Source organism: Oryctolagus cuniculus, chromosome 2, assembly GCF_051225735.1.
Source record: "Oryctolagus cuniculus isolate XC-2025 breed Fujian yellow rabbit chromosome 2, ASM5122573v1, whole genome shotgun sequence".
In the NCBI taxonomy this organism is placed as follows: Eukaryota; Metazoa; Chordata; class Mammalia; order Lagomorpha; family Leporidae; genus Oryctolagus; species Oryctolagus cuniculus.
Window position 1 is genome coordinate 108,741,850 of NC_142868.1, and position 136,362 is coordinate 108,878,211.

A 136,362-nucleotide genomic window follows, 5' to 3' on the forward strand; every position below is an offset into this window, starting at 1 on the left:
GGTTGAAATGGCTCGATTTAGCTATTTTGGTGTGTATGCTGCAGGGTGGGTACAGGCCGACAATCTTTATGCAGCAGTATCAATGACATAGCTTGAGCTTCCCTATATCACAGGGAAAACACTGGCAGAGAGGAAAAATAATCCACTTAGTTGGAAATAATTCATCCTCATTTCCAGGCCAAACCCTACAATTGAATTCAGCCTCTGAAATTTGGGCAAATTGCATGATTTCGTTTCCACTCTGACCTTTGGAATCTGGCTGATTATGGCTGGGCCTGCTAACACAGCCAGGCAGTCCTTATAGTAACCTACGAGAAACCAGCCAATGCAGCCAGGGGTGACCAGCTACTAATCAGCCAGGAGCTGGTTAATCTTCACTGCTTAGGAGTCCCTAGAATTGTTAACTGCCTGCATCTGCATCAGGTGGGTGAGGAGTCTTGTCCTTTGTCCTGTCCCAAGGGGCCAGGAAGGACAGTCTATGGTGAGAAGGGTCATTGCACAACTTAAGAGAAGATTCAGTGACTTGCAAGTGGACCCAGAGGCTGTGGCCTCCGGATCAGGCTCCGGGCAGAGGGAGTGCTACTCCTTGCCTGTTCCAGCTGGACTCAGTGACTAGAAGTGGGCCCTGTAAATCTGGGTGGCTTCAGTGCACACCCCCATCACTGGAGAGCCTCCCTGTGGGCTAGAAACACAAGATTGCCAAAGGAGGCAGAGCCCTGTCTGTGGTCGCGGGGTTTATGGCAAGGACATTTTGCAGGGTAACTGTGTGTTAAGGATACACTTTGGCTATCTCCCCTGGCAGGGTCAGCTGGAGGGAGAGCTAATCACTCAGTAAACAGAGAAGAGAGATGCTTATACTTAATAAGCCATTGCAAATGGAAAAAGCAAGCTCCTATCTAACGTGATTCTCTCTAGCAACAAATGGCTTGCATCCAAGCACTCCAAAGCCCTTGCAGAATACTGAGAGGGCCTCGGGGTCCCAGCGCCCCCAGAAGCTTCTCTTTCCAGTGAAAGTCGCTCAGACAAGGGAAGAGGAAATGACTGTGTGTGCGCGTGAGTATGCCTCGGTCACGATTTTTCCTTTTGTCTTAAGTTACGAGCTCTGGGCGTGTGACACATCCTTCTCTCTGGGGAGCAGATGAAGTAGTGAAGGGGGAGGGGCACAGGAACACCCAGAGCTGAGGTGCTGGGAGCTGCCCGCACAACTCCTGCCCAAAGCCTCCATGCCCCCTGGACTCCAGAAAGCAAAAACACCCCAGAGCTTTCATGGTTCAGCAGGTGGCGATGCTGGGCTGGCGGCAGGAGGAGGTGGAGGTGCTTGCCAAGGCTTGCTGCTCTGGTTTCTCTCATCTCTGTCCTGTGCCAACTGTCCTGTCAGATGAAAGCAAGAGTGTGCTTCCATGGGCCAAGTCACAGCTCAGGCTGGGAGCCTCGGCCGTGACCTGTCACCACGACCACTTCCATTATTTCCATTTCTTATTTGGTGTCCACTCCCGATCCCTTCACTGAAGATGTGGGGGAATAAAAACACTAGCGTGTCCCTTTGGGCTGTGAGAAGATATGGCTAATATAAAAAAAGGGAAAATAAAGGGATAAAAGAGCACTTTGCGGATACACTACATGTAAATACGAAATAAGGCTGCCACGAGACGATGGCCATCTCCGGAGGAGGGAGATGGATGCTTAGCACCTGAGGCAGCTCCCAAGCCAGGGCATAGCAAGTGCCGGATGCAGCCTTCCCATGTACAGGGTTGCTATTTCTCGGCCCTTTTCTAGGAAAAAAAAAAGACTTCAAAGATTTCCACCGGTCACCCTCATGGCCAGTGTCTTTCAATTTCAATTTGAATACATCAAAGAATCCAGGAAGAAGATAAGTCACATTTTTTTTCTCTCTCTCTTCCTTGCTTAGGAGAGGATGGATTTCTGGGCTCCTCCTAGAAACAAAGAAAGGACTAGGACTCACTAATAATACAGCCCTTCAACGACCCAGCTCTGGATTAGACTGAGGGGTGAAACAGGATCACCGAACAGTGGTAGTTTTGTGTGTCCCTGCACCTTCGTCATCGCTCCTCTTCCTATTTCTAGAGCTAGATTCCCAAGTTAAAGATCAGAGATGGGAAATAATTACCCAGAGGTTTCCACTCGGTTGAAACCTGTGGCTAATTTGCCTTAATAGTATTATTTCATTATGTTTGTATATAGGCACTTTTAAAAAAAAAAGCTTTCAAACCACTTTACATCAATTAGAAGGGCTATTATTGAAAGAAAAACAACAGCAAATAACAAGTGGTGGTGAGGATGTGGAGAAATCGAAGCCCCTGTGCATTTCTGCTGGGAGCGTAAAACAGTGCAGCTTCTGTGGAACACAGTATGAGGGATCTCAAAAAAATATTGAAAAGTAAAAATACCATAGGATCCAGCAATGCCACTTCTGGGCGGATACCTACAAAACTGAAAGCAAGAGCTGGAAGAGGTATCTGTCCTATCATATGCAGGACAGCATTCATCAAAATAGTGAGGGTACAGAATTAAACCACCAGCACTCGGGATGCCTGCATCCCATGCTGGATTCAAGTCCCGGCTGCTCTGTGTCTATCCAGCTTCCAGCTAACGCACCCTGGGAGGCACTGGTTGATGGCCCAGTGACTGGACTCCTCCCACCTACATGGAAGATGCAGATGTAGTTCTGGATTCCCGGGCTTCAGCCTGGCCTTGCCCTTTCCATTGTGAGCATCTGGGGAGTGAACCATCGGATGGGAGACCTCTCCTCCACATACCCACCATTATGTCACCCTGCCTTTCAAAGTAGATGAAAATAAAACAAATATTTAAAAAAAATCACAGCAGCAAAAAGGTGAAAGCAGCCCAAGTGTGCGTCAAGGGATGAATGGATAAACAAAACATACATATATTGTATATGTATACATATATTGTATATATATATATGTATACATATATTGTATATATATATGTATACATATATTGTATATATGTATTGTATACATATATTGTATATATATATATGTATACATATATTGGAACATTATTCAGCCTCGAAAGGAGAGGGATTCTGACATATGCTATTACATAGATTCAATCTTGAAGGCTCTGCCAGGTACAATAAGCCAGGTACAAAGGGATGATTGTGGTTCAATTCCACTCATTACGAGGAACCAAGGTAGACAAATTCTCAGAGCCAGGAAGTACAATGGTGGTTGCCAAGGGCTAGGCAGGGAGGGAAACAGAAACTATTATTTAAGGATACAGAGTTTCAGATTTGCCAGATAAGAAAGTTCTAGAGATGGATGCTGCTGACGTTTACACGGCAATAGGAACGTACTCATGCCACTTAATGTACATTCAAACATGGTAAAACTGATAAATGTTACCTGTATTTAACCACAGCAAAAAATGTTTGTGCATCTGACATCCTGTCCACCGCTCCTGACATCCACGATGGAGGAGAGAGGAGAGGCAGGTATTGAAGCAGCGGAATGCCTGCTCTGGGCTAGGGCGGTCTGCGGCTGTCCCTGGAATCCAGACCCCAGCCCAGCCACTTTTCCAGTGGCATCCAAGTGGCCATTCTCTGCCTGTGACACTTGGCTTAGAGGTTGGGACTGAGGTCCCCACATCATAAACCCCAGGACAGACTGCTGCAGTGGGGTCTGAGGTTTGGGCAGTTTGGATCCAACTGGCACCTCTCCCCACCTCTTCTGGTGTCATGGGCTGGGGAGGCACATGGCCACGTCTGCTACCTTCCCACACTCCACAGAGGTCCCCTGACCTGGTAGGCACACAACAGTCCCTGCTTGGACCTCCCCTGACCACTGGCCCTCACAATCCCCTTGAATGCCCAGGAAAGGGAGGCCTCGGTCTTCTCCAGCCCCAGCCCACTGCCTTGCCTCTGTCTTGTGCCCAGCCTCTTTTTCCTCTCCAGGTCCCTCCCGACCTCCACCGCAGCTCCTCCCTCCCGGCAGACTGGGGGTTGCAGCTCTCCTGAGACCACCGCAGACTCCCTCACTTGCGCTCGAGCCCCGGGAAGGCGGCCTTGGGGGGCCCCGGGGTCCCTTTGGTGGTGGCGATGGGGGCAGGGGGTGTCAAGGTCAAGGAGTGCGCAGAGAGTGGGGCAGCGGGACCCAGCACGCTCAGCCTAGGAGCCTCCTCGGTCCTAACCTCCACCCAGCGTCAACTTTGGGCTGCTCCCGTTAGGTGGCGCTCAAGACTTTCCAACCACTTGTGAAAGTGCTCCCGGCCCGGAACAAAAAGAAGTGTGTGTGGGTGTGGGGGGGTGAGTGCGAGTGGGTGTGAATGCGAGTGTGCGCGCCCGCCCGTCCGCACACAGGGGCGGGCGTCGCCTGGCACCACGCGTGGCCCCGTCACGGGGTCAGCCGGGTCCCGGGCCGGGGCGCACTCCTGGGAGGGCTTCTGCGTGGCCGGACGAGAACTTTCGCTCCTTTGGCACTTCTGCGGGCGCGCTCCTGGAGAGGTGCCAGGCGGCCCTGGGGAGCCGGGACTGACTGCACTTTGACGGGGTGAGGGGGTAGGGGACTAGGTGCGCGGGAGGAAAGGCATCCTGGGCACACTTAGTGGAGAACCGGGGCGCAGACACGAGTCTGGATAAACGCGCGCACTGCCCGCCCCAGCTGTCAACAGCTCCGTGCTCTTTTTTTATAAGAGAACAGGGCAGGTGCAGGTTTGGTTTCTGCTATTTTAACAGCAGAGGTTCCAAAAGCTGACGGCGCGCGTGTGTTTCCAACAACACGGAACAAACTCTCTTGCCCCCAGTGGCCGTGGAGCCTGGGTGAATCCAAACCGACTCCCCTTAAACAACAACAAACTCTTGGGGATCCTAGGGAGTTGGATGCGACCACTTTTTTTTTTTTTTTTTTAATAACCTTTTAACGAGTGGCCAGAGAGCGAGCTTTCTCTGGCCAACAAGTACACCTCTTCTCCCACACCCTCCGAGGAAAGTGATCCGTCCCCCAGTCCTCTCCTTAAGGCTAGGCTGAGAGCGCCCTGAACCGAAGCTCTGAGTCTCTCCAACTTTTGCATCAAGCAGCAGCGGAGCCCTGCCTTTGTGTCTCCCCTTGGCTGTGAACTTTCCCGCGCGGTTGGTTCTCCTTTAAGAAAGTAACGATGTCTATGAATATTTAATGTGGAGAGCTCCGGCTGCCCGGGCGGAGGGGAGCCCAGGGGCCCGGGTCCCCCGCGAGCACTGCGGCCCGAGCGCATGGCCAGCGCGTCCACACCCTCCAGGCCTCGGCTGGAACCCGGGTATGGGGCGGGAGGAAAGAACTGGCAGAAAGGGGGCTGGGGACCTGGCGCCGGGTGCCGGCTGAACTCGCGGCCAGAGGCTGGAGTGCTCGCCCCCGCGGCCCTTCCCCCACACCCGGTTTTCTGCAAGAAGTGGGCTCCCGAGCTCAGAGCCCTTAAGTGTGCTACGCTCTGATCTCTGATGGTGTTGATAAAATGTGGTGTCAGATGTTGCCCCGTATGAGGCCGGTTTCCTGTCTGTGCGTGCCAGTGGAAGGACCGCGCCGGGTGAGTCCAGTGCGCGGGGAAGCGGGCTGGGGGGAAGCCAGGGGCGGAGAGGGCGCGGGGAGCCCAGGGCGCCCTGGCCGAGGAAGCGGGAGCCCGGGGGAGGCTGAGTTGTCCGCGCAAAGAGGGGTCGAGGGGAGCGGGGGTGGCGGGCGGTGAGGGAAGAGAGATCACGCAAGCTCCAGAACCCAGCTGGTCCGCGCTCCCCTCTTGAAATAGCTGGCCGACCTCGCCGCCTCCCTCTGCGAGGACCCGGGGGACTTTTCGCTCCGCTGCCCCTCTTCGTGCGAAGGAGTGAAGTGAGCTTGCTGCTGATCGGTCACGAGCCGCAGCCATGAGGTTGTCGGTGCCTTCGCCCCGAGTTCCGTCGCGGCCTTCCCTGGGAACAGGCGGCCATGTGTCCTCCGTTTTAATATATGTGTATTTTCTCCTAGGTACTTTATGCTCCCATCTGGAGAAATTAAAACCCAGAGCTGTAATGTTTATTCTTAGATAGTTTACAAAAATCGGGGGAGGGATGTGTCAGACACATGTCTACAAACAGAAGGAAAGTTCTTTGCCTTGAAAAAGTTGCCAGCAAATGTCTGACTTCCCTGCCCCACCCCCCACTCTCCCACACTCCCATGCTAGTCTAAGACCAGTCCTCCAAGGTGACACTAAATCGGTCAGGAAGAAAGCGCCTATCTGAGCAAGCAATTGAATGCTGACTCTATTAATGACTTTAGTACTAGTGATCAAAGTTGAAGACTCCAAACCTGATTGAGGTAACCAGGCTGTTTTAAAATCACCAAAAAAGAGCTCACCAGTAGGCATCCATGGTCAAGGTGGACTTGATTCCTTTCAGTAAAGTTTATGGCTGTTTCTGGTAAATAATGGGGTCTTCCTTTCTGGCCCTGTTGAGTCATGCGGAATATAACTAACTGGTGGTGGTGGTTGCAACATACTTGGTTTGGATGCAGAGTTGGGGTGGCGTGGGATCTATTCTCTTTCCAGTCACTCTGATAATGCTGAAAACCCCAGAAGGCTTTAGGGACCTAGTGTTTGAAATCTTCAGGGGGTGGTAGTAGCTATCCAGGTAGCTGGGAGGTTGAGGAAGTGAAGGGTGGTGAACCCAGACAACACAGGAAGAATCATGAATGTTCTTGAAAATGTCCTTTTCACTCCTGAGTTTTGAGATGGCTTTGGCATGTCCTAAGCTGAGCGTTTGAAAAAGAAAAGGTTACTTGGAACAGTCTTGGTTTAAGGGCTTTTGTATGGCTGTATTTATTTATTACGGGATGATTCTCTCTTCCTCTTCCTCTTCCTCCTCCTCGCTTCTGACTACCTTCTCTTAGCCCAAATGAGAGTCCAGGCTCAGTTCTGGGATGGGAGGAGGGGGCTCGGAGGGAGGAAGCCTGTAGCTGTTGGAGTCCACAGAGAGAAAAGAGAGGAGCTAGCGGGGGCTTTGCAGCCAGCAGGAAGCAAGCTGGTTCAGAACCTGGGCACTTGCAGGTGCCAGCAGTTTATCTCCATGGAGGTCACCTCTGATCACTGTCTCATAGTTCAGCCTTTTCGGGACACTGGCAGTGCTTGGGGTAATAAACTTCAAGTCCATCTTGTTGGGGGGCATCTGCCCAGCCTGAGCTCCTGAGTGGAAGGCCACAGCAACAGCTCAACGTCTGCTTATATTGTATTGGCCAGGCTGGTATGGAAATGCCCAGACCGCCTGGCAGAAGCCTGAGCTGCCTGCATCAGGCGCACTCCTCTGCTCAGCGGCGTCAAAGTTCTGATAGTTTTGGAGCGCTGGGTGGCCTCTCCTCCTGAGGAGCAGCACGCGTGAGCCTCCTCCCCATTTCTGTTTTGTCAGAGTTAATTGCCCTGCAGTGGGGCCTCTCACACCTCAGGCAAGCTAAGAGATACAGGCACAGAAAGGTGGAATCCTGCACGATGGCAAAGGATGATTATAGACCCCTGAAAGGTCCCTAAACCTCAGCTGAACGAAATGGGCCTGGGGTATTCTCCATTCTGGGGCTCCCTAGGGGACAAGCTGGTTTTTGTTGTTGTTGTTGTTGTTGGGTTTTTTTTTTTTTTTTTTGGTTGGTTGGTTGGTTGGTTTTGGCTCAGCCCAGGCTATTGACAACTTACATAGGACCCTGAGCTCTGAACGCAAAGCTACTTCAGCATCTGTAAGTGATCCCAAAGGCAGATCTTAGCAGAAGAAGAGCTTCATAGGTCAACAGCAAATTCCCCTTTCTCCCTAAGCATCCACAGGCATCCTGGGAGAAAATCCCCTGCTGATCTTGAGACCTCCAGGAAAAAGCAAGCAAGAGGCTGGGCTGAGGCTTCTGGTGACTACCAGCAAGGACTTCCAGCAAGGACAACTCCAGTGCAGGCCTGGGAATGGGGAGTAGGCAGGGCTTGGGAAGAGGGTGAAGAAGATCATTTGTTTCCCTCCTGTGGGTCTGACAAGCCTGAGACAACAAATACCTGGCGAGGAAGGAAAGGGATGGAAGGTGGAGTTGGCCCTAGGCTCACTGGCCCTGTGGTCCTGTCTGGCTATCCTGCTGGGAGACCAGAGCTTTCCCAGATGGCCCGAGGAAGCTTCACAAGCCAGCTTGGGGGGCTGAATACCAGAGGCTATATGCTCTCTGCCACCTGCCACTCCGCTCTTTCCCTAACAGCAAGCCCACATCACTCGGGTCCAGGGGGACTTGCTTTCTCAGGACACCTGCTGGGAGAATCTGGGGAGAGCTGGAGGCAAGTTTCCTCAATTTCCAGCCTGTTGGAAAATTAGCATCAAGAGGAGAGCAAATGAGAGGAGTCTTCAAAATGTTCACAGAAATTGGGTAATAGGGGAAAACTATGCATGGGTTTCAAAAATTCTTGCACTAGAAAAACTTACTTTTTGATACCATCTTTCCATGAAAATTTTTAAGTCCCCTCATGGTCTTTGGTCCAGATAAGGCCTCCGGGGTGGCAGGAATCCAGCATTTGCTACAGCACTCTTTCTGCCACCCCTCTCCCCCCACCCCCAGCCCTGTGGTCCCCTTGACCCCTACATATGGTTCAAAAAAATCAAGTAAGCTGAAAGGAGGGGGCACCTCTGTCCTCAGGACCCAGCCCAAGTAAATACAAATGAAATTTACTTCTTAGAAAAAAATTTCACAGCTTTAAACTTTCCCTAGTCAGAATCCTTCTAATTTCATCACTGTCGCTTGTCAGCGACCACAACCCAACCCACCTCTTTCCCCTTCTTTGTGGCTTAAGGTTGCATTTTAGGAGGATTTCTATAATGCTGTTCATGTCAGCAAGTCTCCCAGTCCCCACCCTCACCCAGCTCCTTGTAAGGAATTGCAGTTGGAAATCTCTCTCCTCCCTCCCTTTTAAAAATCTTCTGCTATTCTTCCTGACTGGAAGAGTTGACAAGACATACACACATTAAGTTGCATAAAATACAGTGGACTGATCAGCCAAAATGCATCTCATTTGCACTTGTATGTAGCCAGGGCTAGGGACTTGTGTAGTGACACAAGTGCCTCCTGAGCTCTTGGCCAAGCCAGACTGACTGACGGGCTGGAATTTCTGAGCGGTCCCTTGGGCAGCTGTGGCCATTTGTGAGGTCCTAGCCCCAGCCCAGCCTAGCCAAGGCTAAGCCGGCATGGGAGAAGACGGGGAGGGGACTGGGAGTCTGGCCCCAGGACTTGAACCAGCAAGGGCAGACCCTGGTTCATCTTGGCTCAGGGGGCCTGGGAGGCTGGGAGGCTGGGTGGGGGTGGGGGTCCAAAGCTGAGGTCAGAGGTCCTCAGCCATCCCACTAAGTTTCTCTTGAGTTGAACTTAAAGGAACAGAACAACGGGAAGTACACCAGGTTTACTCTTCTCCCAAAGTTATGTCCTCACCTCCCACTTTGTTCATCGACTTGTGCTCCACGGGTTCCTGCACCTGCTCCTAACCCTGGTCTCTGAGCTGCTCACTTCCCACCTGTTCTGCACGGAACCCACTCCAGGGTGCCTGAGTTCCTGGAGTAATGCCTCTCTCCCAGGCCGGAGGGGCACGAGGGAGTTTCACCCCAGTCTTCAGAACCCGGTGGGGTTGTTGGGGAGGGGCTGCAGTTACGGGGGGCCTGAAGGTCCCGCCCCCGCCCCCCCCAATCACGCTCGGGCATTGATTTCAGTCTCCTTGTGCCAGGGCCTTGCAGGAGCAGGGTAGGCGCCAGAGCCGAGTGGCGGTGGCGGGGTGATGGCGTTTGCAGGGCGAAAGGAACTGGGATCCTGGGGGAAACCTCAGCAGGGGCTGAGTGCGCGGGCTTTGCGGTTGAGAAAGGTCCAGCCAGGCTCTCGGCGCGCCCAGCAGCGCGTGGGGGGCGTCCTGTCCACAGTGGCCTGCTTCCTTTCCCTGTCAAGGCTGGGGTGACTCAGAGCCCCTGCCGGGAGCACGAGTCTCCAGCGCTTCAGGGCCTGCGTCTCTCGGCCAGACTGTAGCCCGTGACCTTCCCAGGGCCAACCAAGGGCGAGGCGTGTTGCCCAACAAGGCCTCCGCTCCATGGGCCGCGGGGGAAATCGCCAGGCACGAGCCCTGTGGGCCGGGGCGCAGCCACCCACGCATGACCGAGGAGGCCTTCGGGGAGCAGAAACCGGAGCTGAGAGGCTGCGGAGCCAGCCCCGCACCACTGACAGCCGGGGCACGTCTGCGGAGCCCGGGGGAACCATCCACGCAGGAGCCCTACGTCCTGGGAGCTGGGGACACGCCTGCAAGGTGTGTGATGCTTTCTAGTCCCTTGGTCCTAGGTTTGCTCGGAGCCTTTGTTGCAGCTTTGTGCGCGCCCTCCACAGCTCACCACCCGGCCCCCTCCCTTCCCGGCCCCTTGCCCCCCCTGAGGAGAGGGCCAGGCGCTGGGGACCGGCCTGCGACCCAGCGCCCTGTTCCAGATCCTGTCCCGCACAATGCTTGTCCCTCGGTTCCCATCTTGCCTGCGTGCCTGGGACAGATAATCAACGGTTTACGCAGCCCAAGCGGTCCGGGGCGAGCATCCCTGGAAGAATGCGGTTTCTAAATGTGACCTCGGGCTTCCGCAGCGGCACAATCTCGCTGCCGAATGAGCAGCTCTCCCCGCACGGCAGGCAGGCAGGCGCGGTGCACGCGGGAGGAGATAACCTGCCACCCCCACCAGGATTTGAGGAGTCTCCTAGACAGAACTGGTTGAGGATGACAGAGCTCTGAAAATAACCTGGGTCCTTTCTATTCCAGAGGGCAACCAGGTGCCAGTGTTGGCGAGCAGAATCGCCCCCCACTCGGGCCCTCCTCCTGGGCCAGGCTCCAGCTTCGGGCAGGATCCCTGCGGGATGCTCTGGCACACGCAAGGTGGAAATGTGTCTGTTCACTTGTACACACGCTCACACGTGCCCTGGCAGAGAGGGCTGTACCTGCCTCCCTTCCAGGCCTATCTGCCTGCAGTCCTTTGGAGTGGACCAAGTCTTTGTGCCTCCCCCTGCAAAGCGTCCTGTGTGTTACCTAACGCCCTCACACAGGGGGCCCTGGAGCTACAGTTTTTGCCCCAAATCAGCCAGCACGGGGTCATCCAATGGGGGTGTAAGGGTGATGCCAATGTTAGTGACAGCTTCATCCCCTGGGGGCTTTTATTCCTCCCCTTGAAGCCCCATTTCTAGGCTCTGGAACAAAGGGGAGAGGAACCCGATCTCTCTTTCGGTCTCCCTTTCTCCTCACTTCCACACCCTCACCTGCAAGCCCCTCTCTTTGATAAACAGAGGAAAGCCTCAGGGATCAGGTACAAATGTAAATATTGCTTACCTGGGCAGGCCCCTCCTCTTTAAAAAGCAGATGGTCCCTTTCAGGTGCAGGCTGCCCAAAGCCTCTCTCAGAAGGCATGGGATGCAAGCCTACTCTCTCAAAGTCCTTCTCTTGTTAAGAACATTCGGGACAACTAGTAAATAGTTCTTGGAAGAGTTGAAGACCTTTCTCTCAGGGCTGCAACCCTTTTAAAGCCCTGCTGAGTGTACAAAGTAGGATCAGTAAGTTTGCTTGCAGAGTTGTGAAATTTGAGAGAGCTGTCTTCCAAAAAAGGTTTAGTAGCAATAGTTGATCGATAGAGTTTGTTTCATTCATGCCTTCTCTGCTATTGAATCCTAAGGATTCTTAAGACCAAGTTACGAGGAGGAAGACATTTGTTTTCATTTTGTTAGTTTCTGGGCGATACTATACTTTCTGATTAGACCAATTTATGTTTCTGAACTCTGCAGGAGAGTCCTCAGCCTTGGAAATGTAAATGAAAACCAGACTCCTCCTCTCTGAGACCTTCAGGGGGACAGAATGAACAAACCTGCCTGGCGTCCACTCACACCCGAAGCTGCCCCGTCTGAACTTGGGTGGAGGGAAGCTGGTGGATTTTAACACCATTTCTTTCCACCGTGGCACCAGAAGAGCTCCTTGCATTGAATAGCTCTTCTATTTCAGTGTGCAGTGTTGCAGCCGACTGAATGGGCTTGCCTTCTGCCGAGGCAGTCTTGGAAGACGGAAGTCATCTGTGATTTCCCAGGAAGCTCTTCACCAGACCACCTCCTGTCCTTTTCTTTTTAATTATTTAAAAATAAAAGTATGTTTGCTTCCCTCTTGAGTGTCCGGTCCGTTATTTTGTAGCTACCACCGTGGCAGAAGTGATGATTCTTTTGTAGTTCTGCCTGCTCCCTGGAACTTAAAAAGCCCAAGACATAGCTCAGGTGTGTTCTGTGCTTTGAGATGTTTGCTCACTGCGTCGCACCTGATTCTTGCTTCCTCTGGACGCTTTTCTCTCAAAACAGTTCCCCACTGTCGACTTACACGGGGAAGGGAGTTCACATGGAGAAAACTCCCTGAGCTAAAAAAAAAAACCCAGGCTGTGGTTGGTTCTCCAGGTGAGGGATTTTATCAGGGCTATTTTGGTGACTAAGAAGTCATTACCTTGAACCCTTGCCTACGGATCACTTCTCTCAGGAGGGAAGCAGGCAGCAGGCACCTTTCTACAGATATTTCTAAGACCATGGCAACTGAGTATATCTTAAGGGTACGATTTTTAGTATATTGCCAGTCAGCTCAATTTACTCAAATTTTAGTTTTGTTCACATGCACGTGCACACACACAACACACACACACACACACCAGCCAGGATTATATTACCCTCAAACTTCCATTGGGCAACTTCGGTGACAGCTACCAATACACGTCTTTTCTGAAGGAAAAAAATAAAACAAAATAGGGAAGCAAACGCTCTCCATATATCTTAAAAGGTTATTTTATACAGTGTAATGTCCCCATAGACCAGAATTGGCAGGAGACTTCTGTTCCTTTTTCAAAGAACAGGTAAACGAACCACTCTCTTGCTCTCCCAAATCACAGCTATTTTTAAAAGCTGAAATTTCTGTCTCCAACAGGAGGAGGAGGAACGAATTCCATTAATGAATTACATACATGGAATGTGGCTTGTCTAGGGCAATTGTATTTGTAAATAAATGGCTTCCTGCTTATTATGTATGTTTTCCTGAAGGGAAAGAAAAAAAAAAAAAACCAGACCCCCCCCCCCCCAGCAGGTCGTTTCACAGCAAGTAGCTCAACTTGGGTTCCAATTCCACTACTTTTTCATATTCACTAGAAAGAAATCCATCAGGTTCAAGTGAGTCAGTTGTGGGGGTCCCTATCCTGAGGTTCCTATGATTAGGAACGTGACACCTCCGAGGTGCTCAGAGTATGACCCAAGTGCAGTGCAAGGGGGCCTGGCTCTTTGGCAATGCTGCCGGGATAAATCACGGCAGGGTAGGGGGAGCTCACTTTGGCTCTGGGATTTTGCTAAAGTTGATCACCACCTCCTTTTGCAGCTTAGAAATGCAGCCGGCTAGGGAGGCTCCCGGGCGAGTGGAGTGGGCACAGACCTGCGGCTGGGCATCCCTGCCGGGCTCTCGCCTCCCGCGTCCTCACGCACCAGTCTCAGTATCACCCAGCAGTCTTGGGGCCCCGCAGTCCCCTGGGAAGGAAGGGGCGCAGGCGGGGGAGGGGGACCAGGACGGGCCCAGGCCCAGGCGGCCTGGAGATGCTCGAGTTTCCAACACGCGGGAAGCCCAAGAACTCCACCGCCCAGCGCGGGTGCGCAGGGCCCGGCGTCCCGAAACTCCACAAAGCCGCCGGCCGCCTCCCGCCCTGCCCCCGCTCCCCAGTCCCAGTCGCCCGGACCTCGCTGTACTCTCAGACAATACGACTGCCTGCGCACCAGGCCATTGTGCCTTGGCCCCTGGTGCCCCCACGTTCGCTCTGTAGCGAAAGGCGGCAGATGGGAAGCTTTCCGGCAGCCAGCGCAGCCGCGCTCCACACGCGGCAGCAGGCGTCCTTGGGGAAGCCATGCGCGCAGGGTGCCTGCCCCGCAGGTGGGTCCCAGGCTCCCGGGTCGCCACAGGCAGTGAAGACCCGGCGGGTCACGGAGCCAGGGCCCGTCTTCACTCTGTCCCCAACCCCAGGGCCCCCGGGGCGGCAAGGAAGTGCGTTTCAGGGAGCAGGATCATCTAGGCCCTGACCCTCACCTCCCGCACAGGAGAGGCTGGGCGCCGGAATGGAAAATCCGCAGGCGTGTGGAGCAGCCAAGCCATGTCTACCTTGCTTCCCACGTGCAGGCCAAAAAGTTGTCGCCAGAACTTCTGGAACCCGAGCTGCCTCCAGCCTTTGAAAGAGACTTTCACAAGTTTCTCTCTCTCTCTCTCTCTCTCTCTCTCTCTCTCTCTCTCTCTTTCTCTCTCTCTCCCTCTCTCTCTCTCTCTCGCCATCCGGGTGTGTCGGTCACTCTGCTAACTGCTCTCTGGTCTCTCGGGCCCACAGGGCCCGAGGATTTTGCAGAATAATAATAATCAGGGTAGAAATGATGAGGCTGGCGAAGAAAGATGCGGAGACGGAGAGGGAGAACAGAGACGCTAATGAAATGGGGATTTTTCAACCTGTGTCTCACTCAGTTTTCGGCTGACAATTATCAGTAACCCCAACAGACGACTCCATTAAAAAAAAAAAAAAAGAATTTACGACTGCTCTCGAAGGCCGTTATTTTTTTCACATCGCTTTTAGGAAGATAGATGAACAAAACATCGCGTTTCAAGCCATTTTGATCTGTAATTAAGTGGCAGGATCGGTTTGTATTCTTTTTTTTTTTTTTTTTTTTTACAGAAGTCGCAGTGATCCAAAGTCGGATTGCTGTGTCAGAGTGGCATTTTTATTAATGAGAATACAAAAAGCTTGCATATTCTTAGCCCTGCTTGAATTTAGTTGCTAAGCAACCGGTGTATGGTAATTCATCCGCGAAATTTAAATCTTTGAGAAAGGATCGTGCGTTTTGCTGAATGGTCGCCACGAGGAAAACAACTTGTGGGACCCGCAGCAGCTGCCACCGGGCCGCCGGGCCGCCGGGCCGCACGGGGACCCGGCCGCCCCGCCGCGACCGCCCCAGCCCGCTCTCGCGCGCCGCCCTGCAGCCCCCGCCCCCGCCCTCGCCGCCCCCAGCCCCGGGGATCGGCGGGCTGCGGAGGCCCGGCTGCCCTGGGCCCCTACCCGCCCCAGCTCTCCGAGCTCGGGGTTTCACCGCAGGCAGGCCCTGCACCTGACCCAGTCTCCCTCCCCCGGCGCGCGCGCGCGCGCACACACACACACACACACACACACACGGGCGCGCGTCGGGCCGCCGCGACAAAGCCTGCTGCCCCCCTCCCAGACCCCTCTGAGGTCACTTCCAGAGCCGGCTCTTCCTCGAGCAAGGCCGCACTCATCAAGGACGCAGCCCACAGCCCGCCAGAAGGCCAGGCGGCCGCCGCTGGCCGGCAGTGACATCATAGGTTCCTGCTCGCCAAGCTCGCGCCCACATTTTAGGATACAGGAACAAACACGGATGTGAAATCAAGAATGAAAGAGAGTAATCTAATTAATAGGCCATGAGCCAGGCTAACAAAATCAAAGAATCTGATTACACAAGTATTCCTCTCGCTATCTCCGCTGCCCCTACCCCCAGCTCGTCCAGCCCTCGCACTGCTTCCTTTGCTAGTCTGAAAAGTTCAGGGGGCGAACGCAGAACCCCCTGATTGCCTTACCGAAATCAAGATCAAGCCTGGCTCCCGCAGCCAGGAGGTCATGTGGGTGACCTTGAGGCCCTCAGACCCACACCCTGAAGAAGCGCGATGTCCCCGCGATGTGCAGGAGAGCACCCCACCCCCAAGACACACACACACACACACACACACACACACACACACACACCGAGGCAGCACACCACCACCACCACCAACACCTGCGCTGGCAACTCATGCTCTCTGTAGCTGGACCAGGACACAGGGGTTTTCTCCTTCATAGCCATTTTCAGAGGTTCTACCTTAAAAAAAATCTAATACAGCTCTTTTTCTGCATCACCTTGCTTCTGGGTCACTGACAACCTCAGACTCCCAACTCCCTTCATGCTGCCTGCCCCAGCACAGAGATCTGAACACAGGCAGGTGTAAAGGTTTATCCCTGAAACAGCATCGGTTCTAACCGGTACAGCAAGCCACATGCATTCCACGAAAGAAGAGAATTCTTTCATTTCTATCTTTCAGCCTTAAAAAAAAAATAACAACCAACCAGGTCCACCTCCTAAATAATTAATTCCAAGTCTGCATCCAGTGCCAATACTTGTTGCATCCATTTTAGAGTTGATTAATTACCCTGGAACTCGGGCAAACTCAACTCCATGTGGAGAGAATGTTTCTTCCTTCAATTTAGTTCTGAGAGCTACAAGTTATTGATGGATCTTACTCTATTTACATACAAATTGGTGCAAATATGCTCATCTCTTAAAATGCATTTTGTATAAATATATAAAAGTGTCATTTTGGATGTAGCTTGAAGAGGTTGATCATTTATTACAAAAATAAACGAATAAATACAACAATATATTGTTGCTTCCAACAGGATAAATACTTTACAAATATATAATTTAAAAAACAAATTTAATTGTTAAAATTATTTAAAATATTACACTTATCGATAAAACTATCAATAGTATATACTGTTCTCCGAATGCTGAAAACCATTCATACAAAACAAATTATGAGCATGATAATGAACAAACACTGGAAGCTACAGGCAAGCAGAAGGGCTCTCTAAGATCAATAATGAACAGTTCAGTTTTGGAACAAAGAAGTAGTCCTTGGCTAAGTGCTTAAAAAGGAAAAAAGCAAAGTAAAGACAGCAAAGTGACTATTTTAAATACACCTTGGATGGTTTATCACACAGACTGCCAGGGGATGATGGCTGGGGTGAATGAGGTGGCAGGGGCTAGGACTACTGACCAAGAGCCACAGAACTCTGTAAAGTATAAATGGGCCTCGCCTGGAATTAGTCAGGCTGATGGAACAGAACTTTGTCACTTTCCTTTGGGCTGGAAGGGGAGGAGGGCATTGAAACGGAGGAAACAAATGGGTACTTTACGAAGCACAAGACACTTGTGCTGCAAAGGAACACAATGACCAAATTCATTAAAAAGATCTGGTGATATATAACAATATTTTCATTATTTACATGTGTAACAATATAAGCCTTGGCACAAAACCTCTCAGTTAAATCTGTCCTCATTTGTTTTTCGACCATGAATTTCACTTCATAAATACATTCAAAGAGTTGAATTTCAAAAATGGAGAGCAAGCTTTAACTCACTTTAGAAAATACAAAATAATAAAGCAAAATGGGCTTGCTTTCCCAATTTCTCCTGTTAAAGTCACTCTATTACCTCCAAATCAGGGCAAAGGTTTTTTAACAGAAAAGTGTGAAATCTACTGTTAGTTCTTTCGTTGTCAGCTACATCAAGCAAGAAGATACCTTCCAAAAATCTTACAGATCAATTCACTGTATAATCAAAAACCACCATGCTTGTAGGAAAAAACAGGATTCCATCTCATGTGCCAACAGTAGCTACCAGACAGAAACCACCTGCCTACCCCTCAGCTTTCCAATGCGGCTTTCTTCACTTGCCCCTGTAGATGCTCAGAAAAAAACAAAAACAAAACAAAAACCCCAGAACCCCAAACCAATGAACTTCGCTCCCACCCCACTGCAGGTTGAAAATCTGCTGTGCAGAGCCATTACAATAGCAAGAAAACACAGAAATAAGAAGACAGAGAAAAGTAAATTGTGGTTTCTGGTCTTCATTTTTTCCTTCTCTCTGTTTAATAAATATGGCCTTTTTCAGATTTCACAAATCAAAATGATTGTGATTTTTAGTACGATCTGGTGTTTAAAATAATGCAACTCAGTACATGGCCATCTGGCTGGGCTTGATTTATGAAAGTGACACAGGGCCTGTCTGGGAGAAATAACTGTTCCTGGTTGCTCTCACAGTTTTCCGGGGTTTTTAACCCCTGCCTCATTATCACAGTGGGGAGAGAGCGAAGTAGGCAAAAAGTGAGTGACAAATCAGTGAGACTGGGGACAAGTCTAGGAAATCTACAAAACCATCGTTTCATCACCCCTACACAGTTCCTTTTTCAACAGTACTCTACGTAGGGACTCAACCAAGCAGAGAGCCCTTTGCGCCTGGAGGACTGAACCTGAGCCATCATACTTTCGTTTTCCCACATTGTAAATACTGATGGATGTGACCGCTCTGCAAGATCTACCTACAAGTGACCTAATGAGCTAACACCGCCCCCACCCGCACCCCCAGCACCAGTAAGGAAGACAGCATCAGACTAGGGAAAGACCAAAACACAGCCACGGAAAGCCTCCAGCCACCAGAGTCAGGATTTTAGAACTATATGCTTCCATTATGGAAAGGAAAAAAAAAAAAACAACAGAAAGCATAATAATTTAAATGTAATGACATATAGTTATTCATGGGAAGCGATTGATATCAAAATATTTTATAGGCTGCTAAGCTATTCTTCGCAAACAGAAAAGAGACACTGGAAATTGTTGGGGGTGGGGAAGAGAGGAAGATGAGAGGTTGAACTTGAGGGGAGGGCTGTAGTAACCATGAATAACCAGTTGGCACATTTTCACTGGGAGTGTAGTTTCATCTTCTGATAAGGAACACAGGTATCTCCAACAAAAGGAGTGGCATTTAGGCAAAGTCTCACCTAAAAACACCAGAGACACCCACTAACATGAAGGGAGAGAAAAAGGTGCAGGCCCATGGGTTAAGGAGTGCCGACTCTGTGAGAATACTAGCTGTTAAGCAACGCCTGTCCTTTACACTACATGTCCAAAGCTACCGTACGGAGAAGGCTCTAATTCCTCAACGCTAGCAACTTAAGGATTTGCATTAGTAAAAAAATATTTTCTAAAGAACTCTTTTCTCCCCACACAGTTTTTATGCATCAGACACAGACTATTTCATTCTAACAAATTTATTTTCTCGATCAGCTCTTACGGAATCACTACTCAAATTAAATTACAATCAAATGATCACATCAAAAGATACCCTTATTACCTAACAACTGTCCATATTTTCATTTCATTTTGATTTGTGCTCGTCTGAAAAAAACACGTAATACAAGATCTGGGGAAAAATAAATTACCGTTTTGCAGCAGTTCATAAGTATTCTGAATAAAATATTAAAAGAAGTCATTTAATGAAAATATAAAGCAAATATTTTTAGATCAACAACGGATCTAACGATTCTCTATTGCCGTCTTTTGAAAAGTCTGTTTATTAAAACCTACCAAAAACACTGCTTGGAAAGGGCAGCATTATATAATAACATCCGCAGCACCCATTCGATCAGAGTTGGCAACGGATTGAAGGGAGAAGTCCAGAGACGCGCAGCGGCCGGTGCTGTCTTTCTAAAAATCCCTTTATCTGAGTCAGTCCACAAATAAAAAATAAAAAAATGTTAATAAAAAAAATATTAGCGGTGGGATCTCCAAGGCATCGTCCACCCCGAGTGGCAGCCGTCAGGGCTGGAGCTGGCGGCTGGGCCTCGCACCCGATGCGCCCGCCTGCGCGCGCGGCCCTTGGCGGGGCCGCTCGCCGCTCCCGGGCAGACGTCCCCCTCTCCCTGGCCCGTCCTCTGCTGGTTCCCGATGCTTTGATTTCCAAGGTTACTTTGCAGACACTTTGCTTCTGGCTTTGCTCTTCAGCCTGTTAATTTCAGACGCTGTGAATACTTTCTCTCTCTCTTCCGCCCCCCCTCCCAAGAGACTGTTTTTTCCCCCTCTTTTTCCCATTTCAAAGTTGATTTGTTTGTTCCCAAATGACTTGAACATGGCCAAGAAAAACAGGGTTCTGGAGCACCTGGTGTCCCCTGATGCGAGCCGGTGGGTGCCTCTGCTTGCTCCCGGGAAAGTTAGTCTCCGAGTGTCTCCGGAGCTGCAGCTGTTTTGGAGTGAGCAAGTGGAAGCAAGGGGAACTCTTTTCTTCTCTTTTCTCTCTTTCTTTCTTTTTGTAAGGAGACGAGGGCGAGGCAGGTGCTGTCTCCTGCAGCCTGCCGCGGAGGGCACCCAGCGAGGGCGCGGCCTCGCGTGCACTTTTGGTGCGCAGAGCATCGTCACCCTTCTTGGAAAACAAAACCCAAACACCGCCACAGTGGAAGCGGGTTCTTACGGCCGCCCACTTCTTGCTCTTCCGGTTTTGTGATATACGCATATAAAACAGTCAGAGTATGTATCACGCTTTTCCAAAACAGTCTTTTTGGTCCCTCTTTCCTTGGACTTGAAAGAGACCCCGTCTCCTTGGTCCGTTTCTCCCTCGTTTTTCTTTTTTCTTTTTCCTCCAAGGGCGGGCATGCCTGTCTTTGGGCGCAGGGGAGGGCGGCGGCGGGGCCCCGGGCTCCGACCGGTGCGGCCCGGGTGCGGGGTTGGCGCGGCGGCGGCGGCTGCGGCGGCGGCGGCGGAGCTGGAGGCGGCGGCTGCGGAGGCGGCGGCGGCGGCGGCGGCGGCCCTGTGCGCGCGGCGCCCCGCGCCCTCACTGCACGCTCGTCTGCAGCCCGTGGTGCGGTGGCGGCGTGTCGGCGCTCACGGTGCCCACCTGCGAGTACACATCGTCGGGCGGCTGCTGCGGGATCCCGGGCGGCGTCATGCGCTTCTCCTTCTGGCGCCGGTTGCAGAACCAGACCCGCACCACCTCCTTCTCCAGCTGCAGGCTGTCGGCCAGGTTGGTGATCTCCTGCGCCGAGGGCTTGGGGCACTTGAGGAAGTGGCTCTCGAGCGCGCCCTTGACGCTCACCTCGATGGAGGTCCGCTTCTTGCGCTTGCGGCCCTGCGCCGCGATCTTGTCGATGCTGGTGGGGCTGCCCGTGCTGGAATCCGCCTCCTCCAGCCACTTGTTCAGCAGCGGCTTGAGCTTGCACATGTTCTTGAAACTCAGCTGCAGGGCCTCGAAGCGGCAGATGGTGGTCTGCGAGAACACGTTGCCGTACAGAGTGCCCAGCGCCAGCCCCACGTCGGCCTGCGTGAAGCCCAGCTTGATGCGCCGCTGCTTGAACTGCTTGGCGAACTGCTCCAGGTCGTCCGACGTCGGCGTGTCCTCGTCCGAGTGCGGGTCGTGGCTGTTGAGTCCCGGGCCCGCGCCCGCGCCGCCGCCGCCGCCGCCGCCGTGGTGCGGCGGTCCCTGCGCGTGGTGCGGGTGCGGCGGGTGCGGGTGCGCGTGGTGGTGGTGGTGGTGGTGGTGCTCGGCCAGCTCGGGCGTGTCCCCGCGCACCAGCCCCGGGTGCACCAGGCTCTGGGCGCCGCCGCCCGCGCCGCCGCCGCCGCCGCCGGGCCCCGGGGGCGCGCTCAGCATGCCGTTCACGGTGAAGCCCCCGGGCTGGGAGTACAGCAGGCTCTGCGGCGGCGGCGGCTGCTGGCCTCCGGCCATGGACGGGAGGTGCGCGGCAGCGGCGGCGGCGGCGGCAGCGGCGGCGGCGGCGGCGGCGGCCCCCCAGCCCCCCGGGTGGCCCTGGTGCGGCGGCGGCGGCGGCGGCCCGAGGTGAGGCGGCCCCCGGTGGTGCAGCGCGGTGCCCGCGTGCAGGTCGTCGCGCCCGGCGCCTCCCTTCACGTCGGGGCCCTGCGGTGGCGGCGGCGGCGGCGGCGGCTGCGGCGGCTGCTGGGGGCTGCCGGCCATGCCCACGGCGCTGCCCGACCACGGCGAGCTCGCTTCCACGGCGGCGGCGGCGGCGGCAGCGGCGGCGGCGGCGGCGTGGGGCAGGGCCGTGACCCACTGGTGCGCGTGGCTCAGCATATGGCCGCCGTTGCTGGCGGCCATGGCCCCCTGCATGAAGTCGCTCTGGACCATCTTGACGGAGGACGGGTCCCCCCGGTAGGCGCCCGAGGTCACGGCGGCGCTCCCGGGCTGCATGCCGCCGCCGCCGCCCCCTGCACTGCCGCCGCCACCGCCGCCGCCGCCGCCACCGCCGCCGCCACCGCCGGCCCCCGCCGCGTCCGAGTGCACAATGGAGCCGGCCGCCAGCAGGCTGTTCCCCGGCAGGTAGGGGTTAGAAGCCGCCGTGGCCATGCCGCTCCGCTCCCGCCACCCCACCGCCGCCACCACCGCCGCCGCCGCAGCAGCAGCAGCCGCGGCCGCCGCCGCCGCCGCCGCCGCGCCCCCCCGCCTCTCGCCTCCTCCGCCCCCTCCTCCTTCTCCCCCGCCCCCGCCCGGGGCCCCAGCCGGCCCCGCCGCCTTCGCCGCCGCCGCCGCCTCCTCCGCCTCCGCCGCCGCCGCCGCCGCCTTCGCCGCCGCCGCCTCCGCCCCCGCCGCCGCCGCCGCCGCGGCCCCCGGCTGCAGCTGCAAGGCCGCTCGGCAGGGCGCGGGGGTCGCCGGCCGGCCTTGGTCAGCAGCAGCAGCAGCAGCAGCAGCAGGAGCAGCGCTCTGGGGAGGGGGGCTCGCTTCTCCGGGCGCGCTCCGTGGCCACCCCCTTCAGGGGGGGTCGTGGCCGCCCCCCGGCCCCGGCGCGCTCGGCTCGTTCCAGCGGGGCAATCCGGGCGGGGGCGGGAACCTGCACTTGGGGCTCTCTCCCGGGGGCGCGCGCCGGCTCCCGCTCCTCCTGCCCTCGGCCGGGCTGCGGGCTCAGTCCACCTGCCAAGCGCAGGTTTCGTCGGAGACAACAAAGGAAGCCGCCGTGCCTTTCTTCCCCGGCCGACTCGCGGGGGTGGCCGGCCGCCGGCCCGGCCCTGCCCTGGTGCGCGCTCCTCTCGCCTCCTTAGGGACGCATCTCACTCGCAAAACTTTTTCCGTCCCCTGAAGGCGTGGTGGCGGTGGCGGTGTCGGCTGCGCGCGGGGGCCGAGAGGGGAGGCTGGCTCCTCTCTCCCGCTCTGCTCCTGCCGCCGTCTCAACTTTGGTTCTGTCCTAGGAAAACTTCTTGGCGGTGGCGCATTTCTCTGAAGTTGTTACTGCCGGAGCTCTCCGAAACAAGAGTCTCTTGTCATCCTCCTCGCAACAGTCACAGTCTGATGCGACATCTTTCCTTTTGGGCAGAAATTAGGAGACAGATAGAACAAGGAGAAAATCGAACAGGAAGAAAAAGGATGTCGAATCGCTCTGTTACCTTGTTGCTGGCGGTTGGGGCTGGTGTTTTATTTTTTTCCCAGCAGTTGTCTGGAGAGTGCATTGGTGGAGGTGTGTGTGTGCATAGGGGGGCTCCTGGGTACACAACCGACTCCGGTGGGCACGCTGCGCGGCTCGCGGGCGCTGGCCGTGCCCGAGCCCAGTTGCAGCGGGAGCTCGCTGTGCGCCCTAGCTCGCGCTCGCTCTCTCCCTCGCTCACTTTCCCTCTCTCTCCCTCCCTCTCTCTCTCGCGCGCCCGCTCTCGCTCCGATCTGACAGTTCGCTCTCTGTCCCTCCCTCTCAGAGCGGGGACTGTCGAATGTTTACCCTCCGCCGCGAGCGCGCACCCACCACCACACTTTCCCAAATACAAGGAAGTCGAACGCCAGGGACCCCGCGGATTGGCTACCCGCTGCGTGACTGGCAGCCCCGGAATGACTGGCTCAGGACGCGCGGCCCCCCTTCCGGCCGTTCCGATTGGTTGCTTTTTAATTTAGGCAGAGCGTCGTGGAGGCTGGAAATCTGTCGTCCCCCTCCAGCCTCCCTCCCCCGCGCCACTGTCCCCTCCCCGCCCCTCCCCCTCCGCCCCCTCCGCCACATCTTAACTCTTCGTGTCCAGCGCAGACGTCCGTGCTCCCTCGGCGGCTCCGGGCGTTCGCACTGGGTCTGGGTGTGTGTGTTGGGGGGCGGGGGGAGAGGAGAGATGAAGGAGGGGAAAAAAAAAAAAACCATGAAACACAGCAAAGCCGCCCACCCCGCCCGGTGCTGCGCCCCTAGCCGGGGATGTGCAAAGCGCGCGGCGCGGATGCACCATTCAAGCTAATACCTATAGACAGCCGTGTCCCCATTGGTCTCAAAGTTTCCTCTTCCCTTCACCAGCCGCTCCCCCATCTCCGTCTCGACGCGGGTGGGGCGAGGGTGGGGGAGGCCTCGCGTCGCCCAGAGCCCGGGTCGTGGCCACGCTCCTCGGAAATCCGCCACCGCAACTTCCCGCAGCCGCTGCGCGCCGGAGGCGGCCCCCTTTGTTTAAGTTCTCCGGGGAAACCTGCAGCCCGGGGCCGCCGCGCAGACCCGCGCGTGCGAGACGGACCGCTCGCCGCCACCGCCTCCGCCCGCTGCCCGGCCATGGCCCTCGCGGCGCGGCGCGCCCGCCCGCCCTCCTCTGGGATCCGAGCGAGTGGCGTGCGTGCCCTTGTGAGTTTGGAGGGTGCGGGTCGGCGGAGCCGTGCGATGCGTTTGCAAAGCAATCAGTCCGGTCTTCCCCCATAGGTTCATCGTAAGTGGACGCGACCCCAGCGGCTTTAGGGATTCCCGTGGCAGGCGGCGGGAGAGCCCGGGGTGGGCCCGCCGCGCCCCGCGCCGCTCCACGGCTCGCTCCGCGCGCGCCTGTGTGCGTGTGTGCGTGCGTGATTTCTGCGCGATTGTCACTAGCGGTGGAGCTTTGCTCGCTGGCTATTCTTAGGCATGGTGGCACTGCTTTTTTTTTTTTTTTTCCTCCCTCTTTTTCTTTCTTTCTTTTCTGTCTTAGATGGGTTTGCGTGGTGGATGAGGCTGGCGGCCACAAATGCTTCCTCAGCCCAGCCCGGCTGAAAGAGTTAACGCGGACGGGCGGGGGAGCGCGCCGGGGAGGCGGGAGGCGCGGGGGTGGGGGTTGGAGGGGGACCGGCCGAGCGGAAACGCTGCACGCACGCAGGAACCTCAGCGAACCAAGGAAAAAGAGAAAGTGGCAACGAAAACAAGGGCAAATTGAGCCCTCCTCGGGGATTTCCAGTGAACTAACCCCGTTCGGACATTCAATAAATACATGGTTCCTAATGAGTGTGCGTGTGCGTGCTCCCCGCACCCCCAGCCGCGGGAACGCCCGCCGCCCCTAGGCTGCCCTGGCGGCGCGCGGACCGTGCAGAGCCCCAGCGCCGGCCCAGGACGCGCCTCGGCCGCGCTGGGGAATGGGCCTGCTCTGCTCGCCCGGGGCTGAATTCCTTGGCCAAGCTCAGTTAGGCGCACTCCGTTAGAGCCGGAGCCGCGGCCACGCAGCCTTCTCGTGATGTCCGGATTAGCAGTACAGGCGTAGAATTGATGTAGGACCTCGTCCAGCTCCTGCTCGGCGGGTGGCGGATACCCTCCTAGGACAGACACCCTCCTAGGTAGGTTGTAGCCAACGCCGACATTGTCAAGGTACAGCTCCGAAAGGCTGCGGGTACCAAACCCCCCAACAGAACGGATTTTCCCCTCCGCGTCCCCCCGCAAAGGTTCCTTCTCATATTTACGTGTGCGTGTGTGCATATAGGGAAGATGAAACACAGATTTCATTGAATAAATCTGAGCTCTCCAGGTGCAGGCGCTTGACTAGTCGGTGCCAGCGCCCCGTGTTTGCCTTTCCTGCCGATTTTGCTTGGATCCGGCTCAAAAAACCGAGAGAGTCTCGTGGTTTTGTTTACACTGAATGGGAAAGGATAGGAACAGAGCCACGGGGCCGCCTTTCATTAATATACAGTGAGGATTTTGTCTAAATTACCGCTATGAATTTCACAGTGCACGCTTTCAAAAGCAGTCTCAGGTGGCCTGGTGAAACCTGAGAACGCCTTTGCTACCAGATCCACTTTCTTCCTTTCTTTGCAAGGAGGGGAGCGTGCGCTGGGGTGGGAAGCCCCCCAAAACGCCGTGCTCCTCCGGAGCAGAACTGCGCTTCTGTTCCGAGGTCGAGCCCCTTCTTCCTCCCTCCCCTCTCCCCCCCACCCCGCACTTAGTTCTGGAACCGCTCCCCAGCCTCCCCCCACCCCAACCCTGCTTCCCGCCCCACCCCATCCGCCCCCTCCCTTTGCCGAGTGTGATTGTTTTGTCTGGAGAAGAAAAAAAAATCCAAAGTATATAACAAGGGGAGAACAGTTAGTGCTGATTTTCATTTGCATACATTTTCATATATTTTGGTGAAAATAATAGACTAGTGGAGAGCCGGGCTTGGAGGAGTCAGTGTGAAGGGAAGGCTAAGGATGCGTGGTTCTGAAGAGTTGAGAATACGTCTTTCCCTCGGCTCCCCTCCCCCAGTCACTTTATTTAAAAAAAAAAAAAAAAACCTTCTTTTATTTTAAAATCTAACACTGGAAGTTTGCTCGGTAAGTGCTTTTCATTTTCTATCCCGGCTTTGCCTTTCTCTGCCTCCACTCCTTTGCAGTTTATATTTATTTGTGTTGGTGCAGGTTGGGGAGCTTCTGCTCAGTACTTAGGACAAGAGAAGGCTTAGGGAGCAACTGCTTGAAGGAAGGGAGGGAAGGTGTTTGGGGGGGTGAGTAAAAAAGCCAACCCTGCTGAAATATTACATAAAAAGATGGACCCGGTCCAAGCTCCACAGAGCAAGGCACTTCTACTTTTGGGGGAGGGGAGGAGGGGGGTGGAAGAGTGCTATTAATTTTGATTGTTGATCGTGAGAAAAAAAAAAAAAAGCCCTGCAAAGAAGTGATTACTAAGCACACAGTATATAAATATTTCTTGGTCTTGTATTTTTTTTTCCCCTAGCAAGTCAGGACTAGGGAGAAGAGCACCCTCCTCCTCTAGACAGTGGTGATGTGGGGGAACTGTGTTTTGCCCACCGGTGCCGGGGTGGGTGGGGGGGACTCGTGCTGGGAGCAGGAGGGACTGAGTGATGGGGGGGCTTGGCCAGGGAGGGGAGAGAGCTGGGGAAGGAGGAAGCCAGGGAGCGAGGGAGAAGCAGGAAGTCGGTGCACCCCTAGTTAATGCTGCGTCTGGGGAGCAGGCGGTAGTGAAAACCCACCTGAAAGAGGGTGATCAATCAAAACTAACCAGGACATCCCACACTTGACTCCCACTGGAGGCCGGCACTGGAGCGGGCAGAACTGGATTTTACTTTGTTTTCCCTTTCTGACAGCCTGACTTGCCTCTTCCTTGTGCCTGTGCCTGGCTTTTGTGCAAATGCAGGGTGTAGTGACTGGCCGAGGTGCAGTTAATGAGATAAATATGGCTGGAGGAAATCGCTAGGCCAAGTCTGGGCCCGGGTGAGCGGCTTACCTTAGTGCAATAGGCCGGAGAGGACTTTGAATGGTTCTTGGTTTTGTTCTCTTAAAGGAAGCCGCATATGGGGTGAGGGGGGTGGGGGTGGGGAGGAGGGTCCAATGGCTGGAATTTCATTACGCTTTGGTAAGGCGTCACACCTTGCAATTTGGAATCGGTCATTTATTTGGAAACAGTGGATGCCAAATCAATGAAATGGTTTGTAAGGAGGCAGGAAGGGGTTTCAGCTGGGGAAGGGGGTTAGCATCGCCGGTTTTCCACTCCTTGTTTATCGGCTTGGCAGCCTCGCTTTTGAGTGGGGTTAACTCTGTGTGCGCCATTGGACCAGATGCCATATAGAGCTGCTCCCTGAAGATCATTTGTTTCCTTGATGGGGAACATTTCTGAGCAGAGCATATTGGTTGCCATAGAGAAAGAAATAAAAGGAAGAACACTAGTCACATTAAGCTATATGTTTGTGCACTGGGCGTTACATAAAAGGACCTGGCTTCAGCCAAAGAGAAGAAGCCAAACTAGAGACTCCTAGTGCCACTAAAACTAGCTTTATTTTGTTTTGGATTTTTTTTTTACAGTTGAAACGTATAAGCTAATTTTATTGGTTGTTGTTAATTTTATATGACACGGTTTACTGAACAAAATAAACTTTGCTCCGGAGTAGCACTGTGGATTTGTCAGCAGGGGGCGCACTGACTCGTCGTAGCTGGTCCTGAGCGAAATGTAGCTGCAAATCTGCTCTCCCAAACTTGCCAAAGGAAAAAAACACCCCTACCTTTCTGTGCTTGGTCACAATGAGGAGCGAATTCATTGAGTAACACCGCGTTTTAAAATAGGACAATGACCTCCCCACCCCCACCGCCCGTGTCTGTGAAATGGTCCAGAAAGAAGTACAGTTGAACGGTTGCTCCATTTCTTTCAGTAAAGTGTGTAGATGGCTGGAAAGCAGAAATGGGCTGAGAAAGCAAGAACACTGTTGTTTAAAAAATTATTATTAAGAGTGTGTACAGGCTCCTTAAAAGCTACCTTTTAGGTTGTTTTTTTTTTCTTTTTGGAAATGGTCAAGAAAACAAAACGTGGTTTAAGATTAAATAACGAACCTTCATCAACCTGACCCATACTTTGACTTCTGAGTAATATTCAAAAGTCCGAAAGATTTAGTGAAAGCACCCAGGGTCTCTTTTACTCCGTTTGATATTTAGTATCTACTTTCATTCTTGGCAGCTGCTCCAGGTTGAGGAAGATTTTTGTATTTCTCTGTGAAAGGCTCCATGGGGAAAAGAAAATAGAAAATAGCCAAAGGTTAGAGGTAACTGGGCTTGAAACTTTTTAGTACAAGATTACTTAGCCCAGTTGATGAGAAAGTTTCAATAGAGCACAATGTCAGCCCAAAGGCTTTTAGATCCTGCCAGCCAAGACTGAACTTTATTGGGGTAAAGGCTGAAAAAAGATATGGGAGAAAACTTCCTAAAATAGTGAAGGGCAAATTCTGAGTGGTTCTGAGGAATTAGTTTGTCTCCAGCCGTTTTCCCAAGGAGATTCAGAGCGCATGACTCTGAAAGGGAAGCCACTAGTGACTTATAGCAAGAAGCAGCTTCCACGGTTCAGCGGCTGAACGCACCTGTATCTGTGTCCCAGCGCCCTTTGGGAAGGGGGCACGTTCCTCTGCCAGGGGCCTCAGCCACCTTATCCTCTCTAATTCAGCTCCACGACTACCGGGTTCCAGGCGTGACAAGTTTTTCTTTGAAACTAACTTTAGGGCATCATGGTTTGAATTGGACTGGTATTGAATCTGGGCTGGTGGAAAGATTATGGGAATAACATAAGCAAAGGAGACACACTCAAACACGTTTTAATTCGCCCTTGAGCTCTCACAGTGAGAGTAAGGAAATGTACTGTCAGGTTTGCGCTAATAAAACAAAGTGGAGAATTGAGAAAACTGTCATTTGAACCCAAACTTGCTTTTCTTCAGCTCACTGGACATTTCAGACAAAAGACTTCTTAGGGGAGAGCCACAGGCACCGGGTGAGTGTCTTAAAGCTCTAGGCTACTCTCCATGCCCAGGGCTGCTAGTGCATTTGAGAATTCATAAAGGGAAAGGAAAACTTTCCTATTCTGCCAGACATTTTGCAAAAATCCTGGAGAAGCAATCATTATATATATTCACAGCACATTTTTTTGTGTTGATTTTCATGAGATCTGATTGTTACTGTCTAGGTTCCTGTTTGTTTTCTTTGTTCTTTTTTGCAAATATACTTTAAAAAACAGAAAGAAAAGAAATGGTTGCCCCTTGTGATTTCTATAGTGTTAGGTCCCTTAAAGTAAAGAAACAGAAAATAAGAATTCTGAGTAAAGCAACAAGTTAATGTGAGATAAACGAATGTATTATAGAGATGGCTTTGGCATTCTGTAATGATTTGGGGTGGAAACGATCAAGCCGGGTATGAATTAAGATCCAAAGTGCTGGGCAAAGTTACAGACTTTTAATTGTTGGGGATGGCGAAATTGCTTGTGCCAAATGAAAGAATGAAGAACATTACCTGGGTCAAATGTACAAAACACACCGTGGATATTTACTCATTTGCAGAATGGGAAGGTGTTCTGATACCACGGCAGTTTGCAAGCACACTGGCCATTAGCATTTACAAATTAAAATGTTAAGCATACTTCCCAAACCACATTGCATGTTACATGCAAAGGGAAGGGCTCTTCAGCCCTTGCTTCTGGGTGCAAAAGACTGTTTTCCTGGCAGTGGGTGAGTAGTTTCTTAGTCTTCCTAAGTTTTTTTTTTTTTTCTTTTTGAGGCATATCCATGGTTTCATCTCCCACTTCTTTTTATCACTTTGATAACTGATTTCTCTGATCTTTAGGCAAGGGGCAAGCACTCAGTTTTTTTTTTTTTTTTAAGGTGCATTTGAAGGACTAATTATAAATGCAAAGAAACTATGATTTCTCAACCTAAAGTAAGGAGCTTTGTTTCTGAGACGTATAGGGCAGCTTTAAACTACAGGACATTTCAGATTCTGGAAAATAAATCCAGAAGGCACAGTAAGTTAGTAATTGAGTGTATGCTTTTAAAACGACCCCATTTCCAACAGTTTGCTCACTCTAGCTGCATCTGTGCAACTGATAAGCCTGGTAATGAAAGCTCCCAATCGCCAGGGAAGCAGGAGCTGACATACTGTCCTGGACTATTCTCGCATGCCCCCCTTACCACCTTCTGCCCCTATCCCCCCACTGTAATGGCCTTCATGAAATTTAAATTCCATAGAACTAGGTAACCCAGCTAATTGACCAAAATGATGGTGTTGATGATGATTAACCAAAAATGTGGGTATATCCTACCTAGAAAATAATCCCCAAGGTCAGGTCTCTCTCTCTCTCTCTCTCTCTCTCTCTCTCTCTGTGTGTGTGTGTGTGTGTGTAAAACAAAACCCAGAAATACTAACTCAGCCTTAGCAGAGGGGTGATTGGGATTTTCGAGCCTGTGGTGGTCTTAAGAGGATGGAGCTGCTCTCTCTTTGGGGGACACTCCCTATACCAAACATTTGAGGTACATTTTACAGCATTTACTTTCTGGATCTGAACCCGGTAATCTGGATGTGCATAAAAGAGTCACTATGGCATTCTGGAAAACAACTCCTATACCTTGGCACCTCTGGGTTTTTTTGTTTGTTTAATTATTACATTTTTTGACATTTGAACTTATCTATTGTCTGAGGAGCTGGGTGCAGACTGTAGCACATCAGGCTGAAGGTTGCTCTTTTCGGCACTTCTCCCCAGCAGTGCATCTGCAGTGTCTCCTCTCCCTCGAATGAGCTGTTTGCTACACCATTGTTCCATTCCTTCCCCCCGGGGGCCCTCGCCCACCCTGATGCCCACCCTCTGGGGTATTTTCAAGAAAGGATGGCTATTGTTGTCCTGTTAAAATACAGTACCAAGTGCATTCATTGACACACAGTACTTCAGATGTTCCAGGGCTTGCCGCAATATAATTTCAGCACTCCAGTCTGGCGGTAGATGGAAGTGACCTTGGTAGCTGCAGCTTCGTGCATCCTGGGCTTATTAGTCCCGGGTTAAAAGTTACGTGTCCCATACTGTGTTGCATGCCTTCTCTTCTCTCCACATTTTCTGTAGGGAGCCTGGGTACCTCCTGTAAAGCCCAAATGGGAGGATTCCTGGCTAACAGTGGCACTTGATAGATGTCAAATGTTCATTTAGTATTAAACCGGACTGCAAAATGCCTCCCGAAGTCAAGGCATATATTTTCCAAATGGGGTGGGCTGTATTCCCTCTAATTCACAAGATGAAAACAAGGAAAAGCTCATTTGAAAAAAACACAATTAAAGTACCCTAAATCTGAAACTACGACAACTTTATTGGAGGGATTTGTCTAGCGATTCTTTCTCAGGAGTAGAAAGTAAGATTACAACTTTCCCCAGAAAGGTTGTGTGTGTGGGGGTGGGGTGGGGGGGCTTCAGCGCTCCAGGTCCCCCCAGTCCACAGCGTCAGGGTGACTCCATCACACTGGTGACTTGCGGGCTTCTCAGGAATCAACCACGACTTGTGGGGGTCCCTGGGCCAAACTCTTTTCCCTGCGACGGACCGCATCCTAAAGCAGTTTATTTAGGGCACGGTTTGCATAATAAAAATCTGAAGGATCCCGGCACTCCCCCTCTCTCCCCAGCACTGCCCAGCAGTCTTGCTGGCTGTTATTTGAACATCCAGAGAGGCCTTCAGAAGTTGAATTAGCATTGCTTTTCTATGGAAAAAGGGAGAGAGGTAAAAAAGGGCAAAATGAGAAGGGGTGAGGGAAAAGGAGTGAGGTGGAGAAAAAAAAAAAAAGCAGGGAGCTATGGAGGAGACTGAGGACGAGAGCGAGAGCGAGATGGGGATGCGGGAAAGGATGAACGCTGAGTCACCCCCTCCCAGGTCACTGAGTACACAGGCGCGAGACGCCTTGGCCCTGGACGGCCCGGGTGCAAATCGCACCCCGTCTCCTGGGCCTGCTTCCCGTGGGGCCGCAGGAGCGCACGCAGGCTTGGAGCGCGGCGCTGCCAGCCCGCCTTTGTCACCGGCTCGGTGCGCTGCCGCGGGCTCCCGCGGCGGGCTTTGTTCCAGCGGAGCAGGGCAGGACCCCTCGTCCCGCGGCGTCCCCGCCCTCCCCGAGCTGGAGACGGTGGGGGTGGGGACTGCGCGACAGGCGCGGGGACCGAAGAAGCCTTGGCGGGTGCTTCTGAGCCTGGGATTTCGTTCCTTCGCTCCTTTTCGTAATTGAGCTGTTCTCCTTTCGGGGAGGGGGCCGGGGCTGCGCGGGTGGAGGGAGAGGTGGAAGGGGGCGCCCGCTCTCAGCCCACAGCGAGGGCGCGGCGCAGCTCTTGGAGGGGGGGTGGCCCGCATCCGCACATTTTGTTTTGTATGCATGTAGGCTTGCGGGGATGGAGGGACGGAGGGATAAACACATAGCAGGTCCGGCTGGGGAAAACCGGCGGACTGGGGTCCCCTGGTCCAGGCTTCCGGCTGGGTGCCTCTCAGGTCGGGGGCTGGTTAACCCCTAAGATCGCTCTCCGAAGCGCTTCGGGGCCGCGGGTGGGCGCTGTGGACGCATTCCTGGGTCTGGGGGCTGCCCACGGGCAGCGCGCAGGTTCCCGCCGCGGAGGCCTGTGGCGGGGACAAAGAGGCAGACACCTGGAGCAAGCAGAGAGCAGCCGCTCGATGCCCCCCACGCACCCACGCGCGCCCCCCGCCCCCGGCCGGGGCTCCTCCCTGTGGACCCCGCGGCTCCGCGTCTGCGAAGTTGGCCCTGCGCAGCGCCCGCTCCCTGCTCTCGCTACCGCATCTAGCTGGCGGCGGGAGAACGCGTCACCCTGTCCCCAACCACCCCGCAAAGGTGTGGGCAGATTGTAAGAGTTGCTGCTCTGTTATTGTTTGTCAAACAGGCCCCTTCTCTTGGGAGCGGGTCGCGGGGCATGTGGCGGATCCCGGGCCAGGATTACATTAATCAAAGCATTATTTCCCCAGAGAAGCTCAGCACAAATGAGAGTAAATCCTAATAAAATTGGATCGCAGAGAAACGGAACGCTTTAAGTCATCGGTGCTGCCTGATAAAAATCTCACATTTACAACATGTGGGTCTTTAAAGAAAAAAAAAAGGAAGAAAGAAAGAAACAAGGATTCCGTGCATCTCCGGCCTCGCGGGTCCGGGGGAGCAGCCACGACCCGCGGGCTCACTTGGCCCAGCCACTGCAGGGTCCGGAGCTTCACAAAGGACGGTCTCCGTAGAAGGAGTCTGCAGACCCCCTGGGCCCCGCGAGGTTGCGAGCTCTGCTTCTCTGGGACCGTGCCCCGACTGTCCCCTTGGAGCGAAGCTACAGGATGGGCAACTCACTGAGCTGGAAGCCGAGGGGTGCGGGTGAGGGACCGGGGAGCCCGGGTCGCTCCTGTAGGATCCCCGGGTCCCGCAGCCCACGTCCACGGGGCCGTTTTGCTTAGGCGGCCTCGGGTCCGTGGCCCTCTCGGCTGGCGAAGGGGGTGTGCGTTTAGGGTGACTGCTGCGTAAAGCCCAGGGCGCGTCTGGCCGGCGAGACTTCTCGTACTTTCTGGCCAGCCCAGCCAGGAAGCAGTGGCTCGCCCTCGATCCGCCTGCGTCCCCCAAGTGGTAGGAAACTTTCCGACGACGCCTAGCGCTGCTCTGCGAGGAGAGACAAGAACAGCTCCCCCTCCCAGCCCCGTGGGAATGACTGAGCCACGCAAAGCCGCCCAGCCAAGAGGCAAAGCCCCCACCCTGCCACCGCGAGGCCTCCGCCAGCCGCGGGGAACGGACCGTGACGCCACGCAGGCCCTTTCCAGTGACACGTGTGACAACGCCGTCCCGGTCCTACTACGGGTGAGCTCCGGCCCCAGGGCTGCGCCCGACCCCCCTGAGAGGCGCGGAGGGAACCGGCTACCGTCTGGGTTCTCAGTCCAGCCCCTCCTCCCGCCCAGAGGCGGGCAGTGGGGGGCCCTGCGGGGCGCCCTCTGCAGGCGCGCGCCGGGAGAGCCCGTGCTGGTGCTCCGGCCCCGTGGTGGGGTCCCCGCACGGCCCACATCCAAGCTCCTCCGGCACACACACGCACGGGCGCCCCGCAGCATCCGCGGCGGCTCCGGAGCTCCGTTCCCTTTCCAAGCATGAGCCCCTGGCGGCGGCGCAGTGGCAGGGCGGGAAGGGGAGAGGTAGTAGGGCCCTCGAGGGGGGCGCGGAGACTGTTGGGGGGCAGCCGGCGTCACCCCCGTTACCCATGCCCCGCCCGTCCTTTCTCCTGTCCGCGCCGGGAAGCCTCCGGGCCACGCGCCCCCCACCCGTTTCGCGCGCTCCGGAGCCCTAATGGGCGCACTGTGTGCTTTGGCAGGGGCTGCGCCAGGCGCCGGGCGGGCCCGAGCCGCCTCACCTTCGGCGAGCGCGCCTCAAAGGGCCGTGTTTCCCCTTGGGTCTGGCGAGAAGAGCGTCTGAGAGCAAGAGCAGCGTGCGTGTGCTAGGGCGTGTGCGCGTGTGAGTGCGGTGCGCGCGCAGGGCAGGGCAGAAGGCATTCCAGGAGGTTCTGGTGCAAACGTATCTTTTTCAGCCTGGAGATCGAAATCTGCAGCTCAAGAGCTTATTAGTCCCCCCCCCCCCCACACCTCCACTCCCGGATCTCTCCCCTTGAGTCTCCCTCTTTCGCTGGTCTGCCCGGCAGGTTCCCAAAGAGATCCCCCTTGCGGTCCGGGAATATTCATGGCCACCCTGCCCCACGTGAGCCAGGGGCAGGCTGAGGAGGGCAGCGTGGGTTGGGAAATGCTACCGCGAGCGCTTCCACCAGGCACTGCGCTCTGTAGCCTGGATTGCATGCGCCAGCAAGCCACGGGCTGGGGACTTGCGTGTCCCTTTTCTGTCTTGGCCTTACAAATTGCTATATGGACTGTTTTTCTCCTCGGAGGAATAGGGAAGCAGTAGGAACCAATTGCTGACCACTTTGTGGATGTCTTAGGTGGACAGTTGTGGTCCTGTGGTGCGCCGGTCCGATTTCCTGGTGCTTTTCCAGGGATGGGAAGTTGGGATGAGGCACAGCAAAGTCACTTCTACCTTTTCAGTTTTGAATAATGAACTCCCCTTCTCCCCTCTCTGTGAGTTCCATGGTCCCACAGAGAACAGGGACTTCGCTTATCTCTGCACAAGCAAAGCAAGATTAGCAGAGGAAAACTTGGGCCGAATTAAATTCCTCCTTAAAACATTAACCAGAAACTCCCTCTCTGTGCAAACTTAGTTCTCAAGGGGGAAGCAGGAAGAGATGTCCAAGTTGAGTCTGAACATTTCTCTCCTTCCCTGAAGCTCTGGTTGCCAAAGTGTGTATTTTTGATAACCTGAGGATTCAGAGCGTTTTGAAAAACACCCTTTCTGTGTGTTTTATTATTATTTTTGTTGTTGCTCTCTTTCTGGCTTTACATATTTGCATCTGAGGGTTTGCAATAATTTGGCAGCTTCTTTAGAATGCTTTTTTTTTTTGCGTCTTGGATTTATTAATATTAGATGGTTTTACTGTTAACCTTAATTTTTAATAAGACCTCCTGGCCCAGAGAAAGGTTGGGAGTGACATTTGCGCACACTCAGTGGTTGCCTCCAGAGGCCCTCACCAGCCAGTATCTTGATGCAATTTCAACTCCTCCTTTGCAGATGATGATTTATAGACAGCTACATTTTAACAAAGGATGTTAATGGTAAAATGTGAGTGTTTCAATGGATGAGCTTTTATTTTTAGAATCAAAGTTTAGCTTCTCTTTGAATTATTTATCAAGCTGTTTGCCCATAGGACTTCCTAAGAGAGGGGAAGGTGAAGGGGAGGGTATCACTTTTATTTATTTAAAGCATATGTTAACATAAAATTTAAAAAACTCGCCTTGTGGAAAGCAGCAAGGAGCTGCGTCTGGGATCCTGAGCAACAGAAAGCAGAGCACAACCTAATTACCTTCCTCGCAAACGTTACTCAGCGCACAGTTAACTAAAATATTGTATGGCAGTGCCTACAAGCTCCTCCCCCTGAAGTATAGTACAGTTTGGTAATATACTACACATATTTATACACGATGTAAATATACATATGCACAAGGGTAGATGTTTATGTACAGAACATAACAAAATATATACATACCCCAACTGAAGACATTTGCGTGTAACATGCCCATGTGTAATATACTGAACTTCTACCATTAACAATACATTCTATAGCAGATAGTCTGCAAATAAGAGGAAGCAAGTAAATCTTACTCATGTTGAGAATTTTTTTTCCAAATTCCTTTTGAAAACGGAATTGTTCTAACTTAGAGAACACCACAGAAATCAGTAAATACTAGACTCGTAGTATTATTTTAAGCACACCTTATTGGAAAGTACTACGAACTTAAATAATTTGTTGTACCTAAAATAAAAACTGTGGCATACTTTAAACTGCACATTTAAAGCATAAAAACTCTACGAAAGTCGGGTACCTATTTTTTGTCTTTCTTTCACACACTACATACTATAATAAGGGAATGAAAATTAAATTCTGGGTGCACTGGAAAAGAGTAGTAGTTTCATTTTCCATTCTACTGTAAAGAAAAATATTTTTAAGTAGTTAAATTTATAGGTCTCTATCTGCATTAGAACAGTTACAGTAGTCTAGTGATAATTTGAAATGTAAAAGCAAATTATAAGTGTATACGTATACTTGAAATGATTTAAATAATATGGGATGACATTCAATTAAGTGATATTTTGAATCTTTGGATTTTCAAATTTTTTTTTTTTTGGTTAAAATCAGCATTGCAGTTAAAATGAATACATTGGCATTCATTGGCTAGAGTCCAAATACTCATTTGTGCTGGGCAAATGTAAAGAAATGTTTTACCTGGATTTTATCCTTTAAAAGCTGGTTGTCCTAGTTGATAAACGAATTAAAATGATAAACTTTTTAAGTTTTTTTTTTGAAAACTATGATAAAAGGTGCTTTCTGATGTATTGAGAGTTATTTTTACTGATATTATAAAATATCTTGTTTGCTTTTCTATGTTAATATAAATGTATATTTCTTTCCTGAGAAATGTGTGTCTATGGTGACATTTATCCTCACATGTAAATTTATTGTTATTTATTTCCAGAAGAGTATTTGAAAGACTGATAACTCATTGGTGGTATCTAAATATTAGTGAAAGGTTTGTGAAAATAAAAATTCATTTTTGAGCTCAAATACTTTTTGAGGTTTGCTTCTTAATCTCTTAAGTAGTTTGAAGTTAAAATGATGAAAGGGATTTTTTTTAAAGGCTGCTAATAGGAAAGTGGTAAAAACATGTTTCTGTAGTTGGGGTTTAAGATCAACTTGCAAGAATAAGTTAGTCTTTTATTTTAGAAAGTTTTTTTTTTTAACTCTGAGGCTATATTGTGATATGAAGAGACATATAGGCTGTATAATGAGTTAAAATGTACAATATGCACTCAAAAATGTGATTGAAGAGTCACTCAGTACAAAATTGTAAAATAATATTTTCTGCCGATTTAATTAATGAAGTAGATAAAAGGACTATTTTAGTAGGCTCAAATTACACGTGCAGAAAGATTTTGTAAGAATGCATCCTTCGGCATTCTGTGGCCTAAAAGCAGACAGAACTATAACATAGCAAATAAAGCTCCCCAGAATGTAGGCATCCAAGATTCAATTTCATTAAAAATTTGGCAGTTAAAGAAAAGAAGGAAAAATGCTTATTAAATCAGGGCAGCTATAAAATGTTGACAGATCTCAAGTTTCATATCCAACTAGGCTCTTCGAAAACTGCTGGGATGCTGGTCAAGTACTAGTTATTCTGTCAAACCGTTTTTCATAGTGAATCATCTTTCAGTACCCTCAAAGTTAAACTCCAACTTCCTAGACTAATCATTTTCTCTCCTCCTCCCCTCCCCCCCACCTTCTCCCCCGCCCGCCCCTCTCCCTTTTTCTTGCTTTCTTTGCTCCCCAGCCTGCATCTGTAAGAAGGTTGGTGAGCCTGTTTATAGTGATCAGAGAGAGGCATTCAAGGAGGATGTGCGGTCTTGTGGCTCAGTGGTTAGACACTATCGGTGGTGCACATGGAGTATGCTTGGGAAATACCTGTGCTGCCTCAAAACATCTTTCTTTCCCCCACACGACTACCAGCATCTTTTAAAGCGAGAGTAAGGCAATGTCTACCAAAGGCAAAGTAAACGGGAGCTTTGAACTATTTATTTGGATAATTCAGGCCTTGCAGCCCTCCCTTCCAGTGCCTGAGAAAAAATAACGGCGACATTTGGATAATCTAGATAACCTGTGATTGTCCAGTTTGTATGAAATGGGCTAATTCTGCAAGATAGTGCTTGATTCCTTATTCTCGCAGTGTAAGAGAGCTGGATACCAGCATCTGAATGGAATTCCAGTTGGGGTCATTGTAGGGGTGAAGACATTTACTCCAGATTTAAAAATTAGGGGAGTTGAGGGGCCTGATTTGCCAGGTTTTGCTAAGTACAGTGATTGAAGTTATTAGATAATTGTTCACCTTCCTACTCTGCCCCAGGAGAGGAGACACATGCACATATTATAAAATACTTTAAAATTAATGTTAAATAGTCCAACTGGGATCAGTAAAGTTATTTACATTTAACAATGGATTGAAATGTTAGCATTCTACGTTGAGTGAATTACGATCTTGTCTCCTATGCGTGCTCTGTCTTGGACACGTTTGCTGTACCAATCATCAAGGGTGTTTTCGGGAGGACAATTTTCTCAGCGTAATTTGGTGGATTGAAAGGTGCTGTCCCTTCACTTTCTGTGGGGTTGAGAGAATGAGAGAAGACAAGGTTAAGTGTTGCAGGTGGCAATTAGGCCACAGACTGTTTTAAAGTTGTCTCTGGGAGCGTAGGATAAAATTGAACATGATTCGCGTTTACTTTAAAGACCATTTGTAAACATTAATTACAGGCACTTTTTAAAAAGATAGTGAGTTGCAAATAAATATTCTTTTCAAAAGAGCATACGGGTTTTCTAAGAGGGCACCTCAAAAACTCTGTGGAGAAATGCAGTGAAAAGAATCAAAGTTTATTTTGGTAAATATTTTCGAAATCTATATATAGTCTTTTCATGATACACATTTTTTATGAACTTTCTGAAGTCTCCTTGTATTAATAAACTTTGCTGTCTTTCTCAAAAATATCTATAAAATTTTGTCACTTTGTTTTGCATCCATCCAGTTAAATAAGCGCAAGAATCATTCTAACACATAAAGCATACATCTCCAAGAATAAATGAAAGTGTATGCTGGTGAAAAGAAAATATTGCTGACTCACTTTTGCTGTAATTTCAGGAGAGAGTGGCTAAGTGAAAATTATGGGCTAGTAATGTTTTCTACTTATTTATAAAGTCATTTTGTTATACTAACAGAAGCTGTGTTTCTCGACTGAACTTAGAAAAAGTGTGATAATCTTTTGAAAAGTATAATGATTCCAGTTTCTAGATGCATTCATAGCTTTCATGTTTGCTCATACAGGAATTAAACACAAAGATATTACTGAGTGCATGAATAAAGGATTTTAACGGTTGGCCGTTTAGACCCAGGATTGTATTTCCGATGGTTACAACCACTGGTCATCTTTTGCTATTTGGTCTTTCACTGAAGCTTCAGAAGCTTATACCTTATGAGATTGTTGCAGAATCACCGTTTCTCACTCTAGGCCCTTTTCAATAAAAGGATAGCATCTAAGGAAGTTTTACAGCCAAACAAAAATAGCAGACTTGTTGTCAGGAATTTCTCTTGGCATAGGTTATTTATGAGATTTTCTAAAAATTAATTCCTAGAGGGATATTTGTTTTGTTTCTTTTCTCAGTTTAGAGGTAGAGCCCACTTCCCCACGGCCGTGGATCTCAGTCAAGGCCGTGGTGAGGTAGCCATGTAATTTCTTTATCTTTCACCTGCAAATTACACACATTATTTTGCAGCTCCAAATAAGCATTCCCAATGAGTCGCATTCAGTAAATGTCTTTCACAGCATTAGTACAGAACTGAGGTACAAAAGAATATTAATCTAATACATTCCAAAATTCAAATACTTGTGATTAATAAGCATTATTATCTATAAATAAGGCCCTAATGATACTTTGGCAGTGTTGTAAACACAAGAATCAGAGGCAATTATTGTCATTATTGTTCGGCGAGCACTTCCCGTGAATACCAAATGGGTACTGCTGTCCAGCTACTTGGCAAGTAAGGTTCCTATAAAGAAACAGATGTTGGCCAATCAGGGCTGGCTGCTATTAACTGCCCTTAACTCAGGACTCAGAGTCCAGAAAGGGAGAAAGGAAAATGCAGCAGCAGCAGCACCACCACCAACAAGAACACACCAAGACGTCAAAAGCGGTTGTGATGCAATTTTTTGAAATGCTCTTTAAGAGAAGCACAAAAGGCCTCTCCAACATGATGCTGTCTTCGATGCATTCCGAGCCACCGCTTCCGCCAGAAATTAAGGCCTCGTGTGTGATGAGGCCTGGGGGATGAGGTGCCCTTCAAGTGGACACAGGGGATGAGAAGGAGGCTAACAATGGGAAAACCCCTTCCAACAGCATTGGCCTTCCGAGGTTTCCAGTTTCTTTCCCACCCACACCCCTGTGCCACAGGGCCAGCTGGGCCTCAGGGTCAGCCAGCTCCTACTGAGTGTGTGTGCCAGGAAGGGCCGTGGCAGTACACGTTCTAGAAAGTTCCTCTCTCTCACAGAACAGCACAGGCCCTAGGCCACACACCTGCAGTGCACTCTGGGTCTTAGAAGTCAGAGGGCAGAACCTTCTGGGCCAACAAGCTGAGTTCCCCGCTGCAGTTCAGTGGCATTTGGAGAGGAAAAACAATTGTATACATTTTTCTAAGGGCGCCCTTCATGAAGAACTGAATCTAGATTTGTTTGTCCAGTTTTAGATTTCCTGTGCCAACCTTTATACTTTAAAGATGTTACATATTGAAGGGGCTGAAAAAGCACTGAGTGTCTTTTCCTAGGCTCTGAAGAAACTTTGAGAAGACCAGGGCTGGGGTGTTCGGGGTAGAAGGAAGGTGATATTTTGAAGAGGCAAACTCTGTGCCACCCGTGGTTGTTGTGTGTTGGTGACAGCATAGCCATGTTCTTCATGGAGAATTGTTTCCTGCGACAACACACACCTCTGCACCATCACTTTACAGTTTGGTGGGATTTCCCCTTTGTGCCCCCTAGGGAACTCAGAGTGATTCCATTGTCCTGGTAATAATTGGGAAAGAGGAGGGCTGGGAGTGTCACCTGGGAGATATCCCTGCAGCCCCTTCTAGAAACATTCCTGCTGGCCTTGGCTGCCCCGAGAGCAAGGTGGCCGCGCTGAAGGATGCAGGTGGCTGGCCGGGAAAGCTGCTATGACAGAGGCAGTCGGGTGGCAGCTGGGCCCTGGGCACTCTGCTCAGTGGGATGGAGGGAGACGTGTGCACCAGGATTCAGCAGCATGTGCACCATCGCTGGGGATGTGGACATGAGAAATAGGGGGCTCTTCCCAGCACATTTCTTATTCCAAACATAATGACTCAAAGGAGAAGTTCCTTAACAATAACGACGATGGCAATAATAATGATACTGCAGTTTTACTCAGGACTTACTGTGTACCAGCTGTTGAAACATATATATGTATTATCTTCTTTGAGAATCTAACCACCATCTAAGGTGAAGTTTGTGTCTAGGTTTCACAGATAAGCCTGCCCAGGTATGCAGATGGACTCTTAACCTGTCAGGTGTCACCTGTTGCAATGGTGGCACTAGGTTCTGGACTTGGGTCTTGTCAGTTCAAGACAGTGTGCTTTTTTGTTTAAATGAAAGGATTTTTTTTAAAGATTTATTCTTGAAAGTCACAGTTACACACAGAGATGGAGAGGCAGAGAGAGAGAGAGAGAGAGAGAGGTATTCCATCCACTGGTTTACTCTCCAGATGGCCACAATGTCCAGAGCTGCACTGTCTCCTACATGGGTGCAGGGGCCCAAGGACTTGGACCATTTTCCACTTCTTTCCCAGGCCATAGCAGAGAGCTGGATGGGAAGAGGAGCAGCCAGGTCTTGAACTGGCACCCATATGGGATGCCGACACTGCAGGCAGCAGCTTTACCTGCTGTGTCACAGTGCCGGCCCCAAAAGGATTGATTTTTAAAAGCAGAATGACAGAAGGAGAGACAGAGAGAAACCTAATTTTTAAAAAGATTTCATTTATTTATTTAGAAAGAGTTAGAGAGAGAGAAGGAGAGGCAGAAAGAGAGAGAGAGAGAGAGAGAGGGAGGTCTTCCATTGGCTGGTTCACTCCCCAACTGGCCACAATGGCCGGAGCTGTGTTGATCCAAAGCCAGGAGCCAGGAGCCAGGAGCCTCTTCCAGGTCTCCCACATGGATGCAGGGGCCCAAGGACTTGGGCTGTCTTCTACTGCTTTCCCAGGCCATAGCAGAAAGCTGGATCAGAAGTGGAGCAGCCAGGACTCGAACCAGCGCCCACATAGGATGCTGGCACTGCAGGTGGTGGCTTTACCCGCTACGCCACAGCGCCGGCCCGGAGAAAATGATCTTTCATTCACTGGTTCACTCCCCATAACTGCAACAGCAATATCTGGGCCAGGCTGAAGCCAGGACCCAGGAACTCCTTTTAGGTCTTCCACATGGGTGGCAGGGGCCCAAGTACTTGGGCTATTCTCTGCTACTTTCTCAGGCACATTAACAGGGAGCTGAATCAGAAGCAGAACAGCCAGGATTCCAGCTGTCAGTCAGGTGTCGCAAGCTGTGGCTTGACCCACCCTGCCAGGATGCCAAATCCAACAATGTGCATTTGACAGTAGTGCTTTACTGCTTTTTCAAATCTGTGGGGATCTTTCTACTCTTTTTATTATTAAGATGTAGTTATTTATTTGAAAGGAAGAGTTATGGAGAGAGAGTAGGAAACAGAGATATCTTTCATCTGCTGGCTCACACCCCAAATGGCCAAAACAACTGGGGCTGGGCTGATCTGAAGCCAGGAGCCAGGAGCTTTTTTTGGGTCTCTCATGTGAGTGCAGGGGCCCAAGAACTGGGGCCATCTTCTACTGCCTTCCTAGGCACATTAGCAGGGGGCTGGATTGGAAGTGGAGCAGCCGGAACTCCACCTGGTGCCCATATGGGATGCTGGTATTGCAGGTGTGGCTGTTTACCCCACTGTGCCGTAGTGCCAGCCCCTTTTATAGTTTTTATTTTTATTTATTTGTTTGTTTATTAATTATTTAGTTTCTACCCTTCTTGGAGTTCCCCAGGTCTGGCCACATCTTTGCTAGCTTGTCCAATAGTCCTGTGACATTTGGTGCATACACCCTTATTCACCAACTCCCACCCCCCATCCCACATTAAAATAAAGCTACTATAGGCTTTGTAAGACACACTGTAACTACATCCTTTGCAATGTATCCCAGACTCTCATGATCATGAGAAAAGAATAAGGCTCACCATATTAACCCAAAAATAATTGTTACAATTTTTGATGCTCCATTTATATCGAAACATTGTAGGTTATTCTAAGGGTCTCAAAAAGTGTTTATGTGTGTTTCTAAACTCTCTTGCATAGAGGAACATGCCTGATTCTTTATACGTGCGCACCCTGGGAAGAAAATAGCCTGTTGACTGGAAGCAACGTCCCTACCCCTGACGTTGCCCCTGTTTCAAGGCTGTAAGGGATCCTGGCAGCACTTGTAGGAGCGCCCACGGGGCTGGCTTGGCTGGATTGCTTGCCTCTGTGTTCAGCTCCCACACAGGGGCCATGTGAACCCATCACCTGCCACAGGCAGGGCCCCCATTCAGGCATCCTCTTAGATCTTGGCCCTGTCCAGGAAACCATGCAGCTGCACAGGTTCTGAGCTGGGTTTTGCCTCCTAGGGGCGTGCCACAACTCCTGTGCCTGCTCCTGCACTCAGTGACCAGGGGGCAGGGAGTGCGCAGGCTGCGCCTGGTTAGAGGAAAATACAGGATTCGGTCTGGGGCTTCCGGGGACACTGAGTTACTTAAGGAACTTTGAGAAACACAGGTGCTCCACTCACAGCAACAGTTAGAAAAGACTTCAGTGATGATCTCATTTTAAATGAAATCTTCATTACTGCCTCTGGTCCCCAAAGCGCAAAATGTTATTTGCAAAGGTCGAAGTGAAAAGGTTACTTGACTTTCAGAAAATGACTCTTTCATCTAATTAATTAATTGACATGCTGCCTCATTCCAGGGAAGATTCTGAGGCAGTTTAGGAAAAGACAAGGTGGAAAGAAGTCCAGGTGGGAGGCATGAACCAGAGTAGAGGGAACACACACGAAGGCATGCCATTCAGGGCTGTGCTCTGCTCAGAGATGTTAGAAAGTCATAATACAGCATGGGGTAGAGTTTTGCTTTCTCCATGCCAAAAAAACAAAAAAAAACAAAATTTAAAAAACAGTTTGACAATGAGGTATCAATCTTGTTAACTTTTATTTTAAAAAAGAAAAAGAGACACTATTTTCAAGATGCATTAGCAATTGCATGTGAGTTGAAAACATTTTCTAAACATCTTTGATCCATTTAACCTCAACGAAAAATATGCAGAGGATAATTTACTATGACATCTTTTGTATTCACAATAAAAAAGCTAATCCCGAGTCCATTAGAATTTTATATTGGAGAAAGAGTATTATGAAACTCTTTGACAGTCTTTAATGCTAGCAATTGGCATTTTACTTCCCATACTTACCTTCCGTAAGATCGTTCAACAGTTTGCAAGATATAGATCACATTCTGCTTCTTCCCAGGAGGCCCCAGAAAATCAATAAATGATATATGTTTTTCTCTGCTTCTGTTTTTTGTTTAGGTAGTCAAGAGGCAGATCCTACAAAGAGTTCAGTAAAGTCCCTTATATTCAAGGCATATAAATTCATCTGTCCTCAACTGAGTTGCGACTAGCTAGCTCACTGACTCAGCTGCGTCTTGTAACCCCCTTTGTTTCAGTTTTCTCATCTGTAAAATCAGGGTGTGGGATGTACTTGATCTTTAAGTTGCCTTTTAGCCATAAAATTCTGTGTTTTGAATTTTCTGTCACCTAGAGAATCCATTAATGTAAGCATGATTTTTATATCTATTTATATTTCAATTGATATAGAACTTGCATGTAAAGAAGAATACAGGGCATTCTGTTATGCAGTGTAAATCAATAAAATGAAAATGTACCCATTGACAACATTTGTATTTTCACCTATTACAGAGCTGTGCTATCTCTTTGAATACAATACACTTTTATGCCCCATTAAAGCATGCTTGACATAGCTTTCAACTACTTGCAAATGCTGAGAAGTTGAAAAACATAACATTTACAAAAGATACATCTGGTGCATATTTATATGACTTGGAATAAGGAATCATTTAAATACTGCTGAGCCATCTCCTTATTAGGAGAAAAGATATTCCATGTCCATATGTGAAGTCGGTAGTGCAATACATGTAGGTTTAAATTTCTCTTGCCTATTTTTTTCCTTGACACTTGTTAAAAATATGGAAATATTGATTAGAGATTAAATCATTTCTTTGAGTTGTTGGAATTGCTTTTCCCCAGAATTTTATAGATTACAACATTAAATCTAGTTTACATTCTGGAGGTGATAAGTTTTGAAAGAGATTAAAAGCAGCACTTTATGCAGAGAAAAGCTGCTTATTCAGTACAGAAGTTCTTAACCTGGGGGTTAAGGACTCATTAACCATCCAGCGATGAATTTCAGGGGCTCTGAGAACCCCCGAATTTGTATGCCAACATTTATGTGTGTGGAGGCACGTGGCTTATTTTTATTTTATTTTATTTTTTTCTGGAATGGGCCTAACTTTCATCAGTGTCTCAAAGCCGTTTTTGACTGTAACGTACTGGAAAAACTTGAACTTGTAAGCAATGCCAGGGGTCACCATTTGCTGGCTGCTTTCCTTGGAGCAGGTTAGCCACCTGCCTTCTGTAGGCCCCATCTCTAAAATGAGAGGTTGCCTTGGTCATCCCAGATGCCCTTTGCAGCATCAGCATTTCGGAGTTCTGACTTAGAAACTTACCTCCTTTCGTCTCAACCTTCTAGTCCCCAGCGTCCTTAGCATTTGTTTGATGGGACATTTTTCAGGCTGTGTGGTGGAGGTCCTGTGTGGAGGGTAGCTGAGACTAAGCTGAACTGTGTGTAGAACAAATGGAAGTGCTCTTCTCGGAAGCCGTTTGGTCCAGCAGATTAAATAGCACCTCTACTCTCCAGCTCATACACCCTTTGATTAACGTTGTGGGCTGTGCGTCTAACTGGAAGAAGTGAGGAAATCAAGGTACTCTGTTCTCTGCTATGTAGAAGAGAAAAAGAGACAGCAATGTAAATTAAAATTTCCGACCTCCTTGTCAGTTTCTTATCTATTGTCAGTTTGAATAATTTCGAAATCAGAAGGATGCTGGAGATCTGTTTTCTCGTTGGTTTTGAGCCTGAGGAATTTGGAGCTAGAGCTGTGAGCCAGGGAACAGCCCTGATTTGAATTCAGAGGGTCAACCCCTGAGCACAGATATCAGGCCTAAGATAAATTCCAAAAAGGTTCAGCTTGATATTTAAACCCTAGGGGTCGGAGAGAGTTCCTCCACGTGGACAAATAAGAATCAAATAGGGCCAGAGCCTTGCCAGTTCTTTCCCTGGGAGAATTAGTGCCCCAGTGGCTTTGGTGATGCGGTACCCTGGCAGGGATCCAGCTTGACCCAGGAGAACATTGTTCTAGTGGGCGCCTCTGGCCTCAGGCATTGGCCACTTCCTACGTTTGCATAGATGTGACATGGTTTACCTCCAACAGGTGGAGGGCTTTCTTACGTTTTTCCAACTTGCAATTCATTATTATGATGTCCTATAGACAAAACCTCCACAGATATCTATAGTGAAAAACTTCTCGCGAGGGATCAGTTTGAAAGACTCTCCTATGTTTTTCTCTTTTTGAACTGTTACGATTTATCATGTCACAGTGGTAGCTGAGTGTGTGCACTAACCCCACGTGCAGCTGCAAGCCAGCCCCCAGCTTCACAGGTAGGCTCCCACCCTCACCTTTCTTCCTTCCCCCAAAGATATCTATTAATATTGCAGTTGTGTCAAACCCTTTCATTCTAACAGGGGATGATAAGTCTTGCTGAGTTCAAGCCCCAGGGAGGTTAATTTTCAGGGAGGATGGTTTGCATGGGCCCCTATAGCACTGAGAAATCTGCAGTCAGAAACTTTGCAGGTTTGTGGAATCTGACTGATATCTCCTAATGACTCCTAGAAACCTGCAGATATTGAGATTTGGTTATTATTTAGCACTCTATTTCTCATTCGTATTTTTAATGGCTTGGCAGAAGTTTTCATGACCAATTGAATTGCAGAAAAAAAACAGGAAAGAGAGCAACATGATTAAAGATTAAAATATCTCAGACCAAATTTCAGTGAGAGAGGAAACAGAATAAAGAAATAATATATACATTTCTTCAACCTAAAGGGGCCACAATGCCCATGCGCCAAAGCATTTCAAAACCAGAAATACACTCGGCACTGATTTTTTTTTCCTTTAAGTAATTCAGTTGCTAATCTGCCTCTTACATTATTTACTTTGATGGAAAGATGCTTCGTATAATCTTGTATGCTTGTTACTCTTTTTTTTTTCTCCTTTTACCTATTTTTCTTTTCTTTCTTGTTTATTCTTGGAGTTCAGAGTAAGTTTGGCTAATGATGCTGTTTTCACCTTTGGAAGAAAGGGAACGTTCAGGTTGCCAACTTAAAGAAATTTGCTGGGCGGGCACTGTGGTATAGTAGGTGCTGGCATCCCATATGGGTTCTGGTTTGAGTCCTGGCTGCTCCACTTCTGATCTAGCTCCTTGCTAAGTGGTGTGGGAAAGCAGTGGAAGATGGCTTATGTACTTGGTCACTGCACCCATGTGGGAGACCCAGAAGCACCTGGCTGATGCAGGCCAGCTGAGGAGTGAACCAGTGGATGGAAGATTCTCTCTAACTCTGCCTTTTAAATAAATAAATCTTAAAAAAAAGAAAAAGAAATTTATTTCAAAAGGAGAGAGAGAGCGAGAGAGAGTGAGAGAGAGCAAGCCAGCTTGTCCCATCCACTTGCTCATTCCTCAAATGCCCCCAATAGCTAGGGCTGAGGCAGTCCCAAACCAGGAGCTAGGAACTTAATCTGGGTCTTCCACATGGGTGGCAGTGACCCAAGCACTTGAGCCACCACCTGCTGTCTTCCAGGGTACTTATTAATTTTTTTTAAAGATTTATTTATTTATTTGAAAGTCAGAGTTACACAGAGAGAAGAGAGACAGACAGAGAGAGAGAGGTCTTCCATCCGTTGGTTCACTCCCCAGATGGCCGCAACGGCTGGAGCTGTGCCGATCCAAAGCCAGGAGCCAGGAGCTTCCTCCGGGTCTCCCACGCTGGTGCAGGGGCCCAAGGACTTGGGCCATCTTCTACTACCTTCCCAAGCCATAGCAGAGAGCTGGATCAGAAGAGGAGCAGCCGGGACTCAAACCAGAGCCCACAGTGCCGGCCCCTTCCAGGGTACTTATTAGCAGGAACCTGGAATCAGAAGCAGTGCTGTTATTTGAACCCAGGAATTCTGATGGATGTGGGCTACTCAAGTTGTGTCTTTATCACAATGCCAAACATTTACCCCAGGACTGCCAAATTTTGGTGACATTGTTTCAATTGCAAGAAATCTGAAATCATCTGTCCTGTGAGAGAGCTGGTTCCTATTTCCCTGTTTCTCATTAACCTCCTCTCCTCCCTAGCCAACTTCCTTCCATCAAGCAGATAACACATGCACAGCTCCTCCATGGTTTGGTAAACTACACTTCAGCCTTTTTCCTAGGGAATGTGTTGGAGAATATCATTGATAAAGCAATTGCATTAGGTGTAATGAGATCTATCGATAATGTTACCAGGTTTAGATTTAATCATAGCCCCTTCAATCTATAATATATAAATGTATTTCACAATTCATGGAAAAGTGGAGTCAAAAGATAAGCTTATTTTGGTGCAAAAGTTTTTGAAATGTACACACAGATTTTTAGAGAGATTTATTTTATTTACTTGAAAGGCAGAGTTAGAGAGAGAGAGAGAGGGAGGGAGGGAAAGAGAGAGATATCTTTTATCTCCTGCTTCACTCCCCAAATGGCTGCAGTGGTTGGGGCTGGATCATGCCAAAGTCAGGAGCCAGGAGCTTTTTCCTGGTTTTCCTCATGGGTGCAGGGACCCATGCTTCCACTGCTTTGTCAGGGAGCTGGATCTGAAGTGGAGCAGCCTAAACTTGAACCGTCACCCATGTAGGATGCTGGCACTGCAGGCGGTGGCTTAATATGCTATCCCAGAACGTTGGCCCTCAGATTTTTCTTAATACACATTTTCCATGAGCTTTTTGAAGACTTCCTCTATGCATGGATTTTCAAAGAGTTTTTGCACCAAAACAAACATATCTTTTAATTCCATCTCCATGAACACTTGAAATACTCTTGTATCTGTTCATATGCATATACACAGGGTTAATGTCATTGAACTTTGGCATCATAGGAACTTTAGGAGAAGAAATGAAGTCAAGCATGTCAAAATCTCCTTAGAAAAAACTTCTTTACAAGTCGAAAGTAGTGTTACTTTCACAGTGACTTGCTCTGCTACAGGGGGAAGTTACAAGTCTTCCTATGAAAAGGATGGGGATATAAAAAAATGGAGCAGAAAAAGATCTCTACATACTCTTTTTTATTTTTATTTTTTTTTTATTTTTGACAGGCAGAGTGGATAGTGAAAGAGAGAGACAGAGAGAAAGTTCTTCCTTTTTGCCATTGGTTCACCCTCTAATAGCCGCCACGGCTGGCGCACCGCGCTGATCCAAAGGCAGGGGCCAGGTGTTTCTCCTGGTCTCCCATGGGGTGCAGGGCCCAAGCACTTGGGCCATCCTCCACTGCACTCCCTGGCCACAGCAGAGAGCTGGCCTGGAAGAGGTGCAACCGGGACAGAATCTGGTGCCCCAACTGGGACTAGAACCCGGTGTGCCGGTGCCGCTGGGTGGAGGATTAGCCTATTGAGCCGTGGTGCCGGCCCTCTACATACTCTTTTGCCATGCACCTTATTCAGATTTTTCAGGTCCCTTCAACAAGGCCCTGGAATTTCCACTTGCACTTAATATAGGCTATTTGTATTTGGAAACTTCGTTCCTTTATCACAAGGATTTCTGTGGGTTGGGTATTATTATTCAAACCTGGGAGAAGGTTATGCATTTGAGAATTGGGATCCTTCAACTCAGGTTTGCAATCTAGAGTCTGCCCAGAGAATATTTTCTTATGTCTTATGAACATTTATACTTATTTCATTATTTAATTATTTATGTGAATTCCAGATCATTTTGCTAAGAAAATGTGAAATAGCCCATCAAGAGGAAAAACAAAGCAAAACAAAACAACCCCAGGCTCACAAATGTTCTGCTACCTTGCCGTGCCTGTCAAGTGGAAGCCCTGAGAACGGAACTCTAAATGATTCTTTAGAGATGCCTATGGCATTACAAAAATTACCCAGGACAGTTTCAGTAAGGGGTATTTTTCTGTTCAAGGCTGGAAAATAGTCTTATTTTAAATATTGGAACTCTATTTTTTTTGCTAGCTGTTCTAAAAATATTACACAAGATCTTAAACAGGATCTTAAATTTCCTCTTTTCATCAAATTATCAATCAGTAAGATTTTGCTGATGGAAAGCCTTACTGAAGGAGACCAGGAAATGTTCTCTTTAAAGGTCTAATTCTCCACCAGGAAGGGCACAGGCTGCATTATCCCCCCAACTTTGGGAATTTACGGGTCAGTGAGAGCAATGGTGAAAGTTCACCTTGTAGAACCAGATCCTAAGAAAAGCCATTTTGCCAATAATCTGCTGTGAGGAAGCAGCATCAATTAATTAATATTGGGGAGAGCACATTATGTGTCTGCATGCTTAAATGGCTGGCCCATTTGGACTGAAATGAGTGACGCATTTAGCTATAAATTCCAGTTAAGTTGGTGAACCATTTAACTCAGTAAACGAATTAAGTAAGGCTAAATTTAAAAGTATGAATTGGATGGCCCGAGTAGATGGATCAAAATCAAAAAGAATGCCATAAAGAAATATGGACAGAGCCCTGGGAATGAGGAATTTCTCTCCATTTTCAAAGAAGTCCCCAAATAGGCTGCAAACATCTTTTGCAGTGATTTAAGATGGACGTGTTAACTTTCTGGGTATGTAAGGTAGGAACGGAAATGGAGAAAAAGACCTCAATAAAAATCTAGAGGTTTACAATAAAAATACTCCTTAGAAAACTGCATATGTTTTGAATAAGAAAAAGCTTTCCTTTCTCTCATTTTGGTTATGCCTTTTTAAGTTGCTAATTTATTTATCAGCAGTCTTAACCCAAGTCAGGTGACTTGGCCTTGCTGATTCTTCTGTTGGCTCTGATGCCTACTTCCGGGAGTCTCCCAAGGAGATAGTGTTTATTTACTTTGTGCAGAAAAAACAATTAGACTCTTTCCAACCTCTCGGTTGTATTTTAGTTTTTTTTTTTTTCCTCCTTGCGTTTTTCTTTCCTTTTGCCCTATTTCTCTCTTAATGCTTAAAATTAATCTCCCACTCCCACACTTTTTCCTCTTTGCTCTACCCTCTGGCTGCCTCCCTCACAGTGATATTACTGGGACTGCTTCTCTGCCCGACCTGCCAGTTTCCCTTTCAACAGTCCTGAAGCATCCATCCATTTTCCTTTATCCATGGCACCCCTGTTTCTCACAGTTCCTATGTGAATATATGATTTTGTGTTCCCTCCAGAGAGATTTCTATAGGATACTGTTGGAAATTCCAAGCTATTGGAAATTAGAAAATTCCAATATTTGGAATTGTGTTGATGGACAACTAATTTTTCATACAGTTTTTAAATAACTTTCCAATTGGATTTGCTCCTGGAGTTTTTTCCAAATTTGTTCTATGTTTCTCTTCCTAATAGGCACAGGTCATCTTTTCTTCTTCACTCGCTTGCTTAGATCCTTCTTTGTGGAGTAGGCTTTGGTCAGATTGAAGAAATTCTAGACTGAGACTTGTGCCTACCCAAGAGACCCTAGGCAGGGCGGCACATTCTTCTTTGCAACTACATAGATGGGCCTTCACACCCATTCTTTTTGGGATCAGATTTGGCTGGTAGCAGGAAGCCTGCTTCGATGGCTAGTGGCACTGTGTACATGTGTGTCTATGGACAGACAGACAGATGTCTGACTGAGGCTTGCCACTTATCACTTGTGTTACCCAGGGTAAACCACTGAATTCTCTGCAGCTCTCCACATTCTTGGAACTAATAACCCACAACTCACGGGGTTTAGTGGGGGATTTTGCACTGGGAGCATTTCCAGTGACTTGTAATTTCCTGTTCTAACCTAGGAGGAACCCTTAGAAAACTTGAAATAGTACAAGTTAGACACAATAGGCACCGTAAAGGCAGTGGAAGTTAGGAATGATAAAAATAGTGCCCCTAATATAGCACTTCCAGTGTTTCAGAGGACACTCATATTGTCCATTTAATTTACCCTCCCAATAATGCCAAGGGCTGTGTGAAGATCCCAGGACTCTCTGCAGGGAACTGCAGCATCTTTTTGGGACACTGCTATTATGTGATTTATTTGCGAGGAGTGAAATATCCACTAAAAAGCTACTTGGATATTAGGAAGGTAATGGCTGGTAAGAGATCATCCTGAGTGTGGAAAATTGGAGCCATTCAACCTTGTAGAAAAGAGGAGTTTTATGTTTCATTCCCAAGTTCAGAGAAAAGAAAACCTTTCCTTTTCTTTCCACTTTGTTTTTTTTGGCAAGGCTCAGTAAGACTACAACTCACATGTAAGACACACTGGGCCAGATTTTCAAAGAGCCTCTGTATTTTGCATGTGTTATATTTTTCATGCCCAGCTCCAACTCTGGGTGCTGGTAGAGTTTGTGAGGTGGAGGGTGGGCACAGACGGGCTTTTCACATTTGCTGTTCCACTTTGAATGTGGAAATATACTCACTTTTATGAGATTTGGTTTTCTTGAAAGTTGAGTTCCTTAAGGAAGCTTATACCTTGAGCAGCATAATCTTGAAATGAGCAGTTCTGAAAAAATAAATAAATAAACGAGATCTGTGTCTGACTGCGTGGATAGTAATAAGAATTGTTATATTGTCAAAAATAGAATCAGCCAAAACAGTTCTCCAAATTATCCTGGAGTTGGTAAGGGCTGGGGCCACTTTCCCTTACACACAGGTCGGCATGCCTTTTATCTTGGCAACTTTTGTCTAGAATGGACCTTCACTGGAGAATATTTGCATGTCTCAGAATTAGTGTTTGATAACAGAAAACCTTGACACTTTGGTTTATTATGGGAGAGATGTAGAGTCCTTCTTTCTGATGTGACCACTGGGGACTTTACACTCCCTTGTTTGGCTCTTTGCCATCTGTGTCTGTTAGAGTAGGAAAGGTACTGTAGTAGAAAATAAACAACAGAATCTCAATGGCTTGGAACAACAAGAATTTATTTCTTGCTCTCACTGCATATCTATTGTGAGTGGGAAGGGGAGGGGAGTGTCTGCCAGTCACAGGGACCCACAGTAAGGGAGGCTGCCCTGTGCACCTGCTTCCACATTCACCATAGCAGGAAAGGGGAACACGAGGAATCTTGCCCTGGCTCCTAAAGCTTGTGCTCATCTATGAGACCTCCACTTCTCATATTTTCTTGGCCAAATAAAGTCCTCTCACAATGCCTAACTTCAAAGCATTTTGGGCCGTTTGGTCCCATGCTGAGCCTAGACAGAAGATAAGAGAAAGAGCTAGGTGTCTTGTGACCCTCCCATCATCCATTAAATGGAACTATGAGGGAAGGGATTGCTCTAAATTATGATAATTAGCACTGCCCCATACATTTCTGAGAACTGATAGAAAAGCATTGTCATGAAGATCCAATAGTATGCCCCAAGTACTAAAACTCCTGCAGCCTTGGATCTTATGATACAGCAGCTTCAAGGACTATTGATGCTTTGAAATGTTTTCAGTAACAGTGACTATAATGAAAAAAATAGTGAAGAGCAAATATTCACCCATAAAGAGAAATGCATCCCTTAAGAAATTTTTTAACTTCACTTCTTTTTTCCTTTAAAATTGTCTTTCAAAAAATTTTTAAAAAGACTTATTTATGTGAAAGGCAGAGTTACAGAGAGAGAGAGAGAGAGAGGGAGGGAGAGAGAGATAGGGATATCTTCCATCATTGGCTTCTCAGATGGCTGGGCAAGGTCAAAGCCAGGGGCCTGGAACTTCATCTGGGTCTCCCATGTGGTTGGCAGGAGCCAAAGTACTTGGGCCATACTCTGCTGCTTTCCAAGGCATATTATCTGTGAGCTGGATTGGAAGTGGAGCAGCTGGGTCTTAAACAGCGGGGATGCTGGCGTTGCAGGTGGCAGCGTAATCCTCTGGGCCATAGTACTAGCCCCTGTCTTTTAAATTTTAATCAAAGAACGACATTGTGATCAGATTAATCAACATTTGATGAGTAGGAATTAAGACTCTTGGAGGAATTAGGGAGAGTAGACTTCTCAAGTTGCTAACATACAAGTTAGAGTCTTCAACTCATTTTTTGGGATTTGAGTGTCATCACAAACACCACTACCACCACCATCCCTATCAACTTCACTATACCACCATCATCACCAGCATAGTCACCACTATCACTACCATCACTAGGACCATAACCACCACCATTACCATCATCAACATCACAACCATCATCACCAACCATCACCCCCACCCCCACTACTACATCACCACCATCACCATTACCACCACCATCTCCATCACCATCACCCCCACCACTACCATCATCACCATAACCATCACCACCACCACCCCAACATCATTATCATCACCACCATCACCATCATCCCTATTGCCGTCACCATCACTACCCCCACTACCATCACCATCATAACCACCATGATCATCACCGATGCCACCATGACCACCACCATGACCACCATCGTTATCACCACAATCACTGTCATTGCCTTTTATCATTTATATAATGTTTCTCTTCAGACCATGACAAGAACCTTCAATTAGGTAAGATTTTTAATTAGGTTTGCTTTCTCTTCATATTGCACAGTCTAAGAAATAAAAAGGTCTATACAAGAAAACTAGTAACTCAAAAACTTCCTTGGGAACTGGGTCTGGACTAAACTTGTCTTTCTCCATTTTCATTCTATTTTCTGTCAATATTCTTCCTATGGTAGGTTTTCTTGTTAAACACCTTTATTCATTGCCTTATTATTTTATTTCAAAATAGTATTTTATTTATTATTTTTTGAGATAACATTTTTAATTTACATTATAGTCAAGGACTTAATGGTTCCACTAAATAAAAAGTTCAAAAAATAAACTTGAAAGAGACCCCAGAGCTCAAAAAAAAAAAAAAAAAAGTGACAGACATCATCACCAGTAGGTCTCAGAAAGGGTTGTGTGTTAGTGTGCTTCTGTCTCTTTTACTATATGTACCACTCTGGTATACCCTTTTGAAGTGCAAAGATACGAACAGGATTCCCAAAGGTAGGGTTGTTTTTCTTGCCAAATCCTGTTCCTCTGTGAGCAGAAGAAATGCTGGAAGGTGCATTCATGAGTAAGGTGACAAAGTGACCAGATCAGAGTGAGCGGGCAGAATCTTGCCAGCTGCAGATATCACTTCAGGTTTCCCCTGTTCGCTCTGAACTGGACATGACACTCCAGGTGGGAATCATGTTTCCAGTGGGCTTCACAGGGGAATCCTGAGGTCATTGAGCTGTAGAGGTTGTGGTTCTGTTGTGGCCTCTGGCTTATGAAGTCAGTGGTGTCTTGGATCCTTGCCCATAGCCTGTGCAATTGCCACAACCTTTTGTAATGCATTTGTGTCTCTAAACACCCTTCTTGGCTGGGGTAGTATGAAGACTAGAGGGATTCTGGCCCAAGGCTAAAGCCCTAGAGTTTTACTATTACCCTTCAAAATAGTAGCAAAACAAAGATGTTATTAAATTACCAATACTAGCTCCAAGTGAATGTTTTCCAAGAATTCCATACTTCCACCTCACATAATACTTTTTTCTTTTGGGGATTTTTTTTTTCTGAATCAGTTTCCTTCTTTGTGGCCCAATAATCTCCAAATAGAATTCTCTCCATCTTCCATCCTTCATCAGGAGAAAAACATAGTATCATTTTCTGGCAAGAAATTAATCTCTGAAAATGAAAGACAATATTTAGTGACCAAAAAAAAATCCAAGAGTACAACTTCTCTGATGAATCAGAACTGGATGTGATTAAGGGCTCAGTGCATTAAAACAATGCGCACCCACATCCATTCCTCCATTTCCCAAGAAAATCAGACTGTGCCCTTTAAGTAAGTTGGAGGTGCTTAACAAACTCTTTCAGTGAGCCATAGATAAGTGCATTGGCATAGTTTGAGGAAATGCATAGAGGAAATTAAAAATATTTATTTTATTGAACTAATAGTCCCGGCTGGAGATTAAAACAGCAATTGAGCCCACAACTGCAAGATAGATAGCTATTTAGCAGATTAGTTTCTATTTATTTAGTTCCCAACTGTCAACTTGAGTAGTTTTAGATTGTAACTCACTAAATGCTTATAAGAGAGTCCCATGACTCTAAGCCTGTCTGAGACTGTAACTTCAGATTGAAATGAACTTAGTCTGGGGCGGCATTGTGGCCCAGAGGGTTAAGCCACCTCCACATGTAATGCCAGCATTGCACATGGAAGTGCCAGTTAGAGTCCTGTCTGCTCCACTTCCGATTCAGCTCCCTGTTAATGCTTCCAGGAAGGCAGCAGAAGATGGCCCAAGAGCTTAAATCCCTGTTGCCGATGTAGGAGACCTGAATGGAATTCCTGGCTCCTGGTTTCAGCCTGGCCCCAGTTCCAGCCATTGTGTTCATTTAGAGGGTGAACCAAGATATGGAAGATCTCTCTGTTCTTTTGTCTCTCTCTCTCTGTCACTCTGCCTTTCAAATAAATAAATATTTTTAAATATACTTAGTTTGAGTATTCATATTGGTGGACATTATTTTTATACAGAGTTTGAAATTCCTGTGAACCTAGGTCAGCTAAGAATTTGGTATGTTGTAGAGAATTATGATCTTTTTTTTTTTTTTTTTTGACAGGCAGAGTGGACAGTGAGAGAGAGAGAGACAGAGAGAAAGGTCTTCCTTTGCCATTGGTTCACCCTCCAATGGCCGCCCTGGCCGGCGCGCTGCGGCCGGCGCACCGCGCTGATCCGAAGGCAGGAGCCAGGAGCCAGGTGCTTTTCCTGGTCTCCCATGGGGTGCAGGGCCCAAGCACCTGGGCCATCCTCCACTGCACTCCCTGGCCACAGCAGAGGGCTGGCCCGGAAGAGGGGCAACCGGGACTAGAACCCGGTGTGCCGGCGCCGCTAGGCGGAGGATTAGCCTAGTGAGCCGCGGCGCCGGCCGAGAATTATGATCTTAAGGCCATACATTTTGTTCTTGCTAGTTTGGAAAGTTCCTCATGCCATTTTATAATGTGCTTCAGAAGAAAGCATTTTAAAAAGCGTTATCTGTGAATCAGAGCTGGCTAGCTATTTTCATTTTGGGCTTTATCTCTTAGCTACTTGAATCAGAGCACACTGCTTAAGCACGGTTGTGTTCAGTATCATAGTCATATCTTCTTTGTGGATGTACAACTGCAGTACATACTTTCATTTTAGATTTATAAAGGAAGGCATATTTGTAATACAACATATTATGGTGAAGCAGCTATGTTTTTTCCCAGGAGATGGTAGTAGCTACAAATTAGATTTTAATGAGTGTTTGCTAAGTACCATGTTCAGGCAGTGGGCTGAAGGATTTTGTGTCCATTAGTTCCTGTGGAGACAGCAACTCTGTTTTATGGTAACTCTGATTACCATCATTTTGCAGGTGAGAACACTGACAACTCAGAGAGGAGACCTAACTCTTCCATGGACACCTACCTGGCAGTGGGAGAGCTGAGATGCTGCTAGCCTAGATCTTGGAGCTGAACGTGTGAGACCTCTCTTAGAACAGGCAACAAGCTGGGTATTTGATCGCTGTGGACAAGAAGTGGTAAGTGCAAGTGTGAAGCTGGCTTTCCATTCTCTTGTCCTTGGTAGAAATACTCATGTGAAACACCCATGCCTTTTCAAGCAGGCTGTCCATGGAAAGGCGAGTGTGGGCACACATTCAACACAATCCCCAGAGTGCTTTTGCACAGCGGCTCTTCCGCAAGATTACAAAGACTGGGAACCTAGCCCATTATTAATATTTTTGTAAAAAAATCATTCTGGCTTCTTTCAGGGCCGTATCAATTTCAAAGGTCGCTCTCGGGGTGGGAGCAACTGAAGTTGAAATGAACTGAATGTTAAATGTAGCCTCGGAGCGGAAACTCTGCTTCAGAATTGAAAAGTTGGTGGGATATTCATAGGAGTGTAATATGAGCACCGGATCCCAAGTCAGGGTCAAAACTTTGTTGCAAACTGTATTGGCTATTTGTAAAACTGGCTCCTCAGGGACTGGTGGAGGATAAGGTAAGAAGGCGGAGTGGGTTGGTTCCCGCCCAGCCTTGAGACTGTGGACTGCCCTTTCTCATGCTAGGGGAATCTCTTCTCCAGGACTTGGGGTTTTAGGAGGTGTCAGTGGTGGCCTCCAGTCCTCCCGGCTCTGGGAAGCCTATCCTTGACTCAGCGCAGAACTCATTTCTTCATCCTTGTCAACTGGTTTACACCTGAGAAATGGAAACGGTGGTGAAATCTATAGGAAAATCATCATGCTGCGGTTTGCAAGTGACACTGTTTGCCTTTTCCTAGATGGAGCTATTGATTTTTTTTAAAATCATGGAGGGATAGACCCATATGGGCATCATCTTAAGATTCTGGAATTATGCTTTAAAACTGAACAAAGGGATCAAAAACTGATGACCTAAATTTCCTTTCAAGAATTAACAAATCTCTTCCCCTTTCCCCTACCCTGCCGCCCCAAATCCTACTCATCTGTAGTTAATCTAAGAATTAACATTTAGCAAATTACTGCCTTAGTGCCTTAAATGAGGTATGTATGCCTAGTGGTTCAGTTAATTAGAACCCTGTGCTAATGAGGTCACGGGTTCAGTTCCCCAAGGGGGCTGGTTCATCTCGCTGTGGTCCCCCTCTGAATCCCAGCCAGCTCTCCAAATGGACGTTGGTCACAAATGCCATTCTGGGGAAAGGATCAGTGTGGACTTTTCACCATTTGTGGGGACAATAACTCCGAACAGATGCCTTGAGTTAGTTTGGAATAGGACAGGGATCCCATGGGTACCAGGATGGTTACCCCAGGGGCTGCAAGGACTTCTCACAGACTATGCCTAGGGCCACACTTCCTGAAGGTGGCTTCCATACTGGAGAAATAGGTTGATGTGTGTGGGAAGTTCCAATCCCACCAGTTAAAGGGAAACATCACCTAATAACAGTAGGGGGCGGAAGGCTTCATCTAGATTCAGAGGGGCGCTTGAGGGGAATCTTGTTGAATTTTCACCCCTTATCTGAGTGATGCATGGTCACTTTGGCCTCCCAGCTGACATCTGGACCCCTGCTAGTCACAGCTCTATTTCTCACAGCCAGGCTGCTGCACCTGCTGCAGTAGCTATGAGCACTGTGAGGGAGAGTGAGTCTCCATTCTCTACTCCCAGCTCTCTTTTGGAAACCCCTTTTTCATGTCCAGTTCTGAGGCGACTCTCACCAGATCATGACCAGATGCATGGATATCCTCTGGGGCCCCTTCTTGGATTTAGGGAAGGAAAATACTTAATGAGCTGCAGCTGTGCCTGGTAGCATTTGCCACTGAAACCAGCAACCTTGGGGTGGGCATTGAGCTAGTGGCTAAGATGCCTGCATCCCAGATCAGACTACGAGTTCAATCCCTGACCCTGGATCCTGAGTCCAGCTTCTTGCTATTGTAGACCCTGGAAGATAGCAGTGATGGCTCAACTCACTGGGTTGCTGCCACCCACATGGGAGACCTGGAGTGAGTGCCCACCCTCCACTCCAGCCCAGCTGCTGCTTTTGTGGGCATTTAGAGAGTGAGCCAGTGAATGGGAGCTCACTGTCTGTCTTTCTGCTTCTCAAATCAATCAATCAAATTTCATAAATAAACCAGCAACTCCTGCTGGCTTTCTGCTGTCTTCCAAGGACAACTTCTCCCTGGCAGAGACAAATTTTGTTTTTGTTTTTTAAGATTCTTAGCAATTTTGACCACTGAATGCTTTTCACCTGGAAGAAGGGTTTGTACATAGTAGGGATTCAATAAGTGTTTCTTGAATGAATGAGTAGATGAAAGAATCAAATCAGTTCCATTTATTTTTAAAGATTTTTAAAAATTTATTTAAAAGGCTAGAGAGAGAAAGAGAGAGACAGAGAGACAGAGAGACAGAAGATCTTCCATCTGCTGGTTCACTCCCCAAATGGCTACAGTGGCCAGGGCTAATTCAGGCAGAAGCAAGAGCCAGGGGCTTCATCATAATCTCCCACGTGGGTGCAGGGGTCCAAGCACTTGGGCCATCCTCCACTGCTTTCCCAGGTGCATTAGCAGGGAGCTGGATCAGAAGTGGAGCAGCTGTAACTCAAACCAGTGTCCATTTGGGATGCTATCACAGCAAGTGGTGGTTTAACCTGCTCTGCTACAGCACCAGCCTTGAATGGACTCCATTTAGACAAGGGCAGTGTTTTTGGTTCTTTTCTTTTTTTTTTTCTTCCTCTTACAAAATAATATGTGGTTGTTGAAAATATCTTAGAAGATAGAAATAAGCAAAAATTGAGAAAATAAAAACCACTCACAGTGCCGTTCCTTGGAGATAACCATCATTGCCCTTTTTGGTTTCATGATAACTATTTATGAAGAGACTTCCGAACGCTTGTGGAGGGACAGGTGTTATGGTGCCTCAGGTGAAGCTGCAGCTTGTGATGTTCACATCCTACAAGGAGGTCCCTGGGATTGAGTTCCACCTTTTTTTTTTTTTTTTTAAGATGTTACAGAGAGAAGGACACACACACACACACACACACACTCACACATATCTGCCATTCACTGGTTCATTCCCCACATGGCTGCAACAAGCCAGTGGTGGGCCACACTGAAGACAGAAACCAGGAGTTTCATTCAGGTCTCTTACATGGGTGGCAAGGGCTCAAACACTTGGACTATCTTACACTGTCTTTCCCGGGCTGTTAGCAGGGAGCTGGGTATATTGAGCAGCCAGGACTTGAACTGGTGCCCATATGGGATGCAGGCATCTCAGGCAGTGGCTTTACCTGCTACACCACAGCATGAGCCCCCCATGTCCACTTCTGCTCCAGCTCTTTGTTAATGCACGTCCTGGGAGGCAGCAGATGATGATTCGAAGGTACTTAGATTTCTGCCACCCACATTGGAGACCTGGTTGGAGTTCTTGGCTCCTGGATTCAGCTGGCTTAACCTTGGCTGTTGTGGAGAGTGAGCCAGCAGATGGAAGATCTCTGTCTCTCTGTCTCTCTCTCTCTCTGTTAAACTGCCTTTCAAATAAATACACATAAATAAATCAACTTTTAAAAAGCCCGTGGAAATAGAATTAAGCGATACATTAATTATAGTGAAAGATTTAAAAATCCATGCATTTGAGGAGTCATCCAAAAGTTTATAAAAAGAGTACTATGGAAAAAACTATGCATGGATTTCAATATTGTTTTGCACCAAAATAAGCTTATCTGTGAATTCCATTTCAATGAACTTTTAGAAAGAACCTCATGCCTGTCCTTCACAAGGGAATCAGATAGTATGTGTCATTGTTCAATCTTTGTGACTTATTATATCAAAAAGTTTACATGATATGATATATTCTTCCACATTATCAATTTTAATTTTTTTCAGGGTATTTCATTGTATGATACTAGTTCAATTTAACCAGTTGCATACTATAATATCCTTGTGGGTAATATGTTTGTTTGTTTCTTGGTATAAGCTCCTCCAATAAAGTCCATGTTTTTTTAATTCAATATGTGTTGATCAGAAAACTACCACCAGTTTGTACTTCTATCTGCTAAAATCTGGTGTGCCATCACTCTCCTCCTTTGCTGAACAGTGAATATTATATTTTTTTTGAAATTTTTGCTGGGGCAGGCATTTGGCATAGCAGTTAACATATTGGGACAGGTGTTGTGAGAGTACTGGTTTGAATCCTGGCTCTGCTCTCTCTCTTTCTTTTTTTAAAGACTTTTATTTATTTGTTTGAAAGTCAGAAACACAGAGAGAGAAGGAGAGAGAGAAGAAGAGGGAGATCTTCCATTCACTGGTTCACTCCCCAAGTGGTCGCAACGGGCTAGGCTGAAGCTAGGAGTCAGGAGCTTCCTCCAGGTCTCCCAGATGCGTGCAGGGACCTAAGCACTTGGGCCATCTTCTACTTCCTTCCCAGGCACATCAGCAGAGAGCTGGATAGGAAGTGGAGCAGCTGGGACTCGAATTCATGCCCATATGGGATACTGGCACTGCAGGCAGAGGCTCAGTGTTCTGTACCACACTGCCAGCCCCATGGATCTGCTCTTAATTCTAGCATTCTGCTAATGCAGATTTTGGGAGACAGTGGTGATGCCTCAAATATTTGGGTACTAACAGTGGTTGTGGGCATTTGGACAATGAGCCACAGGATGGGAAATCTCATTGTCTTTCTGTTTCTTGGTGTTTTAAATAAAATAAATAACTATTTGCTAATTTCATAGGCATAAAGTGTATCAATTTTATTATTCATAGAATTCCTTTTAGTAATATTGAAACTGAATATTTTTAAAAATGCTATTTATTTATTTATTTATTTATCTGAGAGGCAGAGTTAGAGACAGAAAGAGGGAGAGACAGAGAGAAACGTCTTCATTCGCTGGTTCACTCCCCAGATGGCCATAATTGCTGGAGCTGAGCTCCAATCAGAAGCCAGGAGCTTCTTCCTGGTCTCCCACATGGGTGCGGAGACCCAAGCACTTGGACCACCCTCCATTCCTTCCCAGGCCATAGCAGAGAGCTGAATTGGAAGAGGAACAGACAGGACACAAACTGGTGCCCATATGGGATGCTGGCGCTGCAAGCAGAGGCTTAGCCTATTATGCTAAAACACTGGCCCCTATTTTTTTTTAATCTGGTAATTTTTATAGGGGGAGAAAGAGAGAGAGAGAGACAGAGAGAGTGAGTGAGCTTCCATCTGTTAGTTCATTTCCAAAATGCTCATAACAGCCTTGGGTGTGGTGGTATGAACCCTGAGCCAGGAACTCAATCCAGGCCTTCCATATGGGTGGCAGGACACAATGACTTGAGCTGACTTCCAGGCTCTGTATTCGGAGGTACCTGGAGTCAGGAGCCAGAGCCTGGAATTGAACCCAGGTACTCTGCTGTGAACACAGATGTCTTTACTGCTGATCCAAATACTGACTCCTCAGGGCTGGTGCCGCCTGCAGTGCCGGCATCCCACATGGGTGCTGGTTCGGATCTTGGCTACTTCTTTTCTGATCCAGCTCTCTTCTATGGCCTGGTAAAGCAGTGGAAGACGGTCCAAGTCCTTGGGCCCTGCACCCATGTGGGAGACCCGGAAGAAGCTCCTGGCTCCTGGCTTCAGATCAGTTCAGCTTTGGTCATTGCAACCATTTGAGAAGTGAACCATAAGATGGAATAAGATGCCCCCAACAACACACACCCCCTCTCCGCCTCTCTGTGTAACTCTTTCAAATAAATAAGTAAATCTTAAAAAAAAAAAAATACTGACTCCTCTGGCCATTTTTCATCTCTTTGCAAATCACCCATTAATGTCTTCGAGGACCCATTAATGTAACTTGTGGGTGCAGAATACCTGCCCTCTATTTCACTGGGTCATTGTTGAGAATTTGTTGGAGGGGCCGATGCTGTGGCATAGCAGGTTAAGCCTTGGCCTGTGGTGCTGGCATCCCATATGGACATTGGACTTGATTCAGCTTCTTGGTAATGACTTGGGAAAAGCAATGAAAGATGGCCAAGTGCTTGTGCCCTTGCCTCTCATGTGGGAGATCTGGAAGAATCTTCTGCTTCTTGGTTTTGGCCTGGCCCAGCCCTAGCCAATGCAGCCATCCTGGGAATGAGCCAGTGGATTGGAAGATCTCTCTTTCTCTCTTGCTCTTGCTCTCGTCCCCTCCCCCCCAACTCTTTCAAATAAGTAAATATTTTAATGACAACAAAAATAATTTGTTGGAATAATCTATTTGGAATTTTTAAAAAGACTTATTTATTTATTTGAAAGGCAGAGGCAGAGAAAGAGAGAGAGGGAGACAGAGAGAGAAATCTTCCATCTGCTTGTTCACTTCCCAAATGGCTGCAAAAGATGGAGCTGGCCTGATCTGAAGCCAGGAGCCAGAAGCTTCATCCACATCTCCCATGCAGGTGCAGGGACCCAAGGACTTGGGCCATCTTCTACTGCTTTCCCAGGCCACAGCAGAGAGCTGGATCGGAAGTGGAGGAGCCAGGTCTTGAATGGGCACCCACGTGGGATGCCGGCACTGCAGGCAGCAGCTTTACTTGCTCTGCCACAGCTCTGGCCCCTATTTGAATACATTTAAAACCTACAAAGCAATACACAAACACGTTGATCAAACATGTGACCTGGTAGGACAAGGACAAGGAGGACCAACAGGCTGCATAGGGAGTTCTGAGCATGGGGCTGGTAACTTCTGCTGGGGAGCGGCGGAGGGCTAGGGAGAGACACCTGTGGAGAAACAGAAAGGCGCCATTGGCAGAGAGATTGAAGAGCTTGGAAAGGTCACTGGTTATTACAACAGGCACAATACCGGGGCTGGCAGCTGGAAATGAGAGCCAGTTACAAAGGGAAGGGAGTAGGACTGGCCAGGAAACTGTAGGACGCTGCAGAGACCAGGTGGGGGTGGGCAGGCTTTTCCTGAGATGCCCTGAAATCACCCGTTGAGTGCTGCTTCTCTGGAGACACACCTGAACTCCGGGCTCGCCCCAGCACAGATGTGTTCAAGAGCAGAAAGAGGAACCGGGGGCCCCTGGAGACAGGTGTGGTCCCCTGGCTACAGCACAGCTGTGCTGCTTTCTGCTAAGTGCCTGAAGTAGCCGCACCTGCAAAAGGCATGCAAACTAGATGTATAATTAAAGATAAAAGTACTACAGAATGCCCCCAGCCTGACCCTGTTTATGTAAAATGATACACAAGATATAAACACACACGCACACATGCACAGTTATATAATGTATACTGCATATGTGTTCTACATGGATATGGGTTATGTCATGCATGCCCGTGTGATTTCAAGACAGGGACAATGAAGCAGGATAGAGAGAAATCCTTATCTTTGTTTACCTTTTTAAGTAATGATGGGTCTTTCATGGAAAGTGCATATCGTGCAAAAACTATGCATGGAGTGCACCAAAAGAAACTTACACCTTAATTCTGTTTTTCCGCAGACATGTTGAGGTACCCTTGTGTTGCTGCACTTGTTACAGTATGTTTTATTTTTCTCACTTGAAAACAAAGAAAAAAATTAGAGTGAACAAGATGTAAATTGCCACCCTCCCCTAGGCAGCAGCTCTGGGTGGGGAATTCACTAGGTAACGGGAGCTGAGCTCTGGGCTGTCATTAGAGCCAGCGCCAGCCCTGGCAGGGGAGACCCAGGGAGCACCTGAGAGTCACACCTGGGCCCCGCCGTGTGTGCAGTGGTGGTGCTCTTGGCCATCTCACACCTCCGTGACAAGGGGACACCTGGATGACAAGGAGGATGCTGTGCCTTCTTGGCAGGCAGAATCCCCACCAACAGGTACGGCCGCTTCTGGTCTGGGAGCAGATGTGTTCCCTCCTTGCAGATCAGCTGTGCGGCTGGCTTGCTTTGAGGAGACAGGAATTAATTACAGGGCAGAGAAGAGGAGCCTGGTGGAGGGGGGAGAAACGGGGACTTTGCTCTCCTTGGGTCCACAGGCTGCCATTGCAGTGGATGAAACAAAGTGTCTGGTGTTTTATGTTACTTTACCTCCTGCAAGCTGCATTTTAAGGCAAAACCCCATTTCCTATTTTGTCCACGTACCAGGCACTGTGCAGGGGCATGGGGACCAGGTGAGAAAAAGGCTGAGGTGACTGCTGCCCTCCTGGAGGGTACAATGGTTTGGGGACATGGACAGTACACGAGGGACCAAACCAGTAGAACATATCATCACACGTGGTCATGACGGCTGAGAAGGAACGGCTGTGCAGGTGACGATCAGGGTCCAGAGGCTGTGACACATTTTTATTTTTATTTTTTTAAAAAGATTTGTGTATTCATTTGAGAGGCAGAGTTACAGAGAGAGAGGGAGAGAAGGGGAAGCAAGGAGATCTTCCATCTGCTGGTTCATTCCCCAAGTGGCCTCAATGGCCAGGGCTGGGCCAGGCCAAAGCCAGGAGCGAGCCAGGTCTCCCATGTGGGTGGCAGGGGCCCAAGCACTTGGGCCATCTTCCTCTGCTGCTTTCCCAGGAGCATTATCAGGGAGCTGGGCTGGAAGTGGAGCAGCTGGGGTTTGAACCACAGCCCATGTAGGATGCTGGTGTTGCATTGCAGGTGGTAGCTTGAGCTATTGCACCACAAGGCTGGCTCCTGTGACAGGTTTCTCTGAGTAGACGGCATTTCCAATGAGTCAGGAATGAAGAGGTGGGACCAGCAGGTGGATGGGGTCGGTATCAGCATGGGGCTTGGCCAGGTGTCTGCAGTCTGAGCTGGGCTGGGATGTGGTGAGAGGAGGTGCCCTTGGTGTCTGACTTGGTAACAGTTGGGGAGTTTGATTTGATCTGAAGAGCAAAGGCAAGACGAATGTGCTTAACAATCTAGTCTACTGGTATAGCACACCTAAGCCTCAGCGTGGCGTGTGAGAGATTTGTTCAATGTGTACAAAATAAACACAGTAGATCCATTTTTGCTGTTCTGAAATATCTCACTTGACATATTTGTAAACTTTGGTTTTGACCATCATTCCACAACTGGACATGAAAAGCCACCTACTGCCATGTAGATTTATTTTCACAGCAAGACCAAGCTGTGGAGGTGAGAATAAAGTCTGCTGCTTAGCCAAGCTGGGGAGCAGTGGTTCATGAGATGAGACAGACCTTGCTGCACCAATGGCCTCAGAGGCCCTGGTTGCAGGAGTTTGTGGTGAGCAGGAAGAAACTAGGGGTGGCTCTGGCTGTCCCCATCACCACTTCTGGTCTGCTAGTGTCTGCTGGCCAGGTAAAAAGGAGACTTGGTCTCCCTGGCCTCACTCTACAATCACTGAACATCCACAACCCCACCTTAATCAGGGCCCCCAAATCCTGAGGTTGGAGTGAGGGCCAGGGAGGTGAGTGGGAGTCCTGGCTTTCTCCCCACTCCCAACATGTGAGCATTTGTGGCTGGGATGGCTTTGGCTATGCTCATGAGCACAGGTGAGCACCTGGGACCTCTGTTGCTCTGTAGCCCTGGCCTCCCTCCCTCCCTCTATGGAATTATTTTCAAGAAAGGCCACTGTGTGAGGTCCCTCCAGGTCTGTCAGCACTTTGGGACACACATGAGGCATTGAATCCTGCCAGAGAGGATTACCAACCACCTGGGAATCTGCATTTGCTAGCACACTCCTGCTGGTAGCCCTTTGGGACAAAATGATCCTTTGGCAGTCTCAGCAGCAGCATGTAGAGTATGGCACCCTTTTCTGAGCTTGAAACAAAGGCACCTACAATCTGAGTTCCAGCCCTTTAGAAAAATGGCATGCACCTGGCATTTGGCACTGGCAGCCACCGGAAGAGAGAGTATAAGGCAGAGAGATGAACCTGGGCTTTGAGGGTTGCAGGGACCTGGGTTCCAGAGCATGCCCTGCACTTACTGCTGTGGGATGAAGGAGCAGGTGATTTAAATGATCTTACTAGAGCCCATTTTAGCATCTTAACATGGGAGTAGCACCATCTTCCTCATAATATGAGGAAAGATCGAAAATTTTGTGGTAAGTGGAATTAAAAGAGAAGTTTATTCTGGTGCAAAAACTTTATGAAATCCATGCACATGAGGGGTCTTTAAAAAGTTAATGAAAAATGCTTATTATGAAAAAACTGTGCATGGATTGTTTCAACATTTTCTTTCCTTTTTTAAAATAAAATCTTTATTTCAAAGGCAGAGTTGTAGACAGACAGGGAGCAGGAGAGAGAGAGAGAGAGAGAGAGAAGAGAGAGAGTTTTTCCATCTGCTGATTTATTCCCTACCAGGTTGGAGCCAGGAGTCAGGAGTCCTTGGGGGGTCTTGCACATGGGTGCAAGGATTTGGGCCATCTTCTGCTGCATTCCCAGGTGCCTTAGCAGGAAGCTGGATCAGAAGTGGAGCAGCCGGGACTCAAACCCAATGCTCACATGGGATGCCACTATCATAGATGGCAACTTAACCCACTGCGCCACAACACTGGCCCCTCAATATTTTCTTTACACCAAAGTAAACTTATCTTCTATTTTTTTTTTTTTAAAGTTTGTTTATTCATTCAAAAGGCAGAGTGACAGAGATAAGGGAGGACGAGCAAGTGAGAAAGAGAGAGAGGGAGAGAGGGAGAGAGGGAGAGAGGAAGAGGGAGGGAAGGAGGGAGACAGGGAGAGGGAGGGAGGAAGGGAGAGAGAGAGGGAGGGGGAGAGAGAGAGAGAGAGAGAGAGAGAGAGAGGGAGTTTCATTCATTGGTTTACCCCATCAATAGCCAAAGCATCTAGAGCTGGCCCAGACTGAAGCTAGGAGCCAGGAACTCTATCTGTGTCTCCAATATAAGTGGCTGGAACCCAAGTATTTGGACCACCACCTGCTGCTTTTCCAGGTGCATTAGCAGGAAGCTGCATCGGAAGCAGAGCAGCAGGGATTTGAACTGACACTCATATGAGACGCTGGGGTCACATGTGGTGGCTTAACCTGCTGTGCCACAATACTGGTCCCAGTAAGCCTATCTTTTAATTTCATTTTCCACAAACTTTTTCCGAAGTTCCCTTGTGTATTGGTGAGGATTAAAAGAGAGGAATTAAAATGTCTGGCACACACAAACACTCAAGAAATGTTGGTCTCTATGCCCCTTTGTCCTTAATCATTTCGTGAATCTCTCCCCAAATAGAACATCCTTCAGGGCAGACTCCTTCCCAGTTTGTCTACGGGACATCTAGAGGATGTGAAATTGCTTTGTGTGTTTTGTGCTAATTGAACCTCTCACTTTAAAAGAGGCAAGAGGAAACCTTGAACAATGAGCCTTTTTAAAGTAGTCAGCACTGGACACCCATATCAAAGATTATTCTTATTAATATACTTGCTTATACATGGACCTCCACACATCAAATATTTAGAAGTGGTAGCTGGAGAAGCCAGCGCAGTGGCTGGCAGGCCGTGGGGGCGTTTCCCACGTGTGCTGGGGGGTGGTGCAAACCCAAGCAGGGGAGACCCTTTAATTCTGTGACATGGTCTGGGGGCTCCAGTGGGAGCTACTCTTGGCGCAGTGTCTCCTGGCTCTGGCCTGTACTGGAGCTGTCAGGACTCCCACATAGCCCATCCTTGCAGGCAGCTCTCTTTGAAGTCCACAGGAACTCTTTGAATGGAAAACATACACAACGGGGTGTTGATGCAAATAAGAATCAGACCTGATGTATGCAGGGAATAAAGGTGCTTCTCACCCTAAATATCAGCTCTTTAGCCTGGAAACTCTGGTTTGATCATTGAATAAAAGAGCCCTCCTCTTCTCCCTTTAAAAAAAAACACCTCACACTCCGTCAGCAAAGCTCCACCATCCATTTGCTCAGGAGATGATAAACCAGCTAATTATTAGAGAGTTTTAATTAAGCAACAGATATAGACAGAGCAGGGATCTGTTTTTACTTTAAACATATCAGTAGAATAAACACTCTCAATTCCAGGGAAACTTGCTAAATGAAAAAAAATAAACACTGCTCACTTTTGAGATATCACTCATTGAGTATGATAATTTAGAAAAATATCTCTATTAGAGACAGTTAGAGAGTTTTTTTGGGTTGGAAAAGCCATCGCCGTTGGAATCTAAAGCTGCAGTTTGTAGACAGGTTAAGTAAATTAAATCACTCACTGTCTTTTTTTTTTTTTTTCCAATGGCTTTAAAAGTTAAAGGTAATTTGCAAAGAAAATGCTCAGTTTGAATTGGTTTGTAATATCTGTTAATGATCTTTAAAAAAATCCACTTATTCACAATTCTGTCCCTGAGGGAATTACAGTGTGCTATCAGAAAAAATTCCTAAAATCTGAAATGTCATTAGCTAGTGATTTCTTTGCAGTAAAAAGCCCCGAAAAAAAATTATAGAAGGTATACAAGTGCACAGGACAATCACTTTGATGAATAATATGTGTTTTTCATAATGTTTCATACCTGAAAATGCAACAATTGAGATCCAAGCTGCTAAATTACAGAGCTGTCTTGTGAATTACCTAGGTGTAGGCACACCTTCTGTTTATTTCACACAAGCATTGCGTTCTTCCATATATTTATAGATTGTTGATGTAACAACAGTCTTGTTAGGAGCTTCGATTATGTTCATTGTGTTTACCTTTTGAAAGCACAGGGTGTTGCCTTAAATCAGGCCTACAGGTGTTGCCATCCGGGGGATTAAAACAATAGCCAGGTTCCCAGGGCCAGGTGCCCTGAGTGGTGGTGCCAACGCCAGAGTTTTGCTGCATCATAGATAACAGAGCTGTGAAATCTTACACCAAAGGGAAACTCCTTCCTGACCCCAGCTGGTGATCAGGTTTTGCCTGGAAGCAGGGGGAGTCTTTGTAATACAATGCGGGGCAGTGAACTGCAGATGCTGGTTTGGCTGCTATAAATAGCTCATCTTTTTCATTTGGGGAGGGGAGGTTCAATTTTATTAAACTATCAGCTATAGGTTAATTATACATTTCATAAGAAAGCCTCTTCTGATAGCCAGCCTAAACTTGTCGCCTTTTAACCCTGCTTGCTGTTATAAGGCTAGAAGTGTATGAACCTTTTAGGATTCTCATTGTTTTATCCGTTGAGCCATTAGCTTTTGTTTTCTTGTTTTTCCCACTTCGCAAGTTACTCATCTCTTAGCTCAACTGGAGAGGGTCCATGTTCTATTCATTTTCTCCCAGGGGAAGGCATTCTCTTCCTCTTAGACCGCTGACCTGACATCATATGCATGGTTCTTATTTCCCCGCTCTGTAACGGACCGAAGGAACAAATAGAGCTCAAGTAAGAACCAACGTGGTCATCCAATAAAAAACTGATTGATTTTAATAACGATTTCTGTAACACTTTCTGTTTTTCTCCAGTGTGGTTTGGATATGGTTGTCTCCCAAGGGTCCATGTGTCAGAATTTTGGTCCCCTGTGTGGCTGTGTTGGAAGGTGGTAGGAGCTGTAGAGGGAAGTGCTTAGGTCTTTGGGGACAGTGCCTTAGGAAGGGAGGGTTAGTCACCTGGGTTACTATAAAATAGCAAGCCTGGTGTCTCCCTGCCCTCTGGCCATGCCGTCTCTCCCTCTCACACATACTCCTACTGTGTGGTTCCGTGTGCTCTGAGGTGACCTGGCCAAGGAGGCCCGAGCTGGAGTCGGTGTTATGCTGTTGGGACTTTGAGCTTCCAGGACTATGAGCTAAATAAACCTCTTTTCTTTGTAGGTTACCCCACTTCGGGTATTTCATTATAGATACAGAAAGGAGACTAACATGGGGCTCTATGGATGGACGACGCAAAGAGCGGAAGCATGTGCCTCAATGTGCCATCATCCCAGGAAAAGAAAAAAATATAGCCAATGTTTTCATGTGCCCTTGAAACGGAACTCCACCTTCCGCCTTGAAGGTAGCCACTGTCTTGACTTCTGACCCCAAGATTTGTTTTCCTTTTCTTGAACTTCGTATAAATAGAGTCATATGGAAGGTATTCTCTTTAAAGATTTTAATTTTATTGTGGTGAGAACAGTTAGCATGAGTAGGTGTCCTTTTGTGTCTGCTTTCATTGTCTCAGGAACATTGTGTTTGTGAGCTGCATGTCATAGTGTATTGTCTCATATTTTCTTTGATTGTACTATTATGGCACAGTGTCTCCATTTCACCCACCCTGATGAACGTTTGGGTTGTTTTGAGTTTAAGGCGATTTCAAAGAATGCCGCTGCAAACTTTCCTTTGCATGTGTCTGTGCTGTGTGCATCCTTTCTGTTCAGTCTTGGAGACACTAAAGGGGAAGCTACTGGATTGTAAGACTTGACTGACTATAACTAAGCTTTAATAGCTAATGCTTTTCCCAAGAGATTGCCTCAGTTTCCACTCCCACCAGCAGTGGGTAACAGTTGCAGCTGCTCTGTATCCTTGTTGGCACCTGGTATTCTCAGTCGTGTTGGTTTTGGTAATTCTGTGGCAGGTGGTAGAGTCTCATTGGGGTTTTCTTATTTTCTTAAAAAGATTTATTTACTTATTTGAAAGAGTTAGAGAGAGAGAGAGAGAAGAGAGACCAGAAAGATTTCTTCCATAGGCTGTTTTGTTCCCCAAATGGCCACAACAGCTGGGGCAGAGCTGATCCAAAGCCAGGAGCTGCTTCAGGGTCTCCCACGTGGGTGCCAGGGTCCAAGGACTTAGGGCATCATTTACTGCTCTCCCAGGCCATAGCAGGGAGCTGGATTGGAAGTGGAGCAGCCAGGACTTGAACCGGCACCCATATAGGATGCCGGCACTGCAGGTGGTGGCTTAATCTTGTGCCACAGTACTGGCTCCTTCATTGTGATTTTAATTCACTTTCCTTGGCTATTAATAAATCAAGCATCTTTTTCAGGTATATTGGCCTTTTGTATATTCTCTTATGTGAATTTTTTTTCAATTATCCTCATTTTCCTATTAGATCGTTCATTTTTCTCATTGATTTTAGAAGATATTTATATATTCACTACCTGCAACACTGCCATGCCATAAGGACATGGATTCAAGACCTGACTGTTCCACTTTCAATCCAGACCCCTGCTAATGTGCCTGGAGAAGGAGTTAAAACAAATCACAAAATATCATTTGGGGCTGGTATTTTGGGGTTGTGCAATGCTGCCTGCAGTGCCAGCATCCCATATAGGTTCTGGTTTGAGTCCTGGCTTCCCAGGACTCCTGCTAATGGGCCTTGGAAATCAGAGGGAAATGGCCCAAGTGTTTGGGCCCCTGCACCCACATGGGAGACCTGGAAGAAGCTCCTGGTTCCTGACTTTGGACTGGCTCAGCCCTGGCCAGTGTGGCTGTTTGGAGAGTGAATCAGCAGATGGAAGATCTCTCTCTCTCTCTCTCTCTCTCTCTCTCTCTCTCTCTCTCTTTGTAACTGTGCCTTTCAAATACATAAAATAAATCTTTAAAAAAAGAAGATATTTATATATATATTCTAGGTATGAAGCTTTTTGGTTGCAAATATCATTTACCCTCTCCAAGCTTGACTTTCACTCTCTTTAAATGGTATTTTAGATGGACAGATGATTTTAATTTAACTATACTTTTAATTTTAATACAGTCTAACTTACCAATAGTTTCTTCCATGGTCAATGCTTTCTATGCCCTATTTAAGGGAACTCTGCTTATGCCAAGCCATGAAAGTATCCTCCTTGTTGCTCTACCTTTCAATAATCCACATAGTACTGATACAGTGTAAGGTTGGACAAAGCTTTTTCTTCCCTGTATGACATGCATTCCCTCTGCACTGCTGATGAAAAAGACTTCCCTTTCTTCAATGCTCTGCCGTGGTAGTTTTGTCATAAATCAAGCACTCATCTAGAGAGTGATCATATGACTTTTTTCCCTTTATTCTGTGTGCATGGTGAATTATTGGATGATAAAACATTTTTTTTTTAAATTGAGAAGCAGGAAGGCAGAAAGAGAGAGGCAGATAGACAGAGAGAGTTCCCATCCTCTGGTTCACTTCCCTAATGCCTGCAAACAGCAGGTGGTTGAGGGGTGTGGACGAGAAGGGAGGCACTGGAACCAGGAGCCAGGAATTCAATGCAGGTTTCCCATGTGGGTGACAGGAACCCAATTACTTGAGCCACTACCACTGCCTCCCAAAGTTCGTATAATTAGCTGGATGCTGGAGTCAGAAGCCAGAGCCAGACGGTGAACCCAGGTACTCTGATGCAGGATATGGTCGTCATCATTGGCATCTTAATCACTGGCCCAAATAGCCATCTCTGAGTGGGTTTCTGGAATATTAAGCTGACCTTATATTTTGGATAAATTTGCTTGTGATATTTTATGGATTGCTGCATGGGTTTTGCTCATATTAGTTAAAATTAATTTTTATGGTTTTCAAGTGAAATTTATCTGTAATTTTTTATGTATAAGTCCTTACTGGTTGTTTCATCAAGGTTCAGTTTGCTCATAAAATGAGATGAAAAGTATCTACCTTATATTCTTTTAAAAATTCAATTCCAGTATGGTAATGGTAATGACAGATATGCAGACTTTGTCCTGGTTGAGTATTTACCACAATTTTATTACTTTCCAGGCTTCTGTGTATTTTGACTTAGACTTCCAGCAGCAGGCTGCTTTTGGGTGAATTAGCACTGGAAAGGAAGTAGCCTGAGACTGTGTTCTGCGGGTGCACTGGAGCTGGGTGCTCTTGAGTCCAAGGTTGGAATCTGTCACTCCATTCCAATCCTGGAGTCCATGATTAAGGCCCGTACCGAGTTGAAAAGAGAACCAATAATAGGAGAAGCCTTTTTGAATGCATAATGAAAATTCAGATAAAACAACTGATTCCCACCAAGAATCTTCAAAGTAAGTTCTATGTTTGACTTTTGATTCCTTCAGCCACTATTCCAGACTTTATTATTATTTAAAAAATTTGTTTTCAAATATTTTATTTTTATTTGAAATAGATAGAGATAAAAACAGAGATAGAGATAGAGAGAAATAGAGAGATAGAGATAATGATAGAGATAGAGATCTTTTATTTGCTAGTTCACTCCCCAGATGGCTGTAATGGTTGGGGCTGGGCTGGGCCAGAAGTCAGGAGCCTGCAATTCCATCTGGATCTCTCATGTGGGTGTTTGGGGCCCCAGCACTTGGGCCACTGTTTTTCCTGGCACATTAGCAGGGAGCTGGATTTGAAGCAGAGCAGCTGGGACTCAAATCAGCACTTGAATATGGGATGCCAGCCTTGCAGGCGGCAGCATTACCCTCTTACCCTCTGCACCACAAGGCCAGTCCCCAGACCTAATTTTTAAAATCTCCTTCTGTACTGTATAAATCATATATCACCCCATTTCTGCTTTCCTACCTACTGTTGTCCTAGCTCTTGCCTGGGCTGTGGCATTTGTGTGCTTCCCAGGGTGTATTTTGTTCTCTGCTCAGCCATTCAACTGTTCACTGTAAAATGGAAAGCTGGCTGTGGTCACCCTTGTCTGAGAATCTAGTGCTCACGGCTCTGCATTGCCTTACAAGGCTCACTGACGTGGTGCAAGTTCTCCCATGACCTGGTCTCTTTGCCTTTTCAGGCTGCTTCACAAAATACCCTGAACTGGCTAATTTATAAGCACTAGACATCTATCGCTCACAGTTCTGGATGCTGTGGAGTCCAAGATCAAGGTGCTGATGAATTCAGCACCTGGTGCTTGCTTCGTAGGTGGTGCCTTGTTGCTACATCCTCCCGTGGTAGAAGGGGCTCTTGTAAGCCTCTTTTATGAGGATACTAATCTTATTCATGAAAGTGGAGCCCTCATGGGCTCATCATTTCCTAAAGGCTCCACCTCTTAATACTTCCACCCTGGATGTTAGTTTCCCACACAGGTCTCTTGGCAGAACACCTCTCAGACCATAGCCCCCGGCTCTCGCTCGCCTCTCCAGCCTGCTTTTTGTCTCACTCTTGCCTTTGGTTTGATATTCCTGCAGCCCTGTCTGCTAGCTAGAATCTGGGATTCTTTGTGTTCCAGCTTTTGCCTGTGCTAATCTTTTTTCCCTGGAATGGACTATTGTTATCATTCTCTTGGATAATCCGTTCTTCAAGACTCAGCACAGGTTAGATGCCCTTGGCCCCATCCAGCTGGTGGCTACCTGGATCTCGTCTCTGCATTGATGATTTCAGGTTTCATTTCACCTCTTTTTGGAAGTTTGAGATAGAATAAAATGGTCATAATGCTATGACCAGCAGAGAGATAGGAAGACTAAGGTTCTGGAAAATCTGGAGATAGAATCTCTTCGTGTGTAACTGAGTTGGGTGTAGGTGATTTAAATACTCTTATGACTGAATCCACTTTTTAGAGAGTGGATTAGCCACCCCCTCCAGAGAACCAAATTTGAGCAATTGAGGAGTTTAAATGAAAAAAAAAAAAAGCCCACTTAAAAGGCAAATTGACCAATATCCTTCTTCTTTCTCTTATTAATAAAAGAGTTTACACAGCAACTCTTTTAGAAATTGTGTGAGAGATTCACAAGGATCATTAAAGTCTCTCCTAGACACTTCTTTCACTTTGTGAAATTGGCTATCCCGTCCGCACGGTGTCACGTACAAATGCACTTTCTGGGGCTCTCTTCTCTGTGAATGGCCCCTCAGTGCACAGTGCTGCCATTCATTTTATTTGGCCCATTTATTGCAAGTACATTCTAAATTTGGCCTTAATTATTTTTCCTTTCACGAAAATATTTTGTGGGGTCTTTTTGAACCCTGACTACTTCCTTCTTGCCCCTTAAAACAGAAGCCAGGAGTGTTATTTTTGTTCTCGTCTAATTAAAATAATTGCTTGGTTCCTTTTAACTAGATTCATGCAGTTATTAGCCTAATACATGGATGGATGCCACGGAGTGCTTGAGAAACAAAATGAAAAGTGATCATGTAGGTTCACATGAAAAAGATTCCGTGGTGCCAAGGAGCGTTATTACAAGCTGGCGTTTTGTAAGGGCCTTTGGTAAACCTGGCCCCCCATACCCTTACTAAAAGACTATTAAGTGAAAGAATAGTTCTGTTTCCTTTATTAAGGTATACAGCTAGTTCAGTACGATTTCAAGAGGGGCACTTGATATGCTGAGTATGGCACAAAGACCTCGGGTCTGGTTTTAATCTCTGCCCCTGCTTTATCTTTCAGAACAACTGCAATTGGAGGACAAATGCTCCACGTCCCCTCTGCCAGTTGGCGCTTATCAAGGGACGGCGGAGAAGAGGGACCAAGTGCCAGGGTACGTGTATTACTAATCAGGAGTTGTCTGGACTCTGCCTCCGGAAGCAAGTGCTAATATGACTTTTGACAGGAGTTTTTGCAAGTTGGTGTAGCCAAAAGGTGGGCAAACAAGACTCCCAGGCTAGACCTCTGCTGCCACCTGTTTTTGTCAATAAAGTTTTATTGGTGCACGGAGACACCTATTTGTTGATGTGCTGCCAATGGCTGCTTTTGCACCACCTTGAGTGGTTGTTAAAGACACCATATGGCCCAAGAAACCTGAAATATGTCCTGGCTGGGTATAAGCCCTGACATCCTCCGCCCCGTTAACTGAGCATCTGTTAAATATTTAGTCCCTGCTGAGAAGTGAATTTGTGAGTGCTTTTCCAGTAGTACTCAGTTGAAACAATGCTCAGGGCCCTTGGCGGTGTCTTAATTCTGTGATTGTTCAGAGGGAGAGTATGGATGGCAGGAAGCAGGACGGATTCAAGGCAGGAAGAGGCCAACAGTTGTCCTCTCAGCTGCAAGTCACTGACCATGCTACCTGGAGAAGCTATAGAGATGGCTGGAACTTCCAACTTGGAGTACAACTTTATTAACTGTATTCATTCAGGCCTTACCATCCATATCATGGACTTGTGTTTCCAGGCCAACAGGTGGGTGCCCTTTGCCACCAGCTGGTGTTTGGAAGGATCAAGTCGGACAATATGAACCCAGCTGTTTTCTAAACTATTAGGGTACTATATTTGTGGTAAGAAAGCATCTGAGTGGATGTTATTATCTCTATTTGGCATTCAGGGAAATGAGACTTAGGTAACATCAAGTGGTAAGCCAGTGGAAGACCTGGAAGCTAGTTTCTGACTTCAAGTCTCAGCTCTTTCCAGTTTACCATAATACTTCCTCTAATGATGTGTTGCTGTGGTTTCAGAAGTGTTCAGTCATTTGGGTTGTTTTTTCATTTATTCACCATTTGATTATTATTTAAGAGCTGATTATAGGGACTGGCACTGTGGCATACTGGGTAAAGCTGCCACCTGCTGCACTGACATCCTATATGGGTGCTGGTTTGAGTCCCAGCTTATCCATTTCTGATCCAGCTCCCTGCTAATGCACCTGGGAAAGCAGTGGAAGATAGCCCAAGACCTTGGACCCCTTCACCTACATGGGAGACCCAGATGAAGTTCTTGTCTCCTGGCTTCAGCCTGGCCCAGCCCTGACCATTGCAACCATTTGTGGAGTGAACCAGTGGATGGAAGATCTCTCTCCCTGTGTCTCTCCTTCCCTCTTTCTCTCTGCCTTTGCCTTTCCTTCTCTGTAATGCTGACTTTTTCAAATAAATAAATTTTAAAAAAAGAGCTATGAGCTGGAAGAAAGCTGAATATTTCCAGGAGAACAATGACTCTGTAAATAAGGGACTTTGAATCATTTTGTCCTTGGACTCCTGAGACTGAGCCTGCAGAAGTACGTGGATTCCCCTGATTTCCCCTGTGCTTTCCAAGGAGCTGGCTTTTATTTGGGATGTGGAACAGAGAGTAGGTGAGATGGGAGAGAGAAGGCAATCCCATCTTTCTTACAAAATGTTGCCAGAGGCATTGTTTTTGTGGGGAGCAACCCGGACTAGACTAAGTTACTGGAATTAAGACTTATTCTATGCATCTGCTCTCCCACAATATGGCGCTGGGAGAGGAGCAAACAGCTTCTACACAGCTGCCTCCAGTTCAACCAATAAACTGTAGGACCTGCTCCTGATTGGAGGAGAGCAGCGTACTTGGCGTGTGGGTAGCAGAGTTGGGATTGGTGGAGGAGGACTATAAAGGAGGAGAGAGACAACATGCACCAGGAACATCTATGAGGAACACCTGTGCAGCCCCCGAGAGAGCCGGCCGGCGGTGTGCCACTCCCCCGCGGAAGTGGGGAAAGTGGCTAGGGGGAACCGCCCTTCCACGGATGTGGAAGGGATGGTAGCCAACCCGGGAAGAACCAGCAGCAAACCCGGGAAGGGCCGAGCAGACAAAAGAACAGCGCAGGGTCCTGTGTCGTTCCTCCATGAAGACGGGGAGCGACAGTTTTATGTTGTGTGTGTATGCATGTGTCTCTCTGTGTGTCCATACTGTGACAGAAAAGAGAAAGAGAGATACTGAAGTGTTGATGAAAGTAGATTGTACTGTCAACTAAAGGATGCAGACAGCCTGGGCTTGTCAAAGAAAGTTAAGATTTTGTACCTAAAGTCCAAGGAAATACATATCAGAGAAATGGTCAAATATCAATTATCCCGCTAAATGACATATATTAAAAGTCAGATATTGACTTATTCTACCATCTCTTAAGTAAGAGGCCCCATTCAGATTCTATTTATTCAGTGATGTATCTTGTAATTCTTAAAGAAGTCTTTATTCATGTTTTAGAGAGAGAGAGAGAGAGAGAGAGAGAGAGCACAATTCCATCTATTGATTCATTCCCCAAAGGCCAAAAACATTCAGGAGCCAGACATCAGGAGCTGGGAATTCAATCTAGGTCTCCCACGTGGATGGCAAGAACCCAAGGACTTGAGCCACCAGGGCTGCCTTCCAGGGTCCACATTATCAGGAAGCTGGAGTCAGGAGCCAGGGCCCAGGAGCAGATTTAGGTATTCCACTATAGGACATGGGTGTCCTAATCAGTATGTTCACTGCTAGGTCACATCCCATCCCCATGTCTTGTAATTTTTGAGATGATGATCATCAAATGTGCTTGGAGGAACCTGCTCCTACCAAAACATTAAATTTGCCTTGAGATAAGTGAAATTCTTGAAATTTTCTGTTTTTGATCTTTTCCTTTTGACAGCAAATGCTTGCCAATATTTTCCTCATATTTAATGCAATTGACCACATGTTCTCTTTGGATTTATCGTGAATCAAGAAGTCATTTGTATGCTCCAGAACAAAGGTGCCAATGAAGTTGCCCAATGGAAAAAAAAAAAAAAAAAAACAGTGTTCCAGAATTTTCCTTTGTACAGTTGTCACCTGAAAAGACATCTGAGAGGTATGGTATTAAGCTCTACCCCTTTCAGGTTTCCCCTACAGGGGGCTGTCTGTTGACTGAATTTGGTGTGGTGATATCCAACTCTGTACTCCATCCGTGAAGTTGTGCTACTTCTTAGACATTTCCAGGGCCAAGGACTCTGCTGTTTTAAGGAATATCATTTGTTTCAGCACACAAAAGGCACATTCATAGCAGAACTTAGAGCTGCCAGATAACACTTTTCACCTGTAAGAAATTTGTAAATATTAACTAATTTATTTAACTTGACTGTGCTGGAGTGAATTGCCTTCCATTTGCTGGGGATTACATTTCTTTTTCTAATTCTAGTCATTTAGCAGGTATTCTGCTGAGAAAAATTGTCACTGTGTTGGAAACACTTTATAGAGGGGAAATAAATCTTTCAGCACAGTATAAAATTCCACTGCAATAAATGACCATATCCTCAATGTGATTAAGCAGTACTCTGAAAGAAAGTTAAACATCTTTGAAAACTATAGGAAATATTACTGTATTACTACTGCTACTTTTGCTACTATTAACTTGTGCGCTGTTTTTAATGGTTTATACGTACAGGTTGAGTCTCCCTTATCCAAAATGCGTGTGGCCAGAAGTGTTCCCAAGTTCAGATTTTTTCCAGATCTTGGACACATCCTGAGACATCTTGGGAATGGGACCCAAGTATATACATGAAATCCATTCATATTTCATGTGCAACTTATGCATGTAGCCTGAAGGTAATTTTATATAACATTTTTAGTGCACCTGTGTTTTGACTACCACCCATCCCCTGTAGTCAAGTGGGGAATTCTGTACTTGTGGCATCATGTTAACACTCAAAAAATATTTGGATTTGGGAACATTTCAGATTTGGTATTTTTAAGGTTTTATTTATTCTTATTTACTTGAAAGAGGACGACAGACTGAAAGACAGGGAAGGAAAGAAAGAAGGAAGGAAGGAAGGAAGGAAGGAAGGAAGGAAGGAAGGAAGGAAGGAAGGGGAGGGAGGGAAGAAGGAAGATGGGTTTTCTATCTGCTGATTCTCCTCCTAAATGCCTGCAATATCCAGAGTCGGAGCAGCCCTAAGCCAGGAGCTGAGAACTCCATCCAGGTCTCCCATGTGGGTAGCAAGAGCCCAAGTACTTGAGTCATCACCTGATGTCTCCCAGGGTTCACATTAGCAGGAACCAGTGATCTCCTTAGTCCTCACAGCAACTCCACAAGCCAGTCCTCACAAGAACTTGGTCTCTGATCTGGAATAGGGTTAGCTTTTGGAAGAAGGGCTGCAGACCCTTCTTCTGATGCAGAAACAGGAATCTCTTCCTTCATTCCAGCTGAACTACATCTCCTTGTAGCTGTCTGTGATTCAATCCAGACACTCACTTCTCCTTCCTCCTCCTCCTCCACTTCCTCCTCCTCCTCCCCACCTCCTCCTCCTCCTCTTCTTCTTCTTCTTAAAGATTATTTATTTATTTATTTGAAAGGCAGAGTTATAGAGTGGCAGAGGCAGAGAGAGAGAGAGAGAGAGAGAGAGAGAGAGAGGTCTTCCATCCACTAGTTCACTCCCCAAATGGTTGCAACTGCCAGAGCTGGGCCAATCTGAAGCCAGGAGCCAGGAGTTTCTTCCGGGTCTCCCACATGGGTGCAGGGGACCAAGAACTTGGGTCTTCTTCCACTGCCTTCCCAGGCCACAGCAGAGAGCTGGATAAGAAGTGGAGCAGCCAGGACTGGAACCAGGACCCATATGGGATGCTGGCAGCACAGGTGGTGGCCTTACCCCCTACGGCATAACATTGGGCCCCAGTTTTACTTCTCTTAAAAACTGCCTTTTGTTTATTTGAGAGAGAGAGAGAGAGAGAGAGAGATCCTATCTTTGGTTCACTTTCCAAATGCCAGCAATAGACAGGTAGGACCAGATCAGCACCAGGAGGTGGGAACTCAATCCAAGTCTCACAACCAGTTGTGAGTTTTTAAAATTATTTTACAAATTTTTAATTAAATAGATTCAATGTGATTTGTAGACACAATTCTTTTTTCTTAAAAAAAGATTTATTTATTAATTTCAAAGGCAGAGATGCAGATGGGGAAGGAGAGACAGAGATCTTCCATCTGCTGGTTCACTCCCCAAATGGCCACAACAGCCGGGGCTGGGGCAGGCTGAAGCCAGGCATCAGGAGTTTTCATCCAGATTTCCTATGTGGGTGCAAGGGCCCAAGCACTTGAGCCGTCTTCCACTGCTTTTCCAGGTGCATCAGCAGGGCGCTGGATCGGAAGTGGAGCAGCTGGGACCTGAACCAGTGTCCATATGAGATGACAGCACCAACCAACCACTCCCCTCCTCCCCTCAGTCGTGATTTGATGCTGCACAGAACCTTCGCCAATGTGGCCGCCCATTTTTGGAGTTCTTAGCCTCCAGAGCCATGAACCAAAACAAACCTCTTTGCTTTATGAATTACCTGGTTTCAGGTATTCTTTTATAGCCACAAAACTGGACTAAGACTGTTTTTATCCTTTTTTCCCCTACCAGGCATTACTTCGGGCCCCCATCTCTTTGTTGATTCTTTCATTTCTGACTCCTTCCTTCTCAGGTGCTCATGTGCTCAGTTGCTCAACTGTGGCCAGGCTGGAGGACAGAAAGGGACTTGTTCCTTGATTACACCTTTGAGTTCTGTATCTGATGTTTTTGTCTCATAATAAATTTCTACTTGCTACACCTCTGTTGTTGGATTTCTGTTTCATTCATCCAGAGGCAACCCTTTACAGTACTGCTTAGTCTTGGATCAGCCCCAGTCTTTAGGGGGATAGATAGGCCTTAGAGCCCAACTGGAGACTTGAGGGAACCCAGCGTAACCAGTAAATGAGTCTGTGGGGCTGTGATCCGTCACTACGGAGAGGGTCAAACCTGGGGAAGGGGACATAAGGGTGGAATAAGAGCAGGTGCAAGGCAGTTTGGGCGAACCAATGTCTGAGGACCATGTGGAGAGATGGAGTTGGATCTCAGAGGTTGCTTGAATAGACTCATGACATCCAGGACTGAGGCCTCTTCCCTTGCCAGCCCTAAGGACCGAAGGCACACTTTAGGGGAAGGTGAGGCCCCAGGATGGAGTTTCTGCCACCTTTGGAGTATGAGGCTTCCAAACAGAAACTAAACTGTTTAAAAGTTGTATTTCTTACATGCCCGCCTTGTGGACTGAGGATCATACCAACTACACAATCACATGCCAATCACACCAAGAACACACCTGTGACAGTGAAAATGCATAGTTTGTGATGGGCCACAAAGAGGATACTTGCCTTCCACTGTTGCATTGGTCCCAGGGTAGAACCCAGAACCATGAGGTTTCTGGGGGGTACAGGGCAGAGCTGTTGGGGTACACAGCTCTGGTGTCTTGTGCTGATCTCTGGTTCCCTGGCAATCTATGACGTGCTTGTGTGTCCTGGGACTGGTTCCCTTATGCACCCTTTTGGGTGGAGATTCTGGAAGGGAAGTAGAAAGAGGATGCTTTTCTCTCTGTAATTCCTGAACACTGCTGAGATTGAAGAGGAGAATCAGTTTCCATCGTTTTGGGATGATTAAAAATGAGCCCAGTCATTTCCTGCGTTCTTTCAGCCTGCTGCTTTCTCGATCTTCCATTCAACCAAATTCAGTTCCTTTGAGCAGCCACATGGAGGTTGCCTGGTATTCTGAGTCAACTACCTGGCTCTGGCTCTGAATGCCTCTAAACATTTAATAACCGTGTGGTCTTAGGCAAATCACTTTCTCTCCGTTCACATTGTCTGTGACGTGGAGAGAACCTCAGGACTTAGCTCCTTTGATCCTGTGATTCTGTGGGGGGTGGAGGATAAGGACCTTGTAACACAGCTGGCACACCGTGGGAGCCAATGAATGCCTTCGTGTCAGCCGCTGGCCCAGTATGCTGGCGCTGGGACTCCCAGCCAGGCTCTCTGACCAACCCCTGGCTACCTAGGAGACAATGGATGCTCAGTACCACCATGGCAGAGCTGTATCCTCAGGAGCAAATGTAACACTGTCATTTCACGAGAGCAGCGAGCAGCAAGCCCACTCTGATAGCTGTCCATAGATGGCCTTGGAATCGAGGAGCCTCACCTTCTGCATTTGGTTTGAGAGGAGGAGGTTCGCTCCAGGTTCCTCCCTTTGGACTTCCTTGACAGGCATTGCCCATCTCTGAGTGCCCACAGAAGGAGACTTACGCTGCACCCCACAGGGCTTCCCAAAGTTGCTGAGTTGTGCTGCCGAGCTGAACTCCTGATAGGAAATCGAGTGAACTTGGAAGAAAAAATCTTCTGAAATGAAATTCTAAATTGTATCACTTCTTTCCTTGGCTCGTTTCTAGTAGTGCTGCCTGGTGATGGTGATCACCCTGCTCCAGGCCCCACCCCGGGAAAGGGTTCTGTGACAGTTGGTTTCACTCTGTTGTTCAGAGGAGATGTATTCGGATGAGCTGCTTCCCTTCATTCATTATAATGCAATCATCTTGCTGGGGACAGAGATGAATGCTGTGTACTTATCTGATTAAACTGCCTGTTGTTTTAAATCTGTTTTCGTGGAGACTCTTTTCCTCAGATAGGCATTCAATGACAAAACACATTAAAAATTATATCTGTATCAGTGGTCTCCTCTGTCGTATTTATGTGGTGCCTGTGTGTGTTTGCATGTGCTGGTGTGCTAAATCACTGCTCCCTTGCATGATCGGTATGAGTTCAGCAATTAAGAAACAATGCAGCTTAAAAAAAGTAAGATTGGATGTTTATTTGATTGCACGTTGAAAATAACCCAGCACGGTTTTGTAAAGCTCCAGTTAAATACATTGCACTAAAAAAGTACCAGGAAAATACTGTATTCCCTGAAGTCTTTCACCTGAAAGCAGACTCTCCATTGTCATGGACAATTTGGTAGTCCTCACATTTTTCTCACACAATGGTGGGAAGGAGGTCTTCAAAAAGTTCGTGGAACATGTGTGCCATGAAAAAACTATGCATGGGTTTCAAAAAAAATTTTTTGCACTGAAATAAACATCTTTTAGAATTCACTTTCCAAGAACTTTTGGAAGTACTCTCATAATTTTGCTCTAAAGCAGGGCCAGGGCGAGCAAGACAGCAAATGTCTCAGTTCTTGCCTGCTGTGGTCATCACAATCTTCATTATTTCTTTGAGTTTTTTGCCTCCAGGTTGCCAAGAGAGTAATGCCTTCCCCAGAATCACCAAAAAAAAAAAAAAAAAATCAACAGCAGACTTCATTGAAATCTGGGTCTCTTAATGTTTTTCTCTTTCTTAAGCGATTGCCTGGTTTCTGAAAAATGAGGTTTAACTCAAAGGACAACATTAATTGGGGGTGAGTGAGTTGATCAGAGAGAGAAAGTAGAGGTAGATACTTTTCCAAGTGACTGAAAGATAGTATTTACATTTGGGATTTCAGTTCCTTTCAAGTTTTACACTGGGGCTTCAGGAATGTTAGTAGATGAGAAGAATGGCCAGGGCATTTTCATGGCACAGCTCACTGCTCTATTGTCTCATTAAAGGGATGGAAAGGCTTTGAAGGAGACAGCCTTGTACTCTTTCTCCCAGGGGGCCCGAGAGAGCAAGAGGGAAGAGAGAAAGGGGTGGAAGGGGCACTGACCACTAGCAGGTGGCCAGCTTCTTGATTTTAATAATTCCCCACCTTTCTGGTGATGGAGGTGCTCATGTCATAAGTCCTTGAGCATTTAATTTGGCTCAATAAGAGCAATACGCTTTATAGTTAAGGCAGTTTTATAACACATAGAAGAAGCAATAGATTCTCATATCAAGAAGCTAAGGCAAATGGGAGAGGCATTTTTATCTTTATTTTGTAGGAGAAGAAGTTGAGGTTTCAGTGGGCTGTGGTCTGTCCAGTGAAGGAGAGGCAAGTCCAGGTCTTCAGACTTGTAGAGGAAGAGAAAAGGGGTTGATAGGGTCAGACTTACCCTCGTGGAGCTCCCGACCATGGGATGGGCACAGCTCATCTTCAGCCATTGAGGTCTCATGTGGAGCCCCTTACAGCACAGCCCCCTAGAGGAGCACCGCTCTAGCCAGTGTGCACACCGCAATGCAGAGTGCTGGTTTCCACTCTCGATGCTGCCTGCAGCTTCCAAACTATTCAGACAAAGGACCCTGAAATGCATCTGGTCAAGCTTTGCAAGAGGAGAAAACTTATCCTCTGATTCCCGAAGCCCCGAAGTCAGGGATTTGATTATGCTTATCATGATCTCAGCTTCCACCGCTCCAAATGTGATTAGTTTTGTAATTACTTAATGTCATTACCTGTCATCAAATCCAGACAACATTGGTCTCTAAAACCTCCCCTGGCAGAAAATCCAACAACCTGTCATCTTTCTGCTGTTTAACACAGTTTCTTGAATAATTCTGGCAACTGTCCCCTCATTCTTAAGACCGCTGGTCTGAAAAGCTGGGCAAAAGATATAGTTCTTGTATTTTTTTAAAGGCAATTTAAAATACTCTAGTTCCAAACCTTTTCTTCACTCCAAGCAAAGCACAAATATAATCTTTTCAGCAAATTTTGTACCCTGCTGTATTTTCCTTCTCATATATTTTGGCTATATTGCTTTGGGCAGAATGGCCAAATAAGAACCCATTTACTGCAGGGAGACACCCTGTTAGGGGATATTTTTACCTTGTAAGAGATGCTGCCTGTCTCTTATTACTTACTTGCTGTTAAATACTGGGTAAGCATTTTCTTTTCCTTTGCTTATATTCAGTCTTCCACAAACGTGGTTTGGAAGCAGGTTATGTGCAGGTCCTTGGGACACAGTGGGGGACAAAGTGGCTACTCCCTTGTCCTCCAGGAGCTTATGCTCTAGTCAGGGAAGGTAGGCAATCAGAAGTGAGCATTTAGAGGTAAAGTGCACAGTACCTCGGCTGAGCATTTTTCGTTTGCCCCAGCAGACGCCTGCCTACCACTTCCGGCCCTGCTGTGCAGAACTTTGAGCAGGGGGTCATCAAGGAGAAAGGCAAGAACAGCTTCCTTGCCCTCAGGTTCCCACTGCTTCTGGAGTAGGACAACGAAGAGCAGGACAGTGAGCTCAGGGAACTGATGCCTCAGTCCCTCAAGGACGGCAGCCAATTGTGACCGAATTGGGTTCTTCTTGGGAGGAAATGAAGCCTTCCAAGCAGTGGGATCAGCTTTTCCCAACCGAGGGAATCAGCCCTTCCTCTCCAGTGGTGGGAATTAGAGCTCCCTAATGGAATGAGCTTGTCCTCATCAACGGAGGGAGTCACCTGTCCTCACTGGAGAGTGTCCGCCTTCCCTGCCGGAGGGAACCAGCCCTCCACTGTCGAGACTGTTACTTTCCCTAATGGAATGGAAGGAATTTGTGAGTTGGTGAGACTGACCCTTCCCAGTGGAGTGAATCAGCTCTCTCCAATGCCTCCAAGAGCTTAGGAGTGAAAGCCGTTCTTCACTGTTTTGGTTTTCTTAGGCCTGGCAGGACCTCTGCAAAGAGATTCTTCATTAGCCTCTACCCAGTTACCCATTTTGGGCCATCTGCTTCCCACAGGGACCCTGCCTACCCTCAAGGATTGGAAGGTGATCAATGCCTTGGCAAAATGTCATTTCTGGGGTTGGTGCTGTGGCATAGCAGGTAAAGCCACTGTCTGCATCCCATATGGATGCTGGTTTGAGTCCCGGCTGCTCCACTTCTGAGCCAGCTCTCCACTGTGGCCTCGGAAAGCAGTGGAAGATGGCCCAAGTCCTTGGGCCCTTGGACCCATGTGGGAAGACCTGGAGGAAGCTCTTTGGCTCCTGGCTTCGGATCAGCGCAGCTCCAGTTGGGCCAACTGGGGAGTGAACCAGTGGATAGGAGACCTCCGTCTCTCTCTCTCTGCCTCTCCTCTCTCTCTGTGAAACTCTGAATTTCAAATAAATAAATAAATCTTTAAAGAAGGTAATTTCTTCCATTCTCCAGTTCATCAGTAATATTAACTTGTTATTACCTACACACCTTTGGAATGACTGCTCGCTGGTGTCAGGCTGCTTTTCACTCCTGGGACTCAGTTCCTCATTGATAAGCCATGCAATTCACCACCATCGCACATTATAAAACAAGGGAGCCCCCAGGACACGCTCACATGCTCTGTGTAGGCAGCAACTGCATTCTGTAATGCACAATCCTCAGCTCCTCCTATGGAGTGATGGGGAGACAACACATCACCTCCTTGTTCATGGCCCGGTTCGGCAAGCCCCACCTACCTGCAGGACAGTGTCCCAGCATGCTCCCGGAGACTTCATTCCCAGTCCTGCCTCCTGGCTCTGCCAGCTCAGTCCTCACTCTATGCTCATACGGCCACCTGGTCACTCCTGGTCCACCACGAAAGACACAGTTCTAGTGTCCTCCCTGCAGAAGCCACCACTGTGTTTCACCATTTCAAGAAAGGGCAGGTCTTCTAAAGCTTTAGGAGAAGTGCATTTGTGTATCACTGAGCTGTCTCTGTCCACAGAACCTTTTTGTTTTCTCGGGATATTTTGTGGGTCCGTGATCTCTTTTGCTTGCCCAGTTCACACTGGCCCAAGCTGTCCACATAAGCCAAACCATCTTGCCTGCCTCTCGGCTTTAACTGCTTCGTTTGGGGGAGTGAATTTGGGCTCAGAGCTCTGCAGCGCATGGCGTCTCCTCCTTTGGAAGGCAGGTTCCAAAGATTTCAGATGGTCTGGAGTGTGCCTCCCATTTGTGGGTGGTGCAATTCCTAGCTAGCTTGCTTCTGCAAACCCACGTGGGTGCCATCCGGTCAAAGAGCTTTGTTCCTCTGCTCAAGTCGTCCAGGTCACTCCATAACTTCCCCCCTAGAGACTTCAGTCTGTGTTAAGGCCATGCTACAGCTTCCTGTGCAGAAAACCCTTGAAATGTGAAATCCCCCACATCTCTTGATGATAAAAGTGATGCAGAAAGAAAAAAAATATCCAAGAGCATGGTTACCTGATGGTACTTATTAGTGAGCTCCTCCTCAGGACTGCGAGGTTTCATGTGGATTTGAAATATGCTCGGGGGGATTTGTCAATATAACCCTCTGAGTAGATGCCGGCCCTCTTTTGTGCAGTATTTTCATCTGTGATAGATGAAATAAGAATGATAGTCTCCACTCCATAATGCACTCAAGAATCATTCAATATGAGTTTAAATTTAAAACTCTCAATCTGCAGCAGCCTATTACACACACACACACACACACACACACCCCAGTCTGGCTAAAAAATATCCTCAGGAAACCAGCCTGCAAGAAGGGAGGGTGAAACATGAATGAGCTATTTAGCTTTTCTTGGAAAATGGCATAATTCTCAGAGGAACGAGAAACGAAGCATTCCCTAGATTTTTGTCGGACACATGTGCCAGTCCACAAAGTGCTGGAACCCCAAACAGAGAACCTGGCTTGACTTCAATGTCAGTAATTCAGGTGTTTGTGGTGGAGAGCAAACACCACCCAGAAGGCAGTGTCATGAGTTACCAGAAGTTCCAGTGTGTAATAGAATTTAAGGCAATGTTTTCAGCTGCTTCTACATAAGGGATAGTAAGTTAGTCATTCACTACTCATAAGCAGAATATTTTACTATTTTTAAAAAGAAGTTCTGAGTTAACCCATGTGTGGGACTGATCTGCTGAATTGATTTGTGTTTCTAGGGTCATGTCAACCTAAATTTAATCGGCTGATGTCTCCATCTCCATAACGGAGAGTTTGTCGGGTGACTGAAGTTTTCTCATTCTGTTAGGTGTTAGGAACCTCCAGGACGCAGCCACCCAGCACTTACTACTTTGAGCATTTTTCATTTGCCCCAGCGGACCCCTGCCTACCACTTCCGGCCCTGCTTTGTGCAGATCCTTGAGCAGGGGGTCATCAAGGAGAAAGGCAAGAACAGTGGATGAGATAAATATTTGTGAAGCAGGGGCGAGCACAAGACATTGTATAAAACAGTGAACAATCGTGGGACAGACACTGAGGAGCGAGAGACAGAGATTACTAGACTGTTGTAGAGATTACTGTGGGCAACAGACAAACTTCATATATTCTGATGGAGTTTGATTAAACTGAGGGCAAATGATGACACTCCAAGCTGGAAAATGGCAAGAAAACAGGGACATTAATTGGAAAACAAAAACACTAAGTACCAGTCTTTTGGGTATTTCTTTTTTTTAAAGATTTACTTATTTTTTGTGAAAGAGTTACACACACAAATACATACATACACACACACAGAGAGAGAGAGAGAGAGAGAGAGAGAGAGATCATGCATCTACTAGTTCACTCTCTAGATGGCCACAATGGCCAATGTTCGGCCAGCTTGAAGTCAGGAACCAGAGCTTCTTCCAGGTCTCCCATGTGAGTAGCAGGGGTTCAAGCACTTGGGCCATCTTTTGCTTCTTCCCCAGGCCATTAGCAGGGAGCTGGATCAGAAGTGGAGCAGCTGGGATGCTCACTCACTTGTACCTATAGGGGATGCCAGTGTCACAGGCAGTGGCTTTTCCTGCAATATCATGGCTCCAGACCTTCAGGTATTTTGAAGAAAGTAGAAATTTTACATGTATTAGTCAATGTAATTAAAATAACAACCTGGCCGGCGCCGCGGCTCAATAGGCTAATCCTCTGCCTTGCGGCACTGGCACACTGGGTTCTAGTCCCGGTCGGGGCACCAGATTCTGTCCAGGTTGCCCCTCTTCCAGGCCAGCTCTCTGCTGTGGCCAGGGAGTGCAGTGGAGGATGGCCCAAGTGCTTGGGCCCTGCACCCCCTGGGAGACCAGGATAAGTACCTGGCTCCTGCCTTCGGATCAGGGCGGTGCGCTGGCCGCAGCACGCCGGCTGCGGCAGCCATTGGAGGGTGAACCAACAGCAAAGGAAGACCTTTCTCTCTGTCTCTCTCTCTCACTGTCCACTCTGCCTGTGAAAAAAAAAATTAAAATAACAACCTGATGATAAACGGATATTAGCTCCCATTTTAAGAGGATAACAAACGGAGTCTTAAGGACCTTGTATAATTTGCTCAAAATCACATGGAAGGAAGCCACTGAGCAGGGATTGTCTTGGGGCTACAGAGGAGAGCTGTGTGCCTATTTCCGCCACTGCAAATAACAGCTGGCACTCTGGTCAACTGCTTTGTGCATGCTGTCCCACCAAGAGTGAAGAACTGAATGGGAGAATTTTGGGGTAAAACAATTATGCACGTGAATGTCTTCTACACTTCTGAGCCAAGAAAGGAAGGGAAACTTGGGTATGTCGTAGTCTTGGTGCTCAAGGTGGGTGTAGTGATTCCAGCACCTCCAGATCCCGTAAGCTCTGCAGTGGGATCAAGGGGGGGAGGTCCTGGGTGGTGAGCTCTTCCTTGCCCAGAGAAATACAGAGTCTCTACACAGGCCCCAGTACGCCCAAGGAGGTCACAGAATATTCTCTACTGAGACATGGCGAAGGAGCACGTGGCAGATGGCTAGTTCCCCCAGATCCATCTTCCCTTTCTTCCTGGGTGTGAAGACATTCAGCTGGAGCCCAGGCTGCTCTACCTCCCTTGCAGGCCATGAGACTGAGTTATTGCCTGGGAAACGTGGGCCCAAGTGAAATGCGCAACTTCTGCTTCCCTCCGTTAGTGAAAATGGCTCCTTCTGGAACTGTTCGCGTTCTGCCTTCCAACGGGCTGGCACCTGCAGGTGCTGGCAATCTCATTCAGCCAAGCAGAGGAGCAGTGCCCTGCAGGAGAGAGGAGCAACACAGCAAATGAAGAACTGGATCTTCCATCGCTGTGTGAAACAGACCTTTGTGGACTGTCCTCTTCCACGGTGTGGCATAAAAGAAAAACAGATTACATCTTACCAGTCACTGTAGTTTGAGGTCTGTTTAATATAAAAGCTAAGGGTTCATGATCAATAATGCACTCCACCTCCAACACAGAAGAGACTTCGAGGCAGTATTTTGTTGTCCTTTGCTCTTTCTTTCTCTTCTTCCTTCCACACTGTTTAGGGAGCACTACGTCTGAACCAGGCTACATGCAGGTTGCTTGTGACTGTAAACAAAACGGTCACAGCCTTATCATCCTAGAGCCCACACTGTAGTAGGGAAGACAGACAAAAAACAAGTAAACAGACACAAATACAAATGTCTATGGACAGTAATGTTTGTCGTGAGGATAAAAATTTGGGACCAGGCGAGGCAACAGTGGGTGGGAGAAGCCCCTTTAGAAGCACGGTCAAGGGAAGCCTCTGTGTGGAGGTGATTTTTTTTCACTGGGCTCCAATCAAAGAGAAGAAGACAGGCCAGGTGTGGTGCAGGGAGTGGGGAGCTTCAGGCTGACAAGAGCACATGCAAAGGCCCTGGGAAAAGGACGAAGAACTTCAGCACAAGGAACCCCAGACAAGAATGAAGAAGGGGAGAGAGGTGCAACAGGAGGCTGGCACTAGAGGTGGGAGCCAAGCCTTGGTTCTTTAGTAACCAGGAAGTCATCGAATTCTTTTAAGCCTGGGATTGGGGGCGGAGTGCAGGGGGGAGGGGCTAATTCACTTGATTGCTATTTTAGGGTAACTGTTACTGCTTCCTAGAGAAGGGGCTGTGAAAAGTGCAATGTTTCTACAGGTGCCTCTGGCCACAGTGGCCCTTCCACTGGAGGCTGGAAACAGTTACAAGAATAATCACAGGGGCTGGCTCTGTGGTACCAGCAGTTAAGCTGCTGTCTACACTGCTGGCATCCCATATGGACACCAGTTCGAGTTCTGGCTACTCCACTTCTAACCCAGCACTCTGCTAATGTACCTGGGAAAGCAGTGAAAGATGGCCCTAGTCCTTGGTCCCCTGGATCCACAGAGGAGACCTAGAAGAAGCTCCAGGCTCCTAGTCTCAGCCTGGCCCAACCGTTTGTGGCCATTTGGGTAGTGAACCAGCAGATGGAAGACATCTCTGTCTCTTCTTCTTGCTCTGTAACTCTGCCTTTCAAATAAATAAATCTTTAAAAAAAAGAGAGAGAAAAAAAGAATTACAGAGGAATTTCTGTAATCCCATATTTAAGATTTGAATGCATTTTAATTTTAAAAATATAAGATTTAAATGGGAGGAAAGGTTTTTAGGCACTATGCTGTCCCAACTGCAAAACAGTCTGGGAATCGCTATGTCAGAGTTTGTGGCGCTGTCATCTTGTCAGAATTTGCAGCTTTTGGTTGTGGGTGAGGCTGTTGCAAACAGGGTTTCCCCTGAGGGCCCTGGCTCTTTATCCGGGGGCTGTCGGAGTTGTTGCCATGGGAATAAGAAGCTTCCGAGGGGCCTGGCCTTGGGAACATCTACTCCTGATTTAGCGATCCTAAAGAAGGAAATGGAAATATTTTAATTTTAAATTCAATATTTAAATATAATTTGAATATATTTAATTATAATTTAAATCTATTTAAATTAAATATAATTATTTTAATTATAAATTAAACCTTCCTCAATTCCTAAAGCTCTTTATTTTCCTCAAGCAAGCAAGTTTCCCATTTAAGAACCACCATTTCCTTTCAATATTAATTCCTATCAGAGATTTGGCTTCTTCGAGGGCAATATCCTGACTCTGTCACAACCATTGACAGGGAAGGAAACCCTTGGGTTTCCAGATTTCCAGCGCGATGCAGGTTATGTTTCTGAGGGCTTTAACACTGCGCTCAGGTACAGGAAATTGTTTATTTCTTATCTGTTCCTCCCCCGACCCCTTATTTGGGTCAGAGAAGTGCCATCAGGGTCTGAACCCATCTGAGTTAAGTAGATTTGCAAACTCCGTTTTGTTGGGTTTGGTGGTTGCCTATCTGAGCAATCTCACCAGCCAGCACGGCCACACTGCGGCAAAGGGCACATCAGGAAGCGGTTAGCCGGCCCAGAGTCTCGCCTTACAGACCTGCTCAGGAGGAAACCTTGTCTCGGCCCTCCCCGCCAGCCCCCGACCCCACACCCCTGCCGCGCCTTTCCACCTCTCGCCCCGGGGGAGCCGGGGATGCTCCAGCGACCCCGAGAAAGGCCAGGGAGCCGCGTGGGGACCCTCCCAGGGGCAGCGCGGCCGCACACTTGGCTGCGTTTCCTAGGGCATGGCTCCCTGGCTCCCCTGTTTGTGCCTTCTTTCCTCAGCTCCAAGAAAAAAAAAAAAAAAAAAAAAAAAAGGCCCAGGGAAGAGGCCTGGGAGCCAGATCAAATGTACTGGCTCCGAGCCAAAGCGCAACTCCCTCACTCCCCCAACCCCTCCTCGGCCAGGAACTCCACCTTCTCAAGTCTTTAGTTCTGTCCCGTTGAAACTGATAGGGGGGAAGCTTGATGAGATTAACATGGCAGCCGCCGTGGGCTTCTCAGAAGGAAGCAGCCAGCACCTGTCAAAGCCCCGGACCGGTCCGTTCCAGCTGGGGACATTGCATGCACTAGAACTTGGCTGCTTTCTTTTTTGTATTAGACAATTCCAAAGCAGGCTGGGGGGAGGGGGAGGGAGGCAGTCACTCCAGTGCCTGGTGCCCAGGAGTAAATGAGGGAGGGGATATTCTAGTGTATTTGGCCTCTCCCCTTCTCAGCAGGTTGGCCCAACACTTGCCACCTTTGCAGTCAAGCTGTGATGAGCCTTTCCTAATAAAGTTCTTTTTTTTTTTTTTTAAATTCTGCAAATTAAAGCAGCTGGGTGACTGATGAAAAGTGATATAAAAACAGAATAGTTAAGGACAGACATCCAGGCCAATACGGAGCAGAAAGATGAAATTCTTCTTCGTCTGGAGGTGTTCTGAATAGGAGTTTCCAAAGCGAAGTGGAGAAGATGGAAACTGTATGTGGTGTGTGTGTGTGTGTATGTGTGTGTGTGTTTATGAGGATTTTTTTTTAAAGATGTGTAAGTGGAAGGAGAAATGGGAGGAAGTTTTGGTAAATCTATAAAATTGCCACAATTTATGAGAGTTTAAAAGGCAATTTCTTTTTAAGGGGCAAATTCCTAATTTCCCACATAAAAGTATGGGAATTGAATGGTAAATCCTTCTCTGCCGACGAGACCCCTGGAAAGAAGCATGAAAAAGAGTTACTGTTCCGTTTCTATTCATGGCACATGAAAGCCCCCGGGTGTGACATGCCCTGGAACACGCAGCCCTGGGTTTCAGAGCTGCCTGGATGACTTTTCAGAAATGATCTATTGTGGCGCCTTGTTTTGTCCGGGTCGCCCTCGTTTTGTTCTGCTGGGGCTGGATCACTCTTCTGCTGCGCCATTAATCCACTCTGTCTGCTCCTCCCCATTCACAGGCACATTTTACCCTCTGCCCTGCACAGAGAGCCTGGGGATGAAATCGCTGAAAGGCTGAGAGAGAGAGAGAGAGAGGAGAGAGAGGCGCCAAGGAAGAAAGGGAGAGAGAAGGGCAGCGGTGGGGTGCAGGTGCACAGGCTCACCTGGGCGGTGTTGGTGCTGAGGATGGAAGGAGGGTAGGAGTGGGAGACAGTGGGAAGCCAGCTATGGGAATGGGATCTGATGGGTGCACACGCAGGCTGCAACGAAGGCTTTTGCCCTTATTCTTCAGCTCTGGGACCTGAGCTGCTTGGTCAGCCCTGGGAAAACACTCTTGGACAGTCTGCACGTGAGACACCCTGATTTTCTAGTGTTGAAAAAGATTTATTTATTTATTTATTTGAAAGAGTTACAGAGAGGGAGAGACAGAGAGAGAGGGAGAGACTGAGAGACAGATTGATTTTCCATCGGAAATCATCAGTAGCTGTAAAGGCCTGTCCGAAGCCAGGAGCCAGGAGCTTCTTCCAGGTCTCCCATGTGGGTGCAGGGGCCCAAGCACATGGGCCATCTTCTGCTACTTTTCCATAGGCCATTAAGCAGGGAGCTGGATTGGAAGTAGAGCAACCGGGACATGAACTGGTGTCCATACAGAATACCAATGTTGCAGGTGGTGGCTTTACCCGCTGTGCCACAATGCCAGCCCCTTCAGTTTTGATTTGGTTCACTCACTCTCTGTGAGGAGCATGCAGGCTCCATGTGGCTCAAGGATTGTCAGGTTACCTCCTCCCTGCCCTACCCATGGCTGGCTTTGAATAGTGCAAGTGGATGGCCAGAGGTGGATCCTGTGAAGTGTCAGGTTACAGAGTGGCCACACATATTCCTCAAATGCCAGTAGCTTTAGTAGCACAAGGTCTGACCTTCTGACTCTATGTCCAGTGCCAGGAGGGGCGCTCTGTGCGTGTGCAGGGGTGATCTTTATTTGCCAAAGAGGGGATCTCTGTAGCCTCTCTGACTGGAGATTAAGCCTTTGGCTCAGGAGATGGTTCCCTTCGGTTCCACCCAACTGGATAGGGACGAGAGATTCAGCCTGTGTCATCGTGGAGGAAGACAAGCCCCAGCTTGCAGCATGCACAGCTCCTGTGCACCGTCTCAGGGACCAGGAGGGGACTGAACATAAACAGGGGCACAAACTGTGCTCAAACTGGATCTGGGTAATAAAAGTCAGTCAGGGAGTTGGCTGGATTTTCATTAAAATATCCAGCTTGGGTTTGTTAAAAGTTGTTTTCTCTTAATTTTAAAATGATGAATTGTATTTATTTTTCTCCTTTTTGTTATTCCTGTCAGGTGCTTCTCTGGCTTACTAATTTCTTTCAAAGAGCTATCTGTTTCTCATAGAGCCATAATACACATCCAGAAAATTGCACTGGTGGGAAGTGTATAGCTTGACAATTTTTCATGGCTACAACCATGCAGTTGGCACCTGCTCAAGAAGTGATGTTGCTGGCCACTGGAAGCTTCCTCCTGTTTCTTCAGTTAACTCCCCTACAAGACCCTGAGACTAACAACTATCTCAACAAGACCCAGCTTCTGGGGCTGGCTCTGTGGCATAGTAACCTGCAGCGCCGGCATCCCATATGGGCACCGGTTTGAGTCCCGGCTGCTCCTCTTCTGAGCCAGCTCCCTGCTAATGGCTTGGGAAAGCAGTGGAAAGGTGGCCTAAGTGCTTGGGCCCCTATATCCACTTGGGAGACCTGGAAGGAGCTCCTGACTCCTGCTTTGGATCAGCGCAGCTCTGGCTGGTGTGGCCATCGGGGGAGTTAACCAATAGATGGAAGAACTCTCTCAGTCTGTAACTCTGCCTCTCACATACATAAATAAATCAACCTTTTTTTTTTTTTAAAGACCCAGCTTCTGATTTGCTTAGTTTTGTTTATTGTTTTCTTTGTGTTTTAGCCTGCTTCCTCCTCCCACCTCATTTTTCTTCTTGGAGTTTATTCTTTTTTCCTCCTTGACCTCTTGAGCTGACTACAAATGAGGATATTTCAAAAAGTTTGTGAAAAATTAGAATGAAATGATAAGTTTACTTTTGAAATCCATGCATATGCAAGGTCTTCAAAAAGTTCACAGAAAGTTCATATTATAAAAAAAAACCTTGGCATGAATTTCAATTTTTTTACACTAAAATAAACTTGTCTTTTAATTCCATTTCCATGAACTTTTTGAAGTGCTCTCATTCTTAGTTTCTGATACATGATAAGATTAATAGTTCAGATAAAAGTTGTACCATTTTCCAGGATTTAAAAAGTTTGAACGTATTATGTTTGGCCCCATGCTCCACTCTGATTTTGAGCTGTATGACCTGAGTTAAATTACCTAAACTCCTGGGTTTTGATTTCATCAGCAAAACAGTGAATCAGGGAGTGGGCATTTAGCCTAGTGGTTAGGACGCCTACATTTCACAGTACCTGGTTCCATTCCTGGCTCTGGCCCCTGATGCCAGCTTCCTGCCAGTGCAGACTCTGGGAGGCACTGAGGATGCCTCAAGGAATTGGATCATTGCCACTGATGTAAGACACCTGATTGCCTCCCGGTTCCCACCCATCCCAGCTCTGGGTGTTGCTCACCTTTGGGGACTGAACCAGCAGATGGGAGCTCTCTATGTGTCTCTCTCTCCATCCATCTCTACTTCTCATGTAGAAGAAGACAAAATTTGAGTCTCAGTGTGTCCGATCAGTGATTCTGAAAGCTTATTGCGGGACCTTGCCCTGGGAATTGCTGATTAGCAGGACTGGGGGCACCCATGACTTTGTTTCCAACTAGTTCCTGGGTCCTGCTGGTGCTGCTGTTCTGGGAATCTCACTATGAAATGATCTCGAGATGAGCTCTGGAGTCCACTATGGCTAGAAAACCCTGAAGTAGAATCAGTTGGTGAGTAGATTAATAGTTATACTGAAGTTTTCACATTGAAATGTGACTGGCAAAGGCTGCATTACAACATCACGGGCCCTCCACTTTTTGAGAGCCATTTGCATGTTGGGTTGACACAGAGTTTAGACACATCTCAATTACAAGATGTGGTCTAGACAGCTGCCCTTGTGGGGACAGTGGCTGCCACTGAACTCTGAGCAATTACTTAAAATTAGACTTGTCAAATTTGTTTAGGGTGACCAGGCAAGTACATACATTGACCTACTGTCACTCTTCCTGAAGAGACGTTGTAATGATTTTGTATATCAGTCAAACTATTTAAATACTAATGCTGCCTTCATGTCATAATCACCATTCTAGTCAGATGTCATTTTTAGAAGCCCTTGGGGGATTTGCATCCCTTAATTATTCTTCAATACCCAAACCAAGCATTCTTTAATTGGTGTAAATTGAACAGTGTTCCAATGCAAACAAGGAGAGGGCACACTGATCAATGATTCTGTGCATGTCTATTGGAAAGTCATTGCCATTAGACCAAGTAACAAATCCTTAGCTCCTTTCACTTGACTGGAAATAGCAGCTCCTCGAGCTGAGAAATGCTACTTCTACTTAAGCCATCACGATGAGAAACACAGTGAGTTGGGATTCCAAAGTCTCAGCTGCCGAGGAAAGGGTTAAAAATACACCATCATAAAATATGTTCTGTTTGAATGTCCAAAAATCACATTCACTAGTCTTTTATAGGAATGCAACTAGAATCAAAGGTTTTCTGTCCTCTGGCTATTTGGTCTTGGTGTCTCTCTTTCTCTCAGTTAGAAGCAATGGGAAATTTTGGTTAACTTGTCAAGCTATGCTTTCCTGAAAATTTTTGTTGTGTTCCTGAACGTGTGTGATCTCTCTAACCACACATTTGAACTGTGCACTGAGAAACATGAAACAGATGTTCTCTCTTACTTTTAATGTGATTGAAAAAGGGGATCCAGGCACTGTCTTTAAGAAGAACCGAAAAAACTCCCCATAAAGGCATCATGCCCGCTTTTCATTCTTGCCTCTTCCTATGGACATTCTCAAATTGATTATTTATTATTGGGGTGGGAAGAAAAGGAAGCAAACATCCCTGGCCCAGATCTGCCAGTCTCTTGCTCCCAGTGGCTCTGATATTCCTGCCACAACGCCGGCCCTGTGTGTTCATTTCTAATCTCTCTGGTCTTTGACAAAATGTGCTGATTTGGGGAGAGGAATATTTCAAGCTGATTTAAGTTTGAGTTTTAAAGCAGTCCACGGCAGAATATTAGTAAAGAATAGAGAGGAGGAGAAAGGCGAATGTTGGCTTCCTTGACCATTTTTGTTCAATAGTTTAGATTTAAAGGGGGGCACCTTCGGGGCTGTTGTGATGCAGTGGTTTAAGCTGCTACCCGTGACATTGGTGTTCCTTATCAGAGCACTGGTTTGAGTCACACATACTCTGCTTCCAGTCCAGCTTCCTGATACTGTGCCTGGGAAAGCAGCAGATGATGACCCAAGTACTTGGGCCCTACCATCCAAGTAGGAGACCCAGATGGAGTTCCAGGCTCCTGACTTCCGTCTGGCCCAGCCCCTACCATGTTAGGAGTGAACCAATGGATGCAAGAGTTCTCTCTCTCTCTCTCTCTCTCTCTCTCTCTGTCTTTTTCTGCTTTTCAAATAAAAAAATAAATCTTGAAAGGACACTTTCTAGGGATGAGCTTGTTGGAGTAGCCTATTTCAACTGACGGTGAGGTCATTTATACACATTGGGATGGGCGGTGTGTTGTTTAGTTTTCAATGATCTAGCCAAGGGTGTTGAGTACCTTGGGGTAGGCCATTTGAAGGTTGTCAACCTTTGGAGGTTCATATGTCAAGCCAGTGGAACACAAGGACACAAGGACACCCAACAGCCTCAGTGGGTCTCAGGGACTGGGATGCCCTTCTTAAAGTAGAGCACATTCATTATGGGTAGACAAAGGAGATCAGTGTATGCATGTGTGTGCATGTGTGTGTGTGTGTATTAATCTGAATCAACTTTCAGAGACTGAGAAGATTTGCAAATGGGCTGCAGAAGCAACCCACCTGTACTATTTCAAAGTTGTGGCTCCCTGTCTTCTCTGTTCATTTTTCCTATAGCCTCTATGGTCTGGCTGTACTCAGTCCTTCAAGATATTTGGATGCTGGCTGGGCATTTGTGGAGTTTTTGGGTGCCTGCTTTTGGGGAAACACATCTGATCTGAAGCAAGTGGTTTAGGATCTGAGCTGCCTTCTGCTTGGCTTGGGGGATGAGAGGGAACCTCCATGTGATCATGATCCCTCTGGAGAATAGAGCAGGCACCTCCCTTGGTCATACTGAAATAGGAGTTGTCAGAGCTGCCTGCAGAGTCTTCAGTACAAGTGAAGCTTCAGGCCAGACCTGAGCTCTCTGTGTCTGCTTTCCCCAGACCAGGTGGGCCAAGAAATTCTTCCCTACAGGGCTTCTAGGAGAAGCTGGTTTGGAGCATTGCTTCAGCTGGTGTTCTCCTTACACAGGTAGAGCTGAGTTGCAGTCAGAGGTGGGAGGGAGACAATGGGGTAGGATAGCTACTAATGCCCAGCCAACTTTTTTTCAGTATTTACTTATTTGAAAGGGGGAAAGGGGAAGAGATAGAGATAGAGATAGAGAGAGAGAGAGAGAGAGAGAGAATCTTCTACCTATTGTTTCACTCCCCAAATGGCTGAAACTGCCAGGGCTGGGCCAGGCTAAATCCAAGAGCCTGCATCTCCATCCAGGTCTCCCCTGTGGGTGCTAGGGACCTAAGTACTTGGGACATCTCCTTCTGCCTTCCCAAGTACATTAGCAGAGTTGGATTGAAAGTGGATCAGCTGGGAGTCAAACTAGTGCTCTGATATGGGATGCCAGTGTTGCAAGTGGCAGTTTAGCCCACTGTGTCAAAATGCCTGCCCTGCACAGCCAACCATTAAACTAATTAAAACAATTTAATCTGTTGAGAACACTTTTGTGGTTTTATTGTATCATGAGGCATAGAAACATCTGAACAAATCAATACGTGGACTGTGAGGCTGCTGCATTTTCCTTAATTCCTTTAGGTTATGAGAGTACTTGGCAGTAGATTACAAAAAAAAAAAAGGACAATTTTTTTGCATTACTTCATCTTTCTCTGGCATATGCTGGTACAACACAGACTTCTGTCATACGTGACTAGCCTAGCACCTACCATCATGCACAATGTCTTGGTGGCACACAGAACACTGCACCCACTCCCACGTGGCTCCTGCTCATGGTGAATGATATTTGGAGGATTTGTAGGAGTGGGAGTAGTATCAGGAAGAGGCGGGAATAGTATCAGGAAGAGAAGTGGCTGGGCAAAAGGAGGTCAGCTGATGGTGTATGGGACTAGCTCAAATTGCAAATCCAAGCAGTGTTCTTGTTCTTTAATAGGAACATCTAGTGGTACCCCATGATGGGGTCTTCATCAGCCTTGTGGTGGCTCAGAACCATGCTGTTGATGTGGCTGTCTGGCATGGCCTGCTACTGCTACCACCGTGATGCTGTGCTGGGTTTTCTGGAAGGGAAGGCCATACAACTTCTCCACAAAGGCAGCTTTCCCTTGGAACAGCTGTCTTCCCAGGGATTGCATGGCATGTTAATGCAAATTTGGTATAGTTGGGTTCTGTCATTATCAAAAAACCTGGTAGCAATGTTGAATGAATGGATCCAGTCTGCTGCAAAACTGGATTACTTCTCATTATGGAGCATCACCTGGCCTCACTGAGACCTGAGGGGCTGGCACAATGGCGGTGGTGGTGGCAGCATCCCAGTGCGGTCCCCATTCTGCTTTCTGTCTCTAGGAGTTTCATTACTCTGAGAAACTCACATGAATGGAATGGTGCCATGTTTATCTTTTTGTGATTGGCTTATTTTACTCAGCAATGTGTCTTTAAGGTTCATTCGTGTTATTACATATGTCAAAATTTTCTTCCTTTTTAAGGATGCCCAGTATTCTACTATGTGTATATACCACAATTCATTTATCCATTGTTTGTTTGATAGACATTTGGGTTGTTCCTACCTCTTTGCTGCTGTGAATTATCCTGTAAAGAATATGGTAGTGCATATATCTCTACAAGATCTGGCTTTCAATTCTTTTGTGTATGAAACCTGAAGTGCAATTCCTAGATCTTATTTCTCTTTCTAATTTTTGGGCAAACCTTCATCCTGTTTTCTTTTTTTTATTATTTTATTATTTTTATTTTTTGACAGGCAGAGTGGACAGTGAGAGAGAGAGACAGAGAGAAAGGTCTTCCTTTGCTGTTGGTTCACCCTCCAATGGCTGCCGCGGCTGGCATACCACGCTGATCCGATGGCAGGAGCCAGGTACTTATCCTGGTCTCCCATGGGGTGCAGGGCCCAAGCACTTGGGCCATCCTCCACTGCACTCCCTGGCCACAGCAGAGAGCTGGCCTGGAAGAGGGGCAACCGGGACAGAATCTGGTGCCCCGACTGGGACTAGAACCCGGTGTGCCGGCGCCACAAGGCGGAGGATTAGCCTAGTGAGCCACGGCACCGGCCATCCTGTTTTCTTTAGTGGTGCCCCGACAGTGCACAAGGTTTCCAATGTATTCACATCCTTGCCAACACATGTTATTTTCTTCTATTTTCCTTTTTAAAAAATAAATATTTATTTTTTCACCTATCCAGCACTTGGGCCATTCTCCGATGCTTTCCCAGGCTCATTAGCAGGGAGCTAGATCAGAAGTGGAACACCCTGGACTCTCACCAGTGGTACTCATACGGGATGTGGGTGTCCCAGGCACAGCTTAACCTGCTGTGCCACAACACCAGCACCTCCTCTTGTGTTCTTCTGAAAGTTTTATAACTTTGAGTTTTACATTCCAGTCTTTAATCTATTTTAAGTTAGTTTTTGTACTGGTTAAGGTGAAAGTCTAAGCACATCCTTTGGTGTGTGGCTTTCTATTTTCTGTAGCACCATTTGTAGAAGATCCTGTCCATTCCTGATTGTGTCTCAGCATCCTTCTTGGGGGAAGGGTTCTCTTCTTTTTGTGTCTAACATCATTTGCTTTGTCCTCTGGGGAAGTTTCTGCTCTCCTGGGATCCGTTTGCCCTATAGGCTTGACTGGGTATCCCTTAGGCTTTGCCCATTGGAATATATTACTCAGTTTTTCACCTGAGACCCAGTTACTGTTTCCTTATCATCTTTGTCTTCAGGTCTTTCTTTTTTTTTTTTTTTATATATTTTTTTTAACTTTTATTTAATGCATATAATTTTCCAAAGTACGACTTATGGATTACAATGGCTTCCCCCCCATACCGTCCCTCCCACCCACAACCCTCCCCTTTCCCACTCCCTCTCCCCTTCCATTCACATCAAGATTCATTTTCGATTATCTTAATATACAGAAGATCAGCTTAGTATACATTAAGTATGGATTTCAACAGTTTGCTCCCACACAGAAACATAAAGTGAAAAATAATAGATGATTTTTTTTAAATGATGATGAAATCAGAGCAGACCTATTGTCATGTTTAATCCCAGTGAGAGTCAAGTTGGGAATTGATAATTTCTTTTTTTTTTTTTTTTACAGAGGATCAGTTTAGTATGCATTAAGTAAGATTTCAACAGTTTGCACCCCCATAGAAACACAAAGTGAAATATATTGTTTGAGTACTCGTTATAGCATTAAATCTCAATGTACAGCACATTAAGGATGGAGATCCTACATGAGGAGTAAGTGCACAGTGACTCCTGTTGTTGACTTTACCAATTGACACTCCTGTCTATGGCATCAGTAATCTCCCTATGCTCCAGTCATGAGTTTCCAAGGCTATGGAAGCCCTCTGAGTTCTCCGACTCTTATCTTGTTTAGACAAGGTCATAGTCAAAGTGGAGGTTCTCTCCTCCCTTCAGAGAAAGGTACCTCCTTCTTTGATGCCCTGTTCTTTCCACTGGGATCTCACTCGCAGAGATCTTTTGCCAGAGTGTCTTGGCTTTCCATGCCTGAAATACTCTCATGAGCTTTTCAGCCAGCTCCGAATGCCTTTAGGGCTGATTCTGAGGCCAGAGTGCTATTTAGGACATCTGCCATTCTATGAGTCTGCTGAGTATCTCACTTCCCATGTTGGATCACTCTCCCTTTTATTTACTCCATCAGTTAGCGTTAGCAGGTACTAGACTTGTCTATGTGCTCCCTTTGACTCCCAGTCCCTTCACCATGACCAACTGTGAACTGAAATTGATCACCTAGAACAGTGAGATGGCATTGGTACATGCCACCTCGATGGGATTGAATTGGAATCCCCTGGTATGCTTCCAACTCCACCACTTGGGGCAAGTCAGCCTGAGCATGTCCCAAATTATACATCTCTTCCCTCTCCCATTCCCACCACCATGTTCAACAGGGATCACATTTCAGTTAATTTTCAACACTTAAGAATAACTGTGCATCAATTACAGATCTAAACCAGTCATATTAAGTAGAACAGATAAAAAAACTACTAAGAGGGATAATGTATTAAGTTGTTCATTAACAGTCAGGGCTATGCTGATCAAGACACCATTTCCCATAGTGTCCACTTCACTCCAACAGGTTTCCCTCTTGGTGTTCAGTCAGTCGTCACCGATCAGGGAGAACATATGGTATTTGTCCCTTTGGGACTGGCTTATTTCACTCAGCATGATGTGTTCCAGATTCCTCCATTTTGTTGCAAATGACTGGATTTCGTTGTTTCTTACTGCGGTATAGTATTCTAAAGAGTACATATCCCATAATTTCTTTATCCAGTCTATCGTTGATGGGCATTTAGGTTGGTTCCAGGTCTTAGCTATTGTGAATTGAGCTGCAATAAACATTAGGGTGCAGACCTCTTTTTTATTTGCCAATTTAAATTCCTTTGGGTAAATTCCAAGGAGTGGGATGGCTGGGTCGAACGGTAGGGTTATCTTCAGGTTTCTGAGGAATCTCCAGACTGACTTCCATAGTGGCTTGACCAGTTTGCATTCCCACCAACAGTGGGTTAGTGTCCCTTTTTCCCCACATCCTCGCCAGCAGCTGTTGTTGGTAGATTTCTGCATGTGAGCCATTCTAACTGGGGTGAGGTGAAACCTCATTGTGGTTTTGATTTGCATTTCCCTGATTGCTAATGACCTTGAACATTTTTTCACGTGCCTGTTGGCCATTTGGATTTCCTCTTTTGAAAAATGTCTATTGAGGTCCTTGGCCCATCTCTTAAGTGGGTTGTTGGTTTTGTTTTTGTGGAGTTTCTTGATCTCTTTGTAGATTCTGGTTATTAACCCTTTATCTGTTGCATAGTTTGCAAATATTTTTTCCCATTCTGTCGGTTGTCTTTTCACTCTCCTGACTGTTTCTTTTGCAGTACAGAAACTTCTCAATTTGATGCAATCCCAATAGTTGATTTTGGCTTTGACTGCCTGTGCCTCCCGGGTCTTTCCCAGAAATTCTTTGCCTGTGCCAATATCTTGAAGGGTTTCTCCAATGTTCTCTAGTAACTTGATGGTGTCAGGTCGTAGATTTAGGTCTTTAATCCACGTTGAGTGGATTTTTGTGTAAGGTGTAAGGTAGGGGTCTTGCTTCATGATTCTGCACGTGGAAATCCAATTTTCCCAGCACCATTTATTGAATAGACTGTCCTTGCTCCAGGAATTAGTTTTAGATCCTTGATCAAATATAAGTTGGCTGTAGATGTTTGGGTTGATTTCTGGTGTTTCAATTCTGTTCCATTGGTCTATCCATCTGTTTCTGTACCAGTACCATGCTGTTTTGATTACAACTGCCCTGTAGTATGTCCTGAAATCTGGTATTGTGATGCCTCCGGCTTTGTTTTTGTTGTACAAGATTGCTTTAGCTATTCGAGGTCTCTTGTGCCTCCATATAAATTTCAGCACCATTTTTTCCAGATCTGAGAAGAATGTCTTTGGTATCTTGATTGGTATTGCATTGAATCTGTAAATTGCTTTTGGGAGAATGGACATTTTGATGATATTGATTCTTCCAATCCATGAGCATGGAAGATTTTTCCATTTCTTGGTATCCTCTTCTATTTCTTTCTTTAAGGTTTTGTAATTTTCATCGTAGAGATCTTTAACGTCTTTGGTTAAGTTTATTCCAAGGTATTTGATTGTTTTTGTAGCTATTGTGAATGGGATTGATCTTAGAAGTTCTTCCTCAGCCATGGCATTGTCTGTGTATACAAAGGCTGTTGATTTTTGTGCATTGATTTTATACCCTGCTACTTTGCCAAACTCTTCTATGAGTTCCAATAGTCTCTTAGTAGAGTTCTTTGGGTCCCCTAAATAAAGAATCATGTCATCTGCAAAGAGGGATAGTTTGAGTTCTTCCTTCCCAATTTGTATCCCTTTAATTTCTTTTTCTTGCCTAATAGCTCTGGCTAGAACCTCCAGAACTATATTGAATAGCAGTGGTGAGAGTGGGCATCCCTGTCTGGTTCCAGATCTCAGTGGAAATGCTTCCAACTTTTCCCCATTCAATAGGATGTTGGCTGTGGGTTTTTCATAGATTGCTTTAATTGTATTGAGGAATGTTCCTTCCAAACCCAGTTTGCTTAGAGTTTTCATCATGAACGGGTGTTGTATTTTATCAAATGCTTTCTCGGCATCTATTGAGATAATCATATGGTTTTTCTTCTGCAGTCTGTTAATGTGGTGTATCACATTGATTGTCTTGCGCACATTAAACCATCCCTGCATACCAGGGATAAATCCCACTTGGTCTGGGTGGATGATCTTTCTGATGTGTTGTTGCATTCTATTGGCCAGAATTTTATTGAGGATTTTTGCATCTATGTTCATCAGGGATATTGGTCTGTAATTCTCTTTCAGTGCTGCATCTTTCTCTGGCTTAGGAATTAAGGTGATGCTGGCTTCATAGAAAGAATTTGGGAGGACTCCCTCTTCTTCGATTGTTCTGAATAGTTTGAGAAGAATTGGAGTTAGTTCTTCTTTAAACGTCTGGTAGAATTCAGCAGTGAATCCATCTGGTCCTGGGCTTTTCTTTGTTGGGAGGGCCTTTATTACTGTTTCAATTTCTGTCTCAGTTATGGGTCTGTTTAGGTTTTCGATGTCTTCCTGGTTCAATTTAGGCAGGTTGCATGTGTCCAGGAATCTATCCATTTCTGATAGGTTTCCCTGTTTGCTGGCATACAAGTCCTTGTAGTAATTTCTGATGATTCTTTTTATTTCTGTGGTGTCTGTTGTTACCTTTCCTTTTTCATCTCTGATTTTATTGATTTGGGTCTTTTCTCTTCTTTTTTTAGTTAGTTGGGCCAATGGGGTGTCAATTTTGTTTATTTTTTCAAAAAACCAGCTCTTCGTTTGGCTGATTTTTTGTAATGTTTTTCTTGATTCAATCCTGTTGATTTCTTCTCTGATTTTAATTATTTCTCTTCTCCTACTAGATTTGGGTCTGATTTGCTGTAGGTTTTCTAGATCCTTGAGGTGAATTGAAAGCTCATCTATTTGGTGTCTTTCCAATTTCTTGATGTAGGCACCTATTGATATAAACTTTCCTCTTAACACTGCTTTTGCTGCGTCCCATAAGTTTTGGTATGTTGTGCTGTTATCCTCATTTACTTCCAGAAAGTTTTTGATTTCTCTTTTGATTTCTTCTATGACCCATTGTTCATTCAGGAGCATGTTGTTCAATCTCCATGTGTTTGCGTATGCTCTAGGGACTCCTGAGTTGCTAATTTCCAACTTCATTCCTTTATGGTCTGAGAAGCTGCATGGTATGATTCTAATTCTTTTGAATTTGCTGAGGCTTGCTTTATGGCCTAGTATGTGGTCAATCCTAGAGAAGCTTCCATGTACTGCTGAGAAGAATGTAAAATCTTTAGCTGTAGGATTGAAAGTTCTGTATATATCTGTTAGATCCATTTGGGCTATAGTGTCGTTTAAATCTACTGTATCCTTGTTGATCTTCTGACCGGATGATCTGTCTATTTCTGAGAGTGGAGTATTGAAGTCCCCCAGTACTACTGTATTGGGGTCTAAGTCTCCCTTTAAGTCCGTTAATAAATCTTTTAGATAAACTGGTGCCCTGTAGTTAGGTGCATATACATTGATAATTGTTATATCTTCCTGTTGAATTGATCCCTTAATCATGATATAGTGTCCCTCTTTGTCTCTCTTAACAGTTTTTGTGGTAAAGTTTATGTTGTCCGATATTAAGATCGCTACGCCCGCTCTTTTTTCATTTCTGTTGGCATGGTATATCTTTTTCCAGCCTTTCACTTTCAGTCTGTATGGATCTTTGTTGGAAAGATGTGTTTCTTGTAAGCAGCAAATAGATGGGTTTTGTTCCTTAACCCAATCAGCCAATCGGTGTCTTTTAACTGGACAGTTCAGGCCATTCACGTTCAAAGTGACTAATGATAAGTGGTAACTTTGCCCTGCCATTTGCCAAAGATAAGTTCTAATATATGCTTTGAATTCCCTGTGATCTTTTGCTGTGAGGTTTCCTTCCTTGGTTTCCTTCCTTTACCTTCTTTCATATTGATGACCGTGTTTCTGTGTTTCTGTGTGTAACACATCTTTAAGCATCTTTTGCAGGGCTGGACGAGTGGCAACAAATTCTTTCAATTTCTGTTTGCAATGAAAAGTCTTTATTTCACCTTCATTCACAAATGATAGCTTTGCGGGATATAATATTCTGGGCTGGCAGTTGTTCTCTCTTAGTACCTGGGCTATATCTCGCCATTCCCTCCTAGCTTTTAGAGTTTCTGATGAGAAGTCAGCTGTGAGTCTGATTGGAGATCCTCTGAGAGTAATCTGACGTTTCTCTCTTGCACATTTTAGGATCTTTTCTTTCTGTTTCACTGTGGAGAGTTTAATTACAACGTGTCGTGGTGAGGATCTCTTTTGGTCGTGTTTATTAGGGGTTCTGTGGGCTTCCTGTACTAGGATTTCTCTGTCCTTCTCCAAACCTGGGAAATTTTCTGCTAATATCTCACTAAAAAGGCCTTCTAATCCTTTCTCCCTCTCCATGCCTTCAGGAACTCCTAGAACCCGAATGTTGGGTTTTTTAATAGTATCCTGAAGATTCCCGACAATATGTTTCAGATTTCTAATTTCCTCTTCTTTTCTTTGGTCTGACTGTATCCTTTCCTGTTCTCTGTCTTCTAAGTCCGATATTCTCTCTTCTGCTTCACCCATTCTGTTTGTAAGGCTCTCTATTGTGTTTTTCATTTGATCTATTGAATTCTTCACTTCAGTCACTATCACAGTTTCCTGTTGTACTAGTTGTTTCGTTTCATTTTGATTCCTCCTTAATATTTCATTTTCACGAGAGAGATTTTCTATCTTGTCCATTAAGGATTTGTGTAGTTCCAGAATTTGTTTTTGAGAACTTCTTAATGTTCTTATCAATTTTTTGAGATCTGCTTCTTGCATTTCTTCTATGTCATCATCTTCATAGTCTTGAATTGGGGTGTCTTTTTCATTTGGGGGCGTCATGGTGACTTCCTTGTTTTTATTACCTCGGTTTTTGCGTTTGTTATTTGGCATATTGGAGATATTTGGTTTCTTCACTGTGGTGCTTTTTCTTGTTATACTATGACTCTAGATTAAGTGGACTATCTGTTTTTGATGGAGCCTTAGGGCTTGAGATGGGTGTGGCCTGAGAGCTCTGTTTGGTGTGCCAAAGGTGACACTCCCAGGTTAGGCGTGGTAAATCTCTCTCTCTCTCTTTCTTTTTTTTTTTTTTTTTTGATTCAAAAGGGAAATAATTCCGCACAGCTGAACGAAGTTGGAGGTAGTTAGCAGGCAAATGATATACCCACAGGAGCCAGAGATCGGAAGCTCTTTCCCAAGATCCCCACAGGGAAGCTGTTCGGCCCTCAGAGTGGGCTCAAATTCTCCTTCAGCCTCCCACTGGGTTGCCAAAGTTACGGAATTGTAGCGTCTCTGGAGAGTGCTCACGTGAATTCCGTGAGTTCTCTCCCCCACCGTCTCTTTTTTCACAGTCTCAGTTCAGTAGCACCACCAATTACTAGGTCCTAATCTCCTGTTAATTTGCCCCGCCCAGAGTCAGGTTTTTCTGCTAGGCTCAGGGCCGGTGCAGACCTGAGGTCGCTCTGCTTATGACGTATGTCCAAGATGGCGCCTGCTCTTTGTCTTGCTCGCCCTTGAGAGGTGAGCGGAGAGAGAGAAACCCGTGTCCGTACTAGTCACCCTTTTCTCTCTCTCTCTCTCTCTCTCTCTCTCTCTCTCTTCCAGTTAGCCTTGTGAACTCCCCCCCCCGGGGGTCTTTCCTTCTAGTCTCCTCTCTCCGCTTGCCTGCCGGTGTCTCGGGCTATTGAGGTTCGGCTCACCTCGCGTTCCAGCGCTGGTGTGGTGAGTCTGCCGCTGATGTCCCGAACTGTGGGCTCCCACGCTCTCCACGCAGGTCCGCTGTGAGTCACGCGTTCCGGAAGAGTTTCTTCTGCTGTTTCCTCCCCTACTCTTCCTTGAACCTGCAGTATCTCCACTTTTATTAAACTATCTCTCCCCAGACTATCAGTGTGCTCCCTTCCTATTCCGCCATCTTCAGGTCTTTCTTTTAACCTATATAATTTGAAAATCTTTACTTGTGTGTTAGTTTATCTTATTTTGTCTACATTACTGCCTGAACCAATTTTTTCTCTGGGGAAAAAAAAAAAAACACATTCTTCTAAAGCTCCTAGTTCATTGAAATCTGAATCTCCTCCACTATGTAACTTTTAGTTCTTTTGACACAGCCAAGAGGTCCAATTAGTACTTCCCTAGGATCCTGTAACTTCTGGGGTACAGTGTGATATTTCAATATATGTGTATAATGTATAGTGAACTGATCAGGGTATTGTATCTCCATCATCTTAAACTTTTATCATTTCTTTGTGTTAGGAATAATCAAAATACTCTAAATTAGCTATTTTAAAAAAAGATTTATTTATTTGCAAGTCAGAGTTACACGGAGAGACAAGAGAAAGGGTCGGGGGAGAACTTCCATCTGCTGGTTCACTCCCCAGTTGGCAGGAATGGCAGAGATGTGCTGATCTGTAGCCAGGAGCCAGGAGCTTCTGCCAAGTCTCCCACGCAGGTGCAGGGGTCCAAGGACTTGGACCATCTTCTATTGCTGTCCCAAGCCATAGCAGAGAGCTGGATTGGAAGAGGAGCAGCTAGGACTAGAACTGGTGCCCATATGGGATGCCAGCACTTCAAACCAGGGCTTTAACTCACTGCGCCACAGCACCGGCCCCTAAACTAGCTATTTTTTTTTAACTTTTATTTAATGAATATAAATTTCCAAAGTACGACCTATGGATTACAATGGCTTCCCCCCCATACCGTCCCTCCCACCCACAACCCTCCCCCCTCCCCCTCCCTCTCCCCTTCCATTCACATCAAGATTCATTTTCGATTATCTTAATATACAAATATCAGCTTAGTATACATTAAGTAAGGATTTCAACAGTTTGCTCCCACACAGAAACATAAAGTGAAAAATAATAGATGGTTTTTTTTAAATGATGATGAAATCAGATCAGACCTATTGTCATGTTTAATCCCAGTGAGAGTCTAGTTGGGAATTGATAATTTCTTTCTTTCTTTCTTTCTTTTTTTTTTTTAGAAGATCAGTTTAGTATGCATTAAGTAAAGATTTCAACAGTTTGCACCCCCATAGAAACACAAAGTGAAATATATTTTTTGAGTACTCGTTATAGCATTAAATCTCAATGTACAGCACATTAAGGACAGAGATCCTACATGAGGAGTAAGTGCACAGTGACTCCTGTTGTTGACTTTACCAATTGACACTCCTGTCTATGGCATCAGTAATCTCCCTATGCTCCATGCCCATCAACGGTAGACTGGATAAAGAAATTATGGGATATGTACTCTTTAGAATACTATACCGCAGTAAGAAACAATGAAATCCAGTCATTTGCAACAAAATGGAGGAATCTGGAACACATCATGCTGAGTGAAATAAGCCAGTCCCAAAGGGACAAATACCATATGTTCTCCCTGATCGGTGACAACTGACTGAACCCCAAAAAGGAAACCTGTTGAAGTGAAATGGACACTATGAGAAACGGTGACTTGATCAGCATAGCCCTGACTGTTAATGAACAACTTAATACATTATCCCTCTTAGTAGTTTTTTTGTCTGTTCTACTTAATATGACTGGTTTAATTCTGTAATTAATACACAGTTATTCTTAAGTGTAGAAATTTAACTGAAATGTGATCCCTGTTAAACATAAGAGTAGGAATAAGAGAGGGAAAAGATGTACAATTTGGGACATGCTCAAGCTGACTTGCCCCAAATGGTAGAGTTAGAAACATACCAGGGGACTCCAATTCAATCCCATCAAGGTGGCATGTACCAATGCCATCTCACCAGTCCAAGTGATCAATTTCAGTTCACAATTGATCATAATGAAAGGACTAAGAGTCAAAGGAAGCACATAAACAAGTCTAGTACCTGCTACTACTAACTGATAGAATAAAGGGGAGAGTGATCCAACATGGGAAGCGAGATACTCAGCAGACTCATAGAATGGTGGATGTCCTAAACAGCACTCTGGCCTCAGAATCAGCCCTAAAGGCATTCCAATCTGGCTGAAAAGCCCATGAGAGTATTTCAGGCATGGAAAGCCAAGACACTCTGGCAAAAAGATCTCTGTGAGTGAGATCCCAGTGGAAAGAACAGGTCTTCAAAGAAGGAGGTACCTTTCTCTGAAGGGAGGAGAGAACCTCCACTTTGACTACGACCTTGTCTAAACAAGATAAGAGTCGGAGAACTCAGAGGGCTTCCATAGCCTTGGAAACTCATGACTGGAGCATAAACTAGCTATTTTAAACTATACAACTCAATGTGGCCAACCAAAGCTAACTACTGTGCTACAGAATATTAGAAGTTATTCTTCCTACCCAACTGCACCTCATACTTGTTGATGATCCTCCCTCCATCCCCTCCCACTCACCTTCTCCTGAACTGGTGAAGTCTCAGCATTATCTTCTAATAAATTTGATGTGTACAGGGTAGAGACTGGTAACTGTCATGACAATCAGCTTTCTCTTCTTTCCAGAGAAGAGCACTGTCATAGGGGTAGGTTGCTCAGCCTCCCTTGTTTGGTGAGGTCAAGTGGATTGGCAAATGGGACATGAGAGGAAGTACAGTAAGCCATGGACCTCTCAGGAGAGCAAGTGCTACTCCTTCCTGCTTTCTTCTGTTGCTGTCAGGATGCAGCTGGCCATCATGCCCAGTCATTTTGCTACTCAGTGTGTGACTGACTCTCAGACTACAGGTGTCAGAGACACCTGGGAGCTTGTAAGAACTGCACAAATTCAGGTAGAATCATTATCTGCACTTTAACACAGCACTCTTAAAGTTTGGGGAGAAATGGTCTAGTCCTAGAGGATGCTAGGGTTACTAAATGGAAGGGTTTGAGTTCCTGGATGACCATGTGGAGGAGAACTGACCTGTCAGCTTGAATGCCTGCACAGGGTATTACTGTCAGATGAACAGGAATGACACTGCAAGTGTGCTGAGCCACCAAGTCCTGGGGGCTTATTTGCTACTCAGCCTAACCCACCGGAGTTAATATACCCCAAGTCTTGTTTTTAATCATGTCCACCTGTACTCTCCTTTGGCGTTGTCTTTCAACTGCTTTCTGGGTAGGCTGCATTTTAACACAGGACAAAACTGAAAGCAAACATGATCCTATTATCAAATACAAATTCTTTTTTAATGAAAATTTTTTCTTTTTTATTCTATTATTTTAATTATCCTATTAATCAGGATTGGCAACATTTGATCCATGGTCCAAATTCAGTGCTCTGAAGTGAATTTCACATAACATAAAATCAATCATTTTAAAGTGCATAGTGCAGCGGCACTTAGTATATTGAACATAATGTGCAATGAATACCTCTCTTTCTTTTCAAATCTTCTTCATTACCCCAGAAAAACACCTCACACCTCTTACGTTATGATTCCTCCTCCCCTTCCCTGCAGTCCCTGGCAACACCCTCACCTGTGCTCTGTCTCTATGGATCTGCCTGGTCTGGAGAATTCATGGAAATGGAATCACACAATATGTGCCGTTTTGTGTCTGTTTTCCTTCATTTCACACTATGTTTGTGAGGTTCATCCTTACTGTGATATGTCTGAGTATTTCCTTTCTTTTTGTGGCTGAGTAATACTCCATTGCACCTCTCCCTGTTTTTTATAAATCAAGTTTGTTGGACACAGCCACACCCATTAGCTTACATACTATTTGTGGCTGCTTTTGCAGGTCAAGGCAGAGCTGGGCATTTGTAACAGGGGATGAGAAATCTGCAGAGTGAATGTTCACTGTCTGGTCCTCTGCAGAAAATGTTGGCTGATCCATATGATAAATGATATTTATGGGAAATTTTATTATGATACTATTAATGGAAATTCTTAAGTTCCTGCAGATTTTTTATGATACAATATTGAAAGTTTTTATGAATTTAAAGGTCAGGGGAGAGAGAGGGAGAGACAGGTCTCCCATCTGATTATTCACTCCCCTAATACCCACAACACTTGTGACTGGGACAGACCAATATCAGGAGCCTGGAACTCTCTCTGGGTCTCCCATGTGGATAGCAGGATCCCAGGTACGTGAGCCATCATCCGCTGCCTCTCAAGAAGCACATGAGCAGGAAGCTGGAATGGGAAGTAGAATCAGGACTTGCACCCAGGCACTCTGATGTGGGGGGTAGTTGTTCCAAGCAGTGTATTATCCACTGCACCAAATGCCTTGTCCCATCAGGATATAATTTTAAAGTTGAGCCAGTAAACAAATATGATGGAAAGGCTATAAAAACTTTAAAACAGAATAGCATCTGGGAAAGACTCATCCTATGAAACAGTGCAATACATCATGGAGCTGTATTATCTCTTAGGTGTGGCACTAATGCAACAAATAGGCAGGCAACAGAAATGCCTGGAACACCCGGACAGGCACAGAAACGTAAGAAAGAGGCAGTGCTTAGGTCAGTCTGGAAGAAATGGGCCACTCAGTACAGAGTGTTGGGCGATTCTTGTGGAGACCAGACATGTAGAAACAAGAAGGTAGATCTTTCCCTATTCCACATAAATTCCAGAGGAATAAGATATTTAAATGCATAGGAGAGACAATGTGAACATACCAGGGGAAAATATTGATGACTAACTTATTATTCTTGTAGAAAAAAAGGCTTCTTTAAGCTTGACAGATAAAAGACAATATAAAGCAAAAAACTGATAAAGTGGTTAGAATTCATGAAAGTTGCCTAAAATGTAAAACTTCTGTGTGACAACAGCTCTGAGTAAAACTTAGAAGGTAGAACAACATGGACACGGGAAAAAGCTTTTCTTCTTCTTCTTCTCTCTCTCTCTTTTTTTTTTTTTTTTTTTTTTGCTATAGGCAAAGAGTTACTATCTCCCATAGGAACAAAGCTCTTGCAATTGAATGAAAACCTGAAGAGTGCAAAATAGGAAAGAGGGAACTGTACAAAAGTGGTGCTCAGGCAGCGAATGTGGAAGACCAGCAAGCACAAGCCGATGGATACTCCACCTTGTAAATAACTGATGTAAATTGAGACATGAAGGCATCTTTGTTGTGGTTCATTGACTGACGAGATGAATAAAATTGACCCTCTCCAGGGCTGGGAAGGATGTGGTCAAAGGGATTCTCTGAGACACTGCTGGGGCAGCGGTTTTGGCGGGAAATCTCCCACTCTACATCCACACATTTTGACCCCATATCTTCATGTCCTGGGCATTTAACCAACAGAAAAAGATCTTCCTGGCTGCAGTGAAAATTAGAAACCCTCTCAAGGCTCCTCAGTAGGTTTGATAAAATATGTTGTGGTATATCCATATAATGGATCTCTAAGAGGCTATTGGAAATTAGGAGGAATTTTCAGTATTGATGTGGATCAGAAGTACCCTCTTTGTTCTTTATTAAGCTCATGTTTATATTCATTTTCCTGTTTTATTAAGAAGCATTTTCCTGGACCTATTATGGTGCAAAATAATACACTTCATTTCCAAATGGATGAAAATGATCGACCTTTTAAAAGTTTACTTATTTATTTTTTACCAGTTATAGATTCTGCATTTTAATGCCATGGAAATAAAGACTGAAAACACACCTGTATTTAACTTCCATGAACCTAAGCATGTGTGTCCGTGTGTACATGCTATGTGTGCACACATGTGTGTGCATGTCTATGTGTATGTTTAAGGGGAGCCTAACACCAGCTGAGTGTGCATCACATCCCTACATTTTTAAAGATTTGTTTATTTATTTGAAAGGCAGTTATTGACAGAGAGAAGGAGAGATACAGAGAGAGGTCTTCCATCTGCTGTTTCACTCCCCAGATCTGAAGTCAGGAGCCAGGAACTTCTTCTGGGTCTCCCACATGGGTGCTGGGGCCCAAGCACTTGGGCCATCTTTCACTGCTTTTCCAGGCCATTAGCAGGGAGCTGGATCAAAAGTGGAGCAGCCAGGACACGAACCAAACCAGCGCCCATATGGGATGCTGGCGCTGCAGGTGGAGGCTTAACCTACTACGCCACAATACCGGTTCCCCGCCTTCCTACTTTGAAGACACAACACACTTGCAGCCATTGCTGTTCCCTTTAGAGGTAGATTCAGGGGATTATATAAGGCAAGTCTGAATGTAATCATTGTGCCTCTAAGAGTAAAACCCTCTGCCTGTAGGCCCTCTTTATCTTCTGAATAGAGCAGAATGGGGTGTGGATGCCCAGGGAAACCATAGATGTGTCTGATAAGATGTTCTATTTGGTAATAAGCCCCACAATTACTACTCAATCCTTTTGAAAGTCTTGTGTTCCTTTTCTTATCCTTTCTTGGGTTTCATCCAGCTCTTCTGCTCCTCTGGAATCCGTTTTCACTTTGCCCCTGCCTCTCCACCCTTCTTCCATCCTGCTCATTTAGTATGAAAGGCACTGGGAATCCCTACGTGTTCCATGCGCTCCTCCTGAGATGCAGAAGTTTATCGAAGGGTAGTATCCTGGAGCAGTACCCTCCTCACTTGCATGTTCTTGATCATTCACCATCATCACTAAAACATTTTGGGTGTGAACTTGCAGTATATGCACATTTACGTATCTGTAAGTTGTGCTCTCCTACTATTGTACTAATAGAGTAGGTGCATGGTAAAATACACCAAAAGGGAAACACTCAAAAGATGAGGTTAAAAATATATGCCAGAGTTCTGATGTTTTCTTCTCACATGTCTGCAGGTCTTTTTGAGGTGGAAAGGGCTTCCCAGGTCTCACTTTGGAAGTGTTGAGAATGCTACAGACCCTTGCCCCTCCTCAAGTAAGGCTTCCTTTCCTAGTGATCTGCCTGGGTCCAGCTGCCCTCTGGGTCCCTGTGACTCACGGGACACAAGATGCTGCTGCAAATGACATGAAAGTTTTCTTTCTCTTGCAGTTTCTTTCATGCCAGTTTGGGTACAGGCATGTGCTGCCCAGGTTTGTAGCCTAGGAGCCATAGGCTGTACCACATAGCTTATGTATATAGTAGGATCTATCATCTAAGTTTATGTAACTACACTCTATGATGTTCACACCACAATGATATCACCTACTCATCCAGTTTCTCAGAACAGTGTGTGCACAACCAGATGTGAAATAGGCAAAGACCCAATCTCATTGTTTTGCACATGGATGCCCAGTTTCTCCAATACCGTGTGTTGAGGAGACTCCTTCCCCACTGCGTGGTTCCTGGCATCCTTGTGGAAGATTGCCAGCCATCTAGCTCAGGGCCCATTTGTGGACTCACTAAACTGTTCCATTGCTGTCTGTCTTTCTGGCTCATTGCTTTGATTTCTATGACTTTGCGATGTTTCAAAATTAGGAAGTATGAGCCCTCTTTTTTCCTTCTGTTTCAATTTTTTTTTTTTTTTTTGCTATTTGGGGTTCTTTGAGATTCCACATGAATTTTAGGATGACTTTTTTTTTCCTCCTACAAAGGAATTTTAGGACAATGGTAGGAATTGCTTTGAATCTATGGATCACTTTGGGTATTATTGACATCTTAACAATATTAAGTTTTCCAACCCATGGAATTGTATAAGCTTTAGTGTTTTCTGTATATGATAATGTCATCAGTAAACAGATAATTTAAATTCTTTCTTTCCAAATTGGATGCTTTTAATTTATCTTTCTGGGCTAATTGCTCTGGCTATGAACTTCAGTACTGTACTGAATAGAAGTGGCAACACTGGGAGTCCTTGTCTTATTGCCAAGCCAAAAGGAAAAGTTTTCTGTTTTTACCATTGTGCATGATGTTATCTGTGGGCATTATTATGGTCAGGTATTTTCCTTCTATTCCTAGTGAGTTTAATATTTTCTATCATGAAAATGTGCAGAATCCTGTCAAATGCTTTATCTGCATCAATTGAAAATCTTTTTTTTTTTGTTCTTCATTCTCTTAGTGTGGTGTATTTCTGTCATTCTTTGTTTAGTTCCTAGATTCTGTTAAATCTTTCTTCCCAACTCTCAGCTCCCTAATAATACCCTAATTATCCAGTAAAACTGTGGGTAAGGACCCTTTTTTTAAAAAAAATATTTATTTATTTATTTGAAAGGCAAAGTTATAGAGAGGCAAAGGCAGAGGGAAAGGTCTTTCATCCACTGGTTCACTCCCCAAATGGACACAACAGTCAGAGCTGGGCCAATCCAAAGCTAGGAGACAGGAGCTTCTTTCAAGTCTCCCATGTGGGTGCAGGAGCCCAAGGACTTGAGCCATCTTCCACTGCTTTCCCAGGCCATAGCAGAGAGCTGGATTGGAAGTGGAGCAGCTGTTACTGAAATCAGTGCCCATATGGGACACCTGCAATATAAGCAGTGGCTTTACTGGCTACACCACAGCACTGGCTCCAGGATTTTTATCAATATGTCACATATAATGATGTCTTCATTTTTAAAACTTGTATGATTCTTCCAGCAACCATTATTCTAAGCCTTTTTTTTTAAAAGAAAGCATTATTTTGTATGATCATTGTTCTTTTTTTTTCTTAAAAGATTATTTATTTATTTGACAGAGTTACAGACATTGAGAAGGAGAGACAGAGAGAATAGTCTTCCATCTGCTTGTTCACTCTCCAAATGGCCACAACCGTGGGAGCTGGGCCAATTCGAAGCCAGGAGTCAGGAGCCTCCTCCAGGTCTCCCACACGGGTACAGGGGTGCAAGCACTTGGGCCATCCTCTGCTGCTTTCCCAGGCCACAGCAGAGAGCTGGATTGGAAGAGGAGCAGTTGGGACTCGAACTGGCATCCATATGGGATGCTGGCACTGCAGACAGAGGATTAACCAACTGCACCACTGTGCTGGCCCCACTGTTATTCTTTTACAAAACTTTTCTCTGAGATGTTGCCGGTGCCGCGGCTCAATAGGCTAATCCTTCGCCTTGCAGCGCCGGCACACCAGGTTCTAGTCCCGGTTGGGGTGCCGGATTCTGTCCCGGTTGCCCCTCTTCCAGGCCAGCTCTCTGCTATGGCCCAGGAGTGCAGTGGAGGATGGCCCAAGTCCTTGGGCCCTGCACCCACATGGGAGACCAGGATAAACACCTGGCTTCTGGCTTCGGATCAGCACGGTGCGCTGGCTGCACAGCGCCGGCCGTGGTGGTCATTAGTGGTGAACCAACAGCAAAGGAAGACCTTTCTCCCCGTCTCTCTCTCTCACTGTCCACTCTGCCTGTCAAAAAATAAAACAAACAAACAAACAAAAAAACTTTTCTCTGATAAAACAAAAAAAAAAAAACTTTTCTCTGAGATGTCTTCCAAATTCTTCAATTTTTTCTCAAATTCTTAAGTGTCCTGTAGAAAAGTCATTCTGAATGTGTTTCTTTTCTGTGAAACTGTTCAATATGACTCAATCGTGAGAGAACATTTAAAAAGCAATAACAGAACTCAACATTCCCATGCATGCCAACACCACCTTCTCATCACCAGTGTTTTCTGAAGCTATGCAACTTGAATTTCAGCCTTAAGCATATCCTTGGTTCCTGGTCCAACAAACAAACAAATACACAACACAAAATGATAGTAGGACCCAGGAGACATTTGGAAGAGTGGCGGTTTTATTTTTTAAAGTTGAACTTTTAAAATTAAAGACCATTTTATCAATGCTTTATTTATAGACACAGTCAGTTTCATTCAGAGAGAAACGCCTCAAGAAATTGTTCATAAATGAAGGAAAAATGAAATGTAACAAAACCGCAAGAACCAGACGTCTCAGAAGTGTCTGATTCTTTCTGATAGTTGTGATCCCCAAGTCTTGCTTTCTGGAGAAACCATGAGCAGGCAGAGATGAGGAGCGCCACACCAGTGGGAGGGCAGCACACGGGCAACCTTGAAATGCTGCCTCTCCACAATTATTTTCTAAATACTGTATAATTACACTTTGCTCTTGTTAGTTACATATCACAGTGGTATTAATGAAAATAACATGTGTAAAAGGGGACATTTACATAAAGCTTTCTCCAGGAGGGTCATGAAAGCTAGTTGAAAAAAAAATTCAAAACCCTAGTGTGGACATTGTCTAATTAGATATATTGGCAATTGGATCTTAGTTTACCTTTTCTTTTTAGAAGTTTTCTTTTTTGATCAAAAGCCTTTTTCTTCTCATTAATGTCATAGCATATAAATAAGTGCCAGCCTAAAACTCTTATTTTATGGGTAAAATAGTTCAGTTTTTGCACCAGTATTCTGAAATTCTGGTTTTAATAATTCAAAGTTACGAGGCCCACAGAGAATTTCTTATGAGAAACACACATAGAATTCTAGTATCTTACAGAATGATTTATATTTCATTCATGTATTAATCCTATTTTTAGTAAAACTTGATCATTAAAAGGCACACACTTGATCATTGCATACTGACCAGGAAGGCTTGGTCAGTGTATAATAAATGATTAATCATGACCTACAGCACCAGAAACGTGAAGTCTCTTAAAAATTGTGAGATTGTAAGCAAATGCACGTCACTTGAACCTGCTGAGGCACTGCATTTGGCTAGGTCCGATCTCAGCATGAACTCAATTTCCTGCCCTTCAGACCTGGTTAGAAGCTTTAGAGAGGCAGAGGAGATGCAAGCATGACGCCCTCCATCCCAAGCTTGGTAGGTGTGTTAATTCACACAACCGGGAAGTAAGAGCATCAAGTTTACCTTCAAACATTTGGCTCTGTGGTTTCAAAAAAACCAAAGCAAGAATCCTCCTGGAACTACTTTCAAGAACCTGCTTGGCTGATCTGGCTCCCAAAGATGGTTTATGGCAAGATACTCTCTTACAAGGTGTCAGGTTTTGCCTTGATTCACATAAGGGCCAATGTCTTTAGTGCTGACACTGAATGCTCCTGTAGAGCCACTAGAATCACATCCAAGGAGGAGACAGGTTTAAGGCTGGTGGAAGAACAAGCCAAAATAGACAGGTATGATTCCAAAGGAAAAGAAGTGCTCACATCAGAAGAATTAGAATATAAAATATGCATATATAATGGTATAATTCAAATTTATAATTTGGATCATATCTAATATGCTAATTACATATGAATTTTATGTCATACAATTCATATCACATCATATATTATGTATCATATGCCATAAGATTATAATTCACATTATAATATGAATTATGATATAATGTATGTTGAATTCATATTATAATGTATATTATATATAGTTGGCCCTCCAGAGCCAATGTCCTGCATGCACAGAACCAACCATCAGCAGAAAAGTATAAGTCAATGATGGTTATCTCCAAACTGAACACATATACACTTGCCATTGTTCTCCCCAAGATACAGTAAAACAACTATTAACATAGCATTTATATTATACCAGGTATTTTAAGTAATCTAGAGATGATTCCAGAGAAAATGCATGGGCTCTGTGTGAATATTCTACAATCTGAGAAAAAGGACTTTTACATCTGCAGATTTTGGTACCCTTAGGGAGATCCTGGAATATATCCTCTGCATGGAATTATGGACAATGCATTTGCATAACACAATCACACAGTGTCCCATCATTATGGAGCACCACAGAGCTGTGCAGCTCAGAAAGAGAAACAAAATCCCAGAAATGCCTGTCCTGTCCTTTCCCAGTGTTTGTTCAATTAGCATCATCCCTTCAGGATATTTGTTGATGCACAAGACGTTAGCTCCCCGCTGCGTCAGGAACTCTCACTCCACATACTTCCTAACCATCACAGTTTTGGAACAGAGTAGAAACTTGAGCAGAGTAAATCTTGGTCAATGAACTCAAAGCAGGGACTGCTTATGTGGTCAGGAAGGGGTGTCAGGTGACATCCAGGCCTCTTCCACAGAGCACGCATCTCTCTCTCTCTTCCTCTCTTTCCCGGCAGCTGGGCTCCCAGAATGCAGGCGTGGGGCTGCCTCCCTGCCATAGAGTGGTACGTTTGGTTGGAAGGGGAACATCTGGGGAGGCTTCCGGTAGCAATCTCCGGAGACTGAATGAGATAATCAGGCTTTATAGAGTGGGTTGACTAGACAATGAAATATTTATTGTGATTCCTCCTCTTTTTTTTGAAGTTCAAAACTCCTTGTCATCCTGTGCTGAAGTCTGTGTGCACATGAGAAGAATTCGCAATGAGATCAGAAGTAGCCCTGCTACCTCTTGCTGATGGCCTCCACAGCAGGCGGAGGGCAGTGATTAGATCTGCATATGTGCTCCACTTTTATTATTTTTATTTCTAATAACACAGAATGGCCCATGAAGAAAGGACAGCAATACACACACACACAAACCTGTGTGTTCTTGAAATATTTTCTTACCTGGTTTAAAAACAGAGAACTTGGATGTTGCTTAAAATAGACTTTTATATGGATAATATTTATTCTTGAGGATATATACTTTTTCTTTAGCTTAAGCCTCTATTAAAAGCAAATTAGAGGGGCTGGCTATGTGGTGTAGCAGGTAAAGCTGATGCCTGCAATGCTGGCATCCCATATGGGTTGTGTTCCAGCTACTCCACTTCTGATCCAGCTCCCTGCTAATGCACCTGGGAAAGCAGTGGAAGATGATCCAAGTACTTGGGCCCCTGAATCCACATGGGAGACTCAGAAGAAGCTCCTGGCTTGGATCAGCCCAGCTCTGGCCATTGCGGCCATTTGGGGAGTGAACCAGGGATGGAAGATTTTCTCTCTCTTTCTCTCTGCCTCTGTGTAATTCTGACTTTCAAATGAATAAATAAATCTTTTTTTAAAAAATCAAGTATAGGAGTATAAGCTTATTAAGATAATTCCCACCAAAATTCTGGTTTCCTTTTAAATAATTAGGTAATGTAACAAAAATGTAGCCACAGCTGACTTGGGTGCTTGGTGACCAAATGTCCTCTTTTGGTTGGTTGTTGGGGTCGTAGCTATAATCTCAAGCCAAGGCATAGATTAGTGGAAAAACACAGCCAGTTTTTATAAAAGAGATCTTCAGCTTTCTGTCCAAAGTGGACACTGTTTTTCTTAAATGCTCACTCTCTTTGGTAGTTTGGAGTTTAAATGTTTCAGTAGTGAGGAATCAACACTAATTAGAGGGAAAGATGAAGATTCTTTTTCTGGCAATAAAAAGGCTCCTGCTTTGGGTCTCACGCCCTGTCTAGTAGTCCAGCATCTGCCATTCCCCAGGGGATCCCGAGCTCTGGGTTGCTCCCTCCTCCATGGCTTCACACTTGCTACGTGCTTCCTAACTTTGCTCATTGGATGGCCCCTTGCCTGTCTTCTCATGGTCCCTTCCTCACCTCCTCCTTAACAAGACTATCAACAACCACTCCCACGCTGAGGAAGGCGTCTCTCCATGGAGCTGCCATTTTATCCTATGCACACCTCAAAAATGGCACTTTTTTTTTCTTTCAGTAGTCACAGATACTTACCAAGTACCTCTCTTCAAGGAGGTCCGGCTCAGATTGTCAGACTACAGACACAGAGTGTGCCCTCATGGCACTCACATTTTGTGCAGATGCAAGTGGAATGATGCCAGGTAGTGCTACGAGAACAATCTAACAGAAGTTCATCTCTTTTGACTTTCTCAGTTGACTACAAACTCTTTAGGGAGCAGGGACCAATAAATGTATCAGAGAAGGGGAGTGTTACGGGGAGTGACTAGGTGTCAGTAAATGTTGAATGAAAGTGCAAATGAGTCATATTTAGTGGGCTTTCAACTAGGCTCCCAATGTCCCTAGCACTGGAGAATGTAAAAGAAAGAAATCTAATTTTACTCTTCTTTACAGTTGGAAAATTTTCTCTTTTCAAAGAATATCAATGTGACATTTTCAGAGTAAGGAATTTTCCCTCTGACTAGCAAACAATAATGAGTTCATATAGACAGGGACGTGGTTATAAGCCTCTTCTAGCTGTCGTTGAATCATCATTTGGCTAGATCAGCCACAAGATGCATAAAAATGATGGTTTTGTACTACAGGTTTTTATTTCTATTAAATTCCATGGCATATGATCTTGAACAAACATTTGTAGTCAATATTTGATAAAAAGTCCGATTCAATCAAGTAAATAAAGCATTAGAAAAAATAATTTCATCCCTTTGCTAAACTAAATCCATTAAGACTCTAAGACAAGTAGAATGGAGGACAAAGGATATTTAAAACAAAGCAAGACAAAATAAAACAGTGAGACCCATTGCACATTTGCATTTTAAAATTAATTGCTGCCCTAATTATTCATCAGTAGAAGCATAAATTAAACAAATATAACTTAGGGTAAGCTTTCAGACACCCACAGGATTCTTCCCTCTAGAGCAGATTGTCAAAATGGTTCAGTGTGACAATTTGTTTATGCTGTCTTTCCATGATTGAGGAAAGTGGGATTGGAAATGGAGCCATATGCAAATAAGACAGACGTTCAAGAGAAAGGGGTGGAAGAAGGCAGGTACTTCAAGTACTTTCAGTTTTCATCTGTAAGTCATGAGAAGGTGACAGTCAATAAGGCATATGAGGACCAAGGGGTTCCTTGAAACTGTACTGAAGCTGCACTCCCATTAATTTTTATGACTCTGAAATGGAACTGAAAGGTGAAAAATGTAGTTCAGCGTGGCATTGATACTTGTCTTGTGTTGTGTAAATAGGATAGATGACTTGACTGTCTGCCCCATCTGCTTTCCCCCTGTCTTAGCTTGGGCTGCAGTAACAAATATCACAGTCCTGGTGGCTTAAACACAATTTATTTCTTATGGTTCTACAGGCTAAGAAGATCAAGTTCAAGATCAAGGTGCCAGGCCATAAGAATTCCTGGATGAAGATCTTCTTCCTGGTTTGCAAATAGGATGTTTTTGCTCTGCCCTCACATGGCAGAAGGAAGTTGAAGGTAAGGGAGAAAATGAGAATCTCATGTGTGTTCCTTTTCTCTAAGGCCGTTCATTTCAACATAAGGGCCCACCTTCACTATCTAACCTAACAGTAATCACTTCCTATAGGCCCCACCTGTAGATACCTTCACATTGCAGAGGAGGGTTTCTGCACGTGAATTTTACGAGGACACAAACATTCAGTCAACAGCACTCTCAAATTATGTCAGCAGCTATAGGCATTTAGCACAAGCTGGAATAATTTCTCTGGCACATCATTAGTCAAACACTGTCGGCAACCGTCTCTTTCAAAAGCTAAGACAACACAACAATCCTGAGTAACAGAGCACCCCAAATCTCAGGGATGTAAGTGTATCACCCTCTGTGCTTGTGCTCCTGGGCTGCAGGTCAACCATGGCCTTGTTGATCTAGCTGGACTCTACTCCAGGTATGGCCAATACTGCAGGTGTATGGGCCAATGGGGGACAACTCTGCTACAAGCTGCACTTGGGTTTACCTGTCTCTCATTCTGCAAAGATCAGCTGAGATATAGGACCATCTGGCTCTTGATCTTTTTGAAGTAGAAGCTCTTAGAGAGATCAGAATAAATGTGACATAACTTAAGGCCTAGGCTGCACATTAGCATACGGCCGTGTCTTCCCACCTTTGTTTGGTCAAAGGAAGTTCCATTGTCAAGTTCAACATCAGGAGAGCACAATATGACCACTTCCCATGGAGGCCAGTGTGTATATGTATGGGACCAGACAGGCAGTGAATGTTCAGGGAGCAATGTATTTTTTATAAAAGAAGCAATAATTAATCTACCATACTACCCGTGTTTAAAGAAAATCCTTTATTTTCTTATTCAGGCCTTTACCTGTGAATTTTTTAGAATTTGTCTTTTTTGTTAATTACAAGTATGTGATACTAGCCGGAAAGATCTCTCAGTAAGAGGAACATGTGGAAGATTTAGAAAACCTTGACTTTGGATGAACCTTCAGCAGTCACAGCCTGAGGCAGTCTGGTTGAGCCTCCCCGCTGCTGTTTGAGCAAAGGGTCGGTGAGATGTGGGTTTGGAGGTCTTATTTGGTCTCAAGGCCATGCCTTGAGCTGCCTGGTGCAGACCAGACGAGCAGAATTCCGCCTCCACAGATGTGAGCATGACTTTACTGCTCCGATTACAGTATCACCTCTCCCCTGTCACCAACTGGCAACTCACAGCAAAGGATGTTTTTCTGATCATTTTGCACTCATTAAATGCAGCTGTCACAACAGTGGGTGCGAGGATGCATGCAAAACTTTTCTACCACGTCAAAATAAAGCTGAAACACTCCATAAAAAAAAGAACTGAAGCCTTTGAAGTCTATTCTCAAGGAGTATTGGAAATATCGCCTTTTGTCGGTGACAATCCAAAGTATTGCCTTGTAGTATACATTAAATATAGCTCAGGCTAAAGGAGCATCATCCATCAAAACTTTGTAGCAGAAAGCACTCGGCCAACCAGGTGGGCTTCAGTTGTGCTAGGTCTACCTCTGAATGACTCATCCTCGTGGCTCTGGCTGACCCTGCTAATGGTTTGAATGCTGGGGAGCAGTTCTCCGAGTCCCAAAGGAGTGTTACAAGAAGGAAATAACTGGACACCAACCATGTACCCTATTACAGAATTAAAGCAAGCAAGTTCTGCCACCGCAACACAGACCCACCCTATTGGACTTTTGGGTAGGAACAGGGCGGGGTGCTTTTGTAATACCGTTCGAATCTGTTCCACTCATCTATGGAGATGCGTGGGGAGCAGCAAAAGGACTAGACATTTCAGTAATGTGCCTGCTCATGTAGCACCCCTTACATGTTCCCATTGTTCGCCCAGTGTCTGTCTTATTTTGTAACCAGCTCAAAAGTTGACCTTGGCTTCTGCTTCTCTAAACAGGCTGCCATCATTTCCCCCTGGGCTAGGTGATGGGACCATTGTCTATGTTCCCTACTGTTGCTCCCCCTCTTCATGGAGGAACGACACAGAACCCTGCCTAGGTTTCATATCCGAGTCACGGCACCATTATGTCGCTCCCCTTCTTCGTGGAGGAGCGACACAGGACCCTGCGCTGTTCTTTTGTCTGCTCGGCCCTCCCCGGGTTTGCTGCTGGTTCTTCCCGGGTTGGCTACTGTCCCTTCCACCTCCGTGGAAGGGCGGTTCCCCTGCCACATTCCCCACTTCCGCGGGGGAGCAGCACAACACCGGCCGGCTCTCACGGGGGCTGCACAGATGTTCCTTCGGATGTTCCCCTTAGATGTTCCTTCGTGCATGCCGTCTCTCTCCTCCTATATAGTCCTCTTCTGCCAATCCCAACTCGGCTGCCCACACGCCGAGTACGCTGCTCTCCTCCAATCAGGAGCAAGTCCCACAGTTTATTGGTTGAACTGCAGGCAGCTGTGTAGAAGCTGTTTTTCTCCTCTCCCAGCGCCATATTGTGGGAGAGCAGATGCATAGAATAAGTCTTAATTCCAGTAACCTAGTCTAGTCCGGGTTGCTCCCCACACCCTACGGCCCTTTTGCCTACCTCCTGTCGCAGCAGTTACCTTCCTCTCCCTGTCTGTTCACGTGTACAAGCTACCCTGGGATTTTGAGAGCAAGGGCTTGTTTCTCAACATGGATGTGGCCCTGACAGTGTAAGCCAGGGACTTCATGAGAAAAGCTCACAGAGTAGCTAGAGAAGGACAGAAGGGAGGAAGGAGACCAACAACATCAGACGGTTTCAAGGAGCAGGTGGGCACAACTTCAGCCAGGTGCAGCATGTGCATGTCAGATAACATGGGTCCAGATGTTTGAGTCTTTATCAGCCTCCCCTCTTCTACCCCGAGGTGTGCATTATGGGTTTGTGGGAACATGGGCAGCAATTATTAAGTCGAATGAGGAGCATTCGCCCTCTAAATAGGTAGGTTAGGAAAACCCTCCTCACTGGCTATTTTGACACTAGACATTTTTCCCCTAGCAGTCTCCACCTGAGTTCTCTGAACTTTTTGAAACCAAATTTATTTATTTTCATTTTATTTGAAAGGCAGAGAGGCAGGGAGAAACAGAGGGAGAGATAGAGACAGGGAGGGAGAAATCTTTAATCTAGTGTTTCACTCCCCAAATGCTTGCAACAGCTGTACTGGGCTATGCTAAATCCAGGGGCCCAAGACTCAACCCAGGTCTCCCATAGGGGTGGCAAGGACCCACTATGTAAGCCATCACCTGCAGCCTCCCAGGGTGCATATCAGTAGGAGCCAGGACTGGAACCCAGGCACTCCTATATTGGACGCAGGTGTCCCAAGTTGCGTCTTAACCACTTTGCTAAATGACTGCCTAAGTTCCTCTTTAGATAGAGCCTAACGAAGAACCAGAAGAAAGTGGCCCGGACACCAAAAGAGCCGGAGGACAAGAAGGCTGGAGTTGTTTGGGCCTCACAAAGAGGGACCCACATTTCAGTGCTCAAAAGCTAGCCTCACAAGCTGTGGGGCCTGGGGATCACACCCCTCACTCTGCGTCCCGTGATGTGGGATAACATTGCAGACTACTGTGGGACAAGATGTAAGACACTGAGATGCTGCTTCTACCATGATGCCACACAGGTGAGAAGAAAATACACGAAAACTGGGGGAAAAAGCAAAGAATATAAAGGAATTGTGGATGAGTTCCTGTTACTGTGTAAATGTGAGCTCGGTGTTGATTGCAGATCTGAGATGAGACAGAAAGGAAAAGGGTGCAGGTAAGAGAGCGCTGGGCTTGGTGTGTCTCAGGGCTCTACATGAGCCCATCAGGAAGGGGAAGTCCATTGGCTATTACACTAGGCTCTGCCATCTCTGAAAAACAAAGAATTCACTTCCTGGTTGTTTTGTCTATAGTCAGGCATTTACTGGCAAGCTGTTCTTACTACAGTTTGAATATCACTTATCTAAAACACTTGGGCAAAAAAACACTTCAGATTTTGAGTTATTTCAGATTAAGGAGTCTTTGTATATATTTAGTGAGATCTCTTGGGGATGGAATTTATTGTAAACACAAAATTCATTGATGAGGGTAGGCATTTGCTATAGCAGTTAAGATGGTGCTTGGGACACATGCATCTGTATGGGAGTGACTGGGTTTAAGTCCTGTCTTTTCTGCTACCAATTGAGTTTCCCTGGGAGGCAGTATGTTATGAATTAAGTAGCTGGGTCTCCTGTCACACACATAGGAGATTTGGATTGAGTTTCTGGCTTCTGGCTTTGGCCTATCCCAGTCCTGGCTATTGCATGTACTTGGGGGAGTGAGCCAGCAGAAGGAAGACCTCTCTCTGTCTGTTTCTCTGTTTTCAAATAAATAAAAAGGTAAAAATGAAACTCATTGATACTTAATATACGCCTTCTACGCACCATCTGAGGGTGTATACAATAGTTTTTTTTTTTTTTTTTTTGAGAGAGGTTTTCCATCTGCTGGTTCACTCCCCAAATGACCACAATGGCCAGAGGTAGGCCGATCCAAAGCCAGGAGCCAGGAGCTTCTTCTGGTCTTCTACGTGGATATAGGTGCCCAAGGACTTGGGCCATCTTCTACTGCTTTTCCAGGCCATATCAGAGAACTGGTTCAGAAGAGGAGCAGCCAGGACGCAAACTGGAGCCCTACGTTTTGATTGTGACTATGTCAGGAGATAAGGTGTGGAATTTTTCACATGTGGCACCGTATCAACTCTCAAAAAATTCTGGAGTTTGGAACATTTGGGATTTTAGATTAGGGATGCACAACTTGTAATTTGACTTTTTTGACCCACTTTTTGAAGTTTTCTCTACAAACTAAATGTCCTTGGTTGTGGACCTGTATGGTGCAAGACCCCACTGTTCTTCTCATCTGCTGTAGAGCTCACCTGCTCTCTTCCTTTGTAACTCATCTTGATCACTCTCCCCTCCTCAGAGCCTGGTGTGAGCATCCCGTTGGAAGTCAGTCTCCTCTTCTCCATCACTGGTCTCTGTCTCCATCTAGCAATAACTGTAATTGACAAATAGTTGTTTTATCTGTTATTGGTTTGCCTCCTTAACAGGGCCAGGCAGGGACATTGTCTAGATCCTTGATGCTCAGCACACTGCTTGACACATGGTAGACATGAAATACAACATGTAGCATCACTAAATAAATACACACAATACATAAAATTGAGATGCATTTCTTTTTCTCAAAACTGGACAATATAGAGAAGAAATAGGTACATAGATAAATAATAAAGCAAGGTATTATAAAACAATTCCTTTTCAGAATGATGCAACAATACCTAAGAGAAAGGGCAGCAGGTGATATGAATGTACGTGTAGGAAGCTTCCATGGTTTTTCAGATAAGAAGTAGAGAAGCAGAGTGGGTTTGTGGTAGAAATAAGACCAGCACCCACCGACTCTTGAACAAGTGCTCTTCCCATTTCTTGGGCTTTTGGACTCCATGTAGGAAATTTGCAAGTGATCACATGTCTGTGTGTATTTGTATGTGTATGTGTGTGTGTGTGTGTGTGTGTGTAGTCATAGCCCAAATGGGAGCTAACCCAGGCATCACAGAGAAGCCACCATGTTGGAGGGGAGCTATACTATCTGTCTTCGGGTCTGTGTGTGTAGTAGGGTTCTCCTGAGGGACAGAACAAATAGGAGATGTGTACCCATACATGGCAGGGGATCAGTCAGGAATTCTGGCAGCTGAGAAGTCCCACAATGGCTGATCTGCAGCCTGGAGACACTGAGTAGCAAGACTCAACCCATGTCTGAGGGCCGCAGAACCAGGGAAGCTTTTAGTTCAAGGCCAAAAGCCTGAGGACCCTGGTTAGGGGGCACGGGTATAAATCTGAAAAAAATCATAATTCTAAAGGTCAGAGAGCCTGGACTTCCATGTGCAAGGGCAGGAAGAGGCGCGCATTCTAGCTGTGGGTGTGGAGGGGAGGCAGAGTGGCAGAGAGAGCATTTCGTCTTCTGGATTTGTCATCCCCAGGCCTGACTGAGGGGCTGGTGCATTGAGGCTGGGTCTTCCCACGAGTCCACTCAGTTTCAGATGCTAATCTCACTTGGAAACACCCTCACAGACACACCCAGAAGAATGCTTTTCCATGTTTCTGGGTATTCCTAATCCTGCCAGGTTGGCACCCCAAATCACCCTTCCTAGTCTCTCTCTTGTTCCTACTCCTGTCTCTGCTGCTCCTCAATGTCATGCTGACTGTCCTGCCGCTCAGCCATGGCAGCTGTGGCATCGGCATTATCCAGAGTGACACAAGCTCACCACCTCCCACAGGTAGCATAATGGTTGAACAATATTATTCTTGCCTCTCTTAGAAGTACTGCCTCTGAGGAACCTTACAAATGGTCACTGAAAATCTGTATTATGAAAACAGGATGCGTGGATATCAAATGCTTTTTGTGTCTATATAAATTTGTTTCCAAATTCTGTTTCCCACAAACGTGTTGAAGGACCTTTATATATACACCTTTCATTTTAGTAAAAAGGAATTCGCAATTTGGTATCATTGGGAACACTTCTGGGTATTTGTTGAAACACCTAAGGACTATCCAGGGTGCTGTGGGCTGCTGCAAAACTAAGACTGGCCCTCAGTGAGTTCAAGGTGAGGTGCTGGCCTGGGAGGAGACGCTGGGGACTGAAGTTCACTTAACAGCACTGGCCCGACCCGGAGAATTAGGGCAGGCAATCCCCTAGAATGGCAAAGACCACCCTGAACTCAGGAGGCTTTAGAATGTATTTTTTCATTAATGAATGCTTCACAAAGTGCACTGTCCCTAATTCCCTTCTTTGAAAGATGGAAACTTTAATGTGCAGTTAATTAAATGTTGTGTTGATTTGCAAGCCCTGAGCTCTCCGAGGCCTCAGGGAGGTGGAGGCAGGTTTAGAAATCAAACAGCGGGAGGACTGGCTGTCCCTGATCTGACCACAGACCAGGCAGCACTGTTTGCTGTAGACACCCAGGAGGCATTCGAGGTGCCCTTGTGACCAGGACCAACGCCGGGACTTGGTGATGCCTGCCGGGCTCTGTGCACAACTGGGAGGAGCGGAGACCAGGCAACAGGTCCCGGCCCAAACCTCCAGCTCTTTCCTGGCTGCCTTGCTTTGAGAGGCATTTTTTTTCCTTTTTCCCCTAGTGATTCAGCTTGTCTTTGTGCTGAGAGGAGCTGTGTCATGCTGGATTTCTTTTCACAGCAAACTAAAGAACCCAGCTGTGGCGCTGGTTGCAGCCACTGAACCTGCAGGCGTTTTGCACGCAGTTCTTTGCTGGGAGAGCTACGAAGCTGCTGGGGTTGGCTTACTTTTGTGAAATACAATGTCAGCTAGCCTCGGCTCGGGGGCCATGGGTGTTGACACTGAGCTGGACTGGGAGGTGCTCTATGGAAATACAAAGCCTAAGGTCTCAAGTGTGTGTTCCTTAGATCCCATTTTTTTCCCCCAAGAAATTTTTTATTGGCATATACTAATTTATCAGGTATAATATGATAATTTGATACATATATACAGTGTATAATGATCAATTCAGGGAAGTCAGCATCCCAGCTCCTTCTACACTTACCACTTCTTTGTGTTGGGAACCTTTGCCCTCGTCTCTTCCAGCTCTTTATAAAACGTATACGAAATCGCTGTGACCTAATCACCCTTCTGTGCTGTAGAACATGAGAACGTATTCCTTCCCTCTAACTGGGTTTTATAGAGGAGGAAATGTAGTCAAGGAATTGGGTGGCTTGATTTTGCAAGAGAAAGTATGGGCTTGCTCCAAATAACTCGCGCCTGTTAACAGTGACAAACTTATCATCCATTTGGCCCTGACTAAAGGCACAACTTATGTAGTTACCAAATGACAACTTGCAGGGTTATCTGCCACCAGAGCCCGCCTCCCTGAACCCCATGTCTGGCCAGAACAAAGTGCCAATACCTGATGGAAATCCACCTGCCTATCATCTTGGCACTGGAATACCCAATGCTAACTTTCTGTGTGGTCATTTTGGTTCCAATGGCAAGAATCTGAGGGTTGACTTTGGAGAGTCTTGGCAGAGCTACCATCTTCTTATTATGAATAAAAAATTTAAACCCAAGCTGATAAACATATTTTTTTCACGCTGAATTCATCAGGAATACATTAACATTTTCTAAAAGGTAAAGACAGGAAAAATGAAAGAATTAAAAGGAGAACATTGCAATGTATTTGGCCATTAGGATCTCTGTTTCCCTCGGCTCCCATTCATGAGCCAGAACTTCACCCCGTGTAACTAACATGCAGGGAATTAGCCTACGGAATAATGATCATTCCTGATGAACAGAATAAGCGTGTGTTCTCGTGTGTGCACAGAGCCATTCATCCTAGGAAAGAAATCTGGAGTGAAAGCACACAGCATATTTTGCATAGGTTCTGTAAAAGGATCCAGGCAAAACAGGCTTTGCAACGTTACTTATGATCATATATGGAAAAAGCAGTTACTTTCTGGGGTGACATATGGTGGAATTGGTATAATGCCCAGAAATCTCAATGTCCCCTTAGAAGGGTGAGCCCCGATTTCACCCACTCATCAGCAGGACAAATATCACAGGAAGCTCATGGACAGATCACCGTAGACATGGCAGCCACCCGTGCCAAGACCAAAGCTGCTGTTGGGCCCTGGCAGTTGGCGAGTGTCAGGGTCCCCTTCTGTGATCATGACTTTTGCTAAACTGAGGAAATTATGAATGAAGCCCAAACCCATCTGCTTCTACATCCAGTAGGGTGACATTTCATCGTAAACAACAGTAACCATGATGACAAAAAACCTTTTATTGTAAGGGCAATTCCACCCTTAAATGATGGAAATTTAACCTCATTCTGCTACTAGTCTACAACCAGTAAACTCATTTCCAGTGTTCCTAAAAGAGACAAGCAAACAAATTGAGCTTTAGTGGGGAAGTGACAGGGGAATGTGATCATCCGAGAACATGGTGGTCATTCATCCGTTCCCTCGTTCTGCTGGCCATCAGTAGCTGCATTGCCCCTCCCAGGGACAGCCTGGTGCCCAGCACTTGGCTCACAACATGACCCTTATTTTCCAAGAATCCAGCATGGTAAGGAAGAGAGAAGACTTCCAGTTCAAGCACAGAGTGACACAAGTTTTAGTGGCTTGGGACATGTATGGGAGTGAGAACTCCTTTGCAGCTAATCTTGGGGAGTTTGGGTGGATTTAAAACTTCTAAATGACCCTAAGAACTGCCTAGAGTTGGGAGAGAGCAGGGCCAATAGGGCCCAGCCCCTAAGGCTGATTCTCCTGGTTCAGCCACTGCCTAGCTGTCTAGAAATGAGGGAGACTACCATGTCACTCACGAGTAGAGATGGCAACGCCTCCTCCCAGTGGTGCTGTGAGAATTCACTGGGGAATTTTATGAAACAGCTTAGCAGGGTCCCTGGCAGTAGTGAGTGCTCAGGAGGTATGTAGTTTGGTACTGCTGAGGGTACAGGGGCTTGGGTTGACAGAGACAACCCTGGGGGCGGGGCCGTGGGAGTTACCAGTGGTTTCCAGGAGGGGCCGTACGCCCATGGATTTGTGTTTCCTAAAGTGATCTTTGTAGACTTTTTGATAAAAGGGTTTGAAGGAGAAAGCATGGAAGGCAGTGGGCTGTCAGTGCAAGATCAGTAAGGAGGGTCCTGAGGCAGTCCAGTTAGGAGGTCTCTCTGGAAGGGAGGGAAAGGAGAGAGAAGAAAAGGACTGGAGACGTATTTGGAAAGTAAAATAGGCAGGACTGAGGACTGAGAGAGAAAGAGAGAGAGAATCAGGCAGCCTTTTGTTACTATACCAAAATACCCATGACTGCTACTTCATAAAGAAAAGAGGAGTCGTTTGGCTCACGGTTCTGGAAGTGTTAGGTCTAGTGGTCTCATCTGGCAATGGTCTTTGTGCTGACGGAAACCTGAGGGGGTCAGAGCAGCACACAGTGGGAGATACGGGGTGCTGGCATCCAGCTGTTTCTGTGTGGTTTCCTCTGCCCCCCTGTTACAGCCACCAGGACACAGTCATGGAGAGACCATTCAACGAGTTAATCCAACATCCTCACTTTCTAAAGGCTCTACCCTAGACTCCATGGACACTCGATTTGGGGCATTAAAGTCTTACATGAATTTTCGGGGACAAATCATATTCAAATGCTAGCAGAGAGAGGGAGAGAGAGAGCGAGCGAGCAAGCAGGGAGAGATTTTGATGATGAAGTTGGTGTGACAACATGAACTAAATTCACAATAAAGCAAAGAAGAGACTGAAGGAAAGGGGTGATATCATTCAGAAGAGGAACCAGGTCTGTGGCAGTGAGCACACAGCCCAGACAGCCACCGCAGAGAGATTCCAGCTTCCCGGATCTCCACAAGGGGCGGGACCTCCCTGGCACTCCTTCAGTGCCACTTGTTCCTGCATCAGATGCTCAGATGGGAGTCAGGCTCAGCACAATGCAAAAGGACTGTCAAATCTGTTCCTGGAACGGGAGGGTA

At 46.4% G+C, this 136,362-nt stretch overlaps 2 protein-coding genes and 3 long non-coding RNA genes across 13 annotated transcripts; 2 read left to right on the forward strand and 3 right to left on the reverse strand.

Annotated features, from left to right (window-relative positions):
• Positions 1 to 4,358: 4,358 nt before the first annotated feature.
• On the forward strand, positions 4,359 to 12,162 carry LOC149127983 (uncharacterized). Of its 5 annotated transcripts, XR_016230157.1 has the most exons (5): positions 4,360 to 5,541; positions 5,758 to 5,877; positions 5,973 to 10,272; positions 10,765 to 10,878; positions 11,775 to 12,162. XR_016230157.1 is itself a non-coding variant. In XM_089327433.1 (4 exons), the coding sequence occupies exons 2-4, from the start codon at positions 10,121 to 10,123 to the stop codon at positions 11,824 to 11,826; spliced, it is 318 nt and encodes a 105-aa protein (XP_089183559.1). In that variant the 5' UTR covers positions 4,381 to 5,541; positions 10,015 to 10,120; the 3' UTR covers positions 11,827 to 12,162. The 5 variants fall into 5 exon arrangements, 2 of the variants coding, with proteins under 2 accessions (XP_089183559.1, XP_089183558.1); XR_016230156.1 differs by lacking the exon at positions 5,758 to 5,877 and having other exon boundaries at positions 4,361 to 5,541; XM_089327433.1 differs by lacking the exon at positions 5,758 to 5,877 and having other exon boundaries at positions 4,381 to 5,541; positions 10,015 to 10,272.
• A 6,731-nt stretch (positions 12,163 to 18,893) lies between these two features.
• Positions 18,894 to 22,106, reverse strand: POU3F3 (POU class 3 homeobox 3). Its single transcript, XM_002710000.6, has one exon. The coding sequence runs from the start codon at positions 21,990 to 21,992 to the stop codon at positions 20,466 to 20,468; it is 1,527 nt and encodes a 508-aa protein (XP_002710046.2). The 5' UTR covers positions 21,993 to 22,106; the 3' UTR covers positions 18,894 to 20,465.
• A 695-nt stretch (positions 22,107 to 22,801) lies between these two features.
• On the reverse strand, positions 22,802 to 23,986 carry LOC138848805 (uncharacterized). The gene is made up of 3 exons (XR_011386900.2): positions 23,849 to 23,986; positions 23,629 to 23,688; positions 22,802 to 22,942 (listed from the first exon to the last, which is right to left on the reverse strand). It is a non-coding gene; the product is annotated as an uncharacterized LOC138848805 (long non-coding RNA).
• A 96-nt stretch (positions 23,987 to 24,082) lies between these two features.
• Positions 24,083 to 83,055, forward strand: LOC108175989 (uncharacterized). Of its 5 annotated transcripts, none has more exons than XR_016230163.1 (8): positions 24,083 to 24,216; positions 58,071 to 58,235; positions 71,816 to 71,996; positions 74,661 to 74,932; positions 77,236 to 77,326; positions 80,131 to 80,328; positions 80,902 to 81,062; positions 82,572 to 83,055. It is a non-coding gene; the product is annotated as an uncharacterized LOC108175989 (long non-coding RNA). The 5 variants fall into 5 exon arrangements; XR_016230160.1 differs by lacking the exon at positions 24,083 to 24,216 and adding an exon at positions 24,933 to 25,166; XR_016230161.1 differs by lacking the exon at positions 24,083 to 24,216 and adding an exon at positions 25,897 to 26,135.
• Positions 31,401 to 37,336, reverse strand: LOC149127984 (uncharacterized). The gene is made up of 2 exons (XR_016230165.1): positions 34,470 to 37,336; positions 31,401 to 32,703 (listed from the first exon to the last, which is right to left on the reverse strand). It is a non-coding gene; the product is annotated as an uncharacterized LOC149127984 (long non-coding RNA).
• Positions 83,056 to 136,362: the final 53,307 nt, after the last annotated feature.

Coding starts and splice junctions, on each gene's coding strand:
- LOC149127983 (XM_089327433.1), top strand. CDS start 10,121: ATGACCGAGGAGGCCTTCGGGGAGCAGAAACCGGAGCTGAGAGGCTGC. Junction 10,273..10,764: donor GCTGGGGACACGCCTGCAAG/GTGTGTGATGCT, acceptor TTTCTATTCCAG/AGGGCAACCAGGTGCCAGTG. Junction 10,879..11,774: donor GATGCTCTGGCACACGCAAG/GTGGAAATGTGT, acceptor TGAACTCTGCAG/GAGAGTCCTCAGCCTTGGAA.
- POU3F3 (XM_002710000.6), bottom strand. CDS start 21,992: ATGGCCACGGCGGCTTCTAACCCCTACCTGCCGGGGAACAGCCTGCTG.